The 144,179-nt window shown below is 35.7% G+C and overlaps 1 protein-coding gene across 6 annotated transcripts; it reads right to left on the bottom strand.

Moving 5' to 3' along the window:
• Positions 1-29,550: 29,550 nt before the first annotated feature.
• On the bottom strand, positions 29,551-121,361 carry UBE3A (ubiquitin protein ligase E3A). Of its 6 annotated transcripts, XM_047086536.1 has the most exons (13): positions 120,786-121,359; positions 103,520-103,583; positions 101,273-101,392; positions 97,997-98,041; positions 68,818-69,125; positions 61,314-62,563; positions 52,264-52,408; positions 48,997-49,202; positions 48,232-48,396; positions 46,774-46,929; positions 46,609-46,682; positions 32,740-32,883; positions 29,551-31,720 (listed from the first exon to the last, which is right to left on the bottom strand). In XM_047086536.1, exons 3-13 carry the CDS (start codon positions 101,290-101,292, stop codon positions 31,600-31,602), a joined length of 2,634 nt encoding a protein of 877 aa, XP_046942492.1. In that variant the 5' UTR covers positions 101,293-101,392; positions 103,520-103,583; positions 120,786-121,359; the 3' UTR covers positions 29,551-31,599. The 6 variants fall into 6 exon arrangements, with proteins under 6 accessions (XP_046942492.1, XP_046942497.1, XP_046942495.1 ...); XM_047086541.1 differs by lacking the exon at positions 46,774-46,929 and having other exon boundaries at positions 120,786-121,361; XM_047086539.1 differs by lacking the exon at positions 101,273-101,392.
• Between the last annotated feature and the right edge of the window lie 22,818 nt (positions 121,362-144,179).

Raw genomic sequence — 144,179 nt, 5'->3', positions numbered from 1 at the left:
GTCACTCAAAACTAAATAAACGTTATAAAATTTAAAAGAAAGAAAGAAAGAAAAAGAAAGAAGAAAGAAAGAAAGAAAGAAAGAAAGAAAGAAAGAAAGAAAGATTGCTTTACTTGATTATTCTGGGTCTTTTATTGTTACATACACATTTTAGAATTGTTTGTTCTAGCTCTGTGAAAACTGCTGTTGGCATTTTGATAGGGATTGAATTAAATGTATAGATTGATTTGGATAGTATAGACATTTTAACAATATTTCTTCTTTCAATCCATGAGCATGGAATGTCTTTTCATTTCTTTGTGTCCTTTTCAACTTTTTTCATCAATATTTTATAGTTTTCAGAGTACAGGTCTTTCACCTCTTTAGTTAGTTTTATTCTTAAGTATCTTTTTTTTTTTTAATTTTTTTTTTCAACGTTTATTTATTTTTGGGACAGAGAGAGACAGAGCATGAACGGGCGAGGGGCAGAGAGAGAGGGAGACACAGAATCGGAAACAGGCTCCAGGCTCTGAGCCATCAGCCCAGAGCCCGACGCGGGGCTCGAACTCCTGAACCGCGAGATCGTGACCTGGCTGAAGTCGGACGCTTAACCGACTGCGCCACCCAGGCGCCCCTATTCTTAAGTATCTTATGGGTTTTGGTGCAAATGTAAATGTGATCGATTTCTTAATTTCTCAGCATGCAACTTTACTGAATTGGGATTTAAGTACTAGCAGGGTTTTTTTGGTGACATTTTTAAGCTTTTCTATATAGATGAAATGATTTTCATCTGCAAATAGTGAAAATTTTACTTCTCCCTTGGTGATTTGGATGCCTTTTGTTTCTTTTTGTTGTCTGATTTCTGAGGCTAGGACTTCCAGAGCTATGTTAAATAACAGTGGTGAGAGTGGACATCTTTGTCTTGCTCCTGACAATAGAGAAAAAGCTCTCAGTTTTTCCCAGTGAGGATATTACCTGAAATCTTCAAGAATCAGGATATTTCATAATGGAGAAATAATGGAGACTGGCAGAGATGAGATTAGAGAAAAGTGACAAAGGGAGAGAAAATCATGGGGAATTTTCCAGAGTGAAAAGAAGAAAAAATGATGATAAAATCTTATAGAAGTGGAATGGGAAAGAGTTAAAGTGGAAAAAGTAGGGAGAAAAATTTGGAAACTTGACTTTCGAAAAAAATTTAGAGAATTGGCATGGTTTAGAAAAGGGAGATGGATGTGAAATGCCAGAGATAGTTATGGGGAATTGTGAGGCATCAAATATAGAATTAGGGTGAAGAGGAAAAAATAAAAATTTTGGAAAATCACAGGTATAAGGGGAAGGAAGTGGTAAGAACTCGAGAGAAAATGAATAATTGGCAGATGTCAGAATGGGGAACTGGGGATGGAAAAGAGAAGAATATCCAAAATACAGACCCAATTTCAGGTTGAAGATCCAAGGTCCAGGTCCCTGTCAGGAGTCCAAGTAAAAGGTCTAAGAAAAATCTGGTTGAAAGTTTTAAATCCAATGTCCAAAACCAAGTACAATGTCTGGGTCCAAGTGTAGGTTTAGGGCCAGGGTCAAGATCCATAAATCAAGGCCAAGGACCAGGTCCATGTCTGAGACCCAGAACTTATAAGTCAAGTCCCAACATTATTGTCTAGATATGAAGTCCAAGAACAACTCCCAGGGCCAATGTCATGTTGAGGTTCAGCTCTAGGTCCCAAGCCTGGACCTGAATTTTAATAAAGAGGTAAAACATGGACCTTCTTTCTGAACATGAACCTTGGACTTGAACCTTACACTTAGATTTGCCCAATTCCTTGGACATATCTTTAACATGAAACTTGGACCAGGATATGGAACTTTGATTTAAGCTTAGATCTTTGATGTGGATCTGGATTGTAAAAATAAAGTTTGGACCATAGACCTTGGAAACTGAAACCTTGGAATTAAGCTTTGGTCTTGGCCTTGGAACTTACACCTGGGCATTGGACCTGGGCCTTGGATTTGGCTCTCTAGGTCTCTCTAAATCTTTACTTATGTACTGCCAAAATGCCCATTTCTTATCATATTTTTTTTTAGTGCAGATGAATTATATCATTTCAGAGCACAGTAAAAAGGACACTTCAATGAAGGACCAAACACAAAACTCTCTATTGGTCTAGTTTTATCTAAGGATAAACTTAGGATACTGGTGGAGTGACTGGACTATGTTCTCTTCTTCAAAAAATCTTAACTACCATCCCCCAAATTAAGATTTAGAAAAACAGACACCAGATAAAGTAAGATTATACTACTGGCAAAATAAACTGGCAAACCAAACCAAACAAAACAACAAAAAGCACAGCTGTTCTTTGTTGTTAATCAACGGTCAAGTTTTATGCTTCCTTATTCACTGGGGCAGAAGTTAGATTCCAGCAAATAGTTTCTCATGAAAAATTAAAAGGTTTGAATGGATGCCCACACAACAGAAGTGGAGAAATTGTTTTCATTTTGCATTTTGCACAGATTTAAATTTTCCTTTTTCCCAACAAGTTTGAATTAATGAGATAATTCAGTTTAACAACACTTAACATTCATATAACACTCTTCAGTTCACAGAGCATATTTCTACCCCAGTAAAAGTGCTTTGATTCTCAGCTTCATCATGTCTCACTGGAGTTATTACAAAAGCATTTTCTCTGGTCTCCTGCCTCTAGCCCAACGAATATTAGCTGATAGGACACTGTAGGATCTAATGGAGGTTCCAGATGCTCTCTCAGAAAACTGTGCTTATAAACATTCACAAGAAACTTTTCTTAGAATTTCAAGGGTTCCCCTCTACCCCATCCTCTGATCCCTGATTCCATCTCTGCATTCCTGATGTAGTCCCACGTGTTGTAACCAGGGTAATGAATAAAACATTTTGTGATTCTTCATTGCTTCAAATAAAATATGAATCCTGCAGAATAATATGTGAAGCTCACCATTGGTCTCTGTGTACCTCTCATACACCATACCTCCTGACATATGCATCTTTTCCGGACCCTTGAACCAATTGCTCTTCTAAGATCATCTATGCAGATCTCTACCTGAAGTAACTTTTCTCCAGTTCCTCTGATTCTATCAGAGCTAGGGCAGATATTGCTTCCCCTGAACATCCACTTCCTGCGGCAGATTTGAACACCCCTTTTATGTTTTTATTGTCCCCCATATACACACCTTCTGAATCACTTTGACACATTCAAGTGTAATTCTAAACTGACATATTTGTCTTCAACTTCAAACCTAAGCTCCTTGAAGACAAATATACTTTGCCTACAGCATCTAGCCCAATGAGGCAATGGTAAGAGGTCAATAAATATTTGCTAAAAATTCATCTGCTGAATAAAATGTACTTTATGGATGATATATGTTAGGCTCTGTAAATTCTATAAGTAACTTTACAGAGGCCATGCCAAACTGAAAAGTGGAGCTGGAATTAAAACATAAATATAATTCTTGACCCCACTTCCCATGACCACATGATGTTCATGTGTCATTATTGTGTAAATGTTCCTCAGAGCCATTCTCGGGATAGATCATCAAGGTCAGGGCCTCTGGTTACAAGGTGGAAAGAGGAGCATCCTGAGAAAAAGGCACAGAATTTCCAAGGACAGCCACCATCCCTCCTCCCCTACTTTTTATGCTTCTCATTGCCAAGAGAGAGAGATGCCACTGAAGGCCCTATGTGGGAGAACTGACAGTGTTCTCATTCATTTTCAGACACTGAACCTGCCTCCAAAAGTGATATAATCAACCACGTTCTGGAGGATGGGGACTTTAGGAAATGGAGATAAAGCTGAGCTCCAGAAATAATCATGACTTATTAATGCCATTCATTTATTTTGCTAGAGGCCAAGCAAGGCATTAAACATCCCTGAAAAACTTTCTAAATGGAGAAATATTCATAGGCAAAACAATTCTCAAACTCATACCTCACTGAGTTATGTATACTAACATAAAATTTGATATACATGGTCAATACACAAACAGATTCTCTAATGGGAATGTAGGTAATCTCTGATTGTGACTTAATCAAAAGTCATCTATAATTGAATAAAAAGAGCTTCTGGTGTCTTTGGCTCAAGGATTATCCAGTCCAGTTCACCTACAAGACTGAACATTAAAACAGGGAGCATTTGTGATGAACAAATACAGTATATAGAGAATGCACTCCATGCCATGTAGCAGTGGGTCCATAGCTTCTAGATGGAATGGGTGTGGTGAAGGATATGCTGCTGCCTCTGATATGTTCTGTGTCTCTTCTTGATCTCCAAATATAGTTATTTTGTTGTATATAGGTGTGTACCAGAATTAAAGTGGAAAACCTATGTTCACAGCCTTAAGAAGTGAATTTAGAAGGCTATTTAGCTTCCTCATTGCAGTGGACACGATAATTGGTGTAGAGATAGGCATAGAACACAAAGTATACCATTTGTTGTCTTCATTGGGATTTTTTCTCAAAACCATTAGGGAAGAAACTCTTTCTCCTGGGGTAAAATGTGGGTTACTGGTAGCCATCTTACCTACTATTTGGGGGGAAAAACTGAGGGATAAAGTTCTGAGGGCCTCATAAGAGTACTACATGCAGATGTTCCATAGTGCAAGGTATACCTCTGTATTTTTTTAATTGAAGCATGATTGACAGATCATAAACTACCCATATTTAATTCTGGGCACATCCATCACTACTACATTTTTTCAACTTTTTTCTTCCACTAAGTTTTCTCTTCCCTCTGCTTCCAAGAAAACCGCCGGCTTTCTTTCTGTCTCTATATTTTAAGATAGAATATTATATAATTGGAACCACACAGTGTATTCTATCATTTATCTATCTATATCTATATCTATCATCTATATCTATCTATCTATCTATCCATCATCTATCCATCTGAGTTTCAGTATAATTCACATAGTATTATATTAGTTTCAGGAGTACTATATAGTGATTCAACAATTCCATACATCACCCAGTGCTCATCATCCATCACAAGTGCACTCAATCCCCATTACTTATTATGCCCACCAAACTTCCCTCTGGTACCAATTTGTTCACTGTAGTTAAGAGTCTGTTTCTTGGTTTGTCTGTCTCTTTTTTCCTTAACTTGTTTGTTTTGTTTCTTAAATTACTCATATGAGTGAAATCATAAGGTACTTGTCTTTCTCTGACTGGCTTATTTCACTTAGCATTATACTCTCAAGCTTCATCCATGTCATTGCAAACGGCAAGATTTCATTCCTTTTTTATGACTTAATTCTATAAATGTTGCCCTAATTATTGCTTTGGTGACATCCAACACATTTTTTATGTTTGCTTTTATTTTCATTACGTTCAAAATCCATCCTAATTTAACTTTTGGGCTCTGTGTGTGTGTGGTAATTAATTTCAAATATCAATGGTTTTCCAGAGATTTTTTATATTATTGATATCTAATTTAATTCCATTTTGGCCTGGGAACATGCTTTGACTTGAGTGTCATTTTTTATTTCTGCAGTAAAATTCACATTAACCTACAATTAACCAACCTAAAATGTATAATTGGTTATACATTTATACATTATAAATTCAGTGGCATTTAGTATATTCACAAAATTGTGCAACATTACCTCTATCTAGTTTCCAAAAATTTTTATCACTCCAAAAGAAAACCCCATAACCATTAAACAAACAATCCTCATTCCTCTTTCTCACAGCATATGATAACCAGTAATCTTCTTTCTGTCTCTGTAGATTTACCAATTCAGGCTATTTCATAGAAATGGATTAATATAAAATGGCCTTTTATATACGGCTTCTTTCATGTTGCATGTTTTCAAGGTCTATTCATATTGTAGCATGTATTCATACTTCATTCTTTTTCATGATTGAATATCACATTGTATGGATAATGTTTTGTATAACCATTCAAAATTGATAAACATTTAGGTTTTTTTCTATAGTTTGACTATTGGGAATAGCGCTGCTATAAACATTGGTGTGCAAGTTTTTGCTTGAATACTTCAATGTTTTTGTGTATATACCTATTAGAGGAAATGTTGGGTCATATGGTAATTCTATATTTAGTTTAAGAACTGCCAAACTGTTTTCCACAGTGACTGTATCATTTTACATTCCCACCCATAATGAATGAGGGTTCCAATTTCTCCAAATTTTCACCAACAATATTTGTTAATTTCCATTTTTTCAATTATAGCCATCTTGTGGGTGTGAAGTGGAATATTGTGGTTTTGATTTGCATTCCCCTAATGAAAATGATGGTGAGCATCCATTCATGTGGCTATCGGCCATTTGTATACTTTGTTTGGAGAAATCTACTTAAATGGTCATTATTTGAGTTGTCATTATTATAGAATTATTAAATTTTTTAAAATATTCTGAATAGACATTTTTATATTTGTGCATGTATTTACCTTTACCAGAAATATTTTATCTTCATAAAAGTTTAAAATATGGTCTGTGTCCTTCTATTTCAACCTGACATACTCCTTTTAGCAGTTATTATAGGACAAGTTGAGTGATAATAAAATCTCTGAGCTTTTGTTTATTTGGGAATGCTTTAATCTCTCCATTTTTGAAGGGCAGTTTTGCTGGTTATAGAAATATGAGTTGACAGATATTTTTCTTTCAAATTTATAAATATATCATCCCACTGCCATCTAGTTACCAAGATTTTTGTTGAAAGAATTCAGTTTATAATCTCACTGAAGATCCGTTGTATACGATAAGTTGCTTCTCTCTTGCTGCTTTCAAAATTCTGATTTTTGACAGATTATAATGTGCCTTAATGTTGGTCTCTTTCTTTGGATGCATCTTGCTTACAGTTTGTTGAGTTTTTTAGATTTTATACATTCATGTCTTTCAACAAGTTTGGATAATTTTCAGACATTATCTTTTAATAATATTTCCCTTCTCCATCGGGGTCCCTACAATGCCTATATTGGTTTACATGATAATGGCTCATATGTCCTTTAGGCTCTCTTCACTTTTTTTCAATCTTTTTCTTTCAGTTTGATCATTTAACTTGTCCTCTCTTCATTTTTTTCTAATTTATTCTTATGCTTGCTGAAATCTGCTGTTGAAGCCTCTATTAAAATTTTTATTTTATCAAAATAAATAAATATTTTATTAAATTTTATAATAAAATTTTTATTTTATTAAAATAAATAAAATATTTTATTAAAATACTTATTTTATTTTTCAGCTCCAGAATTTCTGTTTAGTCCCTATTTATAATTTCTATCCCTGTTGATACTCTCACTTTGTTCATATATAATGTTCCTGATTTCTTTTATTTGTTTATTTTTTGGTCTGTGTTTTCCTTGAACTATTTGAACATATTTAAGATAATTCTTTTAAAATCTTTATTTAGCATGTCCATTGTCTGTGCTGCTTCAGAGATAGTTTCTGCCAAATTTACTTTCTTCTGTTTAATTGTCCATATTTTGCTGTTTCTTTGTATGTATGTCTTGTGATTTTGTTGTTGCTGAAAATTGGCAATTGCAAAAACACTCAGCATTCCCAGTCTTTGTAGACTGTTTCTATGTCAGAGAAGTCATTTACTGAGTCATTTACTGAGATGCTCTGAGTTTAGGGGTTAGCTGAGGTAAAACAAGATCTTTCCGGAGCGTGTTTCTTGACTCTGCCTGTGTGTGACCAAATGAAGTTGAAAGCAGAAGAATAGGGGAAATTATAACATTAGAGCAGAAATAAATGATATAGATACAAAAAACACTAGGACAGATCAATGAAACTAAGAGCTGGTTCTTTGAAAGAATTAATATAAATGATAAAAATCTAGCCAGACTAATCAAAAAGAAAAGAGAAAGGAACCAAATAAATAAAATAACAAATGAAAGAGGAGAAATCACAACCAACACCACATAAATAAAAACAATTATAAGAGAATATTATGAAAAATTATATGCTAACAAACTGGGCAATCTAGAAGAAATGAACAAATCCCTAGAAACATACAAACTACCAAAACTGAAACAGGAAGAAATAGATAATTGACACAGACTCATAACCAGTAAAGAAATTGAATCTTTAATTAAAAATATCCCAACAAACGAAAGTCCAGGGCCAGATAGCTTCCCAGGGGAATTCTGCCAGACATTTAAAGAAGATTTAAAACCTGTTCTTCTTAAACTCTTCCAAAAAATAACAATGGAAGGAAAACTTCCAAACTCATTCTACAAGGCCAGCATTACCCTGATTCCAAAATCAGACAAAGTTCCCGTCAAAAAGGAGAATTACAGGCCAATATCCCTGGTGAACATGGATGAAAACTTCTCAACAAGATACTAGCAAATTGAATCCAACAATACATTAAAAGAATTATTCACCATGATCGAGTGGGATTTATTCCTGGGCTGCAAAGGTGGCTCTATTCACAGATCAATCAACATGATACAACACATTAATAAAAGAAAGGATAAGAACAATATGATCCTGTCAACAGAGCAGAAAAAGCATCTGAAAAATACACCATAAATTCTTGATAAAAACCCTCAAGAAAGTAGGAATAGATGGAACATACCTCATACACCATAAAGGCCATATATGAAAGACCCATAGTTAATATCACCCTCAATGGAAAAAAAAAAAAAAAACTGAAAGCTTTTCCTCTATGGTCTGGAACAAGACAGGGATGTCCACTCTCATCATTACTATTTAACATAGTCCTGGAAGTCCTAGCCTAAGCAATCAGACAACAAAAAGAAATAAAAGGCATCTAAATCAGCAAGGAAGTCAAACTTTCACTATTTGCATATGACATGACACTCTATGTAGAAAACCCAAAGAACACCACAAAAAGAAATGATAGAACTATATATGAATTCAGCAAAGTCACAGGATATAAAAATCAATGTACAGAAATCTGTTGCATTTCTATACACCAATAATGAAGCAACAGAAAAAGAAATCAAGAAATCGATTCCATTTACAATTGTACCAAAACCCATAAGATACTTAGAAATAAACCTAACCAAAAAGGTAAAAAATCAGTACTATGAAAACTATAAAACAATGATGAAAAACTTGAAGATGGTACAAAGAAATGGAAAAACAGTCCATTCTCATGGATTGGAAGAACAAATATTGTTAAAATATCTATACTACCCAAAGCAATCCACACATTTAATGCAATACCACGAGTTTTTCACAGTGCTAGGACAAACAATCCTAAACTTTGCATGGAACCACAAAAGACCCTAAATAGCCAAAGCAATCCTGAGAATGAAAAGTAAATCTGGAGGCATCACAATCCTGGGTTTTGAGTTATATTACAAAGCTGTAATCATCAAGACAGTATGGTACTGATACAAAAACAGATACACAGATCAATGGAACAAAATAGAAAACGCAGAAATGGACCCACAAGTATATGGTGAACTCATCTTCAACAATGAAGAAAGAATATCCAATGAAAATAAGACAGTTTCTTCAACAAATGGTGTTGAGAAAACTGGACTGCAACATGAGGAAGAATGAAACTAGGCCACTGTCTTACTCCATACATAAAAATAAATTCAAAATGGATGAAAGACATAAATGTGAGACAGAAAAATACCAAAATACAGGCAGTAACCTCTTTGACATTGGCCATAGCAACTTGCTACTAGATATGTCTCCTGAGGCAAGGGAAACAAAATAAAAATGAACTATTGGAACTTCAGCAAGATAAAAAGCTTCTGCACGGTTGAAGAAAACAATCAACAAAACTAAAAGACAAGCTATGGTATAGAAGAAAATATTTGCAAATGACATAGCTGATAAAGGGTATCCAAAATCTATAAAAACTTATCAAACTCAACACCCAAAGCCCAAATACTCCAGTTAAGAAATGGGCCAAAGACATGAATAGACACTTTTCCAAAGAATACATGCAGATGACTAAGACACACATGAAAAAATGCTCAACATCACTCACCATCAGGTAAATACAAATCAAAACTACAAGATACCACCACACACCTGTCAGAATGGCTAAAATTAACAACACAAGAAACAAAAAGTGTCAGCAAGGATGCAGAGAAAGGGGAACCCTCTTGTGCTCTTGGTGGGATGCAGCCACTCTGGAAAACAGTATAGAGGTTCCTTAAAAAGTGAAAAATAGAACTACCCTACAATGCAGCAGTTGCAGTACTAGGTATTTACCCAAAGGATACAAAAATACAGATTCGAAAGGGTACATGCACCCCAATGGGTACAGCAGCATTATTAACAGTATCCAAACTATGGAAAGAACCTAAATGTTCATTGGCTAATGAATGCAATGAATATACACATACACATACAATGGAATATTACTCAGCCATCAAAAGGAATGAAATCTTACTAGTTGCAATGATGTGAATGGAGCTAGAGTATATTATGTTAAGTGAAATAAATCAGTCAGAGAAAGATAAATAACCTATTATTTCACTCATGTGGGATTTAAGAAACAAAACAGATGAAAATAGGGGAAGGGGAAAAAGAGAAGGAAGTAAATCATAAAAGACTCTTACCTATAGAGAACAAACTGAAGGTTGCTGGAAGGGGAGGTGGGTGGAGAATGGGCTAAATGGGTGATGGGTATTAAGGAGGGCACTTGTGTTAAGCACGGGGTGTTACATGTAAGTGATGAATCACTAAATTCTACTCCTGAAAACAATTTTACACTATATGTTAACTAACTAGAATTTAAATTTAAAAATTAAAAAAAAATAAATTATGTGTATTCTGCTGATGTTGTATGAAGTGTTTTAGGAATTTAACTTAAGTAAAGGTGATTAATAGTATTGTTCAATTGCTGATTTTATGCCCATTTAGTCTATCAATAATTGAAAGAGATTTATTAAAATCTCTGACTTTAAATGTGGATTTGTATTTTTCCTTGTATTTCTATCAATTTTCACTTCAAATATTTCGAAGATCAGTTTGGTGAAAAAGCACTTCAGATTGTTAGGCCACATGTTAAATTGGTTCCTTTACATTTCCAAGGTAAACTTTATTATCTTTACTAATATTTTTTGCTCTGAAACATACTTTGTGGGTATTAAAATAGTCATTCTAGATTTCTTTGATTGGTGTTAAGTATGGTATATCTGTTTCCATCTTTTTACTTTTAAACTATTTGTGTCTTCAGATTTAAAGTTCATTTCTTGTTGAATGCATATGGTTGGTTGGGTCTTTTTTTTGTAATCCAATCTGATCTTCTCTGTCTTTTCATTGTAGTTTTTATATGATTTATATTTAATATGATTATTGTCATGTCTAATATTAAATCAATCCTCCAGTTATTTGGTTTCCACTTGTCTCATCAGTTGTTTTTCCCCTTTCTCACTTTCTTTTGGATTGCTTATTAGTTTCCTAGAGCTGTGGTAAGAAAATACTGCAAGCAGAATAGCTTAAAACAATAGAAATTCATTGTCTCATAGTTTTGGAAGCTATCATATGAAATAAAAATGTCAGCAAAGCCATGTTCTCTCTGAAACCTATAGGAGAGAATTTTCCTTTTCTCTTCTAGCTTCTGATGTTTTTCAGGAATCCATGGCATTCTTTGGCTTTTAGATGTATTTCTCCAATCTCTGCCTTCATCATTACATGGCCATCTTCTCATTGTGTGTCTCTGTTTTCTTCTTCTAATAAGGATACCAGTCATATTGAATTCAGTTCCAACTTAATGAATCTCACTTTAAGTTGATTACATCTGCAAAGATCTTATTTCCCCCAAAATCACTTTCACAATTATCAGGGATTAAGACTTCAACATATCCTTTTGGGGAATACACTTCAACCTGTAATAAATGATTTATACAACTCTATTTTATGTCCTTTGTTGGCTTATTAGGTCCAACTCTGTTTTGTTAATTTAATGGTTGCTTTAGGGTTTATAGTATATATCTTTATCACAGTATGGTTTAAGAATATGTACAGTTTAAGAACCTTATAATACTATATTCCATTTCTTCTGTCTGGCCTTTAGTTTATAATTTACATAATTTGATTTACACCTATGTTATAAACTCCTCAATACATCAGTTATGTTTCAAAAGTCAGTAGTCATTTAAAGAGATTTAAATAAGAAAAAATCTTATTTTGTCAGTTTTGATGCTCTTCATTCTGTTGTATATCCATATTCCTACCTGATATGTACTTTCTGCCTGAAAGCTATGCATAAGATTTTTTCTCTTTATCACTGTTTTTGAGCCATTTCATTATTATGTGTTTTGGTATTATTTCCTTCTTGTATGTAGAGTTCAGTGATATTTTTGATTCTGTGAATTTAGGGGCTTTTAAAAATCAGATTTGGAAATCTCTGGCTATTATTTCTTTAAATATTTTTTTTTTCTTTTCCCTTTGCCTTTCCTGTCCTTAGGGAACTCTAATTTACATCTACCCATACTAGGCTGATTGAAGTTATTCCATAGCTCACTCTTTCTTTCTTTCTTTCTTTCTTTCTTTCTTTCTTTCTTTCATTTTGGATAATTTCTACTGCTACAACTTCAAATTTATCAATATTTTATTTTGCTATATCTAATATCCTGTTAATCACATTTTTCATTTCAAACATTATTGTTTTAATCTCTAGAAGTTTCAAGTCCTTTTAAAAATATCTTCCATGTCTTTACTTTTGAACATATGAAATACAGTTATAATAACTGTTTTTAATGTCCTTGTATGCTAATTCTTACATCACTTTTTTATACTAATGAAAAATAAGTACATAAAAAGATGCTTGACATTATTAGGCACCTGGGAAATTAAAATTGAAGCCATGAGATACCACTTGGCTCTTACTATCATCAAAAAGGCAGATAATAATAAGTGTTAGTGAGGATGTATGTGGAGAAATCAGACATTCATATACCACTGGTGGGACTCTAAAATGGTGCAGCACTTTGGAAAACATAAGTTTTCCAACTTCAGTAAGGCTGAACATAGTTATCATATGTCATACAATCCACTCCTAGGCATACTCCAGAGAAACGGAGTGGGGAGGGACCCACACTGTATCTTGTGAAAAGAAAGCCCCATAAGCAATGACCCTTCCGTCTTGACCTGTGCATTGCTGCAGGTCTCATTTAGAGCCTCAGACAAAGGACTTGCCTGTGTCTTTGAAATGGCTTTCAAACAAACTTTGATTTGGCTTATGCTCTAAAAGTGGTTTGAAAGAAAGGGCTCTACTTGTCCATCAAGAGAAGGGGCAGCAGGGGAGAATCCCACTCCCCTCTACAGTAGGCAACACCTGTGCAAATGGTGAAAGGGAAAAAACATGCCCATTCAGTTTGAATGAAGGGGACATGAACGCTCTCTGCTGCTGTGTTCACAAAGAGCACTCCTCAGACTTGCCCTTTGTTAGCTATCACCCCACCAAGGTTATAGGCAGAGGCAACCCAGTGTAGTACAAAGAGTCCTGGAATGGGTGTCCCAGATTTGATACCTGGGTTTAGCTCTCTATGAAAACTTGACAATTCCCATATCGTCTCTGGCGTTCAGACTCCTCATCATTTGGGCTCTGTGACACCCAGAAGCCTTTCCTATTTTTATATTCTGTAATCTCAGAAACTGAATAATGTAAGGAGTAACCCACAAGGAAGTTCTCAGCTTTTATGGGATCAGAATTCACGTTAAACATACCACAGACTGAAGAAGTTAGAGTATAAAGGAGTGAGTCAGAAGATCCTAGTGCCTGATGCCATCAGGTATTATTAACTCAAAGTACCAGTTCCATATAGGAATATATTTCCTGCATTGATGGGCTATGTCCTTCATAGGTATGAGCTTGTCCTATTGGTCAGTGGATTCTCCCAGAGCTAGACTTTTTCAGTACTTCTGTAGAGATTTCTGAGACTGCTCAATTCTTTTAATTGATACAGGCTTTAACAGAAGGGTCGGGGTATTGTGTCAGGTTATAGGCTTGGGAATCCTGCCTTGTTAAAGTAAAGTTTTGCTTTGAGAGAAGGAAAGAGGGTGCAAGTGAGCAAAGGGCAGACAGAGCGAGAGACAGAGAGAAGCAGGGCTCACCCAAAGTGGGACTCGTGTTCAACTGAAGAGGGGCTCAAGCTCACCTGATGCAGGGCTCGAACTCACAAACTGTGAGATCATGACCTGACCCAAAGTCAGATGCTTAACTGATGGAGCCACCCAGGCACCCCTTGTTAAGGTAATATCATTTCCATATTTCTAAATTCTACATGGAGGTGAAATATCAAGGGTGGTCTTACTGTGGCACTCAGGTCCTAGGTCCCAGAAGCAGGATAGGGTCACAAAGTCCTCTTAGTCTATGTGAGAGATAACTGGAGTAGTGGCCAAAGAGAAGAAATGATGTGAAGATCATTTCTGAGATATTATATATGTATAAGACTTCGGGGACAACTAGATATGGAAAGTCAGAAACAAAGAGTTGGAGATGTCTTTGAGGTTCTCAACATAGGTAATATTTTTTTTTCTTTTTTTTTTCCAACGTTTTTTGTTTTTTTTTTTTTTTAATTTATTTTTGGGACAGAGAGAGACAGAGCATGAATTGGGGAGGGGCAGAGAGAGAGGGAGACACAGAATCGGAAACAGGCTCCAGGCTCCGAGCCATCTGCCCAGAGCCTGACGCGGGGCTCGAACTCACGGACCGCGAGATCGTGACCTGGCTGAAGTCGGACGCTTAACCGACTGCGCCACCCAGGCGCCCCATAGGTAATATTTCTTAATGTTATTTAAGAAAACATCAACATGAGATTAAGGTGTCTGTAGTCACTGAACTAAACTGTAATTTCAAAGTGTATACTTCATGGACCTTAAGGGTGTAGTGATCAGATTCTCTGAGCTAACAATACTATGACTCTAGGAAAAAATAACATAGATTGGCATGCTATGTCAATGGTAAGTGTAAATGTTACTACCATAATCACAGTGGGACAGTACTATTGGTTATTCATCTAGAACTTGGTGCAGTTCCACATTTTGCTGGTGCTGACCTCCTTGAAGGGCTTTTTGGCCCTTTCCTCTCTTTTCCAAAGTTGGCAAATCAGTGCAGAGCTAATCCTTATATAATAGTATGTTGAACTAATAATCTCTTAGATCCCTTACAATAGTAAAATTATTATATGCACACCTCTATAATGAAAGGCAGGGTTTCAGGTGCAGATGGTTTTTCTGCTGCTATGGTTGTTTACATCTAGCATCTATTCCAGTTTGTTGATGTCACATTGTCAAATTTTGGAGATTATCCTTGGATGTTTTAAAGCGCAGTGCTAGGCTCTATTGACTGTAAAACAAACTAGCATTTCTGACCTGACCTGTATGGGATCAGACTAAGAGAAACTACCATGAGGAGGGAGGGGAAGACATAACTGGGTAAATTCAGCCCCTTTACCAGTTGCAGTATAGACAACCAAACTGCCCAAGCCATTCTGATGGTTATCCTGCTATTTAAGGTTGGTGAGGTCAAAGAGGGATCCTCCAGTATAGTGTGCAGGGATCAATAGAAGTTTCACAAAGCCACTTCTCCCTTCAAAGGAATTCTGATACTTTGCTAATAAGTACAATTTTCTTATGTCAGTTACAGGAATTTATCAGTGAAGATACTATTAGCTGACAACTTCTTGGACAATTTGATGATATGGCTCAAACATGTGATTTAAAATCTGGGTTCTGTCCCTCCACAAAGCTATCCATGGGTCAGCATTATACCAAGGCTGGATGCCCTTGGTGGTAAGAAGGCTGACAGTAGAAAGTGGAGACAAGAGAAACTAGAGCAACAAGTTTCCTTGTTTAGGTAGTGTTGCTTCCCAAAACTCATATAGGAGCAAGCATACTTTCCCCCAAGTCATACTAAACATCCTGCCATATCTTACAGTCTCACAGTGGTTTTGGCCAGCCCAGACTCAAATCAATCACTGTGGCAAGGCAGGTTTTGCATTATCCTGATTGGCTGAGACAAACCTGCCTATCCTCGGGGCTGGACACAGTTTTTGGGTCAGGCCTCCAAACTGCATGTAGCCATTCAGTGGAGACAGGTGGTGTGATGTTTGAGAGCAATCTGGATTTGCAAAAACTCATTTAGATTTATATAATATTTTCTAATTTAAAAGCCACTTTTATATATTTCATTTTACTAATATAAATACCACTTTTACTCTAAATGTAAGCAAAAGATGAGGTCCAAGTATGTGAAGGAGCTATCAAAGCTTTGTGTTTTTACACAGTAGGGTTTGGCAAATCAATAACTGTTAAAGAAGGAGAACAAACAGGAGAGTTTAAGATTGCAAGAAGATTTCTTGGGCTAAAGGAAGACTCCATACTATTTTAGGAATACAATGTTTAGATAAAAGAAGTTGGTGTCTGCTTTTTACATTTTTTAAAGTTTTTATTAATTTTGAGAGATGGGGGGTGGGTGGGCAGAGAGAAAGGGAGAGACACAGAATACCAAGCAGGCTTTGCACTGTCAGTGTGGGGCCCAATGCAGGACTCGAAACCACGACCTGAGCCAAAATCAAGAGTCAGTTGCTTAACTGACTGAGCCACCCGGGGCACCTCAGGGTCTAATTTCTTGAGGAGAGTTGAGAATGACCTGGAAAACAGGAATAAAAGGGGTAGGAATAAACAGAAAAATTTACATTATTTTACGGATATTTTTACGGATAATTTACATACTATATGGGTGACAATTAATGGACCTAAGAAGAGGAAGATTATAGTTGTTAAAAGGTCAGTCATGAAGAAGAAGAAGAAGAAGAAGAAGAAGAAGAAGAAGGAGAGGGAAAGGGAAGGGGGAAGGGGAAGGAAGGAAGGAAGGAAGGAAGGAAGGAAGGAAGGAAGGAAGGAAGGAAGGAAATCTTCATAAGTAACAGTCTTGAGTTGCAAAGTGGCTGGGTCACAAACACATTAAATTCCTGGTAGAACAAATGTAGCAGCTTATCTGAAGGTACTTATGTAAAAGGCGCTATGGTTTGAGGCATAAGAGCTGGGGTTGAAAATTTAGGGCTTCTGCAAGCTGGCACCAGCACTATCTAGGGGATTCTGTGGCCCACCCTACTGTCACCCTGTCTGAGGCTGTCTAGAGAAAGTCTAACATCCAGTTAGGACCAAATCTTTTGAGCTCAGCATCTAGGTGCAGACTGTTAATAGTTGATGTGCCTTCAAGAAGAGTATCCTCATTTATATTTTCTCTTCTTCCTTCTCCATTTCTCCCGTACTTCCCCCCCCCCCTTTTTTGTTTGGCTGTTGGGAGGTCTCATCTTTGAAAAAAAATCTTCTATATCACAATTAATGAAAGTGTCCAATTTCAACCAACTGATCACTTCCATCTTGAGAGGTTCACATAATAAGACTATATAAAGTACCTTTTTCATTTACTTACATAAACATTCTCCTATTAGATGATACTTCTAAATCTCATATCTCTGTTAATAATCTTATTAAAAACTTCCCTACTGGCCATTCCCTACCTGTCAGGGAGATAGAGGGAACTAAATTTAAACAATCTGTAACATCTTTAAGTTACTAAAAAGTAAACACATTCAGCCCTGCCCCTGTCAATGCAGTCCAATCAGACAGAGACAGAGCAGATGGCCTTCAATCTCCCACTCCCTTAGAAAAGGAACAGTTCTTAGGTGGAAGCCGAGCTTGCAGTAAACAGGCTGATGAATAAGTTTCCCAGAATCTCTGTTCTTAGGAAGAGCGTTGACCACCAGACTGTGTAACCTGATGATCTATGGAGTTAACAACAAACACCAAAACCCAGAATAGAACCCTTTGATCATAGTGCCCACTTGTCACTAGGCACCCTCACAGATCTGCTGACAGAATATTGGCTGCCAGGTCCCCGATGGACTGAGAAATGTCTGATCCCCAAGTCCAACTGGGTATCTTATGGAGAAACCACCAGCAGAGCGACTGTTATAACTTGTTGGACAGCATCAGCAATCAGGGAAACAAACACTATTCCACAGTTGGAGAGAACATAAAACTTATGGAAAGAGAGAAGTCCTGCTCAATTCTGTCTTTCAACTGGAAAGAAGAGAATTTGTTGAAAAAGAAACTCAGTTTTCTGGAGTTCATGAAGAAATATGAAGCTAATGCCCAGCTAATGGAGCAGAAAGTCTTTTATAAACAATGTCATTTGAAGCTCCAAAGGTCAGAGCTGGCACATGCCCAGTTGCTGGGCAACAAGGACCTGGCCAAACGGCTCACCTCCAAGAATATGTTGTCCAACTACACCTCTACCTTGGTGGATGAGAGTGAGGCAGCAGTGAAGGCAATAGTCCAGAATAGGAGAGGGTGAAAGAACAAGATGCTCTTCAGGCTCAGTCTGGACAAAAACATGCTCTACCCACCCCTCAGCAGTAGTCTGATGAAGAAGGTGGAGGCCCAGCCAGCTTCCAGGGTGACTTTAAAGGCAGACTCCAAGAAAGAGAGTGTAAGGGCAACTGTAAAAATCAGTAGGTCTCCTTCCAGAAAGGAGGGCAAGCCAGCTCTGGTTTTATCTTTAGAGTCTCTGGGTAGCCCACAGCAGGAAGCAAGGCAGAGAAAGCTTCCCTTAGACAGCAGGCCACCCCTGGAGGGGGAAGGAATGATGAGGGACTTCTCCAGCAGGACATCAAGCATTGTGCAGAGTCATCTCCAAGATCCAGCTAATGGCAGGAAATCAAAAGGCAAGTTTCTTAAATACATAGTGTATGGAGACAGAAGTGTGGAACACCCCAATGAGAAAATTCCAAGACCCAGGAACAATCCTCATGGCCAAGAAGTGGTCAGCACTGCTGACCGAGATCCAAATCCTTTTAAGGCAAGAGTTTCTGATGAATGAAAGAGCTAAGTCTCTGGAGAACAGAATCCAAAGTCTGCTGCAGCCTACACATTTTCTTTTTCAAGATTATTCTTCTAGCAGTCCCTTGGAAACAGGAAGTGAGGGAGTACTGCATGATCCAGTAATCAGAATGCATGGTGCAGGAAGAGAGCAGAAAATCATTCTTGAAGAGATCAGAAAACAAATTGGAAGCAATTCCCTCATTAAAGCAAACATTTTTTTTCCCAAAGGTACCCTTCCCCTTTCTACCCATTTATCATTCAGCAAAAACTTAACAACAACAACAAAAATCTTACCCCTGACCTCAAACTGCTTCTGAACTCAGAGAGAAAATGCTTTTCCTCTTCTATAAAACCATGACATCAAGACAGGATTTAACAGTAAGAAAGTGGACCTGGATCACAACTGGCCCTTGTAGCCCTTAAATTGGAGACACAGAGACAAACATTAGCCCACAGGCAGCAAATGATGGGCAGGCTGCACTGGGAGCAGGGCATCTTGAACTTTCCACACCAGCCTTCATCTCTACACCAAATAACACTTTTCAATGAGTAATATCCAAAAGGAACATGATTCTGGGAAACTTTTTGCCAATATTATTTTTACTGTAAAAAGAGTCAAAGACAATAATTTGGGAAATATTAGCAAATTTGTTCCTTCAGTGGCATGAGGAGGGAGTGGGAATGGAAACTTCACTCTAATTTCTGACCTTTTCACAATAAAAACAAACAAATGAACACTAGTTGACTTGAAAACTAGGAGAGATCTTTTTCTTATGGGGAGAAACCTCTTATGGGGAGCCTCCTTACATTTAGTTAAACAAAGACAGTACTGACTGAAGCAAGCTGAAGTTAACTGGCTTGAAAATGTGGAAGGAGCATGGAGTGGGAGGCAGAGCCTAGTTTCTACCTTTATTTACATGAATACAATGGCCAGAGTAATCTTGGGCAAAGTGCTTCACAGTTTGACATCTGTTTCCTCATCTATAAAATGAGGGTTAGGTAATATGATCTTTTAGGTCATTTTAACCCCTAAACTTCCACAATGCAAATTACTTTGTTACAAAAACAGATTCTGAATGACTGCCCTTGAGCAAAATAAAATGTCTTGTCCCTCCAGTGATCTTTCCAGTGGTCTGTTAATATTTCAGACTTTTTGCTGAGGTAACATAAGGCAGTTAAAAGTTTTTAATAATCAATTAGATAGTAATGGGATAAATACATAAAGTGAGAATTTTACATTTAAATGTTTTTTTTTTCCTTTTGTAACACCCAGTGCTCATCCCAACAAGTGCCCTCCTCAATGCCTATCACCCATTGAGCCCATACCCCCATCCAGCACCCCTCCAGCAACCCTAAGTTTGTTCTCTGTATTTAAGAGTCTCTTATGGTTTGTCTCCCTCTCTGTTTTTATCTTATTTTTCCTTCCCTTTCCCTATGTTCATCTGTTGTTTCTTAAATTCCATAATGGTAAGGCTCTCTTTAAAAGTTATTTCTGTGTATTTCCTAAATATTTAAGTCTCATGATGACAGCAAAAGTAATCTAAGAAAGTGGACTTCATTTTATAAAGCATATGACTAATTAATCGCAGGTTTAGTGTCACCTGTGAAATCAGATGGCTGAAATGAGGCCCATTTGCAGGCAGAGGCTATTCTTGTCACACATTGCAATGGTCTGTGATGTTCCAAATGACTGTATCCACTTCATGTGGTTTCAATGTGAATTTTAACAATTTCCTCTATAGGTTATTGAGTAGAAGTATTGAAAACACACAGATGGTTATCACGAGAAACAAAAAGACATCCTTAAATAAATGATTACAAGAGTGATTTTAGAGTGGGGAGTCTAGATGGAGATATGAGATAGAGAGCAATAAAGAAGCTCTCTGAAAAGTAAAGTCGCTTAGGAAAATATGATCTATTTACTCACCACCTTCTTAGAAATATGTGGAAAACAAACTGGTTTTCCTCTTACTGCTTTTCCAAACCAGCTACATTCATAAGAATTATGCTGTCCCTGAACAATGGAAAGAAAGTGTGAGGAGCCCCTGAATGCCAGAAGAGCTCCAAGATCCTTCTACATATCCAGGGACAATTCTTATACTGGTAGTTTCTGTAGAGATCTGGAAGCCCAGTTGACAAATCAGGCCCTTTGACTTTGCAAATATAATTTCATTCATATATTCCTTCAATAGTTTTGTACTGGACATTGAAGTAAACCAAAATAGACATGTTTCTACTGTCCTGGAGCTTACAATTTGAGGACAGAGTTAGGCAGTAATGAAACAAACAAAATAATACATTGTGATAGGCACTATGGAATGATGATGAACATTTTGGAGAACACAATTTAAATTTGAAAAATAAGTCAGTCCTATTAATAATATATATTGAAGGCAAATGGCATTTTCACCAGGTTGGGTGCTGAATGCAAGCACACTGGGAGCAATTTTGAAATGCATTTTTAGGTAAGAAGATAACTTCATTTGACAGGCCCAAGTATACACTGTTGAGTTGTGGCAAGCTGGGATTGTCTTACTCAATTTTAGCTTGAAGTACTTGAACATTATCTTCCTGCCCTTGGTGTTATCTCTGGGATAAGGCTGCCTTATTTGTCTCAAGCAACAGATTTGATCTCACTACAGTGCCTTTTTGTGCCCACTGAGTAGATGAAACCTAGCAGTGTCAGGCAATGATTGGTCCTGAAAGGTGAACAATTGATATATAAAGTCCAAAATCAATTACATCACCTCTCAAAAGTTTTGAAATATTTTCACTTAGCTGATTTATCTGTAAGAAGAGTTGTGATTGAGGGGTGGGTGTCCACCAGTGGTGTGCAAAGGTACAGAAGGGAGGATGAAAAGGAATTTCTGAGACACTCTGGTTGGTGTGTAGCTCCATAAATCATGTTTACATTCTGCTACTGACATGGGGGGCACAACCATGAATAAGACAAAGTCCCTGCCTTCATAGAGCTTGATTTCTAGTGGAGCACAGATAGCAATAAGCAAAATAATAATAATGACAATTTTCCTTTACTGAAAGTTCCATGTGTAACTCAAATGCTACCATTTCCCGGGGATGTTGACCACGTTCTTCTTGCCTCCCTTTATTCCCTTTTTCTGGTTCCTACCTATGGGTTCTGCTATGACCTATATGAACTGTAATCTTAAGAGCCAACATTTTTATCTCCTGTGTAGGCTTTTTTCTAGATCCATATATTTTTTGAATTTTCTCTGAACAACTCCACTTGCATATCTTTCAGACACTTCAACTAAAACAACTAAACCCAGCTGTACTGTATTGGCTTTCCCTCCAAAACCTGCTCCTCTTGTTTAAACCCAACAACCCCACTATCTACCCAGTCACCTAAACCAGAAATGTGGTAGTTCTTTAGAATGCAAAACAGATTATCTTTGCTACTCAAAGTCTGTAAAATAAAGTCCAAAGTCTTTGGTATGGTTTACAAGGCCCTCTATGACCTGACCTATCATTGTCCTTTCTAATCCCATCTTGACACTTATTCCCTATACTCAGGTATATTGAACACCCTCTATATATCTGCCTGGTATACATTTACACATCTGTTAAGATTGTCCTAAACCCTTATCTCCTATCTGAAAAAGTTTTGGATCTGAATGCTAAGATTATATTTTTACATACTTCTATAACCCTTAGTGGTTTGCATATGTCTGATCTATTAAATTATCTCCTTATAATAGACTCTTTGATTGAGCAAAGCAGTTTTGAATCAATCTAACACTTTAGCAAACATGCAATGTGGCAAGTATTCAATTGGTATTTGTTAAATGTTAATGAAAGGAAAAAACTTCACACTTCAGTTGGAATAGGATGAGGGCAGGTTTTGAAATCTCCTGTAGCAAACTCTCCTTGTCATAAATATTATCATCATCCTACATGTCCCAAGTTCTTCCCATAGGTCTGATTTACAGACTCATTTAAATAATGAGGGCTGTATTTGTGTATAGGGGAGGGGAGAGTGGAGCAGCAAAAGACAACTTTTTTTTTTTTTTTTTTTTTTTTTTTTTTTTTTTTTTGCAAACCTGCTCTCTGGCTCTGGTGGCTCTGAAAAAGAAAAAAAAATTTTTTTTTTCTGGTCACTATCAGATAAGAAACAAACATCTACATTTCTAGGTATTAAGTCCACACCAGTGAAACTCTCTTAACTGAAAACATAATTCTCACTTAGGCCTTCCTCTAGGTGGGAAGCCTGAAGATAAGTGTGTGAGCAACCAGATTCTTTTCTCTTCCTCCCCTTACCCTTCTTCTTACTTACAGCTATTTCCAGCCCTTCTAGAAGGGAAGGAATTAGAGAAAATGATTCTGCCTTATCCATTTTGTGCAGCTATAATAGGGTATTGAGCCGTTGGAAGAGGTGAGGTTAATGGCTTTCCTCCATGAAATATATCCTACTGGGAACCCCAACTGAGAATCTCTAGTTAGGCTGGCAGGTTCCCATTTCTCCTCCCCTCACAACTTCTGTATTTTATGGTACTCAGATGTAGGGTACCTGGCCCCCTGCAAGAAGTCCGCAGGTGAAGTGATTTCCAAGATGGCTCATCTCTTATAACCACATGTAGCAAATGGGAAACATACACTTCAACCCCATTATTTGTGAATGTGCCTTTTTCTTTTTTTTTTTTTTTTGGTTTATTTATTTATTTTTGTGAGAGATAGCATAAGCAAATGAGCGGGGTGGGGCAGAAAGAGGAGACAGAGGATCCAAAGCGGCTCTGTGCTGACAGCAGAGAGCCAGATGCGTGGCTCGAACTCATGAACTATTAGATCATGATGAAGCAAAGTTGGATGCTTAACCTACTGAGCCACCCAGGCACCCCTTTATTCAGTTGTTAAAGGTCCTTTCAGCCACATCCTACCCAAGGACCCTTTCCAGGAAGAGTCAAGTACCATCCTTGTGTTCCCCCCAATCTTATCACAGGGTCAAGGCCTCCAAGCAGTTCATCTGAACTGTATTTGAACAAGTATTGCCCTGATATCAAAACGAGGCAAAGATATAACAAGAAAACTACAGATCAGTATTTCTTATTAACATAGATGTAAATATTCTTAAAAAATACTAGCAAAACAAATCCAGGACCATATAAAAAGGTTTATGTACCATGGACAAGTAGGATTATTTCATGAATGCAAGGTGGGTTCAATACACTAAAATTCATCAATGTAATATACCCCCTTAGATACAGAAGAATGATTTGACAAAATCCAATATACTTTCTTGATAAAAACACTCAACAAACTAGGAATAGAAGAAAATTTCGTCAACCTGAAGCATCTATGAGAAACTCACAGCTAACACCATACTCACTGGTGAAAGATGGAATGTTTTCCTCCTAAAATCAAGAATAAGACAAAGATATCTGTTCTTGCCACTTCCAGCTAATGTTATTCTAAAAGTGCTAGTCAGGGTATGTAGGTATGAAAAACAAACAAAAAGAATCCAAAGTGGAAAGGAAGAAGTGAAACTATTTAAATTCACAGATGCATGATGTTGTGTGTACGAACTCCTAAGGAATAAAATAAACAGATAAATACAGAAAAGCTGCAGAATACAAGATCAATATAAAAAAATTATATTTTACATACTAGCAATGAACCAAAAATAAAATTTAGAAAAAAGATTTTTTATAGTAATAGCATCAAAAATAACAACTTAGGAAAATATCCAAAGAAGACCAGACTTGTACACTGAAACCTATGAAACATCAGTGAAAAAAATTAAAGACCTGAACAAATGGAGAGACATCCCATGTTCATGGATTGGGAAACTTTATATTGTTAAAATAGCAATATTCCTTAAAAAAAAACACAGCACAATCCCTATCAAAATTCCAGCTGTGTGTTTTGTTGATTATAAAATTCATGTGGAACTGCAAGGGACCTCAAATAAACAAAGTGATCTTGAAAAAGAACAAAGTTGGGGGATTCACATCTCAAATTCAAAACCTAGCTATAGCAATCAAGCTGTAATAAGACAGTGTGGCACTGGCATAACGACAATGCAAGTCCAAAAAATAAAGTCTTATATTTATGGTCAATCATTTCTCAATAATGGTGCCAAGACCATCATAGGTAAACAAGTCTTTTCAACTGGGCTTGGACAACTGGACATCCACAAGCCAAAGAACAAAGCTGGATTCCTACAATGCACAATATGCAAAAATGGATCAAAGACCTAAAACTATAAGACACTTACTAGAAAACAAGTGTAAATATTCATGACTTGGATTAGGAAAATTTTTTTTTTTTAAAGATATGACACTTGGGGCACCTGGGTGGTTCAGTCAGTTGAGCGACCGACTTTGGCTCAGGTCATGATCTCACGGTTTGTGAGTTCGAGCCCCGCTTCGTGCTCTATGCTGACAGCTCTGAGCCTGGAGCCTGCTTCCAATTCTGTGTCTCCCTCTCTGTCTGCCCCTCCCCCGCTCATGCTCTGTCTCTCTCTCAGAAATAAACATTAAGAAAAAAAAAAAAGATATGACACCAAAAGCACAAGTCTCAAAAGAAAAAATAGAGAATTTGGACATCACCAAAATTGAAAAATTTTTCTGCTTCAAAGAGCACCATCAAGAAAGTGAAAATACTATCCAAAGAATGGGTGAAAATATTTGCAAGTAATTTACGTGGGTAGGGACTTGCATTTAGAATAAAGAACTCAGCAATAAAAAGAACCCAATTAAAAAATGGGCAAAGGATCTGAATAAACATTTCTCCAAAGATGAACAAATGTCCAAAAAGCACATGAAAAGATGCTCAACATTATTAGTCATTAGGGAAATGTAAATCAAAACCATGAAATACTTCATTCCCACTAGGATGGCTAGAATCAAAATGTCAATAATAAGTGTTGGCCAGGATATAGAGAAATTGGAACTCTTACACACAGTTGGTGGAAATAGTTAACAGCCACTTTGGAAAGGTTTGATACTTCCTTGAGAGGAGTAGGCATATGACTCCGCAATTCACTCCTATGTACATAACCAAGGGAAATAAAAACTTAGGTCCACATAAAAACCTGTACACAAATGTTCATAGTAGTAGTATTTATAAGAGCCATAAAGCAGAAATAACACAAATATCCATCAAATGAATGACCAAAATATGGCATATAAATACAATGAAATATTCAGCCATAGAAAGAAATGAAGTACTGATACATGCTGCAACATAGATGCACCTTGAAAACATTGTTCTAAGTGGGAAAAAAAGTCATATACAAAGGCCACATATTGCACGATTCCATTGACATGAAATGTCCCAAGTAGGCAAATCTATAGACAGAAAGATTGGCGGTTACCAGGGGCTTTGGTGGGAGGTGGTGGGTGGGTGTGGGATTGGGGAAGTAGTGAGGGGAGAATAAACAGCCACTCTAATGGGTACAGGAATTTTATTTTTTTTACAGTGATAAAAATGCTTTGTATAAAATGGTGATAGTTGCACAATTTTGTGAATATTCTAAAAGCAACTAATTGCGCACATTAAAATGGTGAATTTTATTGGATGAGGGAGGGTCAACTCTTGCCAAAGAAATCTTCACTATAAATTATCTTCAACTTCTCCATGGACTCTGCTCTTAATTGGCAACTATTGAGAATCTCAGTCTCTCAGGATGTTTTGCATAAGGCTGTCTAGCATCTGTTATCTCAACTTTGCTGAATCCTGATAACCAGCAATGAGGTAAGCTTGGATATCAGAATCCAAGCTGAGGGCAGGACAGGGCCAGGACTAAGAACCAGTCATTTGACTCTGAAGGCTGCACCCTCAACAGCTGTGTACCTTTACCAGTCACATGCTTATCCCATTTTCTATGGTTTCTTAAAGACCAGAAGATAGCTAGGATAATTATTCCACATCCTGCTCAAATGCACTTAAGAATCCTGACTTGATGGTTGACTTGTAGTAATGGTTATGAGGTTCTGGGAAAAACAGGCATTCATCGTGGTGCTTCATTTAGAATAAATGCATAGTATTTGGCAGATTGCTCCTTGATACACATGAGGAGCTGGCAACAAACAGTGGGATGATGTAATGCCTGCCTCCATCTCCACTGGGAAAGGAATGTGGCCACAGCAAGGCTGCACAGAGGCTTCTCGTTGTCAGAGCACATCCAAAGGGCAGGGCTGGGAAAGTCCCATATTCTTGCTCTCAAGGAATCTGTCCTTTTCATCCTCCCCCTCTCACTAATTTATCTTTCCATGAGTCGAAACACAGCCAGTGATTCTGGGGAGACACTGCCCCAAGGAGAAAGTCCTTCAGTCACAAAACATTAAAATATTCAAAAATAAAAAAAAACTTTTATTTTTAATGTTTATTTATTTTCGAGAGTCAGAGCGTGAGCGGGGTGGGGGCAGAGAGGGAGACACAGAACCTGAAGCAGGCTCCAAGCTGTCAGCACAGAACCCGACGTGGGGCTCAAACTCAACGAACGATGAGATCATGACCTGGCCGAAGTAGGAGGCTCAACTGACTGAGCCACCCAGGCACCCCTAAAAAAGCCTTTTTTTGGGGGGAGAAGTGTGGGAAGACAAGGAGGCAGAGGCCACCTTTAGTGAAAAAACAGGAAGCTACATTGAACATTCTATTGCATGCTGAGTCATTTTCAATCATTCACATAGTGACAAGCTGGTGGAGAGATGATAAAAAACAAAACAAAACCCCATAACCTTTACCATGAATTGGCACACATTCTAGGTAATGGTTATGGGGGGAAAATTCCATTCACCCCTCACTGTTCAAAAAAGAAATGTGCCCCACCATGCTGTGCTACCATGAAAGCGTGGGCTGCTGTGAGGTCACATGAGCACTTTGGGGGTCAATGAAGTTTTTATGGGTGAGGTACTTTTTAAATTTTGGTTTTGAAGGGTATTTGAGAAATATAAAAATGATTAGGCACAAATGTAGATGCTGGGTGGGGATGCAGGGAGAGAAGTGCCCATAATAGAAGGCAAAAGTGGAAAAGTATGTGGGGCTCAGTCTATGGAGGGTTTTAGACACCAAGCTTGAGGAATATTTCTAATGGGAATAAATTTTGAGGCAGAAGTTATTTAAATAAGCAAAACTGCATTTTAGCAGAATGAAAAAGACTGGAAGAGGTTACAGTCAGGGTGGCTAGTTAGAAAGCTACCAAGAACAACCAGGTGATTCAATGGACCAGGACCTGAAAGGAAGTAGGATGGAGGAATGAACAGCTGGGAAGATTGGAGGGAAAAGAGCAGATACAAGCTGTGACAACTGAGGGATGAAGGATTTTGGTGACTGGGTTGAAAGTGACCCTTTAAAGGGAGAAACAATAGGTAGAGATGCAAGATTAAGTTTTGGTATTGACTTTGAGATGCCAGAAAGATATCCTGGGGCTAGGGTCTGAACAGAAAATAGGGATTTAGGCAAGAATCTTAAGGAGTCGTTGAGGTTGACCAGAGAGAATTGGGCAAGACAAGAACTTTAATTATAGTATCCATCCAAGATCTGGACAGTATACATCCAACCAAAAAAAGGAACCAAGTAGGCAAATTAAGTTCAAGTTGTTGGCAAGATTAGAGCCCTTACTGGCAATTCAGGTTATGAGCATTCTTCAGGACAGCATTTTCAGTAGGACAGAAATGGATTAGCAGCATTTCTCACAGACATTTGCATTAAAATCTTTTAGTTTTTTGTTTTTGTTTTTGTTTTTTTTTTTTTTAACAAAAGCCAATCTACTGGATTTGAACAGGGAAGAGGAAAAAGCTTTGGGACTTTGCATTTGACACTCTGTCCTCCCCAGGAAATTCTTTATAGACTAATGACACTGAGTAGAGGAAGACAAGAGGGAGTAAAATAGAAGCTTGTTTTTGAATTCTTTGGTGGCTCAGGGAAGGGGTGGGAGGGGTAGAGATGTTCCTTAAGAAGCTATGGAAGGTAAAAAAGGTGGTAAGGTAAAAAAAAAAAGATAGATTAGATAGATGACAGGATGGATAGATAGATAGCAAGGGGATCAAGACTACAAATAGAGTAGCCTCAGGAAAACAGTCCTTCCTGTAACAGACTATGAAACTGAGAAAAATCCCAAAGGGGCTTAAAACCCCAGCACAGTTGTGTTCTTAAAGGAAAGGGAATGACATTGCTAGGTCACAACTATGAATGAATAACATCAGCAGTTCAGTTTGAAGCCTCATTTTCAAGTTGTTTTTTGTTTGGATATTTATCTTTCCTACACAAGTTTGTATCCCCAAATGAGGCTACGGAAGTTGTAATTGTATTTTATCACACAATTAACCACAACCCAGGAAAGTAGTATATAGTATAGGGTCAGGAAATCTAACTCATTTGCTGAAGCTGCCAGGCTCCGGGAAAATTTGGCTTCAAGTTGTATTTTTATATTGCATGTTTGGAATTTTCTAAAATAATAAAATATTAAACACAAAGTTTCCATTTGGAAATTTCATTATTTTAGTTTATGGTTCATTTTGTCCCAGAACTTCTTGGGAGACTGTAGGCTGATTGACAGATAACCAAAATATGTAAGAGTGTCCAGGCAAAAATGTGCTTTAATAATATGACATTTGGGGTAGAGTAAGTAGTCATTAGTCAAAATTTCTGTTTTCCTCTTCCTTGAGATATTGTTCAGTGGCATTCTGGTAAACAGTAGTGAACAGGAGGCAATGATAAGAAGTGGTAACATGCCCAGGATAATTATTAAGCAAGTGAGAGAGGCTACTATGGACAACCAATGACTTTTTCTCTTAGAATATTTTTAAGGGTAGGTTTATTTTGAACTGTTTGTTAAAAGTCTATTTGATGTGAATTCTATATCTGATAACCTATACTCAATTACCATTCACAGACTTCATACAGATATATTAATACAATTGTAGAACTTCAATACTGTGATAATAGAATTTGAGAACTGAAGAGCACACATTTCTTCACAAATTTATTATAAAATGCCCCCAGAGTATTTTATTTCTCTCCTTCTCACTTTCATTATACACAAGCACATGGATGAGACACTCTTTAAGATAACTGTAGTAGCATGAGAGTCCCTTGCATCAAGGTAGTGTACATACCTTAACAGTGTTCTAAAGGCTGGCCCAGAAAAAAACAAAAAACAAAAACGTTACCTTATCACAAGATGGAAAGCATTATTTTCTTTTTCCACTAAATTATGATGAAAAATGTTACTGCTTTATTTAGCAATATGGTACATAACAGATGTGTTTCAATTACTAAAATAATTAAAATAATCCTCAAAGACATCCTTTTTCCCCTCCAGTGATTTGAAAAGCTGTATTTTTCCTGTCAATTGCAAACAAATCATCAGCTGATCGTAGTCTGTTAAAACAATCATCAAAGCACAAGCTCAGCACATTAGCTGTATGTAGCTTGTAGTAAAAGGATATATCAATATGTTTCTCCTTAGTTAAAAATACATAATCCTTTTATTTTATATTGCAATAAAACAAATTAACACCACAGACACATAAGACTAGAAAGGGGAAACTACTTACTTCTGAACTTCCAGTAATTTAAACGTATTTGTACTTTTCCATAGTACATGAAAGTAATATTTAACACTTACTTTTTGAAGTAAAACTTAATCTTTGGGGATATACAATGTAGATAGGACTTAAGAGTAATAGTTCCATTCATTTCCAGGTCTGCTTAATGTATGATTAGGTAAAACAAGGCACAATAGCCATCCTTTCCATTATGTTGCAACACTGATCATGTGCCTTGATAAAATGGCTGATTAGACAAGATGATGGCAACATGAAGGGAAGACTTTGGATTGTCTATTTAAAATGCAGGTAATAAGTAATTAATAAAAAATTTATTTTAAGTGCACTTTCACATGCTTTGAGTTTATAATAAACAACAAACTTCCTAACTTTCTTGCAACAGGCTTGACTACCATTTCTTTTGGCCAAATGCACTTTTCCCCAGTAAACTTAAAACAACAACAATAACAACAACAACAACAACAACAACAACAACAACAAAATAATCCCTGTCCTTTCATATACTAAGAAAGAGGATTGGCTACTGAAACAGTTCATTGCAAGACACATGAAGACGACATACTGTGGCATGAGTTGTTTTTAATTTGTTGTGCTGTTTCTAAAGTAAAGTTCTGAGGGCTGCAGTTAAAACATTCCAAGTTCTCCCTTCCATCTTTATTGATTTCAAGATTTTGCACAGAAAACTCTTTGGGGACTAGAACAGCAGCAATTGCATCACACTGTTTTCAAGACTTCAAGTTTCAAAGCAAATTGTTTAAAAAAAAAAAAAAAAAAAAAGCACAGTTCCTGATTTGAGTTAGATACAGGGACAAAATAGCACATACTTGAAGGTTACACAGTCTACAAATGGTGGTAATATTTTCCTTGGGAGAGTAGTTTTGTTGGTATATATTTTTTAAATACTCAAAAAGGCTCAACCTCAAGCAGTAATAAACACAAGCAAAAGTGATTTAACCCTTAAAATAAATATTCAGAAAAACCTCTCTGTACATACAAGTGAAAGAATAAGTAACACTTTCACACCAAAAAAAAAAAAATAATAATAATAATAAAGGATTTGTTCATATAAGTAGCTGAAATCTGCTGTTCCAGCCCATATATCCCCAATAAAGAAGGGAGGCACAGACATAGGTGACTACTGTGGTTCACTATCTTACAGCCTTTTTGTACTGGGACACTATCACCACCAATTTTATCCCTCTTGTTATATGTATTAAAATTTTAAATTTCCTTTTTTTTTCTTTTTTCATTTTTTTCTTCTTCTTCTTTTTTTTTTTTTTACAGCATGCCAAATCCTTTGGCATAAGTGATGGCCTTCAACAATCTTTCTTTAAGTTTTTCTTTGCTTGAATATTCCGGCAGTAAAAGGACATTAAAGCAAGTATGAGATGTAGGTAACCTAAAGAGAGAGGAGGGGAAAAGGTAGGAAAATAAATCATGGAGAATACGCCCAGTACTAAATGATCCTACTTTTAGATGGTATATATAGTTGAGATGGTTTGCAATGCAGACTATACATTAATGCAACTCACAAAGATAAACTTTTTGCTTTTCCTGTGCAACTGCCAAGTATCAGTTCATTCAATACTAATGCTGCTGCTGCTGCTGACTGATGATAACACTGCATTCACTAAGCTATTATGACATCCCAGATATTGTTTTAGGTATTTAACTGTTATATCTAAACTAAATCTTCTCACAATAAACCTACAGAGGAAGTATTATCCCCACTACAGAGCCGACATTACTGAGAAGTTACTCTAAAATGGAGATAATATTCAAACCCAGTCAACCCAGTTTTCAAGATTTCAAAGTCTGTGTTCTTTAATGCTAATCAGAAATATTCTTGGCCATATGACTACATCAATGACTTGTAACAAATATAAGTAAATTAACGTTAAAGCCATCATACAGCAAATAATGTGGACTACTAATAGAAATTTTTCTATACGTTTAAACCCTTAAATAGGTTACTGTATGTATAATTCTTATTCAAAAAAAATGTTAACTTCTATAATGAAGAGAGAATAAAATCAAATGTCAAGATTATGAAATTGGATTCAAATGTCAACATTATGAAATCTAGTGCCGAACAATTTTCTTAGCCTCAACTTAACCATCCTAAATAGATTACATAATATGGGTGTTCAATTAAAAAACTGTGAAATTAAAAGCTGAATGATTCGTAACAATATGTAAAATTCCAAATCAAGTGAGCCCTGTAATAATTTTGAACTAGGCCACTGTTTTAAAAATTTCCTCAAACAGTAACAGCAAAATATTCTCTGAACTAATGTTTCATGTGATTTGGAGAGTTCTATATAAAATTGTAAAAGTGCTCAGAAGCTACTGGACAGTTCACATATGTGTGATATGGAATGTAAGGTTTCTGGTATATAGTCACAATTTAATAATTACCTTTCTGTGTCTGGGCCATTTTTGGCTATAATCATCTTTAATTTTCCTAGTCCACCCACAGGTGCTCTGTCTGTGCCTGTTGTAAACTGCAAGAAGAGTCTTTTCTGCTCATCTGTAAATGAATGAACAATTTCCCAGAACTCCCTAAGGAGAAAAGACAGAATACTGATTTTAGTTTGGCATTCATTTACAACTAACACTAATATGAGTTTATGACTTATTAAAACCATATTAGGGAGATGAACTGGAAGTTAATATCAGAAACCCTAAACTCCTGGTGATTTAGGATCTATGGATTACTTATGCAAATTTATCTTAAGGAAACAGTTTTAAAATCATATTATTTACAACATAAACCGGCAAACCCAAGTGTCCAATAGGAAATAATTATGTAAACTACGGTATACTCACAGTATATAATCAGGAATCAGTAAAGTAATCAGTAAAGACAAAATCCAAAACCCAAATCCTGTTAAATGAAAGTAAGTAAAAAGAAATACTCTAAAAAATTAACTCCAGATGTCTTTGGGTATATATATTTTTATTTATTGCCCTCCACACCTGACTTCCTTATTCTCTTTGTCTACCCTTACCTTACTTAATTTTGGGCATTGGGGGTGAGGAAAGGTGATAAGAGATTAAGGACAAAATAAAAAGAAACACACACACCCCTAATAGTAGTAATACAAAAACATACTTTTATATAAACTAGAACATTTTTGACTTTACGTGTTATGGAAGTGGGGATGGAGGATAATTTTGTTTTTAATTTTTAAAAAAATATTTATTTTTGAGAGAGAGAGAGAGAGGAAGAGAGAGGAAAGAGAGAGAGAAAGAGAAGGGCAAAGAAAGAGGGAATCCAAAGCAGGCTCCAGGCTCTGAGCTGTCAGCACAGAGCCCTATGTGAGGCTTGTGCTCACAAACAATGAGATCATGACCTGAGCTGAAGTCAGACACTTAACTGACTGAGCCACCCAGGCGCCCCTGGAGGACACTACTTACATGCAATTATTTTAAGAGAATGATTTGGTCCCTGGCATTCCTAAAACCTATGTGATAAAATTCATGTTGTTATAATCACTCTAAAAACAAAATGGGGGCGCCTGGGTGGCTCAGTCGTTTGGGCGTCCGACTCCGACTTCAGCTTAGGTCATGATCTCACGGCCTGTGGGTTCAAGCCCTGTGTCAGGCTCTGGGCTGACAGCTCAGAGCCTGGAGCCTGCTTCAGATTCTGTGTCTCCCTCTTTCTGCCCCTCCCCCACTCATGCTCTATCTCTGAAAAATAAACATTAAAAAGAAAAAAAAACACCCAAAAAATGTAGCTCATTAAAAGCAATCTTGGCATACTTGTTCGAATAATGAGATATCCATAAATTTAACATATATACTAATTCTCAGCTAAAAAAAATTCAAGATTTTAGAAAAAAATTTAAAATGTTTTTTTAAATTGATCGAAGAGTACATTTTAATATTTATTTGAAAGGCTCTTTCCAGAATCTTAGCAGAAAAGATCACACTCCCTACACATATAATTATAATTCCAGTTTTCGATATTCTAATATTCCAGGATACAATTTCTATTATCAAAATGCTGGCATTTTTGTTGGTGCAATGCCAATACTTCTGACACAGGTTAGCAGCTTTATTAGACTTCTTGGCTCCCTTCAAAGTCTTCCTACTTTTTTTCCCTGACACTCTTAACATCCTCCCTACCTCTCAGTCCCAGTAAACCTCCCACTCCCCTAGAGAAAACAATAAAGAACTACATCGTAACAACAGGAAATTAGACACGGAACTTGCAGGTGCATCTTTCAGGAACAGCTAAAATCACCCCAGAGTTTAGATCATCACTTTTGGTTGGTTGACAAGAAAAAATAAGTTTCCTATAGCCTAGAGCTCTCTGTCAGGGCAGAATAGGTATCCTGCACACTACAAGGAACCAGTCATACCTAAAAAGGCAGATACAAAGGTATCCTTATCAGCATGGCTTCTTATTTATTTGGTTCTTTCTAAAAAATAGGGATTTAAAATATTGGAGTTACCATCAGTTTATATAATGAAAACACTTATTGACAAAATTCTTCTCTTAGTGTTATGTTCTATATTAAAATTCTGGTTAGGAATGCAACTATTTAGAAAACCAAACATGAAAGAGAGGCTTCTGCATTTCTTCCTTAAGTGGTGGCTGCATGGACCACATCTCATTTATATCTCCTTAAACCTATTCAGATCAAAAATGAGAGAAAATCTGATAGAAACACTCATAACCTATGCTTAGATTGAAACCAGGAAAACAGAGCAGCAAACTCCCAACTGACATATCAGCTGGAGTACGAACACCTGAGCCCAAACTAGCAGAGTCCAGCAGGAGCACTATGGAAGAGGGGGGTGTACAGAAGAATAACACAGGTTACAGTTCACCCCAGAAGGGCAGAGCCCCACCCCAAGAGTGAACTACTAAGGATAGGTAAGAGCACTGGCAACAAAGTGGCTAAAAGGAAGGGTCTTAGAAAAGTATCAGGGATTATAAATGACAGGCATGCTACCTGGAAGGGATGGGGAGCACCCTCGGAGGCATAAGTGTCCCTTGAAAGTAGCTTCTGGTTATAAAGGGATGGAAGCAGGAATGCCGGGTGGCTCAGTTGGTTGAACGTCCGATTTCAGCTCAGGTCATGATCTCACACGGCTTGTGAGAGTTCGAGCCCCGCATAGGGCTCTGTGCTGATAGCTCAGAGCCTGGAGCCTGCTTCGGATTCTGTGTTTCCCTCTCTCTCTGCTGCTAAACAACTCTCATTCTGTCTCTGTCTCACTCAAAAATAAATAAACATTGAAAAAAAAAAAAACCTAAAAAAAAAAAAAAAAAGGGGATGGAAGCAGCTAATGAAAAAGGTCCTAATTAAACAAGATGGAACTGAAGAATCAGAAGGTGGTAGGCCACATAACCATGTATTAAAGAAATTGCACAACAGCAAAAGAGGGACTATTCGATCAAAAGACCACTAAAGCCACCCAAACTTCTCTCTACTCCCCCATGAGATCTACTAATAGGTCAGAAAAATCCAACCAATAGAAACATAAATGAGAAAAACATAATTCCAAAGTCCAAATAAAGATATTATGAAACAAGTATAACAAATAAGAAGCTAAATTCCTAGCAGAAAAAATGTATTCTTGAAAAATTCAGTTGTGAAGAATGCAAACTGTGTAATTCCCACATTCCAATATGAAGATAGAAAAGAACACCATTAATCAGAAATACAAAGATCAGGAATGAACAAATCTGAAACAGAAATGGGAATACTCAAACATACTCAAGAAATATGAACATAAATTTGGAAACAGAAGGTTAATATATAAGGTGACCAAAGGAGAAACAGCATAAACAACATTTTTACTAGGGACACAGAGATCAGAAACAAAAGAACAAGAAAAATGAATTTAAAAAACTAAACAAACAAAAAAACCCCACAAAAACCAAAAACAAAACAAACAAAAACCTAAAGAAATATGCACCAAAGCAGAATACAGAAAAAGATTACTATTTTTAACTACATAAACATAAAAGCTTTTACTTGGCAAAAAACAAAAACAAAAACAAAAACCTAAGCAAAGTCAAAAGATAAACTCGTAAAAATATATTTGCAAATTTATTAGGGTTAAACAGCTAATCTAACATATAAAGTTTCTAAAAACAAAGAAAATAACCAATAACTGAGCAGGAAAACGAGTAAGACTATAAAGAATACAAATAGCTCCTAAGTACAAGAAAAGATGCCCATTCTCATACATATTGAGGAAAACACAAATTACCATTTCTTAACTGGCAGACAGGTAAACATCAGAGTTTAAACACGACACTGGATTTGGGAAACTGTAGGAAAAGGGATACTCATATATTGCTGGTGGGAGTACAAAACTTTACAATTACTGTGAAGGAGAATTTGGCATTATCTAGCAAAAAAACACATGTATCTACAATTTGATATAACAATCCCATTTTTAGCAATTAAATGATACCCATACATACATATGGAATAATCCATGTACGATGATTCACTGTCACATTATTTCTAGTAGCAAAAGGTTAGAAATAAACACTATGTCCTAATAATCTATACTGCTTTCACACAATGACAGTATTTAGCCATACGATTTCTTATAAAATGCTTATTTCAGACCTCGAGTTAAGAATGCTCAAGAGTGACCTAAAAATTTCAAAATGTAATGAGGTGATGTTAAAAGCATACCAAAACTAAGCTGTTTGAATATCACTAAGAATAATGAATGTGAAACACACTCAACATATAAAAGTCCATGAGTTCATAACAATATTCAGAAAAAATCCAAAAAACAAAACGAAACAAATTCACCCCACCAATTAAAATCCAAACTCATTTGTCATCACTGAATTATATCAACTCCTTACTCTAAAATATTTAATACATTTTATTATGCCTTTTCAGTAGAACTGTTTCTCAAGGTAATCAAATAGCAACCATTGATGAGGAAAAAGAATGGCAGGTATATATGTAGAATGAACAGAAAAAATTTTTTTTCCTAAATCACCATTTTGCAACCCCCAGTGAAACAATGGATTCAGGCAAGAATACTGATACAAAAAATTAGAAGAGAGACAGGAGGTTTTGGGACAATGATGGTGGCAGAAACACAGTTATTTTGTTTTTGCTTTTCTTTCCAATCTTCCTAATCTTAATCTCTCCCATAAAATCAGAACTAAGTGGATGACAAAAGAGAAGACCTACAGAGAGCACCTATAAAACTAGGTAACAAGATATCCCCCATAAATCCTTGCGTGTAAGTGAAAAGGAACACCACTGACACTACAAGACCTGGCTGGTATCGGTGTCAGTGGGTGAAGAAGCACAAGGAAGACAACTGCATTTCTTACAGCCCTGAGAACAATGGGACCTCAAAAACACCAACCCACTGGAAATCACATGTTAGTCTGAGAACAGCAGCTCAAAGAGTTATCCAATACAAGGGATCATGATACAGTGAAAGGTCTGGGCCTTTAAAGCTCTTGAACACTAAAATTCTTTTTTAAACTGAGGAGAAACTGCTGGACATAGGTCCAAATTGACCAAATCAAGAAAAAAAAACAAACAAGAAAAAGTCAAATAAATGGGAAGAGTAGAATAGGTAAGTTTCAGAAAATGCAAGATCATACATATATACATATACATATATGTACATATTTTTATCATTTTGCAAAAGTAAAATGTACAGAGCCTTCCTGAAGCATGAAAAGCTGCCTGGCCTATCTCTCCCTCTTTCAAATATGACAAAACTCATTCCACTTAAAAGTAATGAGCAACAGGAAAAAAATCACAAACACTAAAAAGAGCTGTTACTAGAGAGAGAATAGTGTGTGTGTGTGCGTGCACACACACAAGAATGAGGTCTCTATAGAGAATAAAGTACACTGAAAGATCCGCTAACAAAGATCCACAGGAAGAGCTCTCCAGCCCCATGGGCCTAAGACATCATGCAACTCGGCCTCGTGAAGCAGCTCATTTCAGCCCCCTCAAACAACACCATCATGTATTGGGAGCCCCCATGGAATGATATAAATAAAGCAGACAGGAATAGTGCCACAACTCTGGAAAACTAAATTTGTCACTGGAACCACAACCCACAAAATGTTTCACTTGTGAAATAATAGAAAAATCTCAGGAAAGAAACAGAAGTTAAAATAATAATAATAAAAAAAAGAGCTAAATGTAAATTATAGAACTGAAAAATACAATAAGAGAAAAATACCGGATGGGATCAATGGTAAAGATGACAGAGAATAATAAACCGAACAAGAGAGAAAACAGAGAAACAAAAACAACAGAAACTCAGGTTCATGTGGAACAATATCAAATTATTAGAGGCCCAGAAAGAAAAAGAGATTGGAGCTGAAAAAGTATTTGAAGAAATGGCCAAAACCTTACCATGTTGGGCAAAAGACACAAACCCACAAATTCAAGAAGCTGAACAAACTTCAAAAAGCTTAAACAAAACTATTCTTCAGGAATAAAGGGGAAGTAAAGACATCCCTAGACAAAGGAAAACTAAAAGAAAATGCCATCAATAGACCTGTCTTTGAAGAATGACTGAAAGAAAGTGACAAAATATGGACTCTTGAAGCAAATGGAAATGACAGAAGAAATGTAAGTAACATACAACAGAATACTATTCTCATGAGTTTTGTAAATCAAATGTGATGACTGATACAAAAATTGTAACAGCATTAATAGTCAAGACAATTTTTAAAAGTGAGGAAAGAAACCTAAATGGAAGCAAGGTTTCCACACTTCACTGGAAGTGATGTTATCCACTTTCACATATGTACAGTGTAATATCACAGCAACCAGGAAGAACACTATATAAACAATATACCCCAATAAACACCAAAAGTAAATCAAGAGGGAATCTTAAAATATGCTCAAGTAACTAAATAATCCATGGAAGGCAAAAAGATAGAAACAAGCAATCACAAAGAGGAACAGAAAACAAATGGTAGATGTAAGCCCTAACCTATTAGTAATTACCTTAAATATGAACTGTCTAAATTTGCCAATTATAAGGCAAACTGACATAGACTAAAAAAAAAAAAAAAAACCCAACAAACTTTGTGCTATTTCTAAGAAATTCATTTTGAATTCAGCAACAGGTTGAAAGTACAATGACAGAAAAAGATATCATGCAAACTTAAAAAAAATAGGAACTGTTATATTCATATTAGATTCAGAGCACAGAAAATTTCAAGATACAGAGTGACCTTATATAATGATAAAAAGACCAGTCCACCAATAACGTATGATTCTAAATGGGTATGTACGAAAAAATGTTAAAAACTGAAAAAAGATATGCACCAAATTTCAGAGCCTCAAAATACATGAAGGAAAAAAGAAGGGGAAAAGAGAAAGACACGTACCAGAAAGAGACCTACAGAAATATGCTCCACTGATTTTTGACATATGTGAAAAAAGTAATTCACTGGAGGAAAGATAAAGTAGTAAATCTAGAATATGCACACAGAGCTCTCAAACTCAACAGTAAAAAAAAAAAAAAAAAAAAAAAAGTCAGGTGCACTGTTGGCATTTATCATAGAAATGAAAATTTATGTTTACCTAAAAAAATCACATGATTATTCATAGCAACTTTATTCATAATGGCTTTAGAAGCTTTTCTGAAGTCTGAAGTCTTTCAACAAGCAAATGGTTAAAAAGACTGGTAAATCCATAGCAAAGGAATAAACACTACTCGGCAATAAAAAGAAACAAATTATTGATAGTGAAAAAATCTGGATGACTTTCAAGGCTGAGTAAAAAAAGCCAATCCCAAAAGGTGACATATTATATGTGATTCACTTAATACAACATTCTTGAAATGACAAACTTAAAGAAACAGAGAACAGATTAGTGGTTGTCAGGGATTAGGGACTAGAGTGAGGACAGGGTAACGGTATGAGTGTGACTGACTTATATATAAAAGATCAACAGAAGGAATTCTTGTGGTGACAGAACTTTTCTGTATCTTAACCGTATTCTAGTTGTGATATTATACTAATGTTTTATAAAGACTTCCATTGAGGGAAACACGGTAAAGTATACACAGGGTCTGTGTGATTTCTTAACAACTATATGCCAAATTACATGATCTCACAATAAAAAGTTTAATTAAAAGGAAAGTGTTGGGGCACCTGGGTAACTCAGTCTGTTAAGTGTCCAATTTGATTTCAGCTCAGGTCATAATCTCAGGGTTGAGACTGAGTTCCATGCTGGGCATGGAGCCCGCTTGAGATTCTGACGCTTCCCCGTTTGCTCACATGTGCATGCACTCTCTTTCTCTTTCTCTCTCTCACACACACGCACAAAAAAATGTGTTAAAGAAGATTAACAGATGAGTAGGTTTGGGAGTAAAGAAAATCAGTAGAGACAAAGAGGCACATCACCTAATAATGGTAAAGGATCAATCCACCAAGAAAACATCCACCAAGAAGATGTACTGAGGTTCAGAGTGTATGCACCAATCAAAAAATATTTAAGATACATAAAGTAAAAACTGATAGAGCTGAAAGGAGGAATGAACAAATCTACCATTATGGAGCATTCAAGACCCTTGTCTCTGAGCAACTAATAGTCAGAAAATCTGCAAAATCAAAAATGAACAGAATCTACATCAACATTTATAGAACATTCCACCTATCAACACAGAATTCACAAATTCAAAAGCATTGGGGAGTCACGAAGATTAAGTTCTCTTATTATGAAGAATCAAACTAGAAATCAGTAACAGAGGAAAATATTAAAAAACACTGGAAATTAAACAATTTTATTTAAATAATGTCTGAAGAAAAAGTCTCAAAATAAATTCTAAAAAATACATAGGGAAAAAAATGAAAATCAAACATATTAAGAATATGGGATACAGCTAAAGCAAAGGTGAGGGAGAATAAAATTTAAAGCATTAAATGATTACATCAGAAAAGAGGAAAGGTTTCTAATCAATCACTGTTTCTATCCTCAATAACCTAGAACAAAAAGAGCAAACTAAACCAAAATAAGGAAGGAAGTAATAAACAGCAGAAATCAATGAAACTGAAAGCAGGAAAACAACAAAGAAATAAAAGCTGGCTTTTCAATATAATCAGTAAATTCAACAAATCTCTCAAGCAAGACTAACAAGTTCAAAAAAGAAAAACAAGCAAATTATCACTATGAGGAATTAAAATGGGTATGATCAGTTCAGATCTGCAGACATCAAAAGGATAAAAAGGGAATATTAAGAATTCTGCACACATAAATTTGACAACTTAAAAATAAAATGGATCAACTCCTTGAATAACACAAACTATCACAACCCACACAATATGAAAGAAAACTTTAACAGTTCTACAAACATTAAACAAACTGAATTTGAAATTAAAACACTCCCCAAAAAGGATATTTCTAGGCCAAGATGGTTTCATTGGAGAATTCTACCAAACATTTAAGAAATAATTACTACCACTTGAACACAATCCTCTCCTAGAGAGCAGAACACTTTTCAACTCAATCATGAGGCCAGAATTAACCCTGATGTTAAAACCAGACCAAAACAACATAAAACACCAAAACTACAGACCAGTATCTCTCATGAACTTAAACACAAAAATCACCAAACAATTAGCAAGTCCAATTTGACAATAACTAAATGGAAATGACTCAGATAGATACACAATGGTGGTTCAATAATGGAAAATCCATTAATGTAATGTGCCATATCAAATAGAGGATAAAGAAAAGTTATTATATCAACCAACAGAAAAAGCATCTGACAAAAACCAAAAGCCTATATATAATAAAACTCAACAAGCAAGGTACAGAGGGGAGCTTCCTTGAATTTGTAGAGCACTTACTACACTAATATAAAGCTTAATAAAGATAAATGCTTTCTCCTAAATCTGAGAACAAGGCAAGGTTTTCATCACTTTTATTACTCCTATTTGGCATTGTGTTAAAAGTTCTAGGCAGCATAATAAGGCAGGAAAAATGAGTAAAAGGCATAAACATTTAAAAAGAAGCAGCACAAACTATCCCTATTTACAGATGACACGACTATCTACACAGAAGGCCCCAAGTGATCTCAATAAAAAAAAAAAAAAAAAAAAAACCCTTCTAAAATAAGTGAGTTCAGCAAGATCAAAAGATATATGACCAACATGTAAAAAATCAATTACATCTGACTATACTACCAACATATGGAAACAAAAATTAAAAATACAATACCATTAAAAAAAATAAAAACACCATTTACAATCACTACAAAGGAAATCACACATTTAGGATAAATCAAACAAAACATGTATAAAATGTGTATGTTGAAAATTACAGAATACTGATGAAAGGAATAAAAAATAAATGGGGAGCTATACTATAGCTGAAGAGTCAACACAGTAAAAATGTCATTTCTCCCCAATGTGATCTCAGTGTTAACTCCTATCAAAATCTCATCAAGGTTTTTTTGTAGGCACACAGTGAATATAAAATTTATAGGGAAAAGCAGAGTAGCTAACATATGGAAAAGGCAAGAAATCTTTCACTTAAAATTGGAGTAAGCACTCTATCTGATGTTAATACTTACTATTTACCTATACTAATAGACAGTGTAGTATTGACAGAGGGATGAATAGGCACACAGATCAAGGGAGAATATAGAATTCAGGATTCAGACAAACATTACAAACTGATTTTTGACAAAGATGAAAAAACAGTTCTTCAGGAAAGGAAGGATAGCCTTTTCAATAAATTGTATGGGAACAAATGGGCAACTACAGGCAAAAAAGAGATTCTTGACTTGAATCTCACATATAAAAATCAACTAAAAACGGACCACAGATTTCAATATAATATGTAAAACTTTAAAATTTTAGGGAAAAAGAAAAAAAAAGAAAATCTTCAGGACCTAAGGCTGGCCAAGAGTTTTAGGTCTGACTTGACAAAAAGTATGATCCAGGGGCGCCTGGGTGGCTCAGTCGGTTGGGCGTCCGACTTAAGCTTAGGTCGTGATCTCACAGTCTGTGAGTTCGAGCCCTGCGTCGGACTCTATGCTGACAGCTCAGAGCCTGGAGCCTGTTTCAGATTCTGTGTCTCCCTCTCTCTCTGATCCTCCCCATTCAAGCTCTGTCTCAAGAAATAAATAAAAATGTTAAAAAAATAAAAAGTATGATCCATAAAATGAAAAATCAAAGCTCATCAAAATTAAATACTTCTGCTATGCAAAAGATTCTCTAAAGAAAATGAAAAGATTAGCTACAAGAGTAGGACATAGTATTTGAAAAGCACATACCTCAGAAAGGACTAGAATATATGAAGAACTCAAAATTCAACAGTAAAAATAACCAGACATTTCACCAAAAACAATATACAGATGGTAAATAAGTACATGAAAAGATATCCCACATCACTGTCATCTAGAGTAATTCAAATTACACCACAAGATATCACAACATACCCAGCAGAATGAACAAAATAACATCTTTGATACCACCAAATGCAGGCAATGATATAAACTGGATCACTCATATATTGCCCAGGGAAATGTAAAATGGTACAGCAATTCTGGAAAATAGTTTGGCAGTTTATCATATAACCCAAGATTGCACTCTTGGACATTTATACCAGAGAAATGACAACTTATGTTCATGTAAAAATCTGTGCCTAAATGTTTAGTAGCCTTATTCCTAAAAGCCAAATACTGACAACAAACCATGTGTCCTTTTAACAGTTGAATAGTTAAATCAAATATGGTACATCTATGCCATGGAATACTATGCAGGAATAAAAAGGAATAAGCTGTTGATATATGTAACAACTTTGATGGATCTGAAGGGAATCATGCTGTAGGGGTAGGAGTATGCATACAAACGGATAGCAAGAGACACACTTCTGGTGATGAAAAAGTTGTGCATTATGATTATGATAGTGGTTATGCACATCTATACAATGTGACAAAAAGTACACAGAACTACACATACATATAAATAAGTGCCTGAAAAACTGATGAAATCTGAACATGGTCTGTAGATTGAACCTATATCAATTTCCTGATTTTGATATTGTGCTACAGTTATGCAAAATGTTACCACTGTGGGAAAGTGATGGAGGGTATGGGGGACCAACCTGTAGTTTAACAGAAAATTCCAATAAATCTATAGTTACTTCAAAACAAAATAAAAAAAAAATTCCAAAAAACAAAAAACCTTCTGAAAAAGAAATATCCAGGCCCTGATGGTCTCACTGGTGAATTTGAACAAATTTATTTAAGAGAAAAAAATACCAATCTTACAGAAGTATTTCTGAAAATAAAGAACAGTACTCTTTCAAATCAGTATGTGAGGGTAGCAAAACCTGATAAATGTGTACAAAAAAGGGATATTATCGGTCAATATTCCTTATGAATACAGACCAAAAAATCTTAACAAAAGGTTAATAAAATAAACAGAGCACCATATTTATAAACTAACAGACCACAGCTAAGTTAGGCTTACCTAGAAACAAAGGCTGATATAATACTGAAAGATTCAATGAAATGAATCCCAAGAACTGTGGGGAGAGGATAATCAAATCTGAATCTGCTCAAGCGTTTGAAACGGAAAACTACCAATTAAAAGAAAACTGCAGTCCCCACCTCTCACCTCACCCCAAGAGTAAAAAGGGGCATTTAAAAAGATATCTCTAAGTCTCTTAGTAGTCAAATGAAATCAGGGAGAGTCTTATCAGCAACTGGAAAACATATATGCAAAAGCTTGCCTGTGAGTCAACATTTTTACACTTTGTTGTTTTAAAGTTTATTGATTTTGAGAGACAGAGAGTGCGAGTGGGGGGGAGGGGCACAGGCTCCGTGTGGAGCCTGACACAGGGCTCCATCCCATAACACTGGGATCATGACTTGAGCTGAAATCAAGAGTCAGAGGTCTAACCAACTGAGCCACCCAGTTGCCCCTATCATTACTATTCTGTCTTCAACTTCCTACTAGTTGTAGACTCTATTTAATAATTAATATTTTCATATTAAGGTTGACAAAATAAGAAATTGAATTTTGTTTAAAGATTTAGAATACCATTAACTGTGAGAATGATTTGGAACCTGTTGTCTTTTCACTTGCCTTTCAAATCACACATTAACTTATGACCTTAAGATATGTATCAAGTAGGGATTATGTTATTATAGAAGCTAGAAATCAAATTAAACCTTAATTTAAAAAATAATTTCTCCATAAAGAACACACAAGGTATTTTCAACTATTCTCAGAGAAACACTAAGGCTACAAAATCCTGTGATCACTGTCATTAACAGAGATACTACTGTGAACTCCTTGTGACTCATAAGTGCCGTTTTTTTTTCATCACCATATCTCAAACCTTTCATGTGTCAATTTTGAAACTTCAAGTAGTAGAAGAACAATGGTTAGAGTATGTAAGTTCCAATACTGCTGCTAGAAATGACTTAAGGTGTACTAAAAAGAGGAAATACCAGTAGCCTCCTGCACACCAGGATGAAGAACAAAATAACAGAAGAAAATAATTTAACATAAAATATTATTTATTTCTAATTATACTTGATATTCATTGTGGTGTCCACAAATTGGAGTCTTACAGGAATAACCTTTAGAGACAACCTCCAGGAAGTTATGTTTGCATTCCTTCTCACCTTACCCCACCCCAAAGATGCACCAAAGAAGCATCTTCATGCTCTTCTAAAACAATCCGTTCGAGGAAGAAAGAAGCCTATGCCTTTTAAGATTGAATAGCGTAGTACAGAAAAGGAAATATTAGCAATTGCTAATTGCTTGACTGGAAGCAGATAATATTGGGAATCTTTGCCTCTTTCTGTGAAAATTTGGGGTTCAGTTTCTTCAGGTGTAGAACAAACATTAATACGTATCTTGGCATATTATCATAAAGACTAAATAAAAGAACGTAACATATCATATAAGGTGCTTCATATAAGTAGGGAAGAAACAGTTCACAAATAGGGAGTTCAAAAGAAAGGAGAAACATTCAGAGATGTAGCTCTATTTTCATTATTTTCTAACCAGCAGCAAGCACATGCTAATCAAAATCATTAAGAATATTAGATAACTTATATCCCAAATGCCAAAGAAAACATGTGACTTACATAAAACACGTAAGAAATAAATCGTAAGATTAACAATGAAAACTAGTGATTTATTACAAATACACTTTTAATATTATAGATTGAGAATTTGTGAGTTTGCTTATTTGGGAAGTAATACCTAGAGATGAAGACCTAAAGCATAAAGTACACACCCCTCTGATGAATTTAAATCTTCTTTTTAAGAATTAAACACCTCACCTAATCAGAACAGAGTCCCTGGTATAGCCACCATCATATTCGGTAGTTTCTTCTAGTGCTTGGAAGTCTAGATTCTGCAAATTCAAGAAAATGTGTCTTAATATATATACATCATTACAAACAATAAATCGATATATTTTTTGCAGACACTTTTTGCTTTCTTACCCGGCTTCCACATATAAGCAATTCAATTTCCTCTGGTCTGAATAAATATTTTAAGGGAGATTCATTGGTCACCATATGAAAACCTCTCCGAAAAGCCTTAAACTGTTTTTCTACTGATTTATTGAGAATGTAGTCAGAATAGAGATTGACAAATTCCTGCAGAAAACATTAACCACAAGAACTTCTTATAATATGCTATATAAACAAAACATAATAAGCTACTCGGCCGCATAGCTTTTAGTTTTGTTTTCATTTTCCCCAAGAAAGAACAAACACTCAAAAACATTTTTAAAGATTCAAACTTTATACATATAAAGGAAAATACAGGCATACCTCAGAGATATCGTGGTTAGTTTTGGCCCACTGCAATAAAGTGAATATTGCAATAAAGCAAGACAAATGAATTTTTTGGTTTCCCAGTGCATATAAAAGTAATGTTTACACTATATTGTAGTCTATTAAGATTGTAATAACACTATGTCCAAAACAATGTATATTCCTTAATTTTAAAAATACTTTACTGCTAAAAAATGCTTCATTTGAGCTTTCAGCAAGTCTTAATCACTGATCACAGATCACTGTAACAAGTACAATAATGATGAAAAAGTTTGAAATAAAATGAGAATTAACCAAATGTGACACAGAGTGAGCAAACGCTGTTTGAAAATTGGTGCTGACAGACTTCCCCGACACAAGGTTTCCACAGTTGATTTGTAAAAAACCCAACATATGCAAAATGCAATAAAGTGAAGCTCAATAAAATGAGGTATGCCTGTACCTTTAACAATTTCACAACTTTTTGCAATAGTAAATACTGAACTATAAAAAGCCCACGTAAACTAATTATACACGTAAGTTTCAAATTTGATACTGTATTAAACCAGACTTAAAATAAAAGCTGGGCCTTAATGCAATTTTGACATTCCCTCAACCAAGTGTACAAACACAGACACATTTAAACCATGTATACATCCATTTATAAAACCTAACAACTGCAATGTACCGGATTTGAGCAAACCAGGAAGCCTCATGTTGTCTGTGCTAGAATATTTAGGAAGCTGCCTAGTGTATCCAGTTCAGCAAAAATGTGGGTGTTTTACTAGATACATAAGCTGTTATACCAAATTATAAAAGGCAAGTGAATCCTAACTTAGACATTATAATATTTTATCAAGTTACATTATTATAAAATGTTTTATGGCCATAATGTGTCACTCACTATCTACTATTCCTGCCCCCTTTCTTGAAAAGGGGTTTAGTGCCTAACTATGTGCTCTCATACCAGTTTATATCCAAGATTTAGAAAACTGGGGCTATTTCATTTAAAAGAATTTGAGTATTTGATTTCTTGAGTTTTTGTATGGACTATTTTAGATACTTCTTTATCACAAGTATATATGCTTTAAAACTCTGTTAATAAAGAGACAAAGACAATGATGATATAAAAACATGTATTACCTTCCTGTTTTCATTTGTAATTGGAATTTTATCACCATTTTCCTTTAGATCATACATCATTGGATTACCAAAAAGGTCTGTCTGAGATATCTGGAAAGTGATCATCATGTCATCTTCTACATTCCCTTCATATTCCAGTAAATCTTTTAAACTCTGATATAGGACCTAACAACCAGAAATGACAAATTAGGCTACCACAGAGCTATAAAATATAAGTTAGCATCATTTTTCTTGGGGAAAAAAAATGACAACAAAGACTAAAGAATAGGAAGTATCCTTCTTGTCCCTCAAATAGTTTACTATAAAGAAAGACTCAGTCACTGGTATGTCCCGTCCAGTGCTGAGAAAACCACAGCATCAATTTAGCAATGGATTTCACACTGTGCTCTATGAATGAACCTCAGGTGTCTCATAGTGAGGGAGGGATTCGAGACAGAAACAACATACTAACTGTAGCCACCAAGCCCCTTATCCAGAGCAGTTCTGATTTCACGTGGCAATCTCATGTGTTTTAAAAAACAATGTTTAAAAACCCTTTTCTACAGAATCAATTTTACAAAACCTGCTTGCTGAAAGTAATATATAATAAATTTCCTGAGTTTTTAGGTATTCATGGTACTGCAACAGGTTAAAACAACTTTAACTTATTAGGTATAAATATTAACAAGTGAAACTGATTCCAAATGAAAACTGTAGTTTTTTACATAAGTTATAGTTTTGCTTTTAAATAAAGCTAAATGATCAAATAAAAAATGCCAGACTTACAGGGTGAGAGTCTCCCAGATCACGAAAAGTTCCTTTTTTCCCCATTAGCTTCCTGTAGACAACCATGGGAAAATGTACATCCAGTATACAGTTATTGTAAATAGCCAGACCCAGCACTATACCAATCAGAGTGAACTGACCCTCAGTTTCAAAAGAGGATGGATTAAACCAAAACAATTTTGTAGATTCATCATATGTGAACATACCTATAAAAAAGGATTTTAAAAAAATACATTACTTTTCTATTTTATTAAATAGACTAATGAACAATACAAACATAAAATAATTACACATGCAAACTTATACATAGTAGGCATACAAAAATTGTTTTTTCTATTACATCAGCACTTGAGAGACCACAGTTCAAATATATGTGATTGTTATAAATTGTGGCAAATGGCAGTATGTCATTTTAAGAAGCCAAGGAAAAAGGAAACAAGTAGCAGGCAATTTTGGCTGCATTTTTCAAAACGGAAAAATGTTCATTAAATTCAATTCTCTAATCTTCTACTAATACAAATAAGAAATTAATTTACTACATCCACTGGTTGATTGAAAATGAATGCAAAACCAAAAGGAAAAAAGCTACCATATTTTTAAAATGTTTCACGTATAAAAACATGTTTAATCTACATGTGCTGTTTTCAAAAACCAATTTTAAATTTCATTAAAGAAAAGTTTTTGTTTTTTCAAAACTGCACAATGATCCTATGAAGTTTTTCTAACTCCTAACGAAGTCAGATGAAGTCAAGTACATAAACTTGAATACATTTGATAAAGGTAGATTATGTCCAAAATCCAAGGCTATTTAATATACATACACGTTAATTGTGAGCCAGTGAGTAAAACAAAAGTAGTTTGTATTTGTAGCCTTCTTTCAATTTCATATGTTTTTCACTATTCAAAACCCAAGCTTGGAGATTTTTTTTGTAACATTCATCTTAAAAAGTAGGAATGTTTCAGGGCGCCTGAGTGGCTCAGTTGGTTAAGCGTCTGACTTCGGCTCAGGTCATGATCTCATGGTTCGTGGGTTCTAGCTCTGCTTCGGGCTCTGTGCTGGCGGCTGGGAGCCTGGAGCCTGCTTTGGACTCTGTGTCTCCCTCTCTCTCTGCTCCTCCCCCACTCACTCACTCTCTCTCTCTCTCTCTCTCTCTCAAAAATAAACATTAAAAAAAAAATTAAAAAGTAGGAATGTTTCGTTTACCTATCTAAAACCATTACTAAGACAGAATTATCTTCTTCCCTTTAAACAAACAGAATATCTAAGGAAAGGTTATATGATACTTTAATGAATTTACGATTTTTCTTACTTTACTAAAATGTTTTTCAGTTGCTACTGTGCAACTGAATGAAAATATTTTAAGAATTAGGTCTGAAAAGGGCAATTTCCAATAGAACAAACTTTAGAAATCAATTTGGCACATAAATATGTCAATTCATATGATTTTTGAAAGCTTTAAAAATGTTTATTTTCACATTTAGTTTAAGTTAAATACAAAGGAACCGTAAAATGTCCCCTGGATCATAAGAGTACAAAGTAAGCTAGGACGTTTTTCTAATGGAAGTTACAATTCACAAAATAACAGTCTGAAAATTATCCAATTCTTATCTGAATTTCAGTTTAGATCTAAATTTTTTTACAAGTCTAAGTTACAAGATTCATTGAAGTAAAAAACTTCACTTAGTTATAAATATGGTATGAACAAAGTCAAGAACAGTTGAAAACAATAAATTTGATGAAATCTCACAAACGTATGTCCTTGGTCTCAAGAGCAATAAACTAAATTAATCAGAATATAAATTACACAGGTCATTACTCTCCTCTCTGTGTATGAAATGAAAGATAATAATTTTAAGGTTCAAAGTGATCTATTTTGGGCACATTTTTGCCAGGTCCCTGGAAGAAATGCACCATAAAAGGTAGTTCTTATAAAACATTCTATTTTGGTATATTTAACCAAATATTCCATATTTGGTATTTTTAACCATTTCAATTACTTTACTTCACTATCAAGTAGAACTGTTTATGTTTTTTTTCTGAAAGTATTTCTGCATATAATGTAAGTATATTTTATTTACAGCTAATGTTTTACATGTTGAGATACAAAGGAATCCAGAGCAAAGGTTTACCAAACCTATGAAGCTCATAAATTAATTTTCTACCACAAAAAAGGCAAGGTTTTATGTGTCTTGGTTTACTTTGAACAAATTATATGCAAATTACACAGCTTTCTGATTATTAATAAACATTAGCTAAAATATATAGTCTTACTTTAACTACATTTATGTCATGAACTCAAAACGTCTATGTCCATTTGCACGTTTGTGTGTATATATGACCAGCTAAGAACAATAACAGAAAAGTCAATTCAATGTACATACTGACAATCAACAGACTGTAAGAGCTCAATTCTCAAAGCTTAAAGGAAATGATCTGCATTATTGTATGTCATATTCTTCACAATTCTAAAAGTACCTTTAGCGGAATCCTTTTCCTATGATGGTCATGCATTGTTTTTAAAAGTAAGCAAACCTGGTAACCAAGTAAGTGGTTACATCGCATAAACTGAATCAGTTCAGAATTATCTATCCAAGAAGCTGTTGTCTTTTACCACTTCCACTGTGCCTACTTGTCTACCAGTAAAATTCAAATCCTTCAACTTTCAGACTGAGATATGTAGATGAGTTTTTCCCAAACTGTTCAATGAAAAAACACTTCTGAGAGACAAATGTTATTAAAGGTGGGGTGGAAAAAGGCTTCTGAAGTTCAAAAAGTTTGGGAAAGCATAATATTAAGCCTCCTGAAATCCTGTAGTAAATAAACCTAATTAATTTGATACCAGTCAGGGTTTCCAAACTTTGAGCATGATACACTTGTGAGACATTCTCAACATTCTTCAGACAATTGTTGTATGAAACTCTCATTTCAGAAATGCCGTGAGTCTGAAGAATGTTTTCGAATAAAAAGAGCAAAGAAATCCTTCAATTGTTCTAATGTACCATTCTAAAGGGTTTTCAATTTGACTTACCTAAAAGACAATTTCCTACAGTAAAATATTTGGCTAAGTAATCTAAATAAGAACTTGAATAAATGCGTGATGCACATCACTCCCCTAAACCCAAATTCAGTCATTTTCTGTGACTCTAGGAAATCTATACTGAAACCTACTGTTTACTCTTTGTAACTGAGAATATTTATAAACCTAGGTAAACAAACCCTTAAATCAAAAAGATATGACATCATGATCACATCACTAAAATATTTACCAATATCTGGATTGAAGATTTCCTCCACAACCAGCTGAAAAAATTCTTTGGAAACACCTCCCTCATCAACTCCTTGTTCTCCTTCAAATTCCACATACAACTGTTTCTTCAAGTCTGCAGGATTTTCCATAGCGATCATCTCTAGCTAGTGAGTGAAAAGATAAAGTGAAAAGAAGGTGACTGCCAGTTTAAGGATGAAAGCAAAATAAAAATAAGTAGAAAAAATAAAAACAAGGATTCAGGCTATGGAGCAAATAAAAGATACTGACTTTTGGTTTGTTTTAAATGGAAACAGGAAGCAAACCAGTAAAAAGCCAGTAAAGGCAAAGATTCAGTCTCACAGATAATGGAAAAACAGGACAGAAAAGAAATCGGCATAGAATAATAAAAGAGTTACTTTCTAACTATTGATTTGTCATGAAATTAACATATAGTAGAAAATTAAAATTAGATTTTCTGTTACTTCTGTATAACAAACCTGGGCTCTAAAGGTTAGGACATGGAAAGAAGTCAACACAGCCAAATACATAAGTGACTACTCAAACTAAATCATTTCAGCAAAAACAACAGAGTACAGAAGTTTGACTTCAAGTTTGTTTGCTAGTAAGTCTCTATGTTTAATAGAATAGAAACTAAGGAATTAAGTTTTGTTATCTATTAAGCCATGAATAAAATACTTTCAATTAAGAGAAGAAACATATTGGGTAAATAGGGAGCAGCTTATGGTCTCTTATAGCACTTAATACAAACTGCCACGTCTTGATGGAACCTAAGACATCTTATATATACTTTTTTTTGAAAGCAGATGAGATTTACGCTTGCTTACATCCTTACTCTTAATTTCTTACTAACAGTTACATTTTTCAACTATAAATCTTTACTGGATACTTTTTTGAATCTATAGAATAATACACAGTAAGTGATCTCAGTCATTAAGAGATTAATCAGAAAATACACACTAAATACTAATGTGAACTATTTATACTTCCAGTTTTTAATGTATTTGAAATTTACTAATAGCATGCCTGACTGATCACCCGCTTTATTTGCTAAATAGACTTAAAATGCCTTCTGGCGGTTAAAAAATTTGAAATTTGCCAAAACAGAGTATTTACGAGTGTTCAAGTTATTCCAACCATTGCAATTATAATTTTAAAAATGGTTTTGAGCAATGCAAACATCATCAAAACAACTGTACTATAGTCCTCTAGCAATTACTTTAGGTAACAGTACTGGTTTGGACATTCTAGTATGTCTATAGAAAAATAAAATCTCAAATTCATGAACCCGGACAGTTGTCCTAGATCAATGTTTTTCAAACTGTCAACTGCCACTCATTAGTGGGCAGCCCAATTCATTTAGTGGTTTAAAACCAACAACGGGAGGAAAGAGAATGTGTTCCACATAGTAATGGCATCAACCATTTTGTGAAACTTTTGTTTCAACTATAAGTATAGACAGATACACATACATGTATGTACCTATGCTACGTCAAGTATCACTTTCCTACTTGGGAATACAGTCAGAAAAGTTTTAAGAACAAAGGCTGAAATAATCTAGATATCTTCAACTTTTGGAGTCTGTGAATTTAGAATCTTTAGCTTTAAGAAATGTCCTGTGTAACAATGGTCTTTAATATTTACCAAAAAAAAAATTTATGCCAAGTTTTTAAAGATAATTTATTTTTGTGACAGAGTGTTGTGAATTGAGACAGAATAAATACTCTGTAGTTGTTCCAACTATCACTTAACTTTTAAACTTTAAATTTTAGCAAGCGACTCAGGTAAGCCTGTTTCCTCATCTGCAGAGAAAAAAAAGGGATAGTACTCTTCATACTGCAAAGATGTGAAGGCTTAATAAAAATATACAGAAGAGTTCTAGAGCAGACAATATTACTAAGATAACACATCATGTTGCAACCTTTTAAAACAACTTTGATCTTTGAACATAAGATTCATAATTTGATTTTATAGCCTAGTCCCAAGTTTGAAAGAACCTTGGGGAAAAATAGTTCCAGTTGGAAACCTGCTTCAAGCCACAGAAAATAAAGAATGCTGAGAACTAAATTAGAATTATCAGCTCCAATGTGGTTTACCCATCACGCCAACATCCTATATTGCCATGGAACGCATTCCTAGTTTCCTTCTTCCAGTTCCCACCTGCCTAGGTGTCAAAGGAATATAAGTCAATGTTTATATATATGCCCTTATAACACAAAGACAAAAGTGCTTATATCAAAAGTATAATGCATTCTGAGGTGAAAAAACTGATTATCTGCTATTTAAATTATACTTCCTATAGTCCTCTTTATTAACATTCACAAATGAGAGCTGACTCCATTATCAATGTGATTGATATCTTTTAAAGGATTCGGTGTCGATTCTACAGGATTCAGAGGCCATGTGTTGTAGTCTTAGTTCCACCTAAGACACCTCATAGGACACTGAAACAAATTTATCTTCATTCCTTTTTTTTTTTTTAAAAGATGTTCCTAATACCTTTTTTTTTTTTTTTTTTTTTTTTTCTAGAGAGAAAGAGAGAACATGTGAGCAGGGGAGAGGGGCACATGGAGGGAAAGAGAATCTTAAGAAGGCTCCACACTCAGTGCAGAGCCCAACACGAGGCTCAATCCCACAACCCTGGGAACATGACCTGAGCTGAAATCAAGAGTCAGATGCTCAACCAACTGAGCCACCCAGGAGCCCCCTAACTTCATTCTTATAAAATATTAAATGTCTGTCTGTCTCCATCAATCTCCACAGTGCTCTCCACCCTGAGTGCCAAAATAATTCAATATAATATTTTATAATTATAATTGTAAACATATAGCTTTCTTTCTTTGCTTTAGTTTCATCTATAAAATGAAAATGATATAATAAAAAATTAATATATGTGAAGCACTAGATGAATTCCCTGTACAACAACGCTTTTGTTATTGTTACTTTTATTTGTACTAAAAATTCTTTCAGGCATGCCTGAAAACCTAACAACCCAGATATTACAGAACAAAAATATTTCAGTAACAACACAAGAATAATATATAGCACTTATGTGCCAGGGCACTATTCTCAGCACTTTACATATATCAATTCACTGCATTTTCACAACAATCTTATGAGGCCAGTAATATTATCAATCCCATTTTACAGATGAAGTCTCCAAAGTCATGAGAGGTTCAATAACTTGCTTTTAGTGTTAGTAAATAGAACAGATTCTAATCCAGAAGGAAGCTCTTAACTATTATGCCTTCCTGCCTCTCTTCAATAACTAGCAATAATCTTTTTTGAAATTGTAAGTGACTTTTATTTTCTTCATGTTTTCTGTATTTTCAATTAGTTTTTACAATAAACATGTATTTCAGAATCAGGATGTAGTCACATGTAAATATGTAAAAAGAATGATTTGAAAAATAGATGGCAACTGAACTCTGCAGGCAAAAATTTCCATTACCTATGTTCTATACTTAATATATATAAGTATTTAAATATACTATATACTTAATATATACCTAGGTATATATTAAGTGGTTCTGTAAAATACTTTACCATTTATGTATACATGGGCAGTCTACCTTTAAAAACAATGTTTACTTTTAATTATAGCATAAAATTTGCCAGTTACCATTTGACAAAGGCCATTAAGGGGCTACATTTTTATTTTTCTTAAACACAACCACTTCTGACCCACTGTTCAATCAGAGAATGATTTCAGAACTGAATTGTAAAGGTATACAACTTTCTGTAATAAATACATAGCATTTAAAACAGAATTATGAAAATCAAAAGCTGTCTTGAATACAGGATACTTGGAAATTGAAAGACTAGGTCAGTGAACATTCTGAAAAGGAGTATTTATATGCATCCTTGAATTGAAATCATTTAGTATACAGACTTGTAGTTTTATATATAGGTTTTCTTAAAGTAGGGTATATTTTGTATTAATTTAATATGAAGACTGGCAAAATGCAGATTACTGGGTTAAAATACACAACAGACTGGATGTAATAACATCTACCTCTTCCTTATATGACTTCCTCTTCTTACTAAGACTCTTGATTTCATCAATTGTTGGACAAAACGATTTTCAATTTCTGAACTTTTAATTGGCCATGATGATGAAATCCTAGAGAGATCATTTTTTAAAAAAATTGATCTGGTATCAAAGCATTCCCAGAATACCTAGGTAGGATGACATCTTAATATAAAAATATCATACTTGCCAGATGCAAAAGCGTTAAAAGGAAAACCCTATCCTTTAAAATCTTACAGTATTCTGGGCTATTATTATTCATGACAAAGTTATCTTTACCCATAGTTGAAAAAATTCCTTAATGGTATGGATATTTAAGTAGTATTCACATAAAATAGACCTAATTCTTAAGAATGCCTATGTTCTCTAAGAATGGCTGGCTTAAAACAACTTCAGTCAACTTATTAGACTCTATGGTTAAACAGTTTGTTTACACCTTTAAACTACTGACTGGAGCAAGATCTTTAGATTATTTAAGTATATTTAATATTTTCATTTATCTATGAACAGATAAAGTGTTTTTTTGTTTTGTTTTGTTTTGTTTTTACTATTTTACACATAAAGTTTAGATGTTCGGTAACAGCCAAATCATTTAATCATATCTGCTTGTGAGACCAGGAACCCTGAGTTCTAACAGTTCCAATCCTGCCATTAATTTATACAGGCCAGAATCTGAGATTCATTTTTCTCACATGTAACAGTAAGGAGTTTCACAAATTTCATTTTTTTAGATTATTATATGATGCGGAGAATCTATGTAGATCTGCTTCATTCTCCTAATCTCCTTTGAGTACATAAATCAGACATGAAGTTAATTTCCTTTAGAATAAATCTTAAGAAACAATAATCATCATTGCATTAAGCACAATAAAGTGAATGTACAAGATAAAATTAATCATACTCAGAACAGAAGATAATCTGATTCTTAAAGCACTGTAGATCAATTGTTAAATAAAAGAATCAGGTTTTATTTAAATAACTAAGGGTGTGTGTCAAGGAAAATACTGGGGGCTGGGTCAGATAGTACTGTTAGAGCCCAGAAAAAATGAATGATTTTTTTACAGGGGACTGAGCAGAACTAATTGGTAGTAGGGGGCTTTTCATTTGTGCTTATCATCTTTACCTGTTCCAGTTCACAGTTTTGGACTTTCCTATCCAGTTCTACTCAGCCATTCCTTTCAGTCTTTAGATCCCCACTCAAAATTCTAGGATTCCCAGAACCAAGAACCTAATCTGAACCAAGTCTCAGACCACTGTCAATCCTATTTCTATACCTGCTATTTTCACCACCTTTTCAAAGACTGCCAGTTTTCCCAGTATGTACTTGTATATAAAAATGGCCTCAATAAATATGTATATATAAACCGTACTAGTTGCTATCTTCCCAAATACTGGTTTGCAGATGGCTTTATGGGAGTATCTGCGGACATGACCAGAAATATAGATTTCTAGGCTCCACACCAGACTTCCTAATCTGAATCTCTAGAGGGTAGAACCTTGAAATTTTTCTTTTAAACAAATTTCCCATTCTGATGTGAAGGCAGTTCAGGGTATGTCATAGATGGCAATACTGTCTTCCATGATACTCGTACTCTCCTAACATAATCTAAGATAAAAAGTATGAATAAAATTTTATATCCTTTTCCTTTGGGAATGCTTGGTCTAAGAAAAGTGACAAAATATCTACTTTTAAAAGAATACACAAATACACAAATGTTTTGAGTAAAACACTATAAAAACCTTATGTTAGAATTGTTTTAATTCAAATGAGCTCATAACCATCACTGTACTATTTTCTAAGAAACAATAAAAAATAGTGAAAGTAAGCCCTGGGGGAAACATTCCAGCAACTTACAGGTATGGGAGTAGTTCTTAAATGATTCTGAGATACCTACCTGTGAAAAGGCAGTTAATATTTTACCATATTTCACTGATTCTAAAATTCATTTTTCTGTTTTTGCACTTTAACATCTCTGAAATTATGGATATACCATACAACTGGTAGCATCTCACAACTAACTGGCAGTCTTTCTTTTTTAGTAGTAATAGTGGGTCCTATAATCAACAGCATTTAAGGTTCAATAAAATAACTGTAAACACTAATTCAGCTGTCACCAAAGATAGTTCCTCTAGAAAAAACTCCAGTTAGGAAATAATCTGCTAGTCTGGTCTGAATTACATGGTATGAGAAGGTGGCAAACATATTTTTCATTTAAAAAAAATCTGAAATTATCAACTGAAGGTACTACCCCTCCCTTTTCCTCCATGACAGTCAGCCTGACAATTAACTGAAAAATAGGACCTAACAGAAAACATACTCAAGACTGTCATATATGTAGTCACTATTTTCTGGGTCTCATTTGTATACTAAGGAGATGAACTCCAAGCCTCCTTTTAGCTCTTAAAGCCTACAATCCTATAACCTTAATTATTTAATTATTAATATTGAGCTCACCACAAAGTTTCTCATTTCCTCTTCTTTTCCTGACCCTAAATTAGCAGGCCATAAGAAAGTGGTCAATAGGTTTATTTTGTCTGTCAAACTGATATAGAAGAAAGAATGAAGCTTTAAAAAAGCAAAGTAGATCCTTGAAGAATAAGATGTTAAAACCCATCAGTACTTTTGGGAGTTCAGCTGAGAGGATGTCCTTAAACTACTTTTTGTTGTAAACCTTTTACTTTTTGCTACTGAAATACTATAATTTTTATCATAATCACACATTCTATGAATATTTTTTAAAAAATAGAGCATCAATTGACTGACTCACAAGGCTATTTTGATGATTTTATTTTTCTGGCCCTTCATATTGTTATTAAAAAAGAAAGCAAAAGAAAAAAGGGAAGAAGAGTAAAATTTGCTTAGTATGAATATTTAGAGCCCCTAAGAAGCTTCTCGGTGGTCATGATTCATCTTTACATCTTTACTGCTTAGCAAAATGCCTCACACAGAAGATTTCTAAATCAAACTGCTTTTGTGGACTGGTAATTTAAGTACAGGTATTATCTAGTGAATCCTAATTTATAACTGGTCAAATTATAATATTCAGGTTTGGTATAATGAAGCAGAACTCACTAAAAAAACCCAATTTCTTAGCATAATTAAAAAGTTCAGTTAATTTTATCCTAACATCTGCTTTAAAAAAGGCCTTATAAACCAACATGATTGTTTCCTCAAAGTTCTAGATGATAGAATAAAGTAAGTATACAACAAGTACTTAAACTTTCATTGATTCTTAGCCTTGCTTTACTAAGGGGGTGGTGGTGGGAAACAAGGCGGGGGAAGGAAAATAAAGTTGGGTAGATTTCTTAGCAGAAGGCAGATAAGGAAGGTGGACAACATTTTTTTTTAAATTCTGGATTGAATCTTATACAGAGTGATTTCACTGCTTTTTAAAAGCCAGGCACAGCTTTTGCTGGAAATAGATGAAAGAATCCCAACTCAAGAAGCCAAACATAAAATGTGTTGTTTTGGGATATGCAGTTCTGCTCTAACAATCGAAATTCATAGAAGACTTCAATGTCCTTTTCACAAAACATCACTCACGCTTTTGTAAGATACCCTACTTTCTGCTAAATTATGTAAAGATGCTGGCTGCCTGATGATGAATTGTTAAGTATATTAATTATTTATGTAGCTCAAGACTACAGGAGTAAAATAAAAAGAGCATCAGAAAGCAAGCAACAATAATTACTCCAAACAATTAATGCCTCTTTCTGCCGCTGTTGAAAAACTGCTTGAGTTGTTAAAATAGTGTAGAACTTTTCTTCAATACTAGAAATATATTTGATGTTTTAAAAAACCAATTAACAAACAAAAGAGGCATAAAAATCTCGAAAACTTTTAAGTTTCTGAGGTGTCAAACAACTTTTTCCACTGGTTACGTTTTATGAATATTCAGATTTAGACAAACCAATTCTAAAGCTAAAATATATTTTAAAATAAATACCACAATTTCCTAGTTGTGTCATGGTTTATCTTCCACTAGTATGGAAGGTTTACTGCATCTTAATTTTAGCTGGCATCAAATTTTACTTAAAGTGGTTAAAAAAAAGAACTAGTAATGATGGGTGTATCTAATATTCTGAATACAATAAAATCCTGCAATAAAGCACCCTATGGCAAATGTAAATTTTGGTACATGATTGGCAACTGGTTTCTGTCTTCTGAACAGGCCTGCACTCTTACTTAAATGGGGGCAGTAAAATTCTTATTTTCTGCTGCGGGAAGGAATGAACAAAAGGCAACAATCTGGAGATACAGGAAGTTAGAAGGTGGGTACTTGTATTCCCAATATTCTCCTAGCTCAATCTCCCTGGGTTGGGTTTATGAAACAAGGCACCATTAATTTCAAGAAATCCTGGAATAGCTGCTGTTTTCCTAGAAGTTCCAACAAACTCCAAGACCCAGAGTAGTTCATACAGATTATTTAAGTGGTTAAGAAAATACCACAATCAGGCAGTGCCATTCAGGGGCATTATGAGTGACCCAGCAGGAACTCTTACCAGCAACGCACGCTAAAGTGTCTAGATCACTTCAACTTCACAATAACCCAACTCTAAACTTTACATTTAGAGTTTGTGAATTTTTGAATACCACTTATTATTCTATGGTATGATTTTATTGTACCACTCTTCCCAGTTAAGGCTTGACATTCATACTTATTACTGTCTCCACATTCCCCTTGTTCTTGTGTTCTAGTCTTTTCCCAACATCCACTTGTCTTCTGAATAGAGAAAAAACTTTTGGGGTTAGTTGTTGATATTTAGAAAATCTTTTTCAAAGACAGAGTGACCATTATTTAAGACAACCAATAGTTTGTGGGACGCATTTACAAATTTGGACAGGAACAACAAAAGTATAATATTTACATTTATAATACAAAATGTCCATGTGTTCCTAAGCCATGTAATACATTCTTTTTCAGAGTCACTTATAAAATGAATTCACTGAACTGTATTACAATCTCCCCAGCATTAGGTATGTATTCTAGTACTAATTTTTAAGCATTAGCCCAACTTACCCGGACAAGTGCATCATCTATGATATGGTCACGTCTGACTTTGAGTCTCAAATATGGATTCAACTGCTGTCCTTGAACTAAGCTGTAGAGAACAGTGATTCTTCGTTCACTGTACATGCGAATTCTATTGTCATAATATAATCCCAAATTCTTTGTGACAGCATTCAATATAAAGGGACATGTCATGAAAGAGAATTTGTTCTCTGTTTCTACTTTGAAAAAAGTATAGTCTTTATCCATTTCTAGAACATCATTCAGTGGTTCATTAATAAACTCTTCAAAAGGGATAAGTGGTTTTCGACAGTCCAGAGTTTTAACACCAAGTTCAGTTTCCAGTGGGTCCACTCGAGGACCTTTCTTGTTTCTTCTTTCCTCTCCCAAAAGCTCCTGAAGTGTCAATTCACTTGACTCAGGGATGGGCTCTTCATCATCTTCTTCATTATGATTTGTGTCCACTTCCCCACCCACTACATTTGCATAGTAAACCATTTTCAAGCACTTTGAAGCAGCAACAATAGCATCATCATCATTCACTAGATTGCGACTGTTAAATTCATTGCTTATGACCTTGTAAGTAATAAGTTGCTGAAATGTTTCCATCATTCTGCGAATCTGGTCTGCACTGTATTTAGACCACAGTCTAACCAATTTTCCTTGGGCTGCAAGGGGTAGCTTACTCATTGCTTTGCAAAATAATGGCAAAGCCATTTCCAGATATTCAGGACTGTGGAGATTTCTATTCTCCATTACAATAATGAATAAATTCAGATAATTAGGATCTCGAGAGTATACATTGTGATATGTCAAGTCACATTCCACATTAGGTGACAAATATACAAGTGCATTGAGAAAAGCAGTTTCTATTTTTTCATTAGAGAGTAATCTGGTGTAGACCCTTCTAATGGCCTCAATATCCACAGACACATCATCAGGGCCTAATTTTTGTAAGTTGTTATCTCCTTGTGAACTATCACTTATCCTTGAAGAAGATGCTTCTGAATCTTCTTCCATAGCAGCAGCAGCAGAACATGCAGCTTTTTCCTTTTCATCCTCATCTTTGTCTTCATCCTTTCCTTGAAGAGATTTCAGTTCTTCCTTGGTGTGTTGCTTGACTTTCCGAAAGCTCTGTACCAATGCCTCAGCACTAGAAAAAACTCTTCCAATAACACGGATTAAAGGGGAATAATCCTCTCTCTCTCTACATAATTCAAGAATTTCATATACCGTATCTTCTGTTAGGTAAGTCACATCTAGAAAATTAAAGAAAAAAGGAGAACATTTATTTTTTAAGTATGTTTACTTTGTCTTAATAAGTTCTAGTGAAAAGTAAAATAGCCAAAACATTTTGTACTCAATACCATTTATGATGTACAGCTCTTTTAAAATGTATCTAATACTTAGATTCAACAAAATATATTTTATCTGTTTCTTTCCATGAAATAACAGAAACAACCTCACCCATTCTTTTACATTCTTTCATTAATACACAGCATTTAATGAGTTTAAACTCTTTTCATAATCACAGTAGACTACAGCTTTAATTTGTAAATATGTGAACCAAGCCATCATGTGATTTGACTCATCACACCTCTTTACAACCTCACTTTAGAGAAGAAACACTGTTCTTCTGAGAGGTTTCTTCCTTATTTCACTACTCTGTTCTCAAAAGACTGAGAAGGCAAGAAAGGTTCCTTTAGTATTCTCTTTGATAAACCACCCTTGTCTTACTTTTGTATTATCTGAAAATCAAACTGGTTCCTTTGGAGTCTTCATTTTTAGTTTTTTTGCAGGGTGGTTATTCTGTGGGTGATTGACAAGAATTAATACACGTTTCTCATAAAACCTGAAGTTGACAAACACTGCCATCTGCAGCCAGGAATCAGGTTGCAACAAACCTTACAGAGTAACAGGAAATAGTTACAGGGTCAGGCCAAGGCTTTTCCTTCTGGCTAATGGGGCGATGCTCCCAGAATGCTCTGGAAGCTATGTGTTAAAAGTAATAATGTCACTACAGCTGCATTTCTGAATGACTGTGTGAAGCAGAATTTTGCCAACCTAGAATATCATGGCTGTCAGATGAGCTAGAAATAAATTTCCACATTGTTTAACAAGCTAATGCTCTTTCTAGTATCTACTTAATATTGCAGTCTAGTTGATCCTTACTTAATACAGAAAGAAGCTTTTCAGCTTTTTCCATCTTGCCTTCAGAGTCTTTAAAACACCAGTAATGACTGTCCCTCTAAATTAAGCTTAATCTTTCTTGGTACTTTTTTCTTGTATATATAAAAATTTTATAAGGAAGATAAGCTGCTTTTGCACTTAGTTACCATTGTTTTTGCTGTCTGTAGTACTTAAATCCAAGGTAGTTTTAGTATGTTTTTCTATTATATCCGTTCTCCCCCATTAAGAAATAACCCTATAAGAGGCAAAAATGACAGGAGGCAAGGAAAAGCCAGACCAAATATCAATTTATTACACATTTTCAGAATTACAGTAATGTTAATAAGTTGAAATTCAAATGAAATCACAGAAGAAACAAAAAGAACATTTCAAGGATTTTGGAGATAAAAATCTCTGGAGACAGGGACTACTGCTGTGGTGAAAGTCTGTAGCAGTTTGCTGGCATGCATCTTACTTCCTCTCACATCTGTCTCTAGTAACTTAGACCTCCATTATCACCTTTTCAAATATTTTTATATTTGCCATTATTCTCTTTCAGACAAAACCAGATAAACATATAGCTCTCATTCTCTTCACCAACAAAAATTAAATCTATACATATATCCCCTTGAGAGGAATGGAGAATAAGTCTGGAGATTATAGAATGCATAAGCTTAATTAAAAGGGAACCCCAATGGATGAAACACATTAGAACAACAAAGAAAAACTCCAAGTGTGTTCCCTCTCTTATGCTTTGTTTACTCAAACACACAAAAAAGAATATTAACATGCTCTTTTCTAAAATTCCAAGTTGTCATCTATTTAAATGTTAATTTATTTCATGCAGTTTAATCTGAGCTTTCATAATGCTTGACTTTTTCACAGCACTGAGTGCAGTGATTAAGAGGAACCATGTAAAACATTCCATTCAACTCCATCTCAACGCTTGGGGATATTAGACAATTGACAACTCGCAGATTCAACACATCAAATAATAGAACTCCCTGGTACTTACCATGAATTTCAATTTAAAAAAGGAAAAAAAAACATTTTAAAAATTAAAATTAGCTTAGCTATAAATGTACTCAATTCTCATGATCTACCATCAAAACAAAAGCAAAAAAAAAAAAAAAAAACCTACACTTCATCTTCTCACTTATAATCTGAGATAGGCTAAATAATCACAAAATTGCACCTTACCAAAGCTGAGAAATCTACCTTGACAACACTATTTTTTCACTTATGACTTGCATGAATATCAGGTTAACTGGGGATAACAATAAATTGTTTTTTAAAGGTCAAACAAGAACACAAATGACTTGTATTACAAATAAAAATAAGGAAATAAAAATATTCTGATCCTACAAACAACTTCATTAATAAAAGAGGTGGAAATATCCTTTAAACATTAGATAAATAAATTTCACTTTAAAAATCAACTCTATGACCTGTTGTAATAGCTAAAGGAAGAATGAACTCTCTGGGCAAAGATAACTCAAAAGCTTGAAAGCTTCATGTTATCTGGGTGTATAAATGTGTTTTTGTGATCCCTAATGACTATCACATGTCTGGTATTATTTAAAATACTCAAATGTTGGTAGACAGGTAAGGCTAACCAATTACTAAAAGGATATGAAACTATTAATGACTGACTAGTGTACGTCATTCTCAACTGATTATAAAGATGTCATTCAATGCTGGATAGTACACCCAAGAGTTTTGTGCACTGAGTTATACTAGTTTAGTTTACATGAATATGTCAACTTAAATTTTCTTTTTTTTAATTTTTTTTAATGTTTATTTATTTTTGAGACAGAGAGAGACAGTGCATGAATGGGAGAGGGCCAGAGAGGGAGGGAGACACAGAATCGGAAGCAGGCTCCAGGCTCTGAGTTGTCAGCACAGAGCCCGACGCGGGGCTCGAACTCACGGACCGTGAGATCATGACCTGAGCCGAAGTTGGACGCCCAACCGACTGAGCCACCCAGGTGTCCCGTTAACTTAAATTTTCTACTGAGATTATTTCTAACTCCAAATTAGAATTATTAATCATTCTGTATCTAAAAGGTGATCTTCTGAAACTGTGGTCTTCTCTAAACATGCTGTCATAACAGAAACTGTAAAAACTAAACACTTAGTATTCCAATCTTCATTTATATCTGGAGAATAGCATGTGACACAGGTCTGCCAATTACCTAAGTGGAAGTCCACTGGTGAACTTCTGATGGCTAATTTTCCTGATAAATAGGGGCAGCTATGATTAACTCACACTGTGAGTACAACAAAAATCTCCTAATTTTTAGTAGTAGATATACTAATACACCTATAGTTTCCTTTATGGGTTTTAACTCTTTAAGAGTTAATCCTCAGGTTTGTTCCAGGATACATAGGAGTACTTTTCGAAAGTTTCCATTAGGCTACTTTGTTTATACAAAGAAAGTTAAAAAGCAAAAAAAAGAGTTTGTGTTATTTTGTGTTAAGAGAGAGGTTATTTTTTGGGTAAGAGAACCTCAAAATTTTTTCTATAGAAACTAATGATAATCACTTCTTCACTTATTATATGCCATTTTGGCTCATGAAAGGTTTCATAAGAATGCTCTATTTTCAGATAGTGGGGAATTCTGCTTAACATCAGTAATCTCTTCCTGAAAAGTATGAAACTGTTAACTGGAAGCTTATTTCCCATTATTTCCATTGGAAACAAAATTTAACATCTTACAAGACAAAACAAAACCCCTATCTAATTTCCTAAAATGTAACCAAAACAGAATACCTATTATAACTACCTTGCTAGGACCTAAAAACTCTGCTTCCTATTCATCAAATCATAAACTTATTAACAAAGAGTTGTTTTGCATGCAGTAACATGAACTATCTTAAGGGACAGCAACATTCTAGACCCACACACCCTTTTTGTTGACATGCTGTTCAGAACATCTTCAAGTGAATCAGACATTCTACTAATTCTATATAATGTATAATATAAAATGTATCAATTTCCCTACACAGAGTTTTGTTTAAAATGTTGAACTGAGGGGCGCCTGGGTGGCGCAGTCGGTTAAGCGTCCGACTTCAGCCAGGTCACGATCTCGCGGTCCGTGAGTTCGAGCCCCGCGTCGGGCTCTGGGCTGATGGCTCAGAGCCTGGAGCCTGTTTCCGATTCTGTGTCTCCCTCTCTCTCTGCTCCTCCCCCGTTCATGCTCTGTCTCTCTCTGTCCCAAAAATAAATAAACGTTGAAAAAAAAAATTTTTAAATGTTGAACTGAGGGGACACCTGTGGCTCAGTTGGTTAAGTGTCTGACTTTTCAGCTCAGGTCAGGATCTCGTGATCCCGGGTTTGAGCCCCCTCATCGGGCTCTGTGATGACAGCTCAGAGCCTGGAGCTTGCTTCAGATTCTGTGTCTCCCTTTCTCTATCCCTCCCCTGTTTGTACTCTTTCTCTCTCAAAAATAAACGTTTAAAAAAATTAAAAATTAAAAAAAATTTTTAAAGTGAACTGAGTTTTTCAGACATAAATTAGTTAAAAAAATTATAATTAGAGATACAAGCATTCACAATGTTTAAAAAGAGATGCTCTACTAAGAAAATGTTAAATGAAAGAACATTCCCATAGGGTATACCAGTATATTTTGTAATAAATAGATGTGTGTTCCTGAAAATACATTCTGTAAAATTTTATACTTAAGAAAATTTTTATACAAAAACAGAGTTTGGGGCAAACTACTAAATATGTATAGAACTAACAAATATAATTAACAATAAAAAGTACTAGTGTAGTTAATGCATTTGTAATTCCTCGTAGAAAAAATATTGTAGGAAATATAGAAAGTTGCAGAAAAAAGGGAGGAGCAGCAGAGAGAGTAACGTATTGGGAGAAAGTACAAGGAATTGATAAATTACATAGACGAGCAAAAACAGGGATAAACATTCAATAACATCTACAATGAAGCACATAGCCAAAAAGATGTGTCCATCTGCCCTGTACCATAATCCCCATGGCTAGCTGTATTCAACTGCACCAGCACATTTACATTTAGTAATTGCTACTCTGTGGTGCACACTTAATGGGCAAATGGGTATGGGGGGTCTGGGTGGCTCAGTCAGTTAAGTGTCCGACTTGGGCTCAGGTCATGATCTCGTGGTTCATGCGTTCGAGCTCCATGTTGGGCTCTGTGCTGACAGCTCAGGGCCTAGAGCCTGCTTTGGATTCTGTGTCTCCCTCTCTCTCTGTTCCTCCCCGACCTGTGCTCACTTGCGCTCTCTCTCTCTCAAAAATAAACATTAAAAAAATTTTTTTTTCTAAATGGGGAAATGGGTATAATGGAGTCAATGCAACTTCCACATTGTACACACTGACAACATTCACCTACTTATTCACACTGTGTGAGCTAATTCATGTAACAGAACCATGCATTTAGGAGCAATAAAGTGGTATCAAGTTATGAAATTAGTTATACTATGAAATTAGAATAAAAGATATAATACAATTCCGTATCACCAATTAAAATTAAACTTGCATTCAAATCATGTTACTGAAAACTTTTGAGGTGTTCTCCAACTTACACATGTCTTAAACAAAAAGCTTCCTTTTTAAAAATACCTCTGGTAGGTATTATGCACACTGTCAGTTATTTAGAAATTCAACTACTTTGTTACTAACATTGATTATCTTCACTGAGGAAAAGAAAGCTTGGATTTGAAGGTTAAAAAAAAATTTTCTTTAAACAATTTTGGAATACAGAATCATTTAGAAAACAAAGGCTTGGGTAAAGACTGCCATTAATAAGTAGGTGATGATTCTTGGCAGCATGAGTGTACCAAATCCCGAGAAGAAGCTGAGCAGGATATGGGAAGAATATTAGAAAGAAAAACTGAATTATTTCTCAAGTAACGGCTACAAAATTTTGCTGTGCCCTCAGAAATGGAAAAGACTGCCACCACTTCTTTCTGCTTCTTTCACCTAATAGTGCTCAGGTTCCACAATTCATTCCAGATAATCAGTCCAGCTATTTGATAACTTCATTAGATTCTATAGCCTAGTTTAGGAGACTAGTACTTAGGAAAAATGTTCAAAAGTTCCAATCAATCTATTAAAGAAACTTTTGGAATTTAATCTGCTTCTCATTAGAGACCATTAGAACTATAAAATGCAGTCAAATAATTAGTTCAATTATTACTTTGTCCTTTGCCACAATAAATATATATATACAGTGGTAAATAAATACCACTATACTAATACGTCTTAATATCACACAATTAGACAAAACAAGTAAGAACCTCACAAATTATTTAAATCTCCAATCTGGTTTTTCAGTCAAAAGTTCCCAAAAATAGAACATCTTACCTCTAAAATCATCTCTTGCTCCTTGTCCTTCCTTCTTGTTCATTTTTATGTCAGAGCAGGAGTTGTTAGGGGCACCTTTCGAGTTTTCAAGGTAAGCTGAGCTTGCTCCTTTCTTGGAGGGATGAGGATCACAGAGTTTTGCATTAATCTTATAAAGCTCGAGGGCTTTAATAGCTGCTGCATTGTTATCCATACGAAGAAAAGTTGGACAGGAAGCACAAAACTCATTCGTGCAGGCCTCATTTCCACAGCCCTCAGTTAACTGGTGGTAGTAGCGTTCTATTAGATGCTTTGCAGCTGCTCGCTTCCTGTAGCAAACATTCAAACAATGAGCACAGTGATTAAGATTAGTATAGCTCTCATGTAAAAAGCTCAACAGATCATAAGGCAAGGCAAGTTAGTCAAGCACTGAAGTAAAAAACTGGCAAATTAAGATGAGGTTTAGAAAATGAAGATCCACTATTTACGTAAATAAAACTTTTAACTAGATAAATGCTAAGATACTATGATAAAGAACAGCAGGGACACCTGGGTGGCTCAGTCGGTTAAGCATCTGACTTTGGCTCAGGTGAGGATCTCACGGTTCGTGGGTTCGAGCCCCACGTCGGGTTCTGTGCGGACAGCTCAGAGCCTGGAGCCTGCTTCGGATTCTGTGTCTCCCTCTCTCTCTCTCTGCCCTTCCCCCATTCACACTCTGTCTCTGTGTCTCTCAAAAATGAATAAACATTAAAAAAAATTAAAAAAAAAAAGAACAGCAATATTTATCAAAATCATTGTTTTAATAGATTATGCTTTTCTTTGGCTTAAAAAAGTGTGTGGGGGGGACTTTATTCGATGGTATATGTGCTTAAACTGTTTAGCACAACAGATGAAAATCAGAAGGTTTATGGCCAAGAGTTTTGTATTTTATCACTTTAAACAACTGACATTAAGAAAATAAGAGTCTAGTTAAAAGTATCAATCCAGCTTTCCTTTATATAATTACTATTTTAATAATTTATAAATACTTGATTAATAGTTAACAAAGAACTTCTATCTGGAACAAAAAAGTTTTTTCCTCCAATTATCTACCATATGAGGGATTTAAAAATAACCTATAAATGAAATAGCCAAAACTGTGTTATACTGCAAGAAAATGATTCTGAGCATACAATCCTGAACCCAAAACATGTCCTTGAACTTGCTCATTAATCCCATGTCACAGAAACCTAGAATATTTTTGTTCCCGTAGGGCAAAATTTTATGTTTCATTTACTTGTGAAGTTAAAGTATGTAGATTAACATTCTTAACTGGCTGTTCCAGCAGAGCTTCCAAAGATACTGAGGAAGAGATTATTTCATCAAGCAAGGAGCTGGACTACAATATCTATCTCTATGGTTCATTCAACTCTAAGATCTATGCTTGTACTGTCTGATGATGTGAGATTACCATAATTTAAGGAAAGCAGTCTAGATCCAAAGAAACAGAATTCATAGCTATTCCTTTTGGTCTCAAATTCACATGCATGGGAATAAAAACTACAAGTAATCAAAACCATAAAAAAAAGAAATTACCTAACTCTCAAAATGTTCCTACAATTACCTTACTAACATGTAAGGCTAAATGGCAAAGGACAGTAGGGTTCACATTTTGTTAATTGTGAGATACCTCTTGTTCATCATGAGAAACTGAACAACAAGGCAAATGAACAGTAGATAAGGGACATACTAATTAAGTCCAATTCTGTCTCAAAAGTAGGACTTTGTCCCTAAACTAAGTGACAAAGACTAGCACAATTAACTCTTGAACAATGTTGGCATTACCAGTGCAAACACTTTGCAGAGTTAAAATCTGCAAGTAACTTTAGATGCTCTCATAACTTAACTACAAACAGCCTACTATTGACCAGAAGCCTTACCAATAATATAAAGAAGTGATTAACACATATTTTGTATGTTACATGTATTATATATTTTTACATTAATGTAAGCTAGAGAAAATAAAATATTAAGAAAATCGTAAGAATACATTTATAGTACTCTAGTGGATTTATCAATATGTGAGTTTAAAAAAACCCTCATGTAAGTGAGTGCAGTTCAAACCTATGTTGTTCAAGGGTCAACTGTAACTCAAAAACACTCATTTTGATGCATCTATTTTTTAAATGTGCCATGCAAATTAATGCATACAGAGAAAGAAGACAAACGTAAAACACACACTTAAAATTTCCATCAGCAGCACTTAGTTATTTTAGATGTAGCTACAAACAATCCAACTTTTGAAAATTAAAGATTATGCCAGATATGTCACTATGCAAAATATTAAAGTGACATGTAAAGAGAAATATAGCCTCAAGAAGATTTATACCATCATCTCCCAAAATATAGTAGCTTTCCCTAGTGAAAATGTAAATAGGTATGTATGTATTTCTATTCTGGAGGAAAATTATTGAACACAAAGTTAAAAATGAAAAATCAGAAATCAAGTGAAATTAACTGGAAAACTGTGCAAAAATGCATTGTTTCTGTGAAATTTGGAAAAAATGAAATGCCCATTTACATAATATGGGATTACTTAAATGAACTGCAACAATTCACATAATGGAATAAATGAAATTACCAAGATCTGAATTTGGCAAGGAATAGTCTTCTTCATTCATCACTAATGGACAAAAGTCAGTTACAAAGTTTTAAGTTTAAGATGAGGCCACTTTTATTTCAAAGTGTTAACAGTCATTTTCTCTAACTGATGTTGACTGAATGGGTTTTTTGAATTCTTCCATACTTTGCTTCTAATTTATTTTTTCTATAATAAACATGCTACTTGTATATTAAAAATAAATACAAATGAGGAAACGTTAACAGCTTTATAACTTCATATACATGATTTAAAGAGCCTCAAGATTTATTAAATTGTCCCTATGATTTTTTTAGTAGTTAATTACAAAATTCAAAATACCAAACACTCTTACTATTTTTCTTAATAAGTGTCATGTTTTGTTCGAAGAAAAGTCACCCCAAAACTCAGCCATATTACATAATGCTTCTGTATGTAATGCATAAAGGAGTGTGAACAGTAAAAATAGGACAAGACTGAGAAATTAGAAGACCTACATTAAGTGACAGCTCCTTTTGCCTCTAATTACCTATACAGTTCTGAATGAGTAGTTCTCTGGGCCTCAGTTCTCCCATCTTAAGATTCCCTTCAGTACTAAGGTTTAGGTTATTCTATGTAGTAGTAGGTGAACAAGGTACTAATATTTGATGAGTGTCTGATAACATACTAGACATACTGCTAGGCACTCTGGCGTAGGTTATCTCATTTGAATCCCATTACTTTGAGGATTATCTTCAGTTGACAGCTAAAAGACAATTAAAAGAGTAAAATTATGTACCCAAGATCACACAAAGGAAAATGCAGAATCAGGACAAAAACAGGAGTCAGGGTCTTCTGGCTCGTTTCCACTATACTGCCTCACAGAAAGGGATTCATTTCAAAACAATTCTTAAGAATAGTAGCACTAATGACTCTAATGGGGGGAAAAAATCCCAGGAATAATATGTAATTGAAAAAAGCAAAACACCTGAAAAAATCAAAATCTGAATCTCATATTTATGCATACCTGCTATCTCATAAGTACACTAAGTTTTTTGAAGAGATACCAAAATATTCTGTAAAGTTAATACATCTACAATTTCTTGAAAACCTATATGCTACAGATGTTCTCACCTTAGAAGGCAGTAAAGCCTAGCAGTTAAGAGCTTGCACTATGAAGCCAGACTGCCCAAGTTCACATGTTGGCTCTGGCACTTATTAACTATGTGGCCTTGAATGATTTACTGACAACATTTCTGTGTCTCAGCTTCTTCATCATTAAAATGATGGTATACAATTACCATGGCTGTGAGAGAATTAAATGAGTTAATATACATAGTTAGAACACTGCCTGGGATATAGTAAGTGCCATGTGTTAGCTGCTATTATTGTTATGACTAAGATCCTCGTAAGCTTATGAATTGGCTAGATAAACTATCATTCTGCTGATGCTCAGAGCAGTTACATCACAAGTCACACATCTGATAAGAGATTTGAACCCAGGCTTGACTCAAAAACTTGGGTTTTAAATACCACTAAGGGGAGATTTAATACCAGACAGGGGAACGTAGCCCTCTCTATTCAGTCTGCTTCTCTGCCCGGGACATACAAATAGCAGCTACACAGCTGAAACAGGACTGAAAGGAGGCCATGCCAGAACCTCCAGGTTATCAGTGGAATCAACCATTTTAAACATTTTTCTTCTTTCCTCACACCAATGACACCCTGAATTATATCTGTCCAATTCTGCATCCCCATCTAATAGAGCATTAAAAAAGACTTCTATGTTGGCAATGTGTACACTAATAATGACATTTTTATAAGTAACTTGTACAAGGTTAATCCCTATACAGTAGGAGTCACCAAATCATAGCTTGTGGGCCAAATCTAGCCTGCCATAAAAAACAAACAAACAAACAACCATAAAGTCTTATTAAAACATAGCCAAGCTCAATAATTTATATATCGTCTATGGCTGTTTTGCACTACAACAACAGAGTTGAGTAGTTTTAAAAGAGATTGTATGGCTTGTAAATCCTAAAATAAATACCACCTGGCCCCTTACAGAAAAATTTCCCAACTCTTAATTTAGAGTCTGTGTTCCTTGCTCTCCAGTGACATTTCCTTATCATCACATGGTCGGCTCACTCTTTCCCCTCAACAAATCAATGCAGCAAAATATGTACTTTTCCCCAACTATGATTAAAAGAGAGAGAAAGAGAGAAAATGGAAGGAGAAGAGAAAAAAAGAAAGGAAGAAAAGGAGATAACAAAAAGGAAAGAAACGAAGAGAGATCCTTCCTTAACCAGACCCCTCTAGTGACCCCTATCTGCTATTCATAATCAAAACTACAATACGGGCTAGGGCTTATTTTTTTTTTAAGTTTTTATTTAAATTCCAGTTAGTTAACATACAGTGCAGTATTAATTTCAAGTGTACAATAGAAGGAATCAACACTTCCATACAACACTTGGTGCTCATCACAAGTGCACTTGTAAATCCCGACCACCTATCCCCTCCACCCACCTTGCCTCTTGTAACCATCAGTTTGTTCTCTATAATTAAGAGTCTGTTTCTTGGTTTTCCTCTCTTGCAATGCCTCCCCCCCCCCATGTTTGTTTCTTAAATTCTACATGAGTGAAATTATATGGTATTTTGTCTTTCTCCAGCTGACTTATTTCACTTAGCATAATACTCTCTAGCACCATGAATGTTGCTTTAAATGGCAAGATTTCATTCTTTTTTATGGCTGAGTAATATTCCATTGTGTATATACGCCACATCTTCCTTATGCATTCATCAGTTGTTAGATATCTGGGCTGTTGCCATAATTTTTCCTTTTTAGATAATGCTGCTATAAACATCAAGGTGCCATGTATCCCTTTGAATTAGTGTTTTTGCATTCCCTGGTTCAATACCTGGTAGTACAATTGAAACTATAAAAATCCTATAGGAGAACACACAGTAACCTCTTTGACACTGGTCGTAGCAACTTCTTTCTAGATCTGTCTCCTGAGGCAAGGGAAACAAAAGCAAAAATAAACTATTTGGGCTTCATCAAAATAAAAGCTTCTGCACGGTGAAGGACACAACCAACAAAACTAAAAGGCAGCCTACAGAATGGGAGAAGGTATTTCCAAATGGCATATCTGATAAAAGGTTAGTATCCAAAATATATAAAGAACTTATAAAACATCAAAAAACCCAATAATCCAATCTAAAAATGGACAGAAGACATGAATAGATATTTTCCCAAGGAAGACATCCAGGTGGTCCACAGACACAGGAAAAGATGTTCGACATCACTCATCATCAGGGAAATACAAATCAAAACTAAAATGTGGCACTGCCTCACATGTGTCAGAATGGCTAACATCAACAACACAAGAAACAACAGGTGTTGTGGAGAAAGGGGAACCCTCTTGCACTGCTGGTGGGAATGCAAACTGGTACAGCCACTCTGGAAAACAGTATGGGGGCTTCTCAAAAAGTTAAAAATATGGCTTACTTTCTATATTCTGTATTTTTTTCACATTTCATGGACTTTTCTTATGGAGTCAATAATGGAGGAGGGCCAAGTGAGATCTGATGAGAAAGCTCTCAAAGTAGACAACTGAAAATATGCATTTAAAATAGACAACATTGGGGCACCTGGGTGGCTCAGTCGGTGAAGAGTCCAACTTCGTGATCTCACAGTTCATGGGTTTGAGCCCTGTGTCAGGCTCTGTGCTGACAGGTCAGAGCCTGGAGCGTGTTTCAGATTCTGAGTCTCCCTCTCTCTCTCTCTCTCTCTCTCTCTGTCCCTCCCCCATTTGTGCTCTGTCTCTCTCTCTCAAAAATCAATCAATCAATCAGACAACACTTTCTATTTATTTATTTTACTTCCATGGCTCAGTGAGACAGTTCTACAAATAAATGTCCTATGGAATAAATTACATATAGAGGGCCAGAGTTACTCTAGAAAACTGGACAGAAGTCTTTTAAAAATTAGTTTCACTCTTGGGGAGAAGGGCACTGAGGTCAGCAATTAACTTTGAAATGCATGAAAAAATAAAGATGGAATGATGGACAGAAGGATGGATATGTGATAATACAAGGTAAGTATTAATAGTAAAATCTAGATGGCAGGCATATTGTGTCCATTGCAGAACACTTTCAACTTTGCTGCATGTTTCCAAGTTTCCAAAATAAAACACTGGGGGAAAATACTGTTACATACTATAACTTCTGAGAGGTCAACTGGCAGAGGAAATGATTTTAGCCATCAGTGGCCAAAAGAGAAAAACCAATGTGTCATCAATGGCACTAATACCATGTTTTCTGACTTTGAAGCTAGTTTTGAATCAATCCAGTACTCAACAAACAAAAACCCCTATAATAATAATAATAAAAAGAAAAGCTATGAGATGACCATAAATACATATAGCAACTTAGTTTACTTGTCAAGGAGACAAATATTAGGAAAGTATTTTTAATATTCCTATACCAATAGCAAAGCACTGGGGTTAGGATCACTGAAATGACGGCCAACAATAAAGAAGATGAAAGTTGAAAAAAGATATTAAACAGGTAGCTGAAAAGTAAGTAATGAATACAGGAACAAAAAAGATGAAACCACAGAAACTGCTACTGTCAGAAAGGGAAGATGTGTTAACGAACAATGAGCAAACAAGATTGGAATCAATTAAAAATGGTAGAACATAAAAGAAATAGTAACTGTGACATGTTAACATAAAAACTAATGGTAGACAGGGACGTCTGGGTGGCTCAGACGGTTAAGCATCTGACTCTTGATTTCGGCTCAGGTCATAATCCCAGGTTCATGAGATTGAGCCCAGCAATGGGCTCTACACTGAGCGTGGAACCTGCTTCAGATTCTCCCAACCCTCCCCTCCACTTATGCGCTCTCTCTAAAAAAATATTTATATAATAAAAAAGCTAATGATAGAGTATAAAATAATAAAAGAAGATAAAAAGGCAAAGATAAAAAAGTCAATGTAAGCAGAGTGACTTTAACTGAAGATGAAGTTAAATGAAGATGTGAGGAATCGAGACGCCAGAGATAAAAAGGCTTGTATGCTCAATCTATAAAGCTAATAAACACTTGCTTACTGATTTCTCAAAGTAGTGTGTCTTTCTGTTCCTTTTGGGATGTTGGCTTTGTAAACACTCCATCCCCTCCCCTAAAGTTATATTTAACATAAAAATTTTGGAAGAGTGAACAATGATATCCAAGGTAGTATTACACCTTAGAAAATTGGATGACATAAAACATCTGTAACATAACTTTTAGGTTTAAGGTTGGGTCTGTTACAATGGAACTGCATGAAATGTTAGATTATTTCAAGACTGAACGTACAATTCTGAAGTCATTATTACACTATATCCTACCAATAATCCATTAACTACAGAATAAGATATATTTTCAGGAGAAAAATATAAATATAAATCAGCATATTTTACTATGATAAACTCAACATAATAATAATCCCAAAGTATTACTTTATTGAGCTTTATAATCTCAATGCCCAGAGTGTGTGTTATACATTAAACATGAAGTAAAATTGTAGAACAAAATATTTATTTACCTTTAACCTGTTTTTTAAAAAAGTATCACATTTTATGGTGAAGTTGTAATGAACAAAAAACGAACTATATCCATCTGCCTCCCTCTAATTAAGATCCTAAAAGGATAGAAACACAAAAACACAAAATACTTGTTGGCATTAGTATAGGGTATCTATCAATTATCTGTGACAATCATGAAATATAGTCTTTGATTTTTTTTTTCTTTCTAATTCGAATATAATCAAGACAGAAATTCATTCCTTGGTTGATAACATACTTCTGTGTCTACCATGGACCAGGCAATATGCCCAAAATTTTGTGATAAAGATCTGGTTAATGGGTTATTTTACATTCTGAATATTTTAATCACTCTTACAAAATCATCTTTTTTAGGGGTTTAGGGAGCTGACTAAACCTTGGAGTTATTAGAAACAATAGCTTTTATAGATTCTGTTGAGAAACAATTAGACTTTTCAGTGTTATAATGAGAAAATCCTGAAACAGATCTTTGAACTTATACTAAAGATAATTTACTAATATGTCTAAGTTAGCTTTGTATAGGTGATAAATCTTCTGGCATTTTCCTCCGACCAAATGAATTGGAGAAATACTAAATTTATCTGAACAAAGATAAAAAGCCAACCAGGAGAGATGTCTGCAAGATGGAGGAAAAAGAAGCTCCAGAATTTATTCCCTCACAGGAACATTAACTTATATACATGGTCCAAAAACCCTTTATGAGACCTCTAGAAACCAGTTAGAAAGTTGCAGTACCCCAAGCAAGCTCCAAGCCAAAAAGAGCCAGATATATGTAAGAAAAACTTTCATTTCAACTGTATCAATCCCTCCCCAAGATGGCACAGTTCATACTCATGATGAAAAGCTCAACCTGCAGCTTCACCCATTGGAATTATGTCCAACATTCCTGTTTTTTGGGGTGAAAGGAGCTGTCAAAGGGACAAGTTTTTGTATTGGCCAGACTTGGAGCACTGATGGAACCAGCATATACTGGATGCCTAGAGGCTACAGAAAACACAGGTTTGTTTCAGGACTACAGTACTTGAAGCTCTTGAAAAAGAAACCAATTAAGTCTTTCACTGGGAAATTACAAGCCTAAGTCTGAAAAAGATACACCTCAATAAAAGGTATTAGAGTTACCAAGAATCTCTAATGAAGGTCTTCCCCTCAATGAAGCCAATTCAGAGAGACTGGAAGAGGTGGTTGTTTTTATCAGAGGCAAAATCTACACACACACACACACACACACACACACACACACACACACACACAAAATTAAAATGCATATTAAAAACTACAAAGTACCCCCCCAAAACCAAGAAATTACAGTCCAATTCCAATCAAAGGAACAAAATCAAGCTCTAGAAATGACCTTAAAGAAGCAGAGATCTATGAATTACCTGACAAAAATGCAACATAACTGTCTTAGGGAAACTCAATTTGTTACAAGAGAACACAAGGAAAACAACTAGATGAAATCACCATGCATACACAAAAAAAGAATTCATCAGCAAAAAATATAAAAAAGAACTAACCAAAAATTCTAGAAATAAAAAGAATACAATAACTGAACTGAAAATTCACAAGGGAACAATAGACTTAATCAAACAAAAGAAAGAAAATAAACCCAAAGTCAGGCCATTTGAAATTACTGAGTCAGAGGCAATTTTTAAAACGGAAGAAAAGTGAAGAAACCCCAAGACACTTCTAGGACACCACCAACCCTACTAATATATGCACTTAGAGGAATTCCATGAGAACAAAGAATGTGGCAGACAGCTTATCTGAAAAAGTAATGGCCAAACACTTCCCAAATGTAAGGAAGGAAATGGATATCTAATTTTAAGAGGTTTGAAGGACTCCAACTACAATGAACCCAAAGAGGATGATACTAAAACACACTATAATCTCTGTCAGAAGTCAGAGACAGAGAGAATCTGGAAAACAGCAAAACAAAAATGACTAGTCATGTACAAAGGCAGCTATCCTAAGACTATCAGCAGGTTTCTCAGCAGAAACCTTGCAGAAAGACCAGAAAGAAGTGGGATAATATATTCAAAGTGTTGAAAAAAATAAGTGCCAACCAAAAACACTGTATCTAGCAAAACTGACTTTCTAAATGAAGAATAAAGACTCCCAAGGATAAACAAAAGCTGACAGTTCCTCACTACTAGCCCTGTCTTACAAAAAGGAAGTCCTTCAACTTGAAAAAAAAAAAAGAAAAGAAAAAGATAAAAAGGACTGTAAATACAAAATCATGTAAAAATATAAAACTGTTTGGTAAAGGTAAATATATGGACAAATACAGGATCCTGTAATACTGTAATGGTGGTGAGTAAATCAGTCAGGTAGATGCGAAAGATGTGAAAGATGAAAACATTTTTTAAACAACTATAAATAAAATTGATATAAAACATAAAAAGATATAATTTGTATCCTCAGTGAAAGGGGGGAAAGATGTAAAGGAGTAGAGTTTTTGTATGCAATTGAAATTGCTATTAGTTTTAAATAGATTATAACTATAGTACAACTATAAGATGTCTTATGTAATTCCCATGGTAACCAGAAAGAAAATGCCTAGAGAAGATATACAAAAGAAAACGAGACAGGAATCACAGCATGTCACTACAAAAAAATATCAATGAAACACAAAGGAAGACCTCACAGAGAAGGAAAAAAATAACTACAAGACATACAAAACCCATAAAAATGGCGATAGGAAGTCTTCCTTATCAGTAATTACTTTAAAGGTATATGGATTAAACTCCCCCATCAAAAGACACAGAGTGGCTGAGTGGATTTAGAAAAAAAAAAAAAAAAAAAGATAAGACACAACTATATGTTACTTACAAGAGACTCACATTAGATAGAAGGATATACACAGACTGAAAGGATGGAAAGAGACATCCTATGCAAATAATAACCAAAAAAGAGAAAGAATGATTATATATATACACATACATAAATATGGCTACATATATATATATATATATATATATACACACACACATATATATAGAAAAAAGAAACAAGTGACACATTATATGATAAAAGGGTTAATTCGCCAAAAATATATATTATAAATATATATGCACCTAACAGAAGAGCAGCCAGATACATTAAGCAAATAATGACAAAGAACTAAAGAGAAAAGAAAGATAGTAACATAGTAATAATAGGACATTTCCATATCCCACTTTCAATAATGGGAAAGAAAACCGATTAGGAAACACAGGACCTTAGCATTAGACCAAATGGACCTAAAGACACACACATGACATTATACCCAACAACAGAATACACATTTTCTCAGTTGTACATGGGACATTTTCCACAGGAGATCACGTTATACCATAAAGTTAGTTTTAACAAACTTAAGGAGACTGAAATCATACCAAGTATCTTTTCTGACTACAACGGAATGAAGCTAGACATCAAAAGCAAAAGAAAAACATGCATATCTACAAAATAAGGGAAAATCAAACCGCATATTCCTGAATAACAAATATGTCAGAAGAAAAAATCCGAAGGGAAAGCAGAAAATATCTGGAGACAAAGGACAATAAAACACAACATACCAAAATGTATGGAATGCCACAAAAGCAGTATGAAAAGGGAAATTCATAGTAGTAAATGCCTATAGTAAAAAACAAAGACTGCAAATGAACAACCTAACTTCAGACTTCAAGAAATTAGAAAAACTAACTCAAAGTTCATCAAAGGAGGGAATAATAAAGATTACAACACAATTAAACGAAATAGAGACAGAAAAATAAAAATTCAACAATTTAGTATTGGTTTTTGGAGACTATTAAGAATATCAACAAACCGTTAATTAGACCAAGAGAAAATGCTCATAAAACAAAAGTCAAAAATGAAAAAAGACACATTATAACGGATGCCATAAGAATAAAAAGGATCATAAGAGACTGCTGTCAACACATGCCAAAAATTGGATAACTTAGAAGAAATGAGTATATTTCTAGAAACATGTAATCTAACAGGACAGAATCATGAGGAAATAAAAAATCCGAAGCAACCTGTAACTAGTAAAAAGACTGAATCAGTAATACAAAACTTCCCAACAATGAATAACCCAGAATCAGATAGTTTCAATGGAGAATCTACCAATGATTAAAAAAAAAAAAAAAAAAAAAATTAACAAGAACCCTTCTCTAACTCCTCCAAAAACCTGAAGTGAATACTGTAAAACTCATCCCATGAGGCCAACATTACCCTGATACCAAAATAAGACAAAGAAGAAAAGAAAAATACAGACAAATATCCCTAATGATTATTGATGCAAAAACCCTCAATGAAATACTAGGCAGTTAGAATTTAACAATACATTAAAAGAGTTATATCATCACCAAGTGGAATTTATTCCTGGAATGTAAGGATGCTTCACCATACAAAAATCAATCAATCCAACACAATGAATTATCAAAATTACAAAAATAACATGATCACTCCACTGACACAGAAAAAGCATTTGACAAAAATCAAGATCCTTTCATAATAAAAACATTCCACAAACTAGACAAGGAAGGAAATTACTTCAACACAATAAAAGCCATATATGAAAAGCCCAGAGCGAAGATTATACGTAATGGTATAAAACTGAAAGCTTTCCCTCTAAAATCAGGAACAAGGCAAGGATGCCCACTGTTACCATTTCTTTTCAAAACAGTACTAGAAATCCTAGACAGAGCAATTAGGCATCCAAATTGGAAAGGAAGAAACAAAATTATCTCTGTTTGCGGATGACATGATCTTATGTGTAGAAAACCCTAAATTTAGACCCTATAAAAAAACTGTTAGAATAAATCAAACTTAGTAAAATTACAGGATACAAAAGTCAACCAATGCAAAATCCAGTTGTATTTCTATAAACAGTGAACAAAAGGAAATAAAAAATATTCCCATTTACAAAAGCATCAAAAAGAAAAAAATACTTTACTAAAGAAACTTAACTAAGGAAGTAGACTTATGTAACAGTCTCCCTTATTTGTGGGGACTCTAAGGACTCCAACAGATGTGTGAAACCACAACAGTACCAAAACCTATATATATATTTTCCTATTGATACTTTTGATAAAGTTTAATTAATAAATTAAGCACAGTTAAGACAGTAACAATAATGAAATAGAACAATTACAATATATTACAATAAAAGTTACGTGAATGTGGTCTTTCTCTCAAACTACCTTACTGTACTGTACTCAACCTTCTAATGATGTGAGATGATAAAATGCCTATGTGATGAAATAAGGTGAATGATAGATGCCTTGTGATGTAGTATTAGGCTACTATTGACCAAAATCTGACAACACTGAAGAAGAATCATCATCTGCTTCCACAATGCAGTTGACCATGGATAACTGAAAACACTAAAAGGGAAACAATGGATAAAGAGAACAATGAAAAATACACAATTAAAACTATGAAATACTGCTGAAAGAAACTAAAGACACAAATATAAACATGCTGTGTTCACGGTAAGACTTAATATTGTTAAATGCCCATTCTACCCAAAACAATCTACATATTCAATTCAAACCCTACTGAACTGGCATGTTTTAAATAAAAAAATAAAAAAATAAATCTAAAATTCATATGGAATATCAATAGGACCCAAACAACAAAAACAATCTTGAGAAAGAAAACAAAGCCAGTCTCATACTTCCTGACTTAAAACATCTTACAAAGCTACAGAAACCAAAACAGTAATGTACTGGCATAAAGACAAGACACAGACCAATGAAACACATCAGAGAACCCAAAAATAAACTCACATATATGGTCAAATAAACTGTGGCATAGATGCCAAGGCTATCCAATAGGGGAACAAGAGCCTCTTCCACAAATGGTGCTGGGAAACCTGGATATCCAAATGCAAAAGAATGAAGTTGGAGCCTTACATCTTATACTACATTAAAAAAAAAAAAAGGTTAACCAAAATGGATTAAAGAGCTAAACATACGGGGGCCTGGGTGGTTGAGTAACCGACTCTTGATTTTGGCTTGAATTGTGATTTCACAGTTCATGGGATCAAGCCTCATGTGGGGCTCTATGGTTACAGGGTGGAGCCTGCTTGGGATTCTCTCTCTCCCTCTCTCTCTGACCCTCTCCTACTCACACACTCTCTCTCTCTAAATAAGTAAATAAACATTAAAACAAATAGGGGCGCCTGGATGGCTCAGTCAGTTGAGCATCTGACTTCGGCTCAGGTCAGGATCTCAGAGATTATATGTTTGAGCCCAACATCAAGCTCTCTGATGTCAGCATAGAGCCCACTTCAGATCTTCTGTCCTCCTCTCTCTGCCCCTCCCCAACTCATGCGTGCGTGCGCGTGCGCGCACACACACACACACACACACTCACTCTCTCTCTCTCTCTCTCAAAAATAAACATTAAAAAATAAATAAAGACCTAAACATAAAACCCAACATTACAAAACTCCAAAAATAAACATAGGGAAATAGCTTCATTACACTGGATTGGGCAATGTAACACCAAAAGCGCAACTAAAACCACATAAAACAAAAGCAAAAATAGACAAATGAGACTACAGTGAACTTCTGCACAGCAAAGGAAACCATCAACAGAGTGAAAAGGCAACATATATAATATGATTATTCCATCTCCTGGGTCTGACTTAAAGACTCCACCTCAGGAAATAGAAGAACCAGGGATGGAGACTGGAAGACAGCAGAGGGGCCACAGGATACCTCTCAAAGACAGGAAAAACAGAAGGAGAGAAAGCAAGTAAGAAAGCATACAAAGATCACAACCTGAGGTGGCTGTTTTAATTAACATTAAATAATAAACATTAGCATGCCCATGGAAATGGAAAGGAGCAGCAAAACAGAGGTGAAAAGAGTACTTCAAAGACTGAGAAGTGACTAACAATGAAGACAGACATAGCCATAAAGATGACATAGCCAGAATGCATAGCCTCAAAGGAGCAGGAATTTTTATGCTGAGAGAATAGTAACAGTCCAGAAACATCAGTGGATAACAATAACAACAATGTGTGGGAAACAAACAGGTCAGGCTTACTGCACCTGTAACCTAGCTTCTGTATCTAGTGATACAGAAACTATTCTTGACAGTCATCACTTTTCACTCCTTATTTTGTTTTAACCTTGCTGAGAAATGCAGACCTGGAAATTTATTGTGGGCTTTCAGGACACATTTCCTGATTTTCTCCCTTCTCTCTGACTGTTCTTCACAGACTTCCCTCCCTAATCTGGAAATGTTTATACTCCCAGGGACCAGCCATTAGACACTTTCTCTTTTAAATTTCTCTTTGAACCATTTCATCTTTTTCAAGGCAATACCTGATGACTTCCAAATGTCTCTTTCAGCATAGTTTAACTCTGCTTGAGAATCTATTCCAAGTTCTCTGGCTATTTTCATATTAGCTCTTTCTTTAAGAAATTTGCTGCTTGAAAAGATAAAGGCCAGATGATTTAAATATCATAGGAAATACAGAGGTACAGTAATATAAAGAAACACAACTTAGCCAAGATAAGTCACAAACGATGACTAGGAGAGGACAAAAAAATACAAGGAATATTTCAGGTAAGAAGGGAATGAGTAAAGGCACAAGAGCCTGAGAACATCCTATGACAATTTCAAAGATACAGTTCAAAACAGGAATCAAAAATATGAAGCGGAAGGGAGGAGCCAGATTATGAGAGACTTTGAATTCTGATTTTAGTCAGCAGAAAAGTAATCTAATAAAGGTGAATGATTTTCACCTCATAAAAATGCACATATACTCCATCTTGCAAAAAATTTCAGAGGCATCACATACTATTTATAAACCACTAGATAAAAACACATTCAATACAAGTCACTGAAGGGTTTAAGCAGGTCAGTGATTAAGCCAAATTTGCCTTTATGATAATTCTATTTTGTAAATTGGGATCAAAGCTGGCAAAAGTGGAGGCAGGCAATCCAGTTAGGTGATGACTACTGTAATACACCAGGGAAAGAAAGCAGCAGGAATGAAGAGAAGGAAACTAATGCAAGAAATATTTAAAAGATGTAGCATGTAGGGGGTAAATGAGTGGAAAGAGATAAATGCCTAGGTTTCTATTATGGGCAACTGGGTAGAAGGTAGTGCTACAATCTAAAATGATAACAAAAACAACCACCACTCATTAACCTGCATTAACCTATAGTGAATGGTTTTTGTATGTTGTGTCCTTTAATCCTTACAATTATCCTAGCAAGAAGATTGCAGAAGCCAATAAAGGATCCAGTAAATCAGAAAGTCCTGCTTTTAAATAATTTAGGGGAAACAGCATCTATTTTCACTACATCTTTTAACTTTGAATCCCATTTATAGCCAGCAAGTTCTATGTAATAAAGTACACCATCCCCATTAATGTTTCTTAAAACCTTTTTAGGGACACATAAGATATAATGAATAAAATGCAAAATTAACATAGATTCTAAACAACATTTTATTAGAGTACCTGAACAAAACCAGCCAGGTTTTGCTCATTCTGCTTTCTGAGAAGACTAAGCCAGAGGGAGCTCATCTATTCATTCATTCTTACCATTAACCAGAAGCACAATACCTTCTATTTAAAATACAATGTGTAAGTTTATTGATGCTTCATGTGGTAGAAAAGTAGACCAATTCAAGCCACTTCAAAACCTAACACTTTTCATTAGCTCCTATGTCTATCAGAAGAAAACCCAGGGCTTTTCAGTAGTGTTGAGGCCTTTCACTTGACTACTTCACTTTGTCATGCCTTTCTGCTTCCAGCTACATTTTTTTTAGCACATCCCCTCCCATCTCCTAAATCTACATTCCAGCAATACTGAACTCTCTACAGTTAAAAGGATTTGTTCTACCGTCTTCCTTGGTTCCAGGTGTTAGAAAAGTTTTCTTCCTGCCCAGAATACTATGATCCCTACTTACACCAAGTAATTCTCAAAGACTCAGCTTAGATATCACTTCCAAGATTATTACATATCCCTTCTCTGATCCCACAGCAACCTGTACCTACTCTAAATGTGCCTTATTATAAATGCCAATTATTTAGATGGTAGGTTCCCTGAGACACATGACCAAATAACTTCTTTACAGTTATATCCTCAGGACCTAGTAAATTATGAAACTTCAATAAAGGTCCTTCAATTTCTCTTCTGGTATTATCTAAATAACAGTGTCAGTTAACCCTATCTTTTTCTAGTATTTAACCATAAAGGGAAATACCTGTCAGAATACTTCCCAGTTTCAGAAAAAAGGAACCCTTGTGCACTGTTGGTAGGAATGAAAACTGTGTAGTCACTGTGGAAAACAGTATGGAGGTTCCCCAAAAAATTTAAAATAGATTACCATATTATCCAGTAATTCCACTACTGAGTATTTACCCAAAGAAGAGAGCACAGTAATTCAAAAAGGTAAACGCACTCTATGGTTACTGGAGTATTATTTACAATAGCAAAGATATGGAAAAAATCCAGGTGTCAATCGACAGATCAAAGGATAAAGATGTGGTACATATATAATGGAATATTACTTAGCCATAAAAAATGAAATCTTGCCATTTGCAGAAACATGGATGGATCTGTAGGGCATAAGGCTAAGTGAAATAAGTCATTCAGAGAGAAACAAATACAATACAATTTCACTCATACACAGAATTTAAGAACCTCAACAAAGAAAAAAGAGACAAATAAACAAACAAAAAAACCAGACTCTTAACTAAGAGAACAAACTGATGGGGGCAAGGGGAGGATTAGTGAAATAGGTAAAGGGGATTAAGAGTATACTTATCATGATAAGCAATGAGTAATGCATAGAACTGTTGAATCACTTTACTGTAAAATATAAAACCGTATGTTAATTACACTGGAACTTAAAATGGAACAAAAAATATGAGCATCTTTTTTAACAAAAAATACCTCCCAATTTCATAGGTTTTAACAGAAGCATAAAAAGAATATGCAAAGGCTCAATCTGGAGAAGAACACAGTTATCAGAACCTATAGGAGAGGATACTGAAAAAAGAATTATCTCTATTGACTAAATAGACTTTTTCCAAATTTTTATTTAAATTCTAGTTGGTTAACATACAGTGCAATACTGGTTTCAGGAGAATTCAGTGATTCATCACTTACATAAATACCCAGTGCTCATCACAAGTGCCCTTCTCAATACCCAACACCCATCTAGCCCATCCCCCACCCACTTCCTTCCATCAACCCTAAGTTTGTTCTCTATTTTTAAGAGTCTCTCATGGTTTGTTTCCCTCTCTTCCCCCCTCCCATATGTTCGTTTTGTTTCTTAAATTCCACACGAGCAAAATCATATGGTATTTGTCGATGAAAGAGATTTGTATCTTTAGAATGTACTTCCAGATGTTATTTAATCCATAAATGCTGTTATACACGTTAAATATATCTAAGTTGGAAGTTACACAGAATTATTTTTCCCATTCCATATAGAAAATAAAAGCATCCAAGCTAGATCTCAATTTGACTTCTGGTTCCACATGTAAAGAGCTAGAAAGCTGCTACTCCAATCAAACAACAGGTAAAAATCTGAACAGACAAAAAATTAACAACTCTTCATGGGTTATTGGAAGAGGGATACAGGGCAAATTGCTGCCCCAAAGACTGGAGAGAGAGAGGCAAATACACGCAGCCATGGTTTACTGAAGCAGAGAACAGGAAACCATCAGCGGAATCTGTGACTGCAATTGACAAATTCCTGGAGGCTCACCACAGAAAAGTCTAATAGTTAAAAACTCCCAAAGGGACCTAGCCACAGCAGAGCCCCCACAATTTTGTGATATTTACCTCAAAAAACTCAACCAGGCTCTCACAGCAAATGCTGGAGAAAAATCCCCTCATGCTTCTAGCAGGGGAGGAAAAAGGAAACATTTGAGATAGATCAGAGAATTCATAACAAGACCTATCCTCAGGGGACACTAGTTAACCAGAGCCTAATCTGCCAGGTATTATCAGAGCCTAACTGGCCTGTGTACTGGAAACATCCAACTCCAGCCCACTCTAGTCATCCTGTTCCACTTAAGAGGGGAGGAAAAAAAATGAAAGTTCACAATCCAGAGGCACAGCCAGGCTCACTAGAAGACTAAGACGTAAACAAAAGACTACAGAACACTTCCCTTCCTCCTATACCACAATACCATATTATTAAGGCCTATTTATAGCAATTCCTTTTACCTGGGAAATCACATCCAGCTATCTAGAAATATTACAAGGCATACTAAAGGCAATAAAACACTATCTGAAAAGACAGCAAACACAAGAACTAAATACAGCAGGGATGTTGGAATTAACATACCAGAAATTTAAACTATGATTACTATGCTAAGGACTCTAATGGATAAAGTAGATAGCACAAAAGAACAGCAGAGCTATGTAAGCAGAGAAAAACCAAAGACTCAAAAAAGAAAAACCAGAGTTCAAAAACACTGTAACAGAAATGAAAACTATTTTTGATGACCTTAATAATGAATTGCAAACAACTGAAGAAAGAAATCCTGAACTTGAAAATATACCAAAAGAAACAGAACTGAAAAGCAAAGAGAACAAAGATTGGCAAAAACAATACGCAAGGACTTGTGGGACCTACAAAAAGCGTAACATACACAAAATGGGAATATCAGAAGAAAGTGACAGAATCAGAACTGAAACAATAATGACTGAGAATGTCCCCAAATTAGTATCAGACATCAAACCACAGATCCAGGAAATTCAGAAAACATCAAAAAGAATAAATTGTAAAACAAACAAAAAACACCCACAAAACAAAACAAAACACACCAAAACCAAAAAACTACACTTGGCATATCATTTTTAAACTACAAATAATCAAAGATAAAGAAAAAATTTTGAGAGGCGCCTGAGTGGCTCACTCGGCTAAGTGTCCGACTTTAGCTCAGGTCATGATCTCACAGTTTGTGGATTCGAGCCCCATGTCAGGCTCTGTGCTGACAGCTCGGAACCTGGAGCCTGCTTTGGATTCTGTGCCTCCCACTCTCTCTCTCTTCCCCTCTTCCACTCACACTGTCTCTCTCTAAAAAATAAACATTAAAAAATTAATTAAAAAAAAAGAAACAATTTTGAAAGAAGCTAAGAGGAAAACAACTACAGAAGAATAAAGATAAAAATTACATCTGACTTCCCAGAAACGATGCAAGCAAGAGAGTGGAAAGAAAAAGCGTCAAAGAAAAAAACCCCCACCGGGGCGCCTGGGTGGCTCAGTCGGTTGAGCGTCCGACTTCGGCTCAGGTCACGATCTCACGGTTTGTGAGTTCGAGCCCCGCGTCGGGCTCTGGGCTGATGGCTCAGAGCCTGGAGCCTGCTTCCGATCTGTGTCTCCCTCTCTCTCTGCCCCTCCCCCGCTCATGCTCTGTCTCTCTCTGTCTCAAAAATAAATAAACATTAAAAAATTTAAAAAAAAAAAAAAAAGAAAAAAACCCCCACCAACCTAAGAATTCTATACCTTGAGAAATCATTCTTCAAAAGTAGAAAAGAAACAGACTCTCAAGCAAAAAAAAAGGGGGGGGGGGAGGGAATCTGTTGTCAGTACATTTGCCTTGCAAGAAATATTAAGAGAACTTGTTTAGACAGAAAGGAAATGATATAGATCTGAAACTCATTATCTATATAAGGAAAGACCACTACCAAAGGAATAAGTGGAAACAAAATAACTTATTCTTCTTAACCTTAATTGATATAACAGATAACAGTTTGTTCAAAATAATAATGCCAACAATTTATTCAGTTATGAATATTTATGTGTGTAAAATTTTAAATACATGTTTATATATGTGAAATAAATGACAGCAATGATAGAACAGAAGCAAGGAATATTATAAGGTACTCCCATTCCCTGCAACATGTATAGTGTTACTTGAAAGTAGACTAGGTTAAGATATAAATGTATACTACAGACTCTAAGACAACCCCAAAAAGAAAAGTTAAATGAAAAATAACTAACTGATCTACTTGCAAGTGAGAGAAAATGAAACAATACACAATGCTCAAGTAAAACCACAAAAGGAATAAAGAGGGTAGAAGACAAACAGGAAAAAAAGAGCAAGAGCAACAAATAGACAACAGTAACAAAAATGTTAGGTACTAATCCAACTATATCAATAATCACTTTCAACATTAGTGTTCTAAATGCATCAACTGAAAGACACAGATTGCCAGACTGGATCAAAAAAATAACATCCAAGGACGCCTTGGTGGTTCAGTCAGTTAAGCATCCAACTTCGGCTCAGATCATGATCTCAGTCCTAGGTTCAAGCCCTGCGTTGGGCTCTGTGCTGACAGCTCAGAGCCTGGAGCCTGTTTCAGATTCTGTGTCTCCCTCTTTCTGCCCCTCCCCTGCTTGTACTCGGTCTCTCTCTCAAAAATAAACATTAAAAAAAAAATAACATGCAACTATACATTGTCTACACTTCAAATATAAAGATACAGATTAAAAATTTTAAAATGTACTGTGCTAACAATGAAAAGAAAACTGGGCAGACAGGACAGACTTCAAAAGCAAGGTAAGTCATCAGAATTAAAGAGGGGACACAACGTAACGATAAACAGTTTAATTTTCCAAGAAGACATAACGATCCTTAACATCTGTGCACCTAACTAAAAGGCATCAAATTAAATAAGGCAAAAACGGATACAACTACAAGAAAAATAGATAAATCCACCATCATAGTTGCAAACTTCCACACCCCTCTATCAGAAATGGACAGATCTAGCAGGCAGATAATCAGTAGAGACATAGTTGAACTCAAAAGCACCATCAATCAATTAGATATAATTGACATCGCTGGACTACCTCATCCAACAACAGCAGATTACACATTTTTCTCAAGCTCACACAGAAAATTCGTCAAGATATATCACATTCGGGGCCATATGATATACCTTAACAAATTTAAAATAATAGAAATCATACAAAGTCTACTCTTACACCACAATAGAATTAAGCCAAAATCAGTAACAGAACAATAACTGGAAAATCTCAAAACACATGGATATTAAACAAGTCAACAAAGAAATCCCAACAGAAACCAAAAATTCTTTTCAACTAAATAAAAATGAAAACACAATTTATCAAAATTGTGGAATGGAATGCAGTGAAAATAGTGCTTAGAGAGCACTATTAGTGCACTTATTTATTAACACTGCATGCATGTATTAGAAAAAAAAGAAAGAACTAAAGTTAATCATTTATATTCCCACCTTAATAAACTAAAAAAGAGCAAATTAAATCCAAAGTAAGCAAAAGGAAAGAAATAATATTGTAACAGAAATCCATGAAATTGAAAAATGGAAACCAATAGAGAAAAATCAACATCAAAAGTTCTCTGAAAAGATTAATGAAATCAATACTCCTCTAGCCAAGCTAACTAAGGAAAAAATGAATTACTAGTATCACAAATGAAATAGGGGACATCACAACAGATCCCACAAACATTAAAAGGATAAAAGATATACTACGAGTAACTCTATACCCACAAATTTGACAACCTAGATGTAACTGACCAACTCCTTACAAGACCCACTCTGCCAAAACTCACAAGAAACACACAACCTGATAGGCCTATATCTGATATGAAAACTGAATAAATAAGTAACCTTCCAAAACAGAAAGCACTAGAACCAAATGAATTCACTGATGAATTTTACCAAAAATTTAAGAAATTGTACGAGTTCTTCAGTCTCTATCAGAGGATACAAGCTGTAACTCCAGAGTCTAATCTGATTAAAAGGCTCAGGTTTAAAAACAACAAAATCTTGCCAATGGACCTGGAAGGTATTATGCTAAGCGAAGTAAAAGAAAGACAAATACCATATGATCTCACTTACAAGTGGAATCTTAAAAAAAAAAAAAAACCCACACAACCAAAAAACCAAAAACAAATGAACACAAAAACAAACAAAAAGCAGAAAAAGATCCATAAATACAGAGAACTGGTGGCTGCCAGAGGGGTGGGTGAGAGGGAAAAAATGGGTGAAGAAGAATGGGAGGTACAGGCTTCCAGTTACAGAATAAGTCACAGGGATGAAAGGTACAATATAAGGAATATAGTCAATAGTTCTGTAATAGTGTTGTATGGTGACAGATGGCAGCTATGCTTCTGGTGAGCATGGCATAATGTAGAGTTGCTGAATCACTATGATGTATACCTGAATCTAGTGTAGCGCTATGCATCAACTCTATGTCAATAAATAAATAAAATGCAAATTCACAAAATTAAACTTTACATACCTATAGAAATAAATATTTTGGTTATTGTTTGTGTTTTAAGAAGGCTCACTTTTATTATCAAATGACAGAATGCATGTGGAGTACTGAGCACAGTGGTTTATTATATGCTAAGTGCTCAAGATGTCAGGTGCTACTACATAAGTTCTGTGGGTTGTATACAAATATATATCAGTTATTTCCACATAAACTGATCCCAGAAAATTCTTCCAACACTTCTGCAAGGGAATTAAAAAGGCAGAAATAAACATTTTGCATTAACTTGATAATTTCACTCTTTCATATATTATTTACTGATTACCTCTTGCAGGCCAGGCACTCTATCATTAGGCTTCCATACTAGTATTAAATGAGTCAGACAACAATGAAATCAATTAAGTCAAATGACATTAAATCCCATGATGACAAATGTAACAGGGTAAAGGCAACAGCAAACAAAGAACATGACAATTCTTTGTTGAAGTTGGTCAAGGAAGGCCCCTCTGATAAGACATCATTTGAGCAGAGATCTCTGGGGCAAGTGGAAGGAAGCCATGGGGATACCACAGAGAAGGGTCGCAAACAACAGGCACAAGTCTTTTTTCTTTTTTTAATTTTTTTTAAATGTTTTATTTATTTTTGAGACAGGGAGAGACAGAGCATGAACAGGGGAGGTCAGAGAGAGGGAGAGACAGAATCTGAAACAGGCTCCAGGCTCTGAGCTGTCAGCACAGAGCCCGACGCGGGGCTTGAACTCACGGAGCGCGAGATCATGACCTGAGCCGAAGTTGGCCGCTTAACCGACTGAGCCACCCAGGCGCCCCAACAGGCACAAGTCTTAAGAACATCAAAACATTAAAGGCAAAATCATAAAGCCAGTGTATATAAAGATAAACAAGAGAGGTGGAAAGGCCACACAAAATGAAAGCTCGTACAGGGCCTCGAAGATCTTCAGATTTTACTCTGAGACATATAGGGAGCCCCTGAAAAGTTTTGAGCATAAATAACGTGGTTTAACTTCAATTTAAAACAGATCACTCTGGCTGCTACCCAGAAAATACAATGAAAGGGGCAAGGATGGAAGCAGCAAGACTACCAGGGAAACAATTTCATTCTTCTGGCACAAGATAATTGGCTTTAAATCAGCATGATAAGGTGGAAATGGTGTAAATAAAGTGGTACAATTAAGATATTTTCAAGGTGGAGGCAACATGATTTGCTGATAACTTGAGTAAGACAAAGATAAATTAAAGATGCTTCCAAAGTTTTCGATAAGCTGGAAGAAAAAAAAAAAAAGACTTCCTACTAATTGAGATGGCAAAAAGATTACAAGAAAAGTAGTTTTGAGAGGATGAAAATCAAGACCTACCTTGAACTTGTTAAGTTTGAGAATCAGACATTCAATTATTGGATATATGAGTTTACAATTCAGAGGGTAAGTCAGAGTTAGAGATGAAAATATGAGCTCTTACCTGGAGAGAAAAAATAATGATGGCCTGAGACCTGGGTCCTACCAACATTTACAGAAAACTAAGTATTTATTTCAATTACGGAACCATAAATCAGTTGATATGTTTACCCTTGTTCCATTTTCTTAGTCATACACTCATACGTACAGCCTAAGCACTGAAGATAGGGTTGGAGAGTAACTACCAAAGGATGAGAATTCTGAAGTTGCTAGAAATTGCTTCATAATCATTAAAAAAAATTAGAGTCTAAATTAATATGTACAAAAATATTCCACTATGTGGTATATATGAATTTTTTTAAAAATACAGGGTGACTATTCATACAATTGGATAAAAAGATCTGGGTTATTGTGTTAGTTCTATTTCTAGGCTAAACTATAGCATGGCATGCAACTGTTAAAGATTTTTACTGTTTTTCTGCAACCTAGGGAATAGGCAACACTAGGTATATTCTTTAATTTTATAATTACCATTTAGAATGCACCCAAGATGTTCCGTAAAGGATGCCAAATGCAAATGTGTCTCCAATTGCCCCCCAAAAAATCATTCTTCAAGATGTTGCCATTATTCAAAGATCCTAGGATAATTCTTAGGTAAAACCAAGAATCCTTCATTATCTATTTTGTACATCAAAACTCATAAAATTTTGGTAGAATAAACTGGACCTACTCACTTTACTAAACCATTGTCTGGTTATAGCTTCCACAGGTATAGTAATTTATGAAATGGGGACGGACACGAAGACAGAGCTGTATTACAACGATTATATCTGGAAGCTTAGACGCCGTTATCAAGACATCATGTTAGGTCTAATTCCCGGCTATTCTACCTTAATATGATCAAGTTAAACAGTACGGCAGCTTGCTCAACTCAACCAGAACTGAGTACCAGAGTTTCATCTGGAATCTTGTGACACATATCCTACCATGTCTCACATTCTTGCTATCCTTCATTTTTACTACAAAATGCCAAGCTTCATCTACTGTTTTCTATTCTTTACTATTGATTCATCCCATTAATCTACTCTACTAAGATCTCTAGAAAAATATTTATAATACAGGTTGTCCCTAATCTTCAACTGCTTTATATAATGGTTCCTCAACCTCTTAGCTTTCACTAAAGCCTGGTTTTACCCCAAAAGGCACTGCTTATCTTGCATCCCTTTTATGTGAGGATTTCATAAACAAATAAAACCCGTAAATCCACTATTATTCTTCTAATTCCTTGTATTTAAAACAATGTCCATCAAAACAAAATAAACACAACACAAACACAACTTACATTTGAAAATCATATTATCTACCTGAATACCTTTGTTCTGGTAAATTATACCCATATACTAAAGGCTCTATTTTGCCCCCATTTATATCACTGGCATGCTGACTTCAATGTCTGTGTTCCTGATCTATCCCAACACTTTAGCCCCCTCTTACCCAAAATACTTACTTGACTTTCTTCAGAAACCTTCACCGCCTCTCTATGTCAATCACTACTGTAGGCATATTAAATATCCAACCCCTGATCATTATCATCTATCCTTATAAAAATTTCACTTACACTAAACGATCTCTCTGACCTATCAAGGCTTTTTATAACCAGCCTAACACCTCTGTCTGGCACCACAATATATCCAATCATGGCCATCACCAAAGACTTACATATTCAACTTACTTCAGTGTTAACAACCTATGCACATGCCACTAGTAATTCTGTCCCATCTGTTCTGCTAATACCCAACCTTGAAATACCATGCCTCTTTTCTGGCTATTAAAGAAATTCTTTAAACTCCAAGTATATGTTCCCTAACCTCAACTAACCACTCAGTAGCATGAGACTCAATAATATTTGGTCTACTTCTTCATCCATTCTCCCCAGGCACTTTCCAAATTTGCACAGTCTTCTCAAATTCCCTAATCAAACTCTGTGTTCCACAAAACCCTATTGAAACATGTTTCTTAGAAAGTTACATGCTCACAAAACTAGAATAAAAAAAAATAACTGCATTAGGATGGCAATTATCAAAAACAGATAATTACAAGTGTTGATGAGATTATTAAAAAAAGTATAGCGGTTCCTCAAAAAATTAAAGAATTAGCATATGATCCAACAAGCCTACTTCTGGGAATATGTCCAAAGAATTGAAAGCAGGGTCTCAAAGAGATATCTGTGTTGTCCTAAACATGTCATGAAAGTAATCCAAGTGTCCATTAATGGGTGAAAGGATAAACAAAATGTTATATACATATAGCAGAATATTATTCAGCCTTAAAAAGGAAGACAATTCTGACAAATGCCACAACAGGATGAAGCTTGAGAACATTATGCTAAGTGAAATAAGCCATCACAAAAAGACAAATATAAATAATTCCGCTTATATGAAACAGAGTAGTCAAAATAGAAAGTAGAATGATGGTTGCCAGGAGGTGGGGAGAAAGGGAAATTGGGAGTTATTGTTTAAAGGATATAGTTTCAGCATTGCAAGATGCACAGAGTTGTGGAGAATCTACACAACAATATTAATGTACTTAAATACCACTGAATTGCACTTAAAAAATAATGTTACATGTATTTTACCACAAAAAAAATAGGATGAAAACGTTACATGGACACATAAATTTGAGAAATACATTTTACAATCCCTTTTGGAGATTCACAATGTACATCAGCACTTTAAAGTATTCCACTATTTTCAGTAAAGAAACCTGTTTAATTCTGTAGTTCCCAAATTTATTCAACAATTGAACCTCCTTTTCAAGAAGTGTCTACTAACATCTCAAAGGAGAAATAAACAGTGGTGTAGCAGACCTATACAAATTTACTGAGAAAATACTCCAAGTAAAAATGACCTTTGACTGGGGCACCTGGGTGGCTCAGTCAGTTAAGCATCTGACTCTTGATTCTGGCTCAGGTCAGGATCTCACGGTTCATGGGACTGAGCCCATGTCAGGCTCCGTGCTGTCAGTGGACTCTGATTGGGATTCTCTCTCCCTCTCTCTCTGCCCCTCCCTCTCTCATTCTCTCTCTCTCTCTCTCTCTCAAAATAAATAAACTTAAAAAAAAAAAAAAAAGACCTTGACTTCCCCTATTCTCATCTGCAAACACATTTAACATTACATAACCATCTTTATCTCCTTCTTCTAGTTTAAGATAGGGGTCTCTGCTCTTATTCCAAAGCAATCCCTATACCTATATTCTTCATTTCAACCCTTACTATCTCAAAAACCTTGCTTCAATAATTACCACCTTCCTGTTACCTTACCTTAAACTTCCTAAATTCTTACAACTAGTCACTGAGGTCTTAACTATTTCACTTTCTAAATACTTTTCTTAAATCCAGAGAACGTTATCTTGAATTCCTATTCACTGCCCTTCTTAGGGCTGTCACTGACTGAACTGTTGAAGCTCTGGTCACCTGCCACCACGGACTTCTCTTCAATTCTGTTTCTCTGCTGCCAAAACTATTAAAAACCTATGTCTAACAAGGTTACTACCTCTTCCTCAGCAAATTCTTTATTGACTCCCAGATACTTATGAGAGACAGGCCAAGGCCCTTCACATAGCTGGCAAGGCCCTTTCTCTATCAAGTGTTATTTTTCACTTTCCTACTTATGATCTAAAAATTCTCAAATGCCTACTGTTCCCTACACACACTATGCAGCTTTATAACTTTACCCATGCTTCTGCCTAGAACAACTCTGACTATGCTTCTGGCTACCTAAGTTCCAGTTACACTTCAAGATTTAATTTGGCCTTCCCTGGCCACCCCTATTTCCCTGCCACCTGGTTTAGGTTCCTTTTGAATACCTAGGTAACACGGTATTCCTTAATGTTCCTGTTGCATCCTCAGTATAACTCTACCAAAAAGATGATTTGCTTCTATGTCTTTCTACTAGGTACACTGTAAAATTATCTGGGTTAGGGACTAATTATTATGCATCTTTGTAGCCACAAGACATCACCAGCTGCTTTATACATAGTGAGTATTTAATAAGTGATTGTTAACCTGACTCTTTCCCCTCTCTATTTCTCCACAACTTCTAGGTGACCAAAAAGACATTACAATGCAGGAGTATACAATTATCCACTTAAAAGTAGAAATCTAGTACCATGTTACCAAAGTTTAGAGGTATTTATTTGGTAGGAAAAATAGTAGGCACATTCCTCTCTCCCAATTTTTTTTTTAATGTATTAGTCTCTTACAACTGGAAATTACTGTCAAATAACATGACACCTTTAAAGCAATCTAGGTTAACTTAAAAAACACCATAGCCTCAACCAAGTTACACTTACATTCGGCTAGCTTCGATGTTGTCAGACTGAGGTTCTCCTGGCGATCTGTAAAATGCAATTGAGGAAAGTTAAGCAGAATATTCCATATTCCAAAAAGGGCAGACATGTTATTTTAGAAGACAAATTTGAAAACAAGATTTAATTGTTAACAGTTTTAAAAGTAACTAAAGATTTCAATAGAAGAAAAAAGTGATCAAGTCAGACTGCCATTCAACACATTTATTATAAAAGCTGGACTAATAAAAAAGTCAGCACATTGTTTTTAAGGAAAACTGTAAACACTATATTTAGATACCAACATACAAAGCAGTATAATAAAACATAATTATTCACAAAGTCAATATTTATAATAAAAACATACAACTACGAAACTTTCTACAGCCAACTACTAGTTATCCATAATATCAAAAGTATTCACTAGTATTCACAGTCCCAAACTATATTTAGATCAGGGGTCAGCAAACTATTTCCTCAGACAACAAACTAAGGCCTGGGCCAGGCGCCTATTGTTGTACAATTTTACTGGAATACAGCCACACTCATTCATTTACATATTGTCTATGGCTGCTTTCAAAACACTACAAGAGCAGAGCTGAGAAACTCTGATAAGGATATATAGCCCACAAAGCCTAAGTATTTATTATCTGGCCCATTAAGAAAAAGTTTGCCAACTTCTGCTCTAGATAATTTAAATTTAAATCTAATAGCCTTGGGAATTTTGAGACACTTTAAGTCAGATTTACCATTCTAATCATGATTATCTTGGTTTAACAATGAAATTAACTTTCCCTGAAAATACACCGGCAAGATGCACTACGTATCAAAAGTGTACCAACCGGGGATATTAAAATTTGATTATAGATAATTGTGAACTGACTTCAGTTATAAATAGTTGCCAGTTACACCAAAAAGTATTTTATTTTCATTTTGAGATATGAATCAATTTTGCCTATTCCCACCATGCTGTTAAAAAAATAAATTCCTGTGATCCTATTCGGTTTCATCAACAGTATTGGTCAGTGTATACTAAGGCGAATCAACATAATATTGATTTCTAACACTCAAATTCTCAAAATTTTTAGAGATCAAAAGCTAAATATCTAAAATGACATTATAAGGACTTGATTTGTGAATTTATCACTGACTTGAAATTTCTAATTCTGACCTTTAACAAAAGAATCTTAAATTCAGAGCCACCAGCAAAATAAAAAAAGAAAAGAAAGAAAAAGAAAAAAACAACAAAAATAAACAGTTTTCCACATTTCTTAGCTTTTAAAAATCTCACTTCTTTACCAGACTTTCAAAATTACCCCTCACTGTAGTTCATTCAGAGTCCAAGGACAAGAATGCCAAAAAAAAACAAAAACAAAAAACAAAAACAAAAAAAAAAAACAAAAAAAAAACCAAAAAAGACTCCAGCAGCTCAAATATTTTAGCTCCTCTTTGCAGTGTATTCACATTTTCAATTTTGCACAAAGTTATATTAGAACTAAAAATTGGGGCATGCTGGAGGTGGCAGTGACTTGGCACTGACACAAATGCAAAAATTTCACTCCACCCTCTCCCCCAGGGAGCAAGCAAATCACCTTTGTGACACACCTGGTCTCCACCAGCCTTGTGGGTAAGTACCCCAAGATTGCTTCCAAACTTGTTTGTATGTCTCAGACAGAAGAGCTAAAAACTGATGATAACCCCATGTACCAGCTGACTCATTTTTGAAAGTGCGACCCTCCAGCATCAGATGTCATACTGTAAGGAGGCAGAGCAGGCTTGCAAAACAAAAAATAAACCTGCTGGCACTAAGGGAAGAGAGGCAGATTAGAAGCTTTCAAACACGTAGGCGGCAAAACTTTCAAAATTAACAGGGAAAGAGAAAGAGAGAGGGAAAAAAATGAGGACACAATGACAGGAAAATTAAAATACTACTGCAAAAAGGTAAGACACAAGCAAGAAGGAAAACAAATTCAAGTCTTAGAAGCACAATATATAACTGCTGCAAAGTTTTGAGAAATGAGATAGACGTTAAATACATCATCAAATGGTAACTACACTCTGTTTTCCAATCTCTGTTCCCTAAACAAGAGAATATGTAAACATTAGCATCAAACTGTCAGCGAATTATTATATAGTTAATACATATTCAAGTGAGCTACTAAAAACCATTTATAAGTCAAACCAAGCAATTTAAACCAATTCGGTCTAACAGAAGGACAAAAGAATAAGAAAGGATTGAAAGAGTATTACCCAAAAACAGATCTATCCTCAGTCTCTTAAACATGGTTAGCCTAAATTGTTTTCTACTCAAAATGGAAATGTTTTTTTTAATTAAGAGAAAAGTGAATATACACAGAACTAGCAAACGCTTTTCTTGCAATGCGTAATAGTATATGTTTGAATAAACTTCTAGTCATTCTGCTTATATTTCTGTAATATTCTAAATAATTTACCAAAAAATATCCTAAAATTATGATTCTGACTCTCAAACTATGAAATATCTAACATCTAGCATTAGTTTCCAAGCTTTACTTTGGCCACTAAAGCATTTTTATTCATTACTGTCAAGTTTTTGGAAGTAAGGATCTAGTACATGTTCAGGATATTATCAATGGGGAGAAAAAAGAAACAGTACTGACTTAAGTTAACCTAGTTTGTCAGAATAACAAACCAGAAAAGACACTTTAAAATAAACAATAAGTAACATCAGAAAATAAAAAATCTTGGAAGAGTCTCAATTTTAGGCCTTGATTTGGATCACAGAAAACTGATCACAAAATGCCTACTAATCTAGATAGTGCAGCATGAGCTGGAACATTCAAATGGAGGATCACTTCCAATAATAATGGGTGCAGCTTGTCCAGCCAGCAAGCCACTCCTTCTACCTCCACGATAACTATCTAGGAGAGAAAATTATACCAGTTTTATTGAAGTTGTAAAAATTTCTAGAAGTATTTTAGTTAAAACTCTTACCACATAAAAGGCACATCTTAAAATGCACACTGAGAATTTTTTTTATAGTTTTTATAATGTTCAAACAGGTTTATTTAAAAACATGAAATTTTTGAGAAATACTTTCTTGTTTACTTATACAGATAGATCTGGGGTCGGGGGAAGCATAAAATATTTTAGGAAGGATATTTAAATGGAGAAGCACATTACCACGTAAGCTCTACTATTTGCACTATTCCTGCCAACTATAATTTTCTTCATTTCTTACAAAACATATTTTACTTTATAATAACAGCCTTTTAAAGGCTGTAAAATAACATTCAAAATTACCTTTTACAAGCTGTGGCCATTCGGTGACATCAGGGTGATCACAGCTTTGAGTCACTGATTAAAAACAGGTAGTCACACCAGTCTAGCTGCTAACTTGATCTGAGCGTAGGTTTAATAACTCTAATAAATTAAACAAATCTTTAGTTAGAACACTTTAATATAAATCCAATTCACTGTTCAAAAACTTATCTTCAAAGCTTCAAATCAGGTGTCAATTCAACATTCATCAGAAGAGTAATTATTATAAAAATGCTTTTAAGGACTATTTTCCAGATTTTTTTTTCCTTAAATGATCTCTTCACTTGATAAAGTGTGGTGATAATCTCTTGTATTTTTACAGAGTGTTACAGTTTACACAGCACTTTGGTCAACAGTGTCTTGTTTGAGACTCAGGACAACTTCAGCTCTACCTAATCAGGGCAGATACTATAATAAGAATTTAAGGAAAAAACAAAAACCAAAACAAATTAAGCAGACTTAGAGTGATTAACTGACTTGCCCAAGATTTTAGAATTAGTGTTGAAGCTAGGATTAAAACTCAGATCTACTGACTTCCTATCCAGGGTTAGAATTTATTGGTTTGATTTAGTTTTTACTACAGAGTTTCCTAACTTCAGTGTATGCAAAGATTCAGAATATGGATTGAGATCCCACTATTATGGCAACTGTTTAAATGAGACTAACAGTCATAGAGTTTTCCAGGTAGTCAAATGCTTAATGGTTACACACACACACACACACACACACACACACACACACAAAGTCTAGTCCTACTTACTCTACATTAAGTAGGGTAATCTAACAGCCCAAACCCCTTGGGTACTCCATGAAAAAAGCGTTCTATTCTTTTTCAGCCATAAATCCACTAATATTCAATTCCATAAAAGAGACTGGCAATATACAAAAACATGTTCTCCTCCCTCAACCTAGTATCTTTTGATCCCCTTACTTGGCTTTAGCACAACTTTCTTGATTGTCATGGTTCAAATTTATCAGGCATCCTAATCCTATATAGTTCTGGCAAAGACATACATCTGAAATATCCCCGTATTGAGAACTCATTTTGTGCAACTAGTTTTTCCTCTATTTGATTTCCCTACCAAACTGTATATCCAGGCCAAATCCAAAAAGTGAACTAAGGAAAAATGAGAAAATTAAGAGGGAGGAAAAAATACCCTTGATAGTTGACACCTCTCCAAAGTGGCAACAAACAACCACAGGAGGCGGTTACCAGCATGGATCCAGAACCCAATATAAAATAGTAAGGTATCTGAGAATACCAAGAGAAGAGTTGAAATATCAATCTTGAGTCCATACCTCTACAGCAGCCTATGAACTTGGGCTTCAAATTCAGATAAGGGTAAGGGTTGGCCTTAGTATATACAAGTAATTTTAGGGAACTCCAAATATATGGGACTTACATGCCCTGGACAAAACAATCCAATTTTCCAGACTTCCCTATCATAGCTACCTGTCTCCTTATGAGAGCCTAGAATATTCCTGAGTTTACATGAGAAAAAGGCAATGGCATCCCTGAAATGAACAATGTTCCCTCTTGGGTTCCCTCTGATTTCAGAACCCCCAAAGAAGTCTAACTTTCCAACCTGTAAACATAATATATGAGAAAGTTAAAATACCTCGAGTGATCAACTAAGGTAAATTAATTCATTAAAGAGCTATTTGTATTTTACTGAGCCAAGTTCTCTCTACTGGTCCGCTTTTATATGAGATCCAGCGTTTAACAGAGCACAAATAGGGTCCAGAGCCAATCTAGATTCAAGTCCTTGTTTGGTCACTTACTAGATGGCAACTCTTGGGCAAGTTGTTTAACCATTCTGAGCCTCATTTCATTCATAGAGAGAAGACAATAGTAGTGTCTATTTTAGAGGGCTGTCCTGAGGATGCACAAACCAACATATTAAACTGCTCAGAACAGTGCCTGGCACATAGTAAGAGCTTAACAAATGGAAGCTATTATTAACTCACAACTTAACAGCCAAACCTGTCCCCTTCAATCTTCTCATGCATAAGATTTCACTTTTCACAGCATCCTAACCTCTTCTAATTTCTTTCAGAATCTCATTTCTGTCCCTTATAGTCTACCTGGTAGCACAGTGATTTACCACCTAGCACAATGCTTTAAAAATAGCAGGCACCCAAATTTGCTGAAAATGTTTGTCCTTATTCTAACTATGACATTAAGATATGCATGCATTTTGAATTCCAAAAAATAAAACAGAAACATACCATATTTCGCCAAACTTCTGAGGAGCTGGTGAATTGTAAAATCAGGTTCTTACAGATTTTTAACCTAAAATATAAAACACCTCACTCAATTCTTTTCACATAGACAACTGGATAAACTAAAAAAAAAATCTTCCCCAAAATTCATTTTTTGTAATGTTTATGAATATCCAAAAACATACCAAGAGACAAGTGTCCCTAATGCTTTTGCCAGGCTGCATGCAAGGGTGGTTAGACAGGCCCTGTTCCCTGACTGCTTTCCTCTCACAGAGCCATGTTTCCTATATTCATCCACAGAGCTTAGAGTCTGCCATTTCTTTACTCTTCCCTCCCTCCAAAAGGGCTGAAAATACATGAAAACTGTTTGACTGTATGCCTCTAATTCCTTCAGATACCTATAGCAATTTAGCTATAGGTAAATAAATGTACCTAACACAGCAGATGCTCATAGTATGTAGCATCTTAACATATCATGAGCATCTGCTATGTTAGGTATATTTACGAGCATCCGTCCACTACCCCCTAGATTTGCAGCCTTGGGCAGGTTCTTTCATATCTGAGTCTCAGGCGTCAGGTTGTTGTGAGTTTTAGAGAAAATGTTTTATAAGTATGTAGGACAATGCTACCTGGCACAAAAAAGGAGCTCAACACTGGCAGCAATGATTATTTCCTAAATCAAACATGTAACATGTCTATCAAAACTTAACTCATCAAAAAAAAAAAAAAATACCTTGACCCAACAAAAACCAAATTCTGATCTTAAAACATGTACCCAAATAATCACTGTAAATTCTTAACTCTTTTTGCATTTCTCAGTGGAATAAGAACTGCAGTCTTTTAAATCATTTCCTTTGATGATATATGAAGAAACCAACTCCCAAAGATTAGGAAACCCACAGGAGGTCGGGTTGGGGCAGGCCAGGGTGACTCATTCAGTTAATCATCCAATGATTTTGGCTGAGGTCCTGATCTCACAGTTTGTGGGATCAAGGCCCACATCAGGATCCTCGATATCAGTGCAGGGCCTTATTGGGATTCTCTCTCCCTCTCTTTGCCCCTCCCCTGCTCACTTGTGCTCTCTCAAAATAAAATAAATATACTAAAAAAACACAAACAAAAACAAAAAAAAACACCCACCCAGTGTTCTAGGTTGATGGTAGAAAATGAATACACAGCATATATTTTTTGTATTAACCAAGTTTTAAGATCTTAGAGAACCAAGTCTCAATGTATTCAAAATAGACTCCACTAGAGAAATCTGCAAAAAATGGGTATTTGACCTTTACTTTCAGACTGCGATTCGGTGCATAAAGTGGGGGTGCATGAATCTGCATTTTTAATACACCTTTCAGGTGACACACAGATCCAAATGTGAAATACCTTGCTTTAGAAGATTGGGAACACATAATCATAGGAAAATATATCATCAAATCTAGAGTGATACAGGATAAGAGAAACTGTAAGCCCCAGAAATGTTAGGTAGTCTCTGTAAATTTAACCATTAGCACCCTAATACAAGACTTAGTGCCTTTATTTTATTTATATCTGTGTGCCTCTCCAGAAAGCCCAGTCTAATAATCTAAGAATAAAAACGTAATCTACCCTTTATCCATCTACATTCATCTCCCCCTCTAACATTTTCATTTACTCTTAAAATGGTCCATCTGTTAACCCTCACACTCTATATATGCACACCACCTATATATATTATGTCTATATATTATAACATTTGTTATGTCCTTCATCTCCTCTTCAATAGCCTATTTCCTTCATTTCCTTCTAACCTAGGTCAAAACTTAATTTCACAGACTACCTTTTCTATCGTTTTTTTGTGTGTTCCCTCAGCACTTCTTTGAACAATGGTTATGATGTCTTAAATTTATGGGTAAAGCTACTTGTTGAAACTCTTAAGCTTTGTAAATTTATAAATCTCACAACTGACCAAAGACTGTCCTCATCCATTCTGTTGTTAGAACAAAATGTTTAAATACTGCTTTCATACCGTACTCTCCACATAATCCCCTCAACTCTATCAACCCCTGAGTACCAGTTCCTTATTTTCTTCCCTTTTAACTGCTGGAAAGACCTGAAAACCATTATTAATTATCTCAGCTGCTTACACACAAAACCTTCCACCTACTGACATTTTTCTTACAAAGTCATCATCATTCCTGTGTATTCTAAATCCTGTGGTCTCTAATCCTATTTTATCTCTGCAGCACTTCACACCAGTACTCACCTTCCCTGGCTTCCATAATGCTGTACCCACCTATATATTCTTCTACCTGTGACAGCAACTAGGTCTTCTAGTTCACCTTCCTACCCCTCATTCTTGGCCACAAAAGTTTCTTGCACTAGCCCCTTTTCTTAACCTAAATTAATTCTCTGTGCAATGCCATCCATTTCTATAGCACCCCTATACTTTGGACCCAACTCTATTTATCTTTAAGTCTCTATCTCTCAAGTTGTGATAAGCCTGCTACTCTCAATTACCACTGATACACATGCATGCCTGAAGTATCATTAGCATATAATCAAACTCCATTATTTCCCAAAAAATCACTCCAACATGCCCAATCCTGCTGTCCTTCTAGATACAGAATGAAAAAATTGCTGCCACTCTTTATTTTCTTCCTCTCATTTTTATTTAGCATAACCACGGTGTGGGTTGAAACTTGTTAACCTTCAAATTCTTAATCATTCATTCAAAAAATGTCTGCTAGCTGAAACTAATACAATGTTATACATCAATTTCATCTCAATAAAAAAAGTGTATTAGAGTTTGAGTGCACATCAAGTGGATAAAGACACAGTGGTAAAGAAACTAGACATAATCTCTTGTCCTCATGTGATGGGCAAAAGGGGCACAAATAATAAAAACCACAATAAATAATGTAATTGCAATACATAATTGTGTTGTAAAGAAGCACAGGATATGGTAAGTGCATATAGAGTTCTGACAATCTGGGAAAACAGGGAAGGCAAAAAACCACAGAAGCACCCTATGACCCAATAATACCGTTCCTCAGTAGATACCCAAGAACCAAAAATATAAGAACTGAAAGCAAGGACTTGAAGAAACATTTGTACATCCATATTCACAGCAGCATTATTTGTAACAGCCAAAAGAAAGAAGCAACCCAAGTGTCCAGTGAATGAATGGTTAAACAAATTGTGGTATTTTTACACACAATGAAATACTATTCAGCCTTAAAAAAGGAAAATGATACATGCTGTAACATGAGTAAGCCTTGAATATATCACGCTACCTGATACAAGCCAGAAGCAAAAGGATAGATATTGTATGATTACATTTACATAAGTAGCTAAAATAGTCAAATTCTTAGAGACAGAAAATAGAAGAGTGGTCACTAAAGGCTGGAGGGAGGGAGAAGGTAACAGGAGCAGGGGAGAGTTACTGTTTAATGGGTACAGAATCTGAGTTTGGGACAATGAAAAAGTTCCAGAGATGAGTAAGAGTGATGACTGCACAACAACATGAATATACTTTATGCCACTGATCTGTACACTTAAAAATGGTTAAAGTAATGAATTTTATCTTACGTACATTTTACTGTACAGAAAAAGAAACTATGATGTGATAACACCACACACCCATCAGAACATCTGATACTTGAAAATATCAAATGCTAAATGCAAAATGATAGAACAATTTGGAAAACAATTCTTTATAAATCTGAACATAAACTTGTCATGTGACCTAGTAATTCCAATTTAAGGTTTTTACTCTGGAGAAATGAAAACATGTTCACAAAAAGACACACGCAGAGTGTATGTTTATTCACAACAGCCTAATGCTGGAAAAAATCTCAATGTTCACCAAAAGAAAAAAAAAAAGAAAAATGAATAAGCAAACTGTGGCATAGCTGTACTGCACTAAAAAACAAACATAAAGTGATAAATACAAAATGGAGGAATTTCAAATACTTGCTAAAGGAACAAAGTCAAAGAAAGAAAAATATATAACTTATGACACCATTTATATGCAACTCTAGAAGAGGCAAAACTAATATGCAGAGCAATGGTTGGTTACCTGGAGCTAAGAGGGAGAAATGACTAGGAAGAACATTTTTGGGGAGTAATTTAAATGTTCTAGTTCTTAACTGTGGTAGCAGTTACAGGACATATATGCATGAAAATACATCAAACTGTACACTTAAAAATGGGCATACATTATTGGATATAAATTATACTTCAATAAACTTTTTTTGGTTTATGAAAATGTAGCATATAAAAAGGTGGCATTTTAAATCAGTGAAGAAAGGATCCCTTAACTGATCTAGAGAATTGTCTACCCAAGTGGAAAAAAAATAAAAGGTAAATATGTGTACACAATATCCAAGGACATGCCAAATGCAATACAGATCTATATCTAAACAAAACCATATACAAAAAATTAACTCAAAACAGATGACAGACTTAAATACAGAGCTAGAACTACAAAACTCTTAGAAGAAAGTAGGCATAAATCCTTATAACCTTTAGATTAGGCAATGGTTTCTTAAATAACAACACCAAAGACAACAAAATAAAAATTCATAAACCGGACATTTAAAACTTGGGTGCTTCAAGATAACAACCATAAAAGTGAAAAGAAAACCCACAGAATGTGGAGAAATATTTGAAAATCATGTATCTGATAAGAGACTTGTATCCACAACATATAAAGAATACTTAAAACACAATAGAAAGGGGCACCTGGGTGGCTAAGTCAGGTAAGCGGCTGACTTGATTTCAGCTCAGGTCATGATCTCACATTTCATGAGATCGAGCCCCACATGGGGCTCTGAGTTTAACTAACAGCGTGCAGCCTGCTTGGGATTTTCCCTCTCTTTTTCTGCCATTCCCCCACTCTCGTATATAGAAGCTCTCTCAAAAAAAAAAAAAAAAAAAAAAAGTCCCAATTAAAAAATAGCAAAGGATTTGTGCAGATCCACCCCCAAAGAGGGCCAATCAGCACATGAAATGTTTCTATCATCATTAGTCATTAAGCAAATGCAAATCAAAACCACAAAGAGATACCTTCACACCCATAAAAATTACTAAGATAAAGGGACAATGAACGGAGGTAGTGCTATCAGAAAGAACCTGCATACACTGCTGATTCAACTGTAAACTGGTGCAGCCACTTTGGAGGACTTTGGCAGCTTAAAATGTTAAACATAGATACCCTATGACCCAGCAGTTTCACTTCTAGATATATACCCAACAGAGCTGAATATATATGTCCACACAAAAGCCTATATATGAATGTTCATGGCAACTTGATTCATAATAACCATAAAGTGGAAACAATCCAAATAGTTATCAACTAACTGAATAAACAGTGCATATATTCATAGCATATTATTCAGCCATAAAAAAAGAATGAAGTGCTGTTATATGCTACATGAGTGAAACCTGAAAATATAATACTGTGTAAAAGAAGTCTTACACTAAAGGGCACATATTTTATGATTCCACATATATGAGATGTCCAGAACAGGCAAATCCATATAGAAAGAAAGCAGATTAATGGTTGCCAGAGGATGGAGGACAGGAGAATAGGGAATGACTACTAACAGGTACAGAGTTTCTTTTTGGGATAATAAAAAGGTTCTAAAATCAGCCCTGGTGGTTGTAAAACTGAGTATACTAAAACCCAAATATACTAAATACAGTTATTACTAAAACTGAATTATATGCTTTAAAAGGATGAATTGTATGGTATGTGAATTATATCTCAATAAAGTTGGGAATTATAAAAAATATATGGTGTGATTTTTTTTTAAGAAACCTCTCAAAAAAAGAAAAAAGCTACATGTATCTATAATTATACAAATATATTTGTTTGGCATTTGCCAGGCAATTTTAGATTATTCTACACTAACATTTAACAGCTGTTATATTTTAGAGTAAGAAGAAACTTTCACTTATTTTTATACCTAAAACTATACATTTTATCTACCTGCATTTGCTCACTCTCAAAAATAATTGTATGCACCAATATTTAAGGGGGGGGATGGGAAAACCAACCAGGAAATACAAGTGGCTTTCTGGAAATACAGAAATGTTAGAATTCATGGTTTTATGATTTATGAAAATAACCTAACCCAATATTTGAAATTGATACTATGCTGCAAATCTAGATTGTACAGTTATATATAGGAGTAGGTAGGAGAACTCTGGAATCACAATTACTGTGTATTGGAAAAGAACTGAACTCTCTAATGGCATTTAGCCTTCCCCTCCCTCTGGGTTCTGTGAACAGTTCATAAATTAAATAAGTTATGCTTATTTACCTACCTGAATAACTACAAAATGTACATTCCTGATTGGCCAATTTTCCCCCTAATAAGGTACCTTTACTTAAGTGTTTTGTTACATGGGTTAAGAGTAGATCAAGTGTCATCTATGGAAATCTTTTAGAAATTCTAAATTACCAGATTTATCTCAATTTCCTGGCTTTAAATATAAATCACATATTCTGGTCAAGAATTCTATGATCTGAAAATAGAAGCAAATGTGACACATAGTCCGAATGACAGTATTGTGAAATTTTCCTCCAGGTTCTTTCTGCACTATAGTTCATTTGAGTTCAATCTTATATAGTGTCTAACCTAAAATTAAACCTAGAATTATGCTTTCAGCCTATTTTATGCACACACACCAAAAAATGACATACAGTACAAGATACTGAAATAACTAAAGGTAGGTGGGTTTTCCTTGAAATAATCATGAACATATACTTTCACATTTATTATTTCCTTTGCATATCAAATGTAGCACCTAAACTCAAGTATCTGGCATGCTGGGGAGCTTAGTCGGTTAAGCATGCGACAGGATTTCAGCTCAAATCACAGTTCATGAGATGGAGCTCCCCTGTTGGGCTCCGTGCTGACAGTGCAGACCCTGCTTGGGATTCTCTCTCTCCCCTCCCCTGCTTGCAGGAGCTCCCTCTCTCTCTCAAAATAAATACAATAAACTTAAAAAAAATAAACTCATAAAATCTGATTCAAGGATAACAAAAGACCACTGGCTTCTAATTTAACTTCAAAGTGCTTTTAAGAATGCTTACTACATATAATTTTAATTACATCTGCATCTGTTAAAAAAATTGAAAATTGCTCTAAAGACTATACTTGAAGGATATAAAACGTAAAAGTTGAAGATGTTTAATTTTCTATTAATATCTAGTAAAATACCTCAAAGTGGCCTAATTATATTCTTTTGAGCAGTTACCAACTGGAGTAGTATTTTTAGATCAATTAGTACATGAACCTTCATTCATTCACCCAGCACAAATGCCTGAAAGTACACAATAAAAAAAAAGGGGGGGTGGGGAGGACATCAGGATGGCTTAGTTGGTGGAGTATGAGACTCTTTACTCCAGGGTTGTAAATTTGAGCCCCAAGTTGGGTGTAGAGATTACTTAAAAAAAAAAAATAAGATCTTTAAATAAGTAAAATTAAATAAAACAAAACAAAACAAAACAAAACAAAATAAAATAAAGAACCATTTACTTTTATCATGGAGTCATCAAGTCAGGAGTAAAGAACTTATTTAATTGCAATTTGAGATTATGTACTTGCTCAGGAAAAGCAGGATTCAAAAACAGCACAATACAAGGAAACACTAAAACCAATGAGTGCAAGGAGATTCTCAGGGAAGGCTTCCCAGAGTAATATTTAGGAATATTTAGCAATATTCCCTGAGACCTAAAGAACAGGTGAAATTTGTTGTCTGTATTCCAGGAAAATTGAAATGCACTGGCAAAGACTTTGACACTAGAAAGAGGTTAGACAGCTCAAAAAACTGCAAAGGTCAGTACTGTTAGATGGCTCTGAACAATGGGGACTGAGGAGAAAGATACAGCTGTGGAGGAGAAAGAATCTAGATTATGTGAGACTTCCTAGACTAATAAAGGATTCTGAATTTATTCTAAAAGCAACGGAAAGCCAAAGCATAATTTTAAATAGAAAATAACAAGGTTAAGACTTATTTTTAAACAATCACTTGAAAAGACAGAATTGTTATTTGTTCACAATAATCCAAAAGAATTACAAACAATTAGAAATGATGGAGTTCATCCAAGTTGATGGTTACAAAATCAATACCAGCAATAATCAAATGAAATAAAAAGGATGCTATTTATATTGCAAAAAAAAATTAATCATATACCAGGAATAAATTTAATAAAGCATGTGTAAAAGGCCTTTATGAAGAAAACTGCAAAATACAGAAGAATCAAGTAAATAGCAAGATAAACCATGTATAGTCAATGCAGTTCTAAATAATATCCCCAAAGGAATTTGATAAAATAGTTTTAAGTTATGAAAGAATGAAAGTCTAAGGGTCAAGATAGTTCTGAAAATTAATAAAGGGGAGGCCTGGAATCCCAGATTTCAAAGCTTAATATAGAACTATGTGAAATAAAAAAATGTAGTACTGGTGTTTAAAAAAGATTAAGACAAAAAATTAAATTAAAAAAAAAAAACAAACTAAAATCAAACGCAAGCATATGACAGATGACAGTAGAAAAATAATGGAGAATCAATACTTAATGTTGGAACAATTAACTTATGTGAAAAAAAAATTTGATTCCTAACTCCCTCCCACATGGGACCTAAATGCAAAAAAATCAAACAATATAAACCTCTCAACTATTAGCAGACAACGTAAAAGATGGTTTCTGGAACAAAAAATACAAATCATAAAGGAAAAGGATCATGATTTTAACATCCAAAGTTGAGATTCTATATCACACAAGACACTATCACAACGGGCAACAAGTAATTTTATTCTTATTCTGTTATCTTTCACCACTGCACTGTAAAGTAAGAAGGTTGAATGAGATGATTATCAAGGTCCTTTACATAACATAAATGCTGTTATGATGTCTCACTCTTTTTAAAACATTTAATTCATAAAATATTTAAAACATAGCCAAAATAATAAACTTCATAGCCATTTACCAACCATCCAGAGTTAATAATCAAGAAAATGCAAATTAAAATGAAGTATCATTTCGTATCCATCAAATTTGCTAAAATTTTAAAATGTGACAATCCCAAGTATGGGCTAGGATGCTGGAAAATGAATTGCACATATGCTGCTGGTAAAGTATACATTGCATAATGATTTTAAAGAAGAATTAGTAATATCTAGTAAAATTAAAGTTATTCACAACCTATTCCAGGCAATTTCACTTTAATGAATCTTCCCAAACACCTACACCAAAAAAAAAAAAAAAAAAGTATAACAATCACTCCAGCATTATTAATAACAGAAAAGAAAATAACTCAAAATACCCATCAACAGTGAAATACATACATTTTATATATCTATACAATGGAGTACCATTACAGCAAATTGAATATATTAGACTTATATGCACTAACATACAGATCTCAAAAAATGCTAAGTATTTTTTTAAAAGGAAGCTGATGAAAGATTATGTTCAATACAGTACCATTTTGTAAAAATTTTAAACATAGAACACTGTGTATATCACTTATGGATACATGTACATGGATACAGTAGAAGTATATACAAGAATATGAAGTATACTCAAGAACCTCAGGATAGTTATTACCTTAAGTAGAGAGAGGGTAATAGAACTGGGAAAGATTGGGAGGATGTTGCTATAAGTGCATACATAAGACTGCATTTACTTCCCAAAGAATCAAAAGTGGCCGAATTTATAATTCTGGATAGTGTTTGAATGAGTATTTGCTATATTATTTACTGTAAGTTTTAAATACTTTGTAAACAATGTAACCTAACCTACTTACTTTATACAAGGAAAGATATCAGAATATAAAATAAATACTACTGTAGTCACAGCAATTTTAAACATGTCTAAAATAGCACTTTGGGGAATTAAATCTTGATCACTTAAGAGAAAGAAACTTGTAGGCTACAGTGCAGCCTTAATTTCTCAACATCTGATGTCAGCTAGAAATCTCGAGAACACAAACACACCCCTCCTAGGAAACCCTGTCAAGTACAGCACAGGTATCAGCAGTAAAGTGGGACTGCAGTATAGGCAGGTCTTTAGTCTACTGTCCAGACTGACCCCTAGTCCTATCATTACTTAAAATTATTTAAAGTTCTGAAGCCTAGAGGATTTTGCTCCTGATTAAACTTAGTTCATCAGCCCACAGCAGATATCCAAAAGTAGTTCTAAACTAAAAAGAAAGCAGTTCACTCATTAAGCACTTACAAATACATAAAACTGCACGTGAAAAAAATGTTTATTGTTCTCACAGAATCTTCAATCCAGGAGCAAAGAAATGATTTAATTTCCATTGAGATAAGTGACTTACCTATTCTCCTGTTGAGACCCATCTATTTTTAAGTTCACCCCTCCTTGCCTTTCATCTAGCCCAAAAGATGGAAGAGGAATTTTAGGGTGAGTAAACGGACTCCCTACTGAGATAAATGAGACCACAGGACCTTACTTTTTCATTTTGAAGATAATCTGAAATATAATACACTGGGCAATCATGGAATTAAAAGAATATACAATAATACCTGAAATGCAGAAATCTAGTTTTATGTGTATGCAAGACTAAAGTTAGCTCTTTTTTTTTTTTTAACATATTCTACTTAAGAGGTCTCATTTCAACACTAGAGTCAACTTTTAAGCACTTCCATCCTGTCAAGCACAGTACATCCCTACCTTCGCTGCCAAACTTTAATCCATTTAATTTTCTATTTTCCTTTCCTGCTCTTTAAACATGTTGAATGTGTCCTAGTCCATTTTGGGCAGCTAAAACAAGATACCACAGACTGGGTGGCTTGTAAACAGAAATTTCTCACATTTCTGGAGTCTAAGAAGCCCAATATCAGGGTGCTGGCAGATTTGATGTCTGGGAAGAACTAGATTCCTGATTCACAGACAGCTGTCTTCTAGCTGGGTCCTCCTATGGAAGAAAAGGCAAGGGAATTCCTTGAAATCTTTTATAAGGCACCCCATTAGTGAGGGCTCTACTCTAATGATCTAATCACCTCCAGAAGGCGTCAGATCCTAATACCATTACACTGGGTGTTACAATTCCAACACATAAATTTTGGGAGGACGTAAACATTTAGTCTATAGCAGTATGTCACAAACATAACAAAATGTGTAAAATATTGAATATAAATGAAGCAGCTTAAGTAGCTACGGAAAGAAACTTTTCATTTTTTGTAAGAAACTCTAAATTTAGAACATCTTGAACAGCATAGTTTCTATAACCAATATTCAATATGATGCATTGTCAGCTCACTTCAGAAAACTAGAAGAGAAATGTTACCTAATTACTCTTTGTGTTAAATGGGATTTATCACATAAAACAGGTGCTCAAAAGACATGTATTTTTTTTAATTCCTAAAACAAAAACGTTAAATATTTAGCAAAGGTAAATATTTAATATCCTTATTTACAGCACACTATAAGGTTATCAATATTGGCACATATACACACAAAGAGTCACAATAAATAGAACCCCTAAGAAAAAAATACTGAAGTAATTATTAAGCTGAAAATACCCATATGTCTCCCTATGACCCATTAGCTTTATGTAATAAAAACTGCTGGGCATTTCATCCTTTCTCTTTCAAAGAATGGGATTATGCTTTACATCTGATAAAAAAATTTGTTAGCAGTATGAAGAAATTCCTGTAGTGGTATCGGCAGTGCTAGAAGTATCATCTGAGAAGAAAAAAAAGAACACCAGTTTTAAAGATGAAGCAAGGAAGTGACAAAATGTGACATTTGTTCAGTCTGAATGGTACATACATGATTGTTACATTATTCTCTATACTGTCTGTATATTGAATGGGGGGGGTCAGAATTTGTTCTGAATCACAAAGAATATAAAAGTAAATGGGTTAGGATAGTGGTTACAGTCCACAAAAGAAATGCTAAGACTACCTTCTCACATTCAAGAGTAGAACTCTATTAGAAGCTTGAAATGGATAAGGTATCCCTTTTGATACAAGGAGGCAGAAGTCATCACATTAAGAACTAACAAAGAGCTATAAGCCTGCATACCACAAAGAAACAGGTCAAAAATTTCTTCATGTTTTATTTTCAATATAAAAGGATCTGTGCTTGACTAACCTCAACTGACCTCAGAAGGGTACTGTACGCAACACACTGAACTGTTAAGAGTTACCACATTAAGCTCCATTCTGCCCAGCCAAGAGTTTCATTTAAAGAACATTTTACCCTACTTGTATAGTAAGTGTTCAGGGTTCATATGCTACCTTCATGCTTTTAATTATAGCATAGATGCTGACTTTAATAAAGTCTTACATAGGATTCTTTTCCATGATCCACATGTGATGCCTTATAGATTCCACAGACTTCCTAGGATTGAACTTCTTGCATAATCTTATCCAATAAGAATCTATGTCTCCAAAATTTTTCCTTTGAGGTCAACCTTATGATTCACTTGCCATTTATCAAATTAACAGGAGAGGTCAAAAGTAAAGCAAATTACAGAAGGTGTTGGACTATGGATTAATAATACTGAATACATCACTAATTATTAAGATTTATTGCTTATTTTAAATGTAGTTGACAAATTTAAAATAAATTCAGACACTAAACATTTTCCAAAATAATACTTCTATGAAAAGATTAAAAATGTTAATAGAGAAAAGCATGGAAATATACCAAGGTTCCAATCACCTATTTAATACTAACCAACTTGTTTTTTAGGGCAAGTCACTAAATCATACAAGGTCACTTTATTATTCCACTTTTTTGAGAATGATCACATCTGAAAAGCAATCCTTTGAAACAGACAAAGCAAGTATCACCTTCACTTGAAAGAAGTTAACAGAACAAAGGCTTTAAGAGATAAATGACCTGCTCATGACTAGAAGCTAGATGGGAAGAATGAACCCATGATCTTCTGACACCAAAGTTAGTGCTTCTTCCTCCACATCAGTGATTCTTGGTGGCTTTTGTTCACTGAACCTGCTGAGACTCTGAAACACTTAAAATTTTATATATAATTTTAGGGAGTTCACAGTCATGAAGCTTAGAATCAAACAGTTAACAACTATCAGCTAAATCTATATGCAAACAGCAATATTCCAAAAAAAAGTACTAGCTTTATTTCATTCTCAGATTGGCCTTAAACTTAATAATCTTTATCCACAATGATATTTACTTGCTAAAGATAATTTAGATCAAAGCACACTATACGTAACATTTCTCAGGTTAAATGAAAATGAAAGTTGGCAGAGACTAATTATGTACTGTTATTTCATTAAAAAAATTACACAGTATCTTTAAGTGTTTTAAACATAGAATATGTTTATAGATTAATACTATTTCTATTTAGGGGCACCTGGGTGGCTCCGTCGGTTGGGCATCTGACTTTGGCTCAGGTCATGATCTTGCAGTTGGTGGGTCCAAGCCCTGCGTCAGGCTCTGTGCTGACAGCTCAGAGCATGAAGCTTCCTTCAAATTCTGTGTCTCCTCCTCTCTCTGCCCCTCCCATGCTCATGCTCTGTCTCGCTCTGTCTCTTGATAATAAATAAATGTAAAAAAAAAAAAAATACTATTTCTATTTACTGTAATTTTACTTGACTTCCTTTCTAAGAAGTTCCATTTCCTGCACTGTTATGGTCAGAAAAGGCCCATTGATGGCATCTTGTGAAGTCATCCTTCTAATAATAGTGTAGAAAACACTCAAACAGAAGGTAAGTGTGTAATCACAAACTACTCCTCCCAAGAGGTAGGAGCAAACATGTGCCATAGGGTACAAAGAGTCCTGAACAAAGAGTCCATATTCTCAGACTGTGGTTCTGGCTCTGCCACCTAGGTGACTTTAAGAAAATCTGTTTAAAGCTTTGCACTTCAATTTCTTCATGTGTAAAATTAATGGAGTAACTAAAACTAACTTCGAGAATAGTCCTACTCAGGTTTAAACCTTGTATAAATCTAGAAGACAGAAGGATAATCACCCCAGAAAAATATCAAAGTATTCATAGGAAACTGCCAATTTTTCTTTTTTTTTTATATATACCCATTCACACAAACAAACACACTATGTGCCAGATCTTGGGTGATGGAGAGGGACCAAGATATAAAGATATGAAATATCTCACATATGCCAAATAGTGGTAGAAAGGGGTAAAAATAATAATCTTTAGAATAGCAGCTGCGGGTGGAAAGTGTTGAGCCCAACAGAACTGTCCTAAGATTAGAAAAGCACAGAAGAATGAGGCTCTGTTACATGATAGGGTTTCACAAAAAATGGGATTAATATGGACAGAGTAACTAGACTATAAGCTTCCGAAAGACAGAGACATGATTTTTGTCTTTGTATCCCTTACACCTAACCAAGCTCATAGTAGGTACTCAATAAATGTTAGCTGACTATTTACTACTTCATTAACTAATTCATCCACACTCAAGTATGGATAGTAAACTTTCTGGTAAACACTAGTAGGAGTCCTTGCCCTTAAAGAGTGAGTTCACAGGTAGTGAGAATGAAAACATGTAAAGGATAACATGCTAGAGTTCCCTGTATTTAAGGTGCTTTGAGACCAATCAGAAAAACTGGGTAGAAAGACTTCAAATGATAATACTTATTAAGGGCCTATGTGTTAGGCATTTTACAAACTTTAATCCTCATTAACAACTCTGAGTTAGTTTCACCATCCCATTTTACAGATGACAAAACTGCAGCTCACCAAGACGAAGTTAACTTGCCAAGATAAGACAACTAGGGGGAGCCCTGAATTAAAAATGGGATCTAGTTCCAAAGCTGTTTTCACTGTACATACTGTAATGTCTTTGAATATATTTTATCTTTACATTTCCACTGGGGGTGGGGGGGTAGGGGGCTGAGGAAGCAGGAACTGTCAAAATCTGCCAAAACTCTGTTATCCTGAATTAACCATAAAAAGAGAAAATTTGTCTTCATTCATAAAAATGAGAAAACTAATTTTTATACAGCTGCATGTGTACTTAATATAAATTGTCTCTATATTCTGACCAATACAAGTTTAGGTCTCAACAAAAATATGCAACATGACTGAAGAACATAACCAATAATCATTTCAGAAAATAAGCATTTGTGAATATCATTTCAAGTGCTTGGGTTGAAAAATTTAGGTATGATTCATAGTTTTGGATTATTCCAATGACTGCTTATTCGAAACAGCAAATTATTTCAGATTTGTGGGGGAGAGGTTTGGAGGTGAGAGAGAAGGGATAATTTTAAAAATGACCTAAAGTTTAAGAAATACAAATGATTAAATGTTAAATGTCAAAGACTCTGTAAGTAACCAATTAATCTTGTTAAATGACCTGGACAAGTGGGATGAGAATGTCTTCCTCTCAATTCTAATTAAGTATACTTAAAAAAGTAAGTCATGAAAAAGATGTACAATTTAGGAGACATAAAACAAAAACAGCTTACAAAACCTCTGAAAAGGAAATCAAAACATTGTAATTTTTTTTTTCAACGTTTATTTATTTTTTGGGACAGAGAGAGACAGAGCATGAACGGGAGAGGGGCAGAGAGAGAGGGAGACACAGAATCGGAAACAGGCTCCAGGCTCTGAGCCATCAGCCCAGAGCCTGACGCGGGGCTCGAACTCCCGGACCGTGAGATCGTGACCTGGTTGAAGTCGGACGCTTAACCGACTGCGCCACCCAGGCGCCCCAAAACATTGTAATTTTATCTCTCTGTAAAGTTAAACTCCTCAGGAACTAGGCAATGTCTAGACAATTGTGTACACAACACTTAGCACATTAATGCTAGTTAATAAATATTGACACAATAAGGCTTTCTTAGTTTCCAATTCTAATTTTGTAAATATAGGGTCATTATTTCTTGGATTTATTTTTTACTTTTGCGATCATGATTACTAGTTTCTTTAAAGGGCTTCTGGGTCATTCTTTAGTTTTATCAGCACCATCACTAATACTGTATTCATTTCATTAAAAATGTGATAAATAGCTCAGATTTACAAGCAAGATCTAATTCCAAAATTACTTCAACTATACACACTGTGACAAAATTTTATTTTTATCTTCCTAAATTCTAAACTTTTTTACATGATTTACACAATAATACTCCAAGTAAGAATACTTACTAGTCAGAGATATGAAATACACTTCTCATTCCTCTTGTCATTCACTTAAGATTTACTGGGTATCTACAATGACTTTGACAGGTAATTTTTTTGACTGCTGTACTTAGAAACTTTAGGTCACTTCCATTTCAGGTCCCCAGAATATTCTGGAATAAATTTCCTGCTTCTTTCAATATTGCAAGCAGTGGAATACTCCAAAATTATAGGTCATATCCATATTCTCTCATGGTTTATGGAGAGTAACTCTGGACTGTAAATCCCATATTGCCATTCGTCTACATTTTCAACAGCACCTTAGCCACTTAATAAATATAATGCCAAACAGATTTAGTAATGCTTCTATTTTAATATGCCCATAGGACGTTTTAAAAAAAAATCAGAAACTAAATTATCTTTGAAGAATAAACTCAACGAGTGTCTATGTTAAAATTATTTCTAACAATTTTACGGACTAAAGCATTTGCCACATTCAATTCTGACTTTACCAACAAAACCTCAACGCCATGACGAAAAGTCCTTTTCATTTTCTCAACTGAAAAGGGAAAACAAAAAATGCCAACTGTTTGCAGGGCTCCATTTAACAGAATCTCTGGCAAACCCGGTAGAGCTCATACTTAATTTGAAAAACCCAATAACCTGTGAACACAATCCTTGGGCTTGATTTCCCTCTTCATTCCCCCTCTCCGCCAGTCCACCCCCAAAATCCCGACCCACCAAAGCACACGTCTAAACATTTTTCACTACCGGGGCAAAAACCTCGAAAACAGAGGCTTCCTCCCCTTTGGAAGAAAAAGGCCAGGCCTATTCAGCCTGGGGCCCGGGCCTGCTCCTTAAGCTCCGCTCCAAGGAGGGCCAACTCTCGACTCCCTGCACGGCCCGCCTCGGGCCCGCTCGCGTCCCCTAAGGCGACAAAACCCTCCCTCAGGCCCTCAGCCAGGACTGACAGTTACGGGAGCAGCAGCGGCTGCTACCTATCAGAGGCCTACTTCTGGCACCGACCCCTCCAAACCACGCGCCCCCAAACACCTGCCGCGGCGCGGTTTAGGGGCGTCCTTACGTTTGCCGAAGCCAGCCCCGCAGGGTGGCTTGGACTACAGAGAAAACGAAGGGAAACGTGACCGGCCTCCCCGGCCCAGGCCCCGTCCTCGGCCACACTGACCTGTTGTCGCCCCCGCGCCTGGGCTGTGGCCCTCGCAGAAGCGGCCGCCTCACTAGTCGTCGTCGCCCTCGCTCGCCGCCTCCGCCCGCCGCCGCCTCGTTCCCTTTCGCTGCCGCCACCGCCGGGGCTCATGCGGGACCCGCGCTTCCTTCTCCGGAGACTAAGGCCGGGAAAGGGGGCACCGGGGCCGCATAAAACCCCGCGCTCGTCGCCAGCCGCCGCTCCGCCGCTGCCTGTCCCCACTAGAGAGCTGCGGGGCCCGCCGACCCGGGGCTAGACTGTAAGCTGCTCCGAGCGCGACCCCAAGGAGGAGCCGAGGGAGGCGCCGCTCCCCGAGGCCGTAATCGCTAGGTCCGCACAGATGAAGCTCAAGTCGGAGGCAGGAGCGAAAGGCGAGTGCCTGGGCCGGCAGATGGCTAAGTGGTAGCGAGGTGTGCAAGCGAGAGGAAGGCGATGTGTCGAGGTTCTGGCGAAGGGGATTCAGGCTCTGTCGTCTCCTGCAGTCACCCCGAACCCAGCGCCACCATCTTGGGAAAAACGCGGATCTCGCCGCCGCAGCGCAAGCCGGGAGGACTGGCTGGGCGGGCCGAGTATCCCAGCAGGCAGCGCGCTCCGCCCGGTCGGGCGAGGGCTCCGGGCCGGGACGCAGGAACGCGGGGCGGGGCTGGGGGGAGCGCAGGAGGACGCAGCGTTGTGCCCTGCCCCCCTTGCTGGCTCCGCCCTCTTCCTGCTTGCCGTCGTCGCCGGCGCAGGGGCTGTTGGGAAGGGGAAGTTGCTCCCGGCTCCCTGGAGTCCTACTAGGGTCGGTCGCCATCTTAGGACGGGGTGGAGAGGGCAATGTTTCCTTTGAGCCACCGCTGTTTGTGGCCCCACGAAAGAAGGGGGTACACGCCGGAAGGCCCCTGTCTACCCAGGCGTGTTGGAGAGCCCCCTGGTCAACCCAAGTCCAGAAACGTGCTAGGACTTGGACGCTTTTGCTTTTGGTGGGGAACAAATCGGCTCTGAAAATCCGCCGAAGGGTGGGTGGAGGGGGCCTTTGATAGCTCCCAGCCCCTCTGCAGGGCTGAAGCCGCCGGATCCCAGGCCTTCGACCCCGACCCCTTTCTGTCCAGAGCTGCCTCTAAATACTGACGAGGTAGCCCGAAAGTGTGAGCCAGCTTTCAGGGATCCAAGGTCATCTGCTTAGGTCTCTCGGCAACACTTTGTCACTAGTTTGCTAGAATCTGAAAGCCAGTCTCGCAGTTTTGATGCTTGGTAGGTTATTGATAAAATGAATGTGGCGTCTTGGTAGACATCAGCTGGATGGATGCTAATTTGGCCCATATGACAACACATTTAAACCCGTGCGTCATTTTTAGTACCAAGGTCACCATTTTATTTAAAAGGGATTTTTTGTGGCTCTGCGACACTTAAACTAGCAAAGCTATAATGGAATCACTAGCAATTCAGTCTTAACGGCTTGCAACTTTGCTAAGCCCATAGAATACTATATGAGATCCCATTCATCTAGTATTCAAAGGATTTTTTTAAATCAACAATCTTACATAGCACTGTATTTAGCTGTCATTCTTAGAACATTTTTTCTATACAGTAACATATATATAGTTATATATAGAGATATACTGCTTTCCAACTATAAACAACTTAAACAACTATAAAAAGTCAGCTACTGGAATTTAAATTTTCCCAGGACAATTAATGATAAATGACAGTATTAAATCATGTCCAACTTTAACTCAGTTCCTCATTCTTTTTTTTCATTTTCCTCCATTACAGGTCTTAATTTGGAAACAATTTGCAGTTATATTTTATAGAAGAGGGAAATTAAAGTCAGTCTTTTAAGGATTCTTTGCATATTATCAAAATAGGCAAATGAGAATGAAAATCTTTTAAGAATTTTGTTAGAATTATCAAAGCAAAATGTTACTGCAGTGTCTAGTATGTGAAGATACTTGTAACTATTCTACTTAAGTATAAATTGAATAAATGAAATGTAGTTTTGTATAACCTGATGCATCAAAATGGGGCAGAAATTCCTGAATATCAAAAAAATTAAAGACTGACGAGAAATAATTCTGTTCTTAGTTAAATGTCGCACTGACTATCCTGTTCTTTACCAAAATCAAGGAGGATCCCAGATCCTTTGAATATGCAGAAATTACACATAGACCTTTTAATTCATTGATAGGTATTTGTTAGTGTCAGACCTGGTTCAAGAACCCACTCTCTTTGTCTTATCCATTTAAAATGTTGTGATGTTTGCTGATAAAAATTACTAGCACTTTGGCATATGGTAAGTGCTCAGTAAATGTTAGGGCTTAGCAGTAGTAGTAGTATCAATACTATTGTGTAACATTATACACTTCATGAACTCCTTCACACCTCCACACTTATTTCTACAGATCTACCTGAATTTCCACTCCCCCGATCTCGTGTCTTAAAGTATGAGCCTTTTTTTTTTTTTTTTTTGCCAGTGCGTGAGGGGGTAGAAATCTCAAGACCTTAGTCCCTTGGTTGTTTCCTTTCTTGTTCATGAATTCTCCTAACTTTGTCCCTTCTATTTAGAAGAGCTATCTATACTTGGGTTGTCATTTCTTTCTAAGTCCCTCTTCAACTACTGAAATTTAGCATTTGCTCCCATTTTAATATACTGCTTGTGTTAATGTCAGTAATAGCACAGTGGCCAAATCTAAAAGTTGCTTCTCAATTTTCATGGTGTATGACCTCTTTGTAGGCTTCCATGCTGCTGCTAACCACTGCCTGCTGGAAACTGCTTCCTAGGTTCCATCACCCTCCATTCTCCCTTCCTTGTCATGGGCCCTCTTCTTCAAGTTGTCTTTGCATAATGTTCTTCATTGTTGGTTCTCTTTGCCTGCTGTATTATACAGTCTCTGACATTACCATATACATATACTCTCCCTCTATCACTTATTTCAGTCAGAGAACAAGTCTGAATCTTGAACACTGATCTCTCTCAGAAACCAGTTATATTCAGCCCCTTATTGGAAATGTGTATTGGATGTTCTGTTGCACCTTAAAACTCAACATGTATAAAATTAAACTGCTAATTTCCATTTTACACCATTAACTGAGATGGGAATAATTTTGGAGAAGAGCAGGTTTTGGGAAGAACTAGCAGGAATTGGGTTTGGGGAGTGTTAAATTTGAAATACCTATATCTCTGTAGTGGATATCCGTAGTAGAGATTGACTGCTAGTTGACTCCTAATATGCCTTCTCCTCTTCATCCATGGTAATAGAATTATCTAGCCAGACACATGGTTGCCTATAATAAACTCTGTATCCATGTCAGTAGGCTCTGGCCAGTGGGATTGAGAAACTTCCAGATGATATTCTAAAATAATGGGATGCCTCTTTCCCTTTATCCGTTTCTGGTGATGGAAATGTAGTAGACGTTGTGAGCTATTTTGGAAGGACAATTGGGTGGGTCCCTGAAGACTTCATGAGTCAGAGCCTATGTACCAGCTTGAACTTTAGTGTGAGACCGATAACTTCTATAATTTGCCATGGTTTTTCTACATCACTTTTACTGAAGCTGACCTTGTATCATAATATCCAAATGAAGAAATCAAGGAGGCAGTTGGATGTGGGTGTCTGGAGTTAAGGGAGAATGAAAGCAACTTATTCTACATTCCCTGGCTTGATGACTCTTCCATCTGTGGCATTCCTCAATCATAATTTGGTAATCCTAGATTTCTTCCTCTCTCTCACTCCTTTGGCAATTAGGCAAAGTCACATTTTCTTTAAAGCATTGGTTTTAAAGTTAGGTAGCATAGCAAAATGGTTAAGAGCACCGGCTCCCAATTTATTGGCAAGTGCAAAAATGTCAGGCAAAATCATAAATCCCTCCCTGGATTAACTTTTCTCATCTGTAAAGTGGGGTTATTGTGAGGATTAAGTGTTAATATATGTAAAGCTCTTAGAATAATGCTGAGCATATAGTAAACAAAAGTGAGCTTTTTCTAAATCCCAATGCAAATCCCAGTTCTGCCACTTACCAGGTATAGAACTTTTAGTTAAAACTTGAATTAATGTCTCTGTTTCCTCATCAGTAAAATGGGAAAAATAATAGTACTGACCTCATATGACCACTGTAAGCCTTCTTTCATCCATTCAAACATATTTATTAAATAGATATGATACACCAGCATAGTTCTAGGTGTCAAGAATACAACAGTGAACAAAGCCTGCCCTCATGTGGTTTATGATCTAGTAGAGAAACCAATCAATGTGATAAGTGTTAAGGAGAACTACAAAACAAAGTGAAGAGAATAGAGAATGCTACAGGAGTTGAATCATGCAGCGTGGTCAGAGAGATGTCATTAAAAATATATTTAAGCAGAGGCTTGACAGAATGAGCTGTGAGATATAAGAGGGAGAGTATTCCAGACAGAGAGGGCCCTGAGGCAGGAAGGTGCCTAAAGAATTCTAGGACCACCTAGGAAGACACTGGCTGGAACACAGAAAAGGAGCTGAGATGAGATCAGGGAAGTCAGAGTGGGCCACAGCCCAGGCTTTGCAACACATCTTGAGGCCATGGGTACTTGCACTAAATGAGGTGGAAAGCCCTAGAAGGGTTTGAGAGAGTTATGACAAATTTAACCCATAGGAATCATTCTGGCTGTTGTGTGGAGAATGGGCAGACAGCACATGTGAAGTGTTTAGTGCCTGACATATAAGAAATGTTCAATAAGTGGTAATAAACATTTATTAGGTATTATGATTGTTGCATCCACATGACTCCTGAAACAGAATGCTACGAGCATCAGTGACAGTCACAATAAAGTTTATTGCAATGAGAGGTAAGGCAAACCGATCGATCGGGACCGACACTCTTGACCAGAGTGCGGTCTCGAACAGCCGGAGTACAGAGTTTTTATAGCTGACCGCATCGTGGTATTATCACCTGGGAACAGAACAAAGGAATAGTTCCCAGGTGGAAACAGTTCAAACAGGCCCTTGTCCCAATCCAATCAAACACTAATCACATCCCTTGATTGATAGGATAAGGCTGTTATCTCTTAACCTATAGGGTTAAAGCTGTTATTTCTTAAGGCTACAGGTTAGCCCTACACTACAATTTAATCCTTACAATGATCATTATTATTATGACATCTATTTCCTTCTATGTGAACTCTCTGATACTACCTTAATTTAGACCCTTACTGTTTCTTACCTGAACGCCAGTGTAAGCTTCAGAAGGGCAGGATCGTACTACCTTATTCATATTATATCCCCCAAACCCAAGACAATGCTTTACAGTACTTTGCTACTGAATCTCACTGTGGAATATTTTTTAAAGAAACAAATATGATTTCATTGCATCCTTGCTTGAATCTGTCACTGGTTCTTTTTTTTTTTTTAATGTTTATTTATTTTTGAGGGGAGGGGAGGGACAAAGAGAGGGAGATCCAGAGCAAGCTCTGCTCTGACCACAGCAAGCCTGATGGGGGGCTCAAACTCACGAACTATGAGATCATGACCTGAGCCAAAGTCAGATGCTCAACCTACTGAGCCACCCAGGCACCCAAAATCTGTCACTGGTTTTCATAGCTTTCTGGATGACGTCCAAACTCCAAGACCAAAGTCCATTCGAATTGGGCCTCGCTTCCCTTCCAGCTCCAATTCTTTCCACTTCCCACATAAATCCATTGCTGGAGAAGTACTTACTTTAAAAAGTCATTTGGAGCCCTTTTGCATGCAAATTCATTTTTTTTTCATTTTCCAATTCCAGTGTAGTTAGCATGCACTGTTAATTAGTTTCAGATGTACCATATAGTGATTGAATAATTTCATGTATTAATGGTCATTAAGAGAAATGCACTCTTAATCTCCTTCACTAACAAAACTAAAGACAAAAGACTATTGAATGGAAGAAGGTAATTACAAATGATATCTGATAAAGGATTAGTACCCAAAATATATAAAGAACTTGTACAATTGATACCAAAAAATAATCCAATAAACAAATGGGCAGAAGGCATGAACAGACATATCTCCAAAGAAGACATACAGGTGGCCAATAGACACCAAAAAGATGTTCAACTTCAGTCCTTATCAGGGAAATGCAAATCAAAACCCCAATGAGATATCACCTCACATTTGTCATAATGGCTAAAATTAACAGCACAAGAAAAAATAAGTGAGAATGTGGAGGAAAAGGAACTCTCCTGCACTGCTGGTGGGAATGCAAACTGATGTAGCCACTGTGAAAAACAGTATGGAGTTTCTTTTAAAAGTTCAAAATAGAACTACCCCATGATCCAGCCATCCCACTCCTGGGTATTTACCCAAAAAATAGAAAAACACAAATTCAGAGGGGTACATGCACCCCTATGTTTATTCTAGCATAATTTACAATAGTTAAATTATGGAAGCAACCCAAATGTCCATTGATACATTGATGGATAAAGAAGATGTGGTGTGTGTGTGTGTGTGTGTGTGTGTGTGTGTATGATGGAATATTATTCAGTCATAAAAAATAATGAAATCTTGTCATTTGTAACAACATAGATGGAGCTAGAGTATGATGTTAAGCAAAATTAGAGAGAACTATGATATGATTTCTCTTATGTGGAATTTAAGAAATAAATGAGGAATAAAAAAGAGAGGCAAACCAATAAACAGACTCAAATATTGAGAACAAACTGAGAGTTACCAGAGGAGAGGTTGGTGGGCATATGGGTGAAAATAGATGATGGGGATTAAGGAGAGCACTTGTGATGAGCACTGGGTGATGTATGGAATTGATGAATTGGTATATTGTACACCTGAAATTAATATACCACTGTATGTTAACTATATTGGAATTTAAAAAAGTCATTGAAGTAAAAACTTGGAAGTGTTATGCTTTGACCTTGGTGATTTCAGTTTCTTTGTGCCTACCTTAACCCAGCTGGAGAGTAGGTGGAAGAGAGGAGTTTCATTGAACACCAGCTGCTGCTGCTGCTGCTGCTACTGTTGCTGCTGCTGCTGCTAATCTGAACTGTTCTGAATAAAACAGTTCCACTGAAATCAATGAAGCCATCAGAAATTTTGCCTTCTGACAATTTCATCTTTTATTTATTTGAATCTAAGGAAGTGCATGGGTTAAATAAAATCTCAATTATTAAAACCGGTACAGACTACACTTCCTATTTTTCCTCATGATATCTCAACTAAAGAAAAACATCTGGTTAGGGAAGAATCATGAATACAGTTTGGAATCAACAAGCAATATTTTATTTTTTTTTAATTCTTGCTTGACACTAACAAACAATACAAAATTATCAAAATGATAAATTTACTATTGGACTCTGAGCTTACTTAAAACAATTTTATACCTAAAGCTTGCCTTTATTTTAGTTTTGCTTTGTGACAGTAAACAAACTATCATTATGATATAGAAAGATCAAAATTTTTAAAGATAGTAATGTAGATATTATTTATGACATAAAGTGTTTTTTTTTTAATTTTGGTTAATCATAATACTAATTACATCTGTATTTTAGCACTTAACACAAAGTTTCTGACATGACAGTTTATTTCCACAAATTGCATTTGTGCACCCTTTAGGTGCTAGTTGCTTGAATAAACCTCATTAATTCTTACAACAATTTTGAATGCTATGCATTTTATGGATTAGGAAGTTGAGCTTAGAATAAGTAACCTGTCAATGTCTCTCAGTTGAAACCTAGTAGAGCTAGGATTTAAATCCAGGTGTGTGTGTGTGTGTGTGTGTGTGTGTGTGTGTGTGTGTGTGTTATGGTGCTGCTTTCCCAGAAAACAAAGATAATTTTTTGAATTTCAAAGGTTTCATTGAAATGCTTTTTAAATTATTAAGTCATCCCTAACAGTATTACAGGTTTCCCCTGCTTTCCAAAAGTAGAATGCTCATATGAAATCTTTCATAAGCTGAAATGGCATAAATCAAAGAAGCAATTACCATAAATTTACATGGAAAAACTTTTTTTAGCATTCCCAGACCCCCCAAAAAAAAACTTCTCTTAGGCTTTTCTGATCCCTTACAACACATCTTGCTAATGGATGTACACAATGAATGGAAATAAAACACAGATATTCATAAACACAGTTCAAAGCTTTGGCAGTTTGATGCTAAGATGCTGAGTGTAGTTCCTGGAGAAGACGCTGGGCGGTGACACTCGCTGCTCTGGGTGTACACTACTTCTATTATGGCTCGATGCAAAACAAATGTTGAACACTATTTTCACTTTATACCTTTTTCTGGTAAAAGCAAAAATCCTCTTTGAATTTCTTTTAGTCAGTGAAAATAGGTATGTTCTAATGTGAGTCTTCCATAAAAGCAAAGTGGTGGGTCATGAACTGTATATCAGAAACTGAACCTGGTATGACATGAACCTGTATACCAGAACAATATTCTCAACTTATTACCCCCAAAGAAACCTCCTTTTCCATAATGTTCAATTCAAAACACAAATTCTGTGGCCCTCAGCTGCCTGATTTGCCACAACTCCCTTCCAACACTCAGTCCCATTTTGTGATTGTTGGACAAGCTGCTTATCTTCTTTAGGTGTTAATTTCTTCATTTGTAAAGGGGATGATATGAATATGATTAAAGAGACCATGTGTTGCTAAGGACTTGACTCAATGCTTAGCACATGATAAATGCTAAATAAATGTGATGTATGAATGAATGAATGGGTGAGTAGATGAAGTTGTCTTAACTTGGGTTTCCCAGAAACAGATTTGAGATAATTTGAGTATAAGTATTTTAGTTGAGAGGTTATTCTAAAAACTTTGGTAGGGAAGCAAGGAAGTGAGCTAAGGAAGGAGGACAACGAATAAAGTGGGCAATATCAATCAAGTATCCACTGTGGGTAACCAGCAGTTAATTCTGCTGAGGAACTCTGGAAGAAAGTGTAGAACAGTCACCTCACAGTTATCCTGTCAGTAGAAAAAGGGAGCTTTTATTATACACTGATTATCCCGGTGATTACACTGCTGGCTTACTGTAGTAGGGGCATGGCAACTCCAACTGGTCAGAAAATGCCCAAAGTAAAAAAAATGCAGATGCTAGCAATTAGAGCTAGTACTGGCATGTACTACATTGATAAGACTTAGGTCACCAAGAGCATCTGCTGTATGAATTAATGCACACACAAAAAAAAGGGACAAATGAGCCATATTTGATGAATTTACCACAGTTCAGATGGCCCTCGTGTTTGCAAGTTTCGAAACCTATTAGAGCAGCCCATCAAACAAATTAACATTAACCAAGCTCGAGAAATGGAATTTTAAAATCAGAATGCCAGTTTATTTCTTTTCATTTGTTTTTCGTAAGTAGAATTTAGCGATTCATCACTTACATGCAACCCAGTACCCATCTAAACAAGTGCCCTTCTTAATACCCATTACCAATCTAGCCCATCTCCCACTGATCTCCCTTCATTAACCCTCAGTTTCTTCTCTATCATTAAGAGTCTCTTGTGGTTAGTTTCCTTCTTTTCTCTTCCCCCTCCTACCCCTACGTTCATCTGTTTTGTTTCTTAAATTCTACATAGGACTGAAATCATATGGTATATGTCTTTCTCTGACTTATTTCATTTAACATAATGCGTTCTAGCTCCATCCACGTTGTTGCAAATGGCAAGATTTCATTCTTTTTGATGTCTGAGTAGTATTCCAGTGTGTGTGTGTACACATATATAAGGTATTTTCTTTATCCATTCATCAGTCAATGGACATGGACATTTGGGCTCTCTCCATAGTTCAGCTATTGTTGATAATGCTGCTATAAACATTAAGGTGCATGTACCTCTTTGAATCTGTATTTTTTAATCCTTTGAGTAAATAATAGTGCAATTTCTGGATCATAGAGTAGGAAACTCCATAGTATTCTCCACAGTGTCTACAATGGTTTGCATTCCCACCAATAGTGCAAGAGGGTTCCTCTTTCTCCACAACCTTGAAATACCTGTTGTTTTTTGTGTTGTTAATTTTAGCCATTCTGACAGGTGTAAGGTGGTATCTCATTGTGGTTTTGATTTGTATTTCCCTGATAATGAGTGATGCTGAGCATCTTTTCATGTGTCTCTTAGTCATATGGATGTCTTTAGAAAATGTGCTCTGCCCATTTCTTAACTGGGTGGTTTGATTTTTGGGTGTTGAGTTTGATAAGTTCCTTATAGATTTTGGACACTAACTTTTTATCAGATATGTCATTTGCATTTATCTTCTCCCATTCTATAGGCTACCTTTTAGTTTTGTTGATTGCTTCCTTTGCTGTGCCAAAGATTTTATCTTCATGAAGTCCCAATAGTTCATGTTTGCTTTTGTTTCCTTTGCCTTCAGTGATGTGTCTAGTAAGTGTCTAGTAAGAAGTTGTTCTGGCTGAGGTCAGAGAGGTTGCTGCCTGTGTTCTGCTCTAGGATCTTGATGGTTTCCTGTCTCACATTTAGGTTTTTCATCCATTTTGAATTTATTTTTGTGTACAGTGTGAGAAATTGATCCAGGTTCATTCTTCTGCATGTCACCATCCAGTTTTCCTAACACCATTTGTTGAAGAGACTGTCTTTTTTCCACCAGATATTCTTTCCTGCTTTGTCAAATATTAGGTGATCATATAGTTGTGAGTCCATTTCTGGGTTCTCTATTCTGTTCCATTGATCTATGTATCTGTTTTTGTGCCAGTACCATACTGTCTCGATGACTACAGCTTTGTAGTATAGCTTGAAATCCAGAATCGTTATGCCTTTAGTTCTGTTTTTCTTTGTCAGGATTGCTTTGGCTATTATGGGGTCTTTTGTGGTTCCATATAAATTTTAGGATTGTTTTTACTAGATCTGCAAAAAATACTGGTGGTATTTAGATAGGGATTGCATTAAATGTGTAGATTGAGTTGCGTAGTATAGACATTTTAACAATGTTTGTTTTTCCAATACACGAGCATGGTATGTTTTTCCATTTCTTTGTGTCTTCTTCAATTTCTTACATAAGCAGAATGCCAGTTTGTTGATTTAAATTGAGAAATAACTATTACAGGGGCTGGAATGGTGGCAGTGCATATGATCAGAGCATTCTTTCTCTGTAAGAAGATATACAGTCCCCTCAATAAGAGAAAGTTTCTTATGAAGCTTGAGATCTAGACAAAACGAGTTGGAGGAAGTGAATTTTGATGACAATAAGCTAAAATACCTGATATATTCAACTTCCATTAAGAATAATTTTGAGGGGGCGCCTGGGTGGCGCAGTCGGTTAAGTGTCCGACTTCAGCCAGGTCACGATCTCGCGGTCTGTGAGTTCGAGCCCTGCGTCGGGCTCTGGGCTGATGGCTCGGAGCCTGGAGCCTGTTTCCGATTCTGTGTCTCCCTCTCTCTCTGCCCCTCCCCCGTTCATGCTCTGTCTCTCTCTGTCCCAAAAATAAATAAACGTTGAAAAAAAAAAATTAAAAAAAAAAAAAAGAATAATTTTGAGGAATTAATATGGCAGAATTATATGGGGACCCTGAGCTTGCCTCATACCTGAAACACAGCTAGATCAGCATCAAACCATTTTGAACACCTAGGAAATTGATCTGAGGATTAATGCAACAATCTGCATAATTGAAGCCAGAGAACTTGGCAGGTGCATGGTGCAGAGAGGTTAATTGGGGGAGAGAACAGCCATGGAGCCACAGAGGATAGGGAGACATTTTCATGGAGAGAGGACAGAGGGAGAAAGAGAAAGGGGGAGAATGCAGCATATCAGAGTCACACAAGAAAAGTCCTCCCCATGAAAGTAGCTAGAGAGAAAGAGAGAGAGAAAGAGTGAAAACACTTGCACAGGACTGGACAAAAAAATCTGTTCACCAAACCATTGACAGGGAGAAAGGAGAGGAGTTCAATACCACCAGATTCTATAACCAGTGGAGAGAAAAGTCTGAAATTTCAGAGCTCAGTGCCTGGAGGTGCTCTGGTGAGGAAGTAGCACAAAACCTCATGAGCAGGCAGCACACTCTGAGGGGACCGTGTGCCATATGGGGAGAAGCAGTTTCCCTGATTGGAGTGCATTTGGTAGAAGCCATATGGCCTCCCTGCAGACAAAAGTCCCAGTGGACCCCCTCACCCTCCCAAGGGCAACCACGTTTACTGATATTGGAACAAAGATGCCAGAGGGGAGCACAACCTGGTGCCAACTATGTGTTGTGACTTGCCATAAACTCTGGGCCTCTGTCACTGTGAAACTGAGTGAACTTTTTCTGGGACGAGCCAGCACCCAGCCATTGCTTGGCGAGACCCTCCCCCAGAGAGTTGGTGTGGGTCCAAGCCATAGGACTCTCTGAAGTATGGGGTTTTGAAACAGCCCCATATGAGATAAAACTCTGGAGGGAGGTTCCACCTGGCAGGTGGACAGCTTGGACACAGGCAGGATGGGGCAGGGAGCAGACAGAGGCCTGAGACAAATGAGGGGTGCTTGATCACCAGTGAGGGCACAGGGTTTCTGTTTCAGAGACTAGGGATCTGGGTGAAGCCATTTTCACTTCTAGCATGCACACACATGGATCAATCCCAGTAAGCTAGCAGCACCACCAAGTGGAGAACAGAGTTGTTACACCAAGCCCTGCCCACCTGCACCCTCCAGGCATATCCCCCAGAGATCAGCACACATCCCTTCTACCTGCTTATTACTCTACAGACTATAAGCATGTCTATAAACTGCAAAGTTTCAGTTCTAGGGGACACCGAATGTAACTTCATTCAGATTTCATTCTGTTTGCTTATTTGTTTGTTTTCTTTGCTTCTGTTTTTCTTTAGATTGTTTTCTTTGTTCTTTCCTTTCTTTCTCTTTGTTAGGTACAGAAAGATCAAATTCTTACTTTTTAATGTCTTTATTTTATTTTGTAATCCTATTTTATTCTCTTTATATAATTTTATTATTTTAAAATTATAAAGTAATTTATAATAATTTATATAATTTTATATAATATATATTTATTTATACTTATAAATAAATATTTATTTATTTATAATAATATATATTATTTTATTATAAAATAATAAAAATTATGGCACACCTGAGTGACTCAGTCGGTTAAGCGTCTGACTTCATCTCAAGTCATGATCTTGCAGTCCATGAGTTCAAGCCCCACATAGTGCTCTGTGTTAACAGCTCAGAGCCTGGAGCCTGCTCCGGATTCTGTGTCTACCTCTCTCTCTGCCCCTTCCCTGCTCACACTCTGTCTCTCTCTCTCTCTCTCTCTCAAAAATAAATAAAAATTAAAAAATTTTTTAAAAATAAAAACATTATTTTCCTTTCTCTATTCTATCAAGCTTCTCTCAACAAGCAGACCAAAATACACCTAGGATCTAGCTTTCTGTATTTGATATTTTTAGTTTTATTTTTTTTATTTTTAACACTTATTTCTTATTTTATTATTTTTTTTCTTCCTCCAAAGTGACAAGACAGAAGAAATCACCCCAAAAGAGAACAGGAAGAAATTATGGCCAGGGATTTAATTAACACAGATATAAATAAGATGTCTAAACTAGAATTTAAAACCATGACTATAAGAATGCCACCTGGGCTTGAAAAAAGCATAGAAGATGCTGAGAATCCCTTTCTGTGGAAGTAAAAGAAGTAAATTCTAGTCAGCCCCAAATTAAAAATGCTATAGCCAACATGCAATTGTGAATGGATGCCATGACAGCAAGGATGATTAAGCAGAGCAGTTAATCAGTGAGATAGAAAATAAAATTATGTAAAATAAAGAAGCAGAAAAAAAGAGGGACAAAGGAAAAAGATCATGATACAATACTTAGAGAACTCAGTGACTTATTAAAAAGGAATAACATTTGAATGATAGGAGTCCCAGAAGATGAAGAGAGAAAAAAGGGGCAGAAGGTTTATGTGAGCAAATTACAGCTGAAAACTTTTCTGATCTAAGGAAAGACACAGACTTCAAAATCCAAGAAGCACAGAAAACTCCCATTAGATTCAACAAAAACCGACCATCACCAAGGCACATCAGAGTCAAATTCATAAAATACACAGACAAAGATAGAATTATGGAAGTAGCAAGGGAAAAAAGTCCTTAACCTGCAAGGGAAGACAGATCAGGTTTGCAGCAGATCTGTCCACAGAAACTTGGCAGGCCAGAAAGGAATGGCAGAGTACATTCAACGTGCTGAATTTGAAAATAGGCAGCCAAGAATGTTTTAACCAGCAAGGCTGTCAAAATAAAAGGAGAAATAAATAGTTTCCCAGACAAACAAAAACCAAACGAGTTTGTGACCACTAATCCACCCCTACAGGAAATTTTAAGGGATATTCTTTGAGTGGAGAAAAACACAACAAAACAAAAAAGACCCAATGCAACAAAGGCTAGAAAGGACAAGAGAACATCACCTGAAATACCAACTCTACAGGCAACACAATGGCACTGTATTCATATCTTTCAATAATCACTCTAAATGTAAATGGACTAAATTATCCAATCGAAAGACATGGGTATCAGAATGGGAAAAAAAAGAGATCCATTTATATGCTGCCTACAAGAGACTCATTTTAGACCTAAAGACACCTGTAGGTTGAAAGTAAGGGGCTGGAGAACCATCTATCATGCTAATGGACATCAAAAGAATGTCAGAGTAGCCATACTTATATTGGACAAAATAGATTTTAAAACGAAGACTTTAACAAGAGAAAAGCAGGCATGACATCATAATTAAGGGGACTATCTGCCAAGAAACTCTAATAATTGTAAATATTTATGCCCCCATCTTGAAAGAACTCAAATGTATCAATCAATAAATCACAAACATAAACTCATTGATGATAATAACATAATAGTAGGGGACTTCAACACCCCACTTACAACAATGGACAGATTTAGGCTGAAACCAACTAGGAAACAATGGCTATAATAACACACTGGACTGGATGGATTTAACAGATATATTCAGAACATTTTATCCTAAAGCAACAGAACACACATCCTTCTTGAGTTTACATGGAATGTTCTCCAGAAAGGATCACATACTGGGTCACAAATTAGTCCTCAACAAGTACAAAATGATCGATACCATACCATGCATATTTTCAGACTGCAATGCTATAAAACTTAAAATCAACCACAGGAAAAATTTTGGAAAGACCACAAATACGTGGATATTAAAGAACATCTTACTAAAGAATGAACGGGTTAACCAAGAAATTAAAGAGGGAATTAAAAAGTACATGGAAGCCAATGAAAACACAACAGTCCAAAATATCTGGGATACAGCAAAGGGGATCACAATAGGGAAGTATATAGCAATTCAGGCCTTCCTAAAGAAAGAAATGTCTCAAATACTCAAGCTAACCTTACATCTACAGCAGTTGGAAAAAGAACAGCTAATAAAGCCCAAAACCTGTGGAAGAAGGGGAATAGAAAAGATTAGAGCAGAAATCAATGATATTTAAATACAAAAACAAACAAACAAACAAAACAACAGTAAAACAGATCAACAAAATTAGGAGCTGGTTATTTAAACGAATTAACAAAATTGATAACCCCATGTCCAGATTTATCAAAAAGAAAAAGGAAAGGACCCAAAGAAATAAAATCACAAATGAAAGAGGAGAGATCACAACCTACAGCACAGAAATAAAAACAATAATTAGAGAACATTATGAGCAAATATATGCCAACAAATTGGGAAGGAAACTGAAGCAGGAAGAAGTAGAAAATTCGAATAGATCCATAACCAATAAAGAAATTGAATCAGTAAATAAAAAAGGGGGGATGGCACCTGGGTGGCTCAGTCAGTTGAGTGTCTGACTTTGGCTCAGGTCATGATCTCACGGTTTGTGAGCCCCATGTTGGGCTCTGTGCTGACAGCTTACAGCTTGGAGCCTGCTTCAGATTCTGTGTCTGTCTCTCTGTTTCTTGGCCCCTCCCCCTATCTCAAAAATAAATAAACATAAAAAAAAAGCAATTGAGTCAGTAATAAAAATCTCCCAACAAACAAGAGTCCAGAGCCAGATATCTTCCCAGGGGAATTCTACCACACATTTAAAGAAGAATTCATACCTATTCTTTTGAAGCTGTTACAAAAAATATAAATGGAAGGAAAAGTTATAAACTCACTCTATGAGGCCAGCATTACCTTGTTTCTGAAACCAGAAGACCCCACTAAAAATGAGAGTTACAGACCAATCTCTCTGATTAACATGGATCCAAAAATTCTGAACAGGATGCTATTAAACCAAACCCAAAAATACATTAAAAGAATTATTCACCATGATTAAGTGGGATTTATTCCTGGTCTGCAGGGCAGGTTCAATATCTGCAAGTCAATCAATGTGATACATCACATTAATAAAAGAAAGGACAAGAACCACATGATCTCTTAATATATGCAGGAAAAGCATTTGACAAAATACAACACCCATTCTTGATAAAAACTCTCAAGAAAGTAGGGATAGAAGGAACATACCTCAAGCTCATAAAGGCCACATATGAAAGACCCACAGCTAATATCATCCTCAATGGGGAAAAACTGAGAGCCTTTCCCCTAAGGTCAGGAACATGACAGGGATGTCCACTCTCATAATTGTTGTTCAGCATAGTGTTGGAAGTCTGAGCTTCAGGAATCAGACAACAAAAAGAAATAAAAGGTATCCAAATTGGCAAGGAAGAAGTCATACTTTCAGTCTTTGCAGATTACATGATACTCTATATGGAAAACCTGAAAGACTCCACCAAAAAACTGCTGGAACTGATACATGAATTAAGCAAACTTGCAGGTTATGAAATCAACATACAGAAATCAGTTGTATTTCTATATGCCAAAATGAAGCAGCAGAAAGAGATATCAAGGAATTGATCCCATTTACAATTGCAACAGAAATGATAAAATACCTAGGAATAAGTGTAACCAAAGAGGTGAAAAATCTATACACTGAAAACTCTAGAAAGCTTATGAAAGAGATTGAAGAAGACACAGAGAAATGGAAAAACATTCCATGCTCATGGATTGGAAGAAAAATATTGTTAAAATGTTGATACTACTCAAAGCAATCTACACATTCAATGAAATCCCTATCAAAATAACTCTTACATATCTCAGCATACTTTTCCTAAGAACAAAAGCATTCTTGGGGCTCCTGGGTAGCTCAGTTGGTTGAGCATCTGACTTTGACTCAGGTCATGATCTCACAGCTCATGGGTTCAAGCCTCACATTGGGCTCTGGACTGACAGCTCAGAGCCTGGACCCTACTTTGGATTCTGTGTCTCCATCTCTCTCTGCCCATCCCCTGCTCATGCTCTGTCTCTGTCTCTGTCTCTATCAAAAAGAAATAAACATTAAACATAAGAAAAAGAAAACAACAAGAACATTCTTACATATTACCACAATACTGTATAATATTTAACATTGACCCAATAATGCTGTCTAACACACAATTTATATTCAAGTTTCCCTAATTGTAATATTGATTACAGTTTTTTAAATATTTTTCAAGTATAGTTAGCACATAGTGTTATATTAGTTTCAGGTGTACAACATATAGATCCAACAATTCTGTACATTACTCAGTGCTCATCATGAGGAGTATACTTTTAATTCCCTTCATCGGTTTCACCCATCCTCACACCCACCTTCCCTCTGATAACCACCAGTTTGTTCTCTATAGTTAAGGCCTTTTTTGTCTCATTTTTTCTTTGATCCTTTGTTTTATTTCTTTAATGTTTATTTATTTTTGAGAGAAAGAGAGTGTGAGCATGGAGGGGCAGAGAGAGAGAGAGAGACAGACAGACAGACAGACAGACAGAATCCCAAGCAGGCTCTAGGCTCTGAGTTGTCAGCAGAGGTCCTAATGTGGGGCTTGAACCCATGAACCATGAGATCATGACCTGAGCCAAAGTCGCATGCTTAACCAACTGAGCCACCCTGGCGCCCCTTGTTTTATTTCTTAAATTCCACATGTGAGTGAAACCATATGGCATTTGTCTTTCTCTGAGTAAGAACCAATTAAGTAACACACACCATTAGTTTTCATAATTTTTTAGTCTTTGTTTATCTAGAAACCACCCCACAAGATTTTTTCTTTTATGACCTTGATTCTTTGAAGATACAGGGCAGTTGTTATGTAGGAGTCCTCATGATCTGATTCATCTGATTGTTTCCTCATGATTAGATTCACATTATATATTTTTAGAAATAATATATAGGTGATGTTACATACTCTTTGCATCACCAAAGTAGGCATATATTGTAGTTTTTGTATTGTTAGTGTTGCTCTTATTACTTGGTTAAAGTGGGGTCTGCTAGATTTCTTCATTATAAATGTTTGTTATAATTAATAAGTAATTTGAGTAGTGGTACTATTAAAGTTGAGCATATATTTCAATATTTTACCTAGTAGTTTTTGTCCAGGTATGATTATTATCTGAAGCAAACTTACACTGATGATTATATAATAATTCTCCCTCCATTTCTTTTACATCTATCAGCTGTGTATTTTAGAGAAGAGATTTTCCTCCTACCCACCATTTTTCTTTAGTTTTAATATGGATTCATGGTTTTACTTTTTATTCAATATGACAAAATACATTACATCATTATTCTTTCCAGTGCTCAAATTGTCCCAAATTTGGCAAGTTGAGGCCCCCCAACCAATTTTGTATCCTTTTGACTTGATCCTATCAGTCTGAGTATTTCTTTGCACAATAAGATGTTCAGGTTTATTCTACTCATGATCTGGACTCAGTGGCTGAGCTGTTTCTCAGAAACCTTGTGGGGTTTTGTTTTGATTTGTTTTAGTAAATCTGGGCACTATTCATTGCATCAATGGCCATATTTATGGAATACATCTATATCTATCTATCTATCCATCATCTATCATTTTTTAAATTATGTGTCAAACCCAATACTCCTGTATTCTTCTGCATCTTCTCTCATTCCATATTTACTTCTTCCTTCTCCCACAGTGAGAACCCAATATATTTATTATATGCTCTTACAATACACACAAATTACCAATACCACTATCAACAAATTTACGAAGTAAAATTCAAGATTTCTTTGCAGATTTCTAGTCCTTAAACTAACCCCCCCAAAGATGATCAGATTATTGTATTCAGAAGTTTCTTGAGTTAATTATTATTACTTTGATACATAGGTTTATTTTTTTCTGTCTACAGGAATTTTTGGGCTTGATTCTTTCATCTTCATGAGTTATTTTCATTTTGAGTTTGTAAAATATTTTGATGTTTCAAATTTTCAAACTACATAAAAAGATATACCTAGAGGTGTTTCACTCAATTTCCTATCCCTCCAACTCCATTCCTACTCACTCCTTATAAGAAGCTATGTTTATTTTTTAGAATACCTTTCCTAACGTTTTTTAAATGAAAATTTATTTTCAATAAAATAACTCCCACACATCTTGTTCATATTTTTATTTGTGTATGTAGTGTATATTATTATTATCATCCTCTCTTCTTTATATTTATGGCGTTTATTTCTTTTGGTATTTAAGAAATGTAAATTAGTATAGAAAAAAATTACACCAATACTTTATATAATCTTCTCAGTTTCCTTTATTTAGATTTTGACTATTTTATTTAATAGTTACTCAAAAAAGTTTGAATTCTACCTATTGCCTATGCAACAATCAGTGAGGATATTCTACTCCCCATTACTTCTCCATTCTCTTATTTTTAAAATGGTGTAAGTTCTACTTAGTAATAATAATTTTTACATACTATTCTTCACAGCAATTTGTTTTAGGGTTAAGGTTAGGGCTATAAGTAAATACATTCTAAGCTTATAACAAGTCCTTTTACTGATGTTTCTTCAGTTATATCTTGGTTTGATAAAAGTCATCTTCCAGTAAATTCCTCAGGAAGAGGTCAGGCATACAGTATTTCCTGAGTTTTGTTCATATTTTAAATTGTTTTTCCTATATCCTTGATATTCAAAGGATGGCTTAATTGGCTTAAGACATTTGGTTTACATATTCCCTTTGATCTTTATGTATATGATGCTCCACTGTTTCTTTACTTCTGCTGCTTTTAAGAAATCTGATGAGAACTAGATTTTATGCCCTTTATAAGAAACTTTGTCTTTTAACACAGCCATACTTTTAAAAATCTTAACTTGTAATAGTTTTACTAGGATATGATTTGGATGTGATCATTTCGTGGTGATTTTCCAAGTTCACAGTGAGGCCCTTTCAACATATAGTTTCAGATCTTCTTTTATTTCCATAAATATTTTTAGTATGTAGTTATAAGACTAGGTAATACCACCATAAATTCATCATGAGTGGAAGTGATACATTCAAGATCAGGCTTCAGCAAATCTAAACATCACAAGTAAGCTTAAATAACAGCTGTCTCTCAACTCCATGTTATTTACTATTGCAGTGTTGCCTCTCCCTTCACCCAGTGTTACCTTTGACCCAATGGAGTATTTCTTATGACAAGCTGACAAAGAAGAAAAAAAAATTTTGAACTTGTTTGACAATGGGTCAATGTATGTTGTTGGCATGACCAGAAAGTTAAAAACAGAAACAAAAAAATAGTAGTGTGGGGTAGGGGAAAACATCTCAATGGGTAGAGCTTTGGATGACTCGTCATTTGTTTTATGTGGAGAGAGAAGTTGGATACACATGGACTTATGGGAAATAACAAGTGACTTAGTTAATTGGTCAGGGTTATAGATAAAATTGTCCTACATGGTAGAAGACTAGGAGTATTTCTTCAAGGTTGGGACTAAAACAAAGATTTCCACTCTCATTATTTCTGTTCAATGTTATCCTGGAGATCCTGGCCAGTGAAGTTAAGCAAGACAAAAAATTAGAAAGCGTATAAATTATAAAGAAGTAAAATTATCATTATTCATACATGAAAAAATTTCATACCCCATTACTATATAAAGAGAATCCAAATGAATCTGTAAGTAACTTTTTTTTAAATATATGGAATTTATTGTCAAACTGGTTTCTATACAACACGAGTGCTCATCCCAAAAGATGCCCTCTTCAGTACCCATCACCTCCCCTCCCCTCCCTCCCACCCCCATCAACCCTCAGTTTGTTCTCAGTTTTTAACAGTCTCTTATGCTTTGGCTCTCTCCCACTCTAACCACTATTTGTTTTTTTCCCCTTCCCCTCCGCCATGGGTTTCTGATAAGTCCCTCAGGATCCACATAAGAGTGAAAACATATGGCATCTGTCTTTCTCTGTATGGCTTATTTCACTTAGCATAACACTCTCCAGTTCCATCCACGTTGCTACAAAGGGCCATATTTCATTCTTTCTCATTGCCACGTAGTATTCCATTGTGTATATAAACCACAATGTCTTTATCCATTCATCAGTCGATGGAGATTTAGGCTCTTTCCATAATTTGGCTATTGTTGAGAGTGCTTCTATAAACATTGGGGTACAAGTGCCCCTATACATCCGTACTCCTGTATCCCTTGAGTAAATTCCTAGCAGTGCTACTGCTGGATCATAGGGTAGGTCTCTTTTTAATTTTTTGAGGAACCTCCACACTATTTTCCAGAGCAGCTGCACCAATTTGCATTCCCACCAACAGTGCAAGAGGGTTCCTGTTTCTCCACATCCTCTCCAGCATCTGTAGTCTCCTGATTTGTTCATTTTGGCCACTCTGACTGGCGTGAGGTGACACCTGAGTGTGGTTTTGATTTGTACTTCCCTGATGAGGAGTGACGTTGAGCATCTTTTCATGTGCTTGTTGGCCATCCGGATGTCTTCTTTAGAGAAGTGTCTATTCATGTTTTCTGCCCATTTCTTCATTGGATTATTTGTTTTTTCGGGTGTGGAGTTTGGTGAGCTCTTTATAGATTTTAGATACTAGCCCTTTGTCCGATATGTCATTTGCAAATATCTTTTCCCATTCCGCTGGTTGCCTTTTAGTTTTGTTGATTGTTTCCTTTGCTGTGCAGAAGATTTTATCTTCATGAGATCCCAATAGTTCATTTTTGCTTTTAATTCCCTTGCCTTTGGGGATGTGTCAAGTAAGAAATTGCTGCAGCTGAGGTCAGAGAGGAATTTTCCTGCTTTCTCCTCTAGGGTTTTGATGGTTTCCTGTCTCACATTCAGGTCCTTTATCCATTTTGAGTTTATTTTTGTGAATGGTGTAAGAAAGTGATCTAGTTTCATTCTTCTGCATGTTGCTGTCCAGTTCTCCCAGCACCATTTGTTAAAGAGACTGTCTTTTTTCCATTGGATGTTCTTTCCTGCTTTGTCAAAGATGAGTTTGCCATACTTTTGTGGGTCTAGTTCTTGGGTTTCTATTCTATTCCATTAGTCTATGTGTCTGTTTTTGTGCCAATACCATGCTGTCTTGATGATTACAGCTTTGTAGTAGAGGCTAAAGTCTGGGATTCTGATGCCTCCTGCTTTGGTCTTCGTCTTCAAAATTACTTTGGCTATTCAGGGCCTTTTGTGGTTCCATACGAATTTTAGGATTGCTTGTTCTAGCTTCGAGAAGAATGCTGGTGCAATTTTGATTGGGATTGCATTGAATGTGTAGATAGCTTTGGGCAGGATTGACATTTTGACAATATTTATTCTTCCAACCCATGAGCACAGAACGTTTTTTCATTTCCTTATATCTTCTTCAATTTCCTTCATAAGCTTTCTATAGTTTTCAGCATACAGATCTTTTACATCTTTGGTTAGATTTATTCCTAGGTATTTTATGCTTCTTGGTGCAATTGTGAATGGGATCAGTTTCTTTATTTGTTTTTCTGTTGCTTCATTATTAGTGTATATGAATGCAACTGATTTCTGTACATTGATTTTGTATCCTGCAGCTTTGCTGAATTCATGTATCAGTTCTAGCAGACTTTTGGTGGAGTCTATCGGATTTTCCACATGTAACGTCATGTCATCTGCAAAAAGTGAAAGCTTGACTTCATCTTTGCCAATTTTGATGCCTTTGATTTCCTTTTGTTGTCTGATTGCTGATGCTAGAACTTCCAACACTATGTTAAACAACAGCGGTGAGAGTGGACATCCCTGTCGTGTTCCTGATCTCAGGGAGAAAGCTCTCAGTGTTTCTCCACTGAGGATGATGTTAGCTGTGGGCTTTTCAAAAATGGGTTTTATGATGTTGAAGTACGTTTCTTCTATCCCGACTTTCTCGAGGGTTTTTATTAAGAAAAGATGCTTAATTTTGTCAAATGCTTTTTCGGCATCGATTCACAAGATCATATGTTTCTTCTTTTATTAACGTGATGTATCACATTGATTGATTTGTGAATGTTGAACCAGCCCTGCATCCCAGGAATGAATCCCACTTGATCATGGTGAATACTTCTTTTCACATGCTGTTGAATTCGAGTTGCTAGTATCTTATTGAGAATTTTTGCATCCATATTCATCAGGGATATTGGCCTGTAGTTCTCTTTTTCTTAT

Source organism: Lynx rufus, unplaced genomic scaffold (genome assembly GCF_022079265.1).
Source record: "Lynx rufus isolate CCGP_SWC_20201006 ecotype Redwood Valley unplaced genomic scaffold, mLynRuf1.p SCAF_21, whole genome shotgun sequence".
NCBI classification, from domain to species: domain Eukaryota; kingdom Metazoa; phylum Chordata; class Mammalia; order Carnivora; family Felidae; genus Lynx; species Lynx rufus.
Note: the sequence above shows the minus strand (reverse complement) of the source record. Positions and strands in the feature narration are given on the sequence as shown.

Coding starts and splice junctions, on each gene's coding strand:
- UBE3A (XM_047086536.1), bottom strand. CDS start 101,292: ATGGCCACAGCTTGTAAAAG. Junction 62,564..68,817: donor AGCAAGAGATGATTTTAGAG/GTAAGATGTTCT, acceptor TTAATTTTCTAG/ATGTGACTTACCTAACAGAA. Junction 48,397..48,996: donor ATCTGGGAGACTCTCACCCT/GTAAGTCTGGCA, acceptor TCTGGTTGTTAG/GTCCTATATCAGAGTTTAAA.